Source organism: Pongo abelii, chromosome 10 (assembly GCF_028885655.2).
Source record: "Pongo abelii isolate AG06213 chromosome 10, NHGRI_mPonAbe1-v2.0_pri, whole genome shotgun sequence".
Classification (NCBI taxonomy): domain Eukaryota; kingdom Metazoa; phylum Chordata; class Mammalia; order Primates; family Hominidae; genus Pongo; species Pongo abelii.
Window position 1 is genome coordinate 84,086,956 of NC_071995.2, and position 144,179 is coordinate 84,231,134.

At 35.7% G+C, this 144,179-nt stretch overlaps 2 protein-coding genes across 2 annotated transcripts; one reads left to right on the plus strand and one right to left on the minus strand.

The window, feature by feature from the left end:
- Positions 1 to 18,467: 18,467 nt before the first annotated feature.
- RASSF9 (Ras association domain family member 9) lies at positions 18,468 to 54,793 on the minus strand. The gene is made up of 2 exons (XM_024257155.3): positions 54,422 to 54,793; positions 18,468 to 23,761 (listed from the first exon to the last, which is right to left on the minus strand). Exons 1-2 carry the CDS (start codon positions 54,466 to 54,468, stop codon positions 22,501 to 22,503), a joined length of 1,308 nt encoding a protein of 435 aa, XP_024112923.2. The 5' UTR covers positions 54,469 to 54,793; the 3' UTR covers positions 18,468 to 22,500.
- Positions 54,794 to 92,309: 37,516 nt separating this feature from the next.
- NTS (neurotensin) lies at positions 92,310 to 100,213 on the plus strand. Its single transcript, XM_002823556.5, has 4 exons — positions 92,310 to 92,572; positions 94,739 to 94,800; positions 96,460 to 96,684; positions 99,443 to 100,213. The coding sequence occupies exons 1-4, from the start codon at positions 92,500 to 92,502 to the stop codon at positions 99,593 to 99,595; spliced, it is 513 nt and encodes a 170-aa protein (XP_002823602.1). The 5' UTR covers positions 92,310 to 92,499; the 3' UTR covers positions 99,596 to 100,213.
- Positions 100,214 to 144,179: the final 43,966 nt, after the last annotated feature.

The window sequence follows — 144,179 nt, forward strand, 5'->3', positions numbered from 1 at the left end:
TTCCAGCAAAATCAAGTCATGTTGATGATAAAGTTACTTTCAGATTTTAACTCCTAATCAACACAGGCAACAGAAGTTTTCACTGTATAGTCAAAAGTGACTAGCTTCCCATAGACACAGGGGACATTTGTTGTGCGGTCTATAAATTCTGCAGAATACCTGTTACACAAACCATTGCTTGAACATAAAAGGTGGAATTTCGGTACTTTCACTGCCCAACAGGAAGTAGCACTGTGAGAGTAAAAGCAGCACATGGCACAGGCAGTGGGGACCCCACAGCTGAGCTGTTACAGCCACCCATAATTTTGTTTTCTTAGTCATAATTGTTTTTGTTTTCATATCATTTATTATACTATGATCTGCTCTCCCTCCTCTGACTCTGTTTGCTAAATGTGCTACCTGAAGTTCAGGTCTATCCAAATTCAGCTTCCTCGCCCATCCTGAGTTGTGTTCTTTAGGTTACAGACGAAACCTCAAGATGTCTTTGTTATAATTAGAGTACAGTCAACTCTTAATTATCTATGGTAATGGATTACTGGGAGAGCCTGAATAAACAAATTGGTTTGAAGATCTGTCACCTTGAGTGAACTCTGTCTCCCATGTTGTCCCTTGGGAGTGGTAGCAAGGATAGGGTGAGGGAAACAGGCAGGCCAACTCCTCACAGTGACTCATGCTCCAGAGTGTAGCTTCACAGATAACTTCTGGAATGTCCCTGTGTCACTCCTCTCTTAAAGATGAAAGGATGGAAAAAACTGAGAGCCACTAGCGACAAACATTTTTTGAGTGAATGAATGAATGATAGGATTTACTTGATGTGGCTCCCATAGAGAAGAAGTCTCATCTTTCACTTCCATCACCAGTTTAGAGTGAATAAATGCACTCACTGAAGAAACACTGTGGTAGTGCAAAGACATTGCTAAGGGGGCTCTACATAGATGAGGTACATTTCTGTCAGTGCTCATAAATCATGGGCAATTTAAATATATTCACTGCAATAAAGCAACAGACCAACAAGGAAACATTTTAAAATTAATGCTGTATAAGGAATAATGCTTCTATAAATATTGCCCAATGTTTATAATATTTATATCCATTTCTTTTTTGCTACTTTGGAAATAACTGGTATTTTCCCATAGGAGATACACAGAAAAATGTGAACCGTTTGTTGAAATAGATTAAAAGATACAGATCTTCTAATTGTGCCGCTAGTTGTCAAATGACTAATGAATTTGAATTCAATCAATGTTCATTAAACATTTGTCAATTGTAGGCATTTTTCTAGTGACTGAGCATAAAGAGATAGTTGAACAAAGATAAATAGGATATTGCAACTGTCCGTTCGTTGTTTCTATGGATACCTGGTGTGAGTTACAGGAGAATTAAACTCCAGGCTCAATTTCTTCCTAGGCAATGTGATACTTTCTATGCATTTTTTTTTCTAAGAAAGAGAAATTATAATTAAGGAAAATATTATAATTTAGCTAAAGCTGAGTGTATTATTTTTCAGAATTAAGAGAGTAAGTATTGCATTAACAGAGAAATGTGAGGAATCCACTTTCCTTGAGGCAACTTGAAGAAGAAAAAAAGCACTCTGAGAGTTCAAAGGTCTTAATTTCAGTAATAATTTCACTATGAACTATCTATAAACCTTCAGTTGTCTGGTATTCTTTTTGCTCTTCTAACATGATGGATTTGGAGTACATAAACTTATAAATTCCTCCCAGACCTAACTTAAAAAAGACTGATAAAAAAAAGACTGAATTTCTGAGAAATACGTGACAAAAATTAACAGGTCTTGGAGACGTTGAATATGAGTAGTTGATAGAGTAATGAGTCTAAGGAGATTCTGAAAAAGCCGATTTGAATAACTGATATCTGGTTAACAGAGTTAACTGTTAAATCTCTCAAAATGCAGGCAAAATGAGGAGAAAGCAGCAGCCAGGTCATTCATACATTTGACAATTGAGCACTGATTGCTTAGGAAAACTATCATCAATCTTTTTTTCTTTTTTTCTTTTCCTGACTTGTGTATTCTTGTTCTAACCATCTAGAAAAATTTCCTTGGCACTATACATAAAAACTCATTACTCACTTAGCATGGACAAAGCAGATATTCTTCAAGCCTCATTTAATTTGTATCTATGAGGAATAATAAACACTAAGCATGGGCTCTAATTATAAATTTAAGGTAGTGGGGTAAAGCCTAAAGTAGTGACTACTCCTGAGCCTAGCTAATGGTGGTATTAGGCGCAATAAAGTGGAGACAAAAACTTGCAGAGCCAGTTTCAGCTGAGCTTCCATGGTGACAGAGACCTTCACAAAATGCTATTAAGTGTGTTTGTAATGACATATCATTGCATCAGGCTTTGAATATTTAACTCATATCACATACTTTAATTTCATTAGATATGAGAGTCTGCTTTTTTGTGTATGTATGAGAAGTCTGAAAGATTTTAAGTTCAAAATAAGCAGATAATCTTTTATTTTTATAGTAATTTGAGGATTCTTCATTCTCAGTCATTGCAATTTATTATTTTGTGTGTGAAATAATGGCCATGTAATTTTCTACCTAAGAATGATATATTACTTGTATATCCAACATGTTCATTGCTAAAATAATCCTTTTAAAATTATACATTAAGATAAAGGTAGGATCTAGTCTCTTTCCAACTCTACCATATTCAGAAGGTAACTCCTTACATGCCAAAGTTCAGTCATAAATTGCCTCCTCTCTAGCTTAACTAAAGTCAAATAATATTAGAGGAAGATGGTTAAATGTTATTGATGATGATTCACAGATATTAAAAAATGTTATAAATGTTTCTCAAGATTTCTGGAAACTCACCCCATATATTAGGTCAAAATCCATGTCGAAAATGCATCTTAATTTAAATGCCATTTGATCCTTTTTAAAATTGTTTTGCTTAAATTTGTATAATCTGACTACCTCCATCTTCTTCAGGCTCTGGAGTTATCTTTCCTTTTGATACATAAATGAAGCCACTTGAAGCTCTCCTCTCATGTGCTATAGGTAATAAATGTTCTAATATTTCCTATGATTACCAAATGGAATGGAAATTTGCTGCTTCTATCTTTTTCCTCCAAATTTCTTTTTCTATATCAGATTTTTTGTTTTTAAGAAATCACGGTAGGAGATTGTTGTTAAGTTAAATCGACATTTTAGGAGGTTCCAAGATGGCCGAATAGGAACAGCGCCAGTCTGAAGCTCCCAGCGTGAGTGACGCAGAAGACGGGTGATTTCTGCATTTCCAACTGAGGTACTGGGTTCATCTCACTGGGGCTTGTTGGACAGTGGGTGCAGGACAGTGGGTGCAGCGCACCGAGCGTGAGCCAAAGCAGGGCGAGGCATTGCCTCACCCTGGAAGTGCAAGGGGTCAGGGAATTCCCTTTCCTAGCCAAGCAAAGTCGAGACAGACGGCACCTGGAAAATCGGGTCACTCCTACCCTAACACTGTGCTTTTCCAATGGTCTTAGCAAATGGTACACCAGGAGATTATATCCCATGCCTGGCTAAGAGGGTCCCACGCCCACGAAGCCCCGCTCATTGCTAGCACAGCCGTCTGAGATCAAACTGCAAGGCAGCAGCGAGGCTGGGGGAGGGGCGCCCGCCATTGCTGAGGCTCGAGTGGGTAAACAAAGGCACTGGGAAGCTCAAACTGGGTGGAGCCCACCGCAGCTCAAGGAGGCCTGCCTGCCTCTGTAGATTCCACCTCTGGGGGCAGGGCATAGCTGAACAAAAGGCAGCAGAAACCTCTGCAGACTTAAATGTCCCTGTCTATCAGCTTTGAAGCAAGTAGTGGTTCTCCCAGCATGGAGTTTGAGATCTGAGAATGGACTGACTGCCTCCTCAAGTGGGTCACTGACCCCCGAGTAGCCTAACTGGAAGGCACCCCCTATTAGGGGCAGACTGACACCTCACATGGCCGGGTACTCCTCTGAGACAAAACTTCCAGAGGAATGATGAGGCAGCAACATTTGCTGTTCACCAATATTCGCTGTTCTACAGCCTCTGCTGCTGGTACCCTGGCAAACAGGGTCTGGAGTGGACCTCCAGCAAACTCCAACAGACCTGCAGCTGAGGGTCCTGACTGTTAGGAGGAAAACTAACAAACAGAAAGGACATCCACACTAAAACCCCATCTGTACGTCACCATCATCAAAGACCAAAGGTAGATAAAACCACAAAGATGGGGAAAAAACAGAGCAGAAAAACTGAAAATTCTAAAAATCAGAGTGCCTCTCCCCCTCCAAAGGAATGAAGCTCCTTGCCAACAACGGAACAAAGCTGTAAGGAGAATGACTTTGATGAGTTGAGAGAAGAAGGCTTCAGACAATCAAACTTCTCCAAGCTAAAGGAGGAAGTTTGAACCCATTACAAAGAAGCTAAAAACCGTGAAAAAAGATTAGATGAATGGCTGACTAGAATAACTAGTGTAGAGAAGTCCTTAAATGACCTGATGGAGCTGAAAACCATGGCACGAGAACTACAAGATGAATGTACAAGCTCCAGTAGTCAATTCGATCAACTGGAAGTAAGGGTATCAGTGATTGAAGATCAAATGAATGAAATGAAGAGAGAAGAGAAGTTCAGAGAAAAAAGAGTAAAAATAAACTATCAAAGCCCCAAGAAATATGGAACTATGTGAAAAGACCAAATCTATGTCTGATTGATGTACCTGAAAGTGACGGGGAGAATCGAACCAAGTTGGAAAACACTCTGCAGGATATTATCCAGGAGAACTTCCCCCTATCAAGGCAGGCCAACATTCAAATTCAGGAAATACAGAGAATGCAACAAAGATACTCCTCGAGAAGAGCAACTCCAAGACACATAATTGTCAGATTCACCAAAGTTGAAATGAAGGAAAAAATGTCAAGGGCAACCAGAGAGAAAGGTTGGGTTACGCACAAAGGGAGGCCCATCAGACTAACAGTGGATCTCTCGGCAGAAACTCTACAAGACAGAAGAGAGTGGGGGCCAATATTCAACCTTCTTAAAGAAAAGAATTTTCAACCCAGAATTTCATATCCAGCCAAACTAAGCTAAATAAGTGAAGGAGAAATAAAATCCTTTACAGACAAGCAAATGCTGAGAAATGTTGTCACCACAAGGCCTGCCCTACAAGAGCTCCTGAAGGAAGCACTAAACATGGAAAGGAATAATCACTACCAGCCACTGCAAAAACATGCCAAATTGTAAAGACCATTGATGCTAGGAAGAAACTGCATCAACTAATGAGCAAAATAACCAGCTAACATCATAATGACAGGATCAAATTCACACATAACAATATTAACCTTAAATGTAAATGGGCTAAATGCTCCAATTAAAAGACACAGACTGGCAAATTGGATAGAGTCAAGAACCATCAGTGTGCTGTATTCAGGAGACCCATCTCACGTGCAGAGACACACATAGGCTCAAAATAAAGGGATGGAGGAAGATCTACCAAGCAAATGGAAAACAAAAAAAGGCAGGGGTTGCAATCCTAGTCTCTGATAAAACAGACTTTAAACCAACAAAGATCAAAAGAGACAAAGAAGGCCATTACATAATAGTAAAGGGATCAATTCAATAAGAAGAACTAACTATCCTAAATATATATGCACCCAGATTCATAAAGCAAGTCCTTACAGACCTACAAAGAGACTTAGACTCCCACACAATAATAACAGGAGACTTTAACACCCCACTGTCAACATTAGACAGATCAATGAGACAGAAAGTTAACAAGGATATCCAGGAATTAAACTCAGCTCTGCACCAAGCAGACCTAATAGACATCTACAGAACTCCCCACCCCAAATCAACAGAATATACATTCTTCTCAGCACCACATCGCACTTATTGCAAAATTGACCACATAGTTGGAAGTAAAGCACTCCTCAGCAAATGTAAAAGAACAGAAATTATAACAAACTGTCTCTCAGACCACAGTGCAATCAAACTAGAACTCAGGATTAAGAAACTCACTCAAAACTGCTCAACTACATGGAAACCGAACAACCTGCTCCTGAATGACTACTGGGTACATAACGAAATGAAGGCAGAAATAAAGATGTTCCTTGAAACCAACGAGAACAAAGACACAACATACCAGAATCTCTGGGACACATTTAAAGCAGTGTGTACAGGGAAATTTACAGCACTAAATGCCCACAAGAGAAAGCAGGAAAGATCTAAAACTGACACCCTAGCATCACAATGAAAAGAACTAAAGAAGCAAGAACAAACACATTCAAAAGTTAGCAGAAGGCAAGAAATAACTAAAATCAGAGCAGAACTGAAGGAGATAGAGACACAAAAAACCCTTCAAAAAATCAATGAATCCAGGAGCTGGTTTTTTGAAAAGATCAACAAAATTGATACACCACTAGCAAGACTAATAAAGAAGAAAAGAGAGAAGAATCAAATAGATGCAATAAAAAATGATAAAGGGGATATCACCACCAATCCCACAGAAATACAAACTACCATCAGAAAATACTATAAACACCTCTATGCAAATAAACTAGAAAATCTAGAAGAAATGGATAAATTCCCGGACACATACACTCTCCCAAGACTAAACCAGGAAGAAGTTGAATCCCTGAATAGACCAATAACAGCCTCTGAAATTGAGGCATTAATTAATAGCTTACAAACCAAAAAAAGTCCAGGACCGGACGGATTCACAGCTGAATTCTACCAGAGGTACAAGGAGGAGATGGTACCATTTCTTTTGAAACTATTCCAATCAATAGAAAAAGAGGGAATCCTCCCTAATTTATTTTATGAGGCCAGCATCATCCTGATACCAAAGCCTGGCAGAGACACAACAAAAAAAAGAGAATTTTAGATCAATATCCCTGATGAACATCGTTGCAAAAATCCTCAATAAAATACTGGCAAACCAAATCCAGCAGCACATCAAAAAGCTTATCTATCATGATCAAGTGGGCTTCATTCCTGGGATGAAAGGCTGGTTCAACATATGCAAATCAATAAACGTAATGCAGCATATAAACAGAACCAAAGACAAAAAACACATGATTATCTCAATAGATGCAGAAAAGGCCTTTGACAAAATTCAACAGCGCTTCCTGCTAAAAACTCTCAATAAATTAGGTATTGATGGGACGTATCTCAAAACAATAAGAGCTATTTATGCAAACCCACAGCCAATAACATACTGAATCCGCAAAAACTGGAAGCATTCCCTTTGAAAACTGGCAAAAGACAGGGATGCCCTCTCTCAACACTCCTATTCAACATAGTGTTGGAAGTTCTGGCCAGGGCAATTAGGCAGGAGAAAGAAATCAAGGGTATTCAATTAGGAAAAGAGGAAGTCAAATTGTCCCTGTTTGCAGATGACATGATTACATATCTAGAAAACCCCATTGTCTCAGCCCAAAATCTCCTTAAGCTGATAAGTAACTTCAGCAAAGTCTCAGGATACAAAATCAATGTGCAAAAATCACAAGCATTCTTATACACCAATAACAGACAAGCAGAGAGCCAAATCATGAGTGAACTCCCATTCACAATTGTTTCAAAGAGAATAAAATACCTAGGAATCCAACTTACAAAAGATGTGAAGGACCTTCTTAAGGAGAACTACAAACCACTGCTCAACGAAATAAAAGAGGACAGAAACAAATGGAAGAATATTCCATGCTCATGGGTAGGAAGAATCAATATCGTGAAAATGGCCATACTGCCCAAGATAATTTATAGATTCAATGCCATCCCCATCAAGCTACCAATGACTTTCTTCACAGAATTGGAAAAAACTACTTTAAAGTTCATATGGAACCAAAAGAGCCCGCATCGCCAAGTCAATCCTAAGCCAAAAGAACAAAGCTGGAGGCATCACGCTACCTGACTTCAAACTACACTACAAGGCTACAGTAACCAAAACAGCATAGTACCGGTACCGAAACAGAGATATAGACCAATGGAACAGAACAGAGCCCTCAGAAATAATAACACACATTTACAACCATCTGATCTTTGACAAACCTGAGAAAAACAAGCAATGGGGAAAGGATTCCCTATTTAATAAATGGTGCTGGGAAAACTGGTTAGCCATATGTAGAAAGCTGAAACTGGATCCCTTCCTTACACCTTATACAAAAATTAATTCAAGATGGATTAAAGACTTAAATGTTAGACCTAAAACCATAAAAACCCTAAAAGAAAACCTAGGCAATACCATTCAGGACATAGGCATGGGCAAGGACTTCGTCTAAAACACCAAAAACAATAGCAACAAAAGCCAAAATTGACAAATGGAATCTAATTAAACTAAAGAACTTCTGCATGGCAAAAGAAACTACCATCAGAGTGAACAGGCAACCTACAGAATGGGAGAAAATTTTTGCAATCTACTCATCTGACAAAGGGCTAATATCCAGAATCGACAAAGAACTCAAACAAATTTACAAGAAAAAATCAAACAACCCCATCAACAAGTGGGCAGAGGTATGAACAGACACTTCTCAAAAGAAGACATTTATGCAGCCAACAGACACATGAAAAAATGCTCATCATCACTGGCCATCAGAGAAATGCAAATCAAAACCACAATGAGATACCATCTCACATCAGTTAGAATGGCAATCATTAAGTCAAGAAATAACAGGTGCTGGAGAGGATGTGGAGAAATAGGAACACTTTTACACTGTTGGTGGGACTGTGAACTAGTTCAACCGTTGTGGAAGACAGTGTGATGATTCCTCAAAGATCTAGAACTAGAAATACCATTTGACCCAGCCATCCCATTGCTGGGTATATACCCAAAGGATTATAAATCATGCTGCTATAAAGACACATGCACACATATGTTTATTGTGGCCCTATTCAATAGACTTGGAACCAAGCCAAATGTCCATCAATGATAGACTGGATTAAGAAAATGTGACACATATACACCATGGAATACTATGCAGCCATAAAAAGGATGAGTTCATGTCCTTTGTAGGGACATGGATGAAGCTGGAAACCATCATTCTCAGCAAACTATTGCAAGGACAAAAAACCAAACACCACATATTCTCACTCATAGGTGGGAATTGAACAATGAGAACACTTGGACACAGGAAGGGGAACATCACACACCCGGGCCTGTTGTGGAGTGGGGGGAGGGGGGAGGAATAGCATTAAGAGATATACCTAATGCTAAATGACGAGTTAATGGGTGCAGCACACCACCATGGCACATCTACACATATGTAACAAACCTGCACATTATGCACATGTACCCTAGAACTTAAAGTATATTTTTTTTAAAAAATGACATTTTAAATTTGGTTAACCAAATTCTTAGCAAATATACCCCTATTAGATACAAACTTATTGGTGCTGCTTAATATCATAGAATCATGAAGACTTTATCTGTGTTTTGTAGTTGTTAAAACAATCCTCAAATAATTAGTAAGTTATTTCATTGAAATACTTTTAGAAAGAATATTTAGGAGAGTCTTTGAAAGCTCTTGTTACAAATAGTGGTAATATGTAGTGTATTTCATGTTGAAGATAAACACTTCATATGAAACATTGATTTAATACATTTTTCTAATGATAATTCTAGTTATTAGATATATTTCCAAGACTATAAAATAAACCTTTAAATTCATATTATATTTACTTTTCCCTGGGCTTATCAATGAAGAACTTTGTATCTAACTAATAAACAGGTATATTGTACGTGACATTCTGTAGGAGAAGCAAAAAGGAAGGATGCAACAAAAGAAACTAGATAACTGCATTATACATCTTTCACACAAACAGCCCATTGTGAACAGTAGAGTGAATTAAATGCAGACCAGATGCTTTTAAAAGTTTGTTTGCCTAAATGGCAATTACAACCTCCACATACAAACAAGAAAAATAAAAATAATACAGGACACTATATTTTTAATGATTATAGTACACATATCACTTTTAACCATTAACTGGGTTCTCCCATATTATGATTTGTTTTCTGCTCAACATGTTACTTTCCCCAGCTTCTCTCAACTCCACTTTTTCCTGATAGGTGGATGTGGAATCTTTTTTATTCTCCAAAATGTTACAAAACAATACTTTTGCATGAAAAGAATGCTAATGAGGTTTGAGGATAATGACAAGTGAAGCTCAGAAAAGGAACAATTCAATTCAAATGTATGACCTCAAAATCCATTGCTAACTTCTCACTAGGAGCCACCTGCTTACTATCACTTTGTAAGTCTCAAAACTCAATATTGCAGGGTTATTTTTCATTTTTGATCACTTTTTTTTAATTTTACATCCCTTTGTTAAAATTTGAATCCTCTACTCCACTGTGGTTTCTTAAGCAATTTTTTTCAAATAAACAAAAATAATTACTTATACAGAGAACCTAAGACAAAACAACACAAACTACTGAGATAAATTTTTACACTTGCCATAGCAAGTTTTCCTTTGTATAGCAATTTAAATCTTTTCCTGATTGACAGATTTACGTAATAACTTTTTTGTTACAATCTTTTGCATTTTTTGGAAATTGAAGTTTTGATGTGACACTCTTGATGTTATCTATTATAAAATATGTGTTTAAAAATAAGATATCTGTACTATACTTATAATACAGTTTTTCTAAAAACAGTTTTTGAAGAATAAAAGAAATACATGCTGTAGTATTTTTAGCCAACAATCATATGACTTTTTTTCTATGTTATATTAGCAATTTAAGTCTAAGTGTTCTCATTAAGAATTTATAAGTTGTTCTATATTATTTTTAAGCATTGAGAATTATGATTAATTCATATGTATATAAAATATTGGTTTTCATAAATATTTATGACCTTTATTTCTTTATTTTGAGAAAAACATGGAATATAACAGTCTGCAATTCTCCTTGGCCATAACTTGATTCCTCAACATAATTAAGCATTACTGGAAAAATGATTTTTTTCTAAAAATAAGGCAGATTTTTTTCTGACAAATTGTCATTTGATACCTGAGCGATAGTCTTTATAATACATAAGTTACATCAACCTCTCTTAACTTTGAAAATTCTGTGGTCTGGCCGGGCGCGGTGGCTTATGCCTGTAATCCCAGCACTTTGGGAGGCCGAGACGGGTGGATCACGAGGTCAGGAGATCGAGACCATCCTGGCTAACACGGTGAAACCCCGTGTCTACTAAAAATACAAAAAAATTAGCTGGGCGTGGTGGCGGGCACCTGTAGTCCCAGCTACTCGGGAGGCTGAGGCAGGAGAATGGCGTGAACCTGGGAGGCAGAGCTTGCAGTGAGCCGAGATTGCACCACTGCACTCCAGCCTGGGCAACAGAGCGAGACTCCATCTCAAAAAAAAACAAAAAACAAAAAGGAAAATTCTGTGGTCTATTCTGGGGTACTTGGATGTTTCTACTGCCTTTAATTGCTCAGCCTGTTTTGTGAATAGAAAATCTTTTCAATGACCATATACAGTGCAACTTTATCTGTCTTATCAGGTATTAGAAAACTTTTGGCTATTGCCCCAAATTAGGTATAAACGTGGTCATCCTTCAAGGAAGAACACATACATTGCTTATAATACTTGTGTTATATCTGATCTCATAGCTCAGTTTTTGTTCTCTTTCTATCCACATACAAATTTTTATTTCAGTGATGGACTGTAGTAAAATATATTAAATAAACTTTTATGATGGAGTGAAAGTTGCATAAATACCCAAATGAAATAACAGTAGAATGAACAGATAGTTACCCTATAAATAATCCCCAAGAGCTAAGAGCAGAAACTGCAGCAAAATCTACTGTTCAAACTGATGGGCACTTACATATTTTTGACATATGTATAGTGATGCACCCTTCATTATAAAATCAAGAAAATATTGGACTAATAATAGTTGCTATAACAATGAGTCTACTCTATGCAAGGTGAGATGCTGGGTATTTTTCATGCTACATCTCCTATCTTTAAAGCATTCCAAAAAGTTAGGCATTATTATTATCACAATTTTCCAGTTGAAGAACTTCATGAACAGAATAGTTGAATAATTTGATTAAAATCGTGCAAGTAACTAGGGCTTGAACCCAAATTTGAACCGAATATGTCCAGCTTCTTAAAGGAGACTTGTCTTAGTTATTTTGTAGAATAAATTACTTTTAATTTGAGCCAAGAAAAATGACACTTTTGGACAATTAACTAATATATAAGCCCTGTTAATGTCATATTTGAGGAAAATAGTGTAAGTCACATAAAAAATATCTGCTGTACTCATATGATAACAGGAGTTCCCACAATGGTCTAATTTATTCCATCATTTTCATCTTAGATTAGGCACTATTTGAAAAAGAGACAATAACCTTTGGGCATCTGTAGTCTCCGGAGCAGCCCTTTAACACATTTCTGTTTCCCAATTACCCTTGGCTTGGGACCTAGTGCTTTTTATGTTTCTTCCAAGTCAATGAGCTCTATGCATCACTTTAGGAATGCTTCTCTCCACATCCCTTCATTTAGCTTGGTAAAGTGTTTAGTCATCAGCTCTGCTGTGAGTTAATAAACCACACTCTAATGCCATTTCTTTAGAATCATTCGGCTAGATATTTAAAATCACAAAAGTTAGGGCTGCAATCCAGACCACCTCAATCAAATTCACCAGGGTGAAGTTCAGGAATCTGCATTTTTAACAAGTACTCTTTGTGAGTTTGTTGTGGAAACAGGTTTGGGAATTGCCTCCAAAAGACTCATGACTTGGCTTGACCTAAATTTAAATCTGCAACTCAGGATATTTTCCTCCTTAGTCTGTCTTACTTTTGAATGATAAATCCCAGTTACCATTACCACCCTCATCCTTTGTGAAACTGCTGTTCCTCACATTATTTGACATTTTTGTATTTTATAATTTTTTGGACGATTGCTTCAGGAGTGGGGTGGTATGGGTGGATGCTAAAAGAGGGATATGTAGCTTTGATATCCATCTTCGGGCTCTTTCCATCTAAGGTAATTTAGAGGTTTTGTGATAAGATTTGTACTTGGAACGCAAAACAATTATTACCAATCACCATGCCATGCATCTGAACTTACTTGAGAACAGTGACTTGCAAATTTCACAGGATACTAACAAATATTTCAAAATCTTAGCTTCAGTTCTGAAAAAGTATAAAACTTTTCTGTTCCCTTGTCTGGGATATGACAAATGCTACTTAGAATAGTTTTTTGTTGTTGTTGTTGAGATGAAATCTCACTCTGTCGCCCAGGCTGGAGTGCAGTGGTGTGACCTCAGCTCACTGCAACCTCCGTCTCCTGGATTCAAGCTATTCTCCTGCCTCAGCCTCCAGAGTAGCTGGGACTACAGGCGCGTGCCACCAAGCCTAGCTAATTTTTGTATTTTTTTTTTTAGTAGAGACAGGGTTTCACCATATTCGCCAGAATGGTCTCGAACTCTCGACCTCATGATCTGCCTGCGTCAGCCTCCCAAGGTGCTGAGATTACAGGCATGAGCCACTGCTCCCAGCCTAGAATAAATTTTAAAACTTCAAAAATAGTATTTGAAATGGAAAAACCATACCTTGTTGTTATATCTGTATAAGTACCAATGTATTTGCCCTGAGTGATGGAAACAGGAAAGAGAGGAAGTGGTGTTCATTTTAAATAAAGTATGTAAGCAATATTTTACCCAAAATAGACATTTAACTTTTCTTTCATTACTTACAATAATAAGAGTTAACATTTATAGAATAACTGTAAAGTTCCAGGTACTATGCTTGCCCTTTTGTTACATATCTAATTTTATTAATATGTATTGGCAAATATTGGGTTCTAATCTCTGTTGGACACTAGAGATATTAAAATATATAATACAAGTTACTATTCTCTCCACCTCTATTTCCAGAATAGCTTTTTCTGTTCTGGAAACACAAATGATGTTCTTTTTTCCCTAGCCATACATTGTTTAGCTAACATAACCATGACTCTTTTGTCTATCATGGCCAATAATAACAAGCCTACAGCCCCACCCTAACTAATCTGGAAAGAAATGAGAGATAAGAGTGAACATATCAGGAGAAGCAGAGTTTTGAGTTTTAACTCCTTCCTTTTTCAGTTAGTAGGCTACTTTAACCTCTTCTTAAGGTGATTCTATAAAGAATAAAATAAAATAAATAGAGCCATGTGCAATAAATAAACACCTAATATTTGTTGTGCATGTACCAAATCTATTGAAGGAATAGATTTAATATAATTTATTTAATATAATCTGACCAAGTTGAAAACCTTAAAGGTTATCTAATTTAGCTTTTTAATTTTTTTATTTTAAATTATTTTCTAGGTTGGAATCTGACATCCTAGAATTCAAATTGTTTACAGCCTTCAGGTTTCCAGTTCTCAGTTAGTTGACTTTGACATTACCCATTACGCTCTAGCTGTTTGATGTTCAAAAAAGTCTTTAAAGAGCCTCAGCAAAGAAATAAGAAAGTTAGAAGGACATTATATACAGGAGACACTTCTAAAGTTTTTAAATTATAAAGATCCTGTATTTTGAAATATATTTATAGTGGAAAAGAAATATGTCATCCCTAAAATCATCAAGTTAATACAAAAACTTGCAGAAAAATTTTGCGTTTCCAATTTCATATGGATATGCTTTTAGGTATGCAGTTTTTATTTTTAACATAGTTTGTTTACAGACATTTGTGAAATAATTCCTTTTAAACTAGATTTTACTATTGTATTCTTATAATGAGAAATATTAATATTTATAAATTTCAGTAATCTGAACTTACTCTAATAATACCCGAGAACCTACTTAACACTTCCTCTATTATCAGGATTTTAATTTGCTGTTATGCATAAAGCTACGACAAATACTTTCATGCATATATGTTTTCACAAATTTTGGAATATTTTCCCTCTACTTATTATGAATTGTAGGAATGCTGATTGAAAGCTGTGAATTGTTGATCTATACTATTATTTCCAAATTACTTTCCAGTATGTTACACCAATTGCCGTAAGTAAATCTAGGGGTTTACTTACCAGGGAAGGTCATTTCATTCATTTTATTTTCAAATGGAAAGTTCTTCAATAATAGGAATGGTGGGGCTGTTACGTGATAGAAATGCATAAACTCTAACAATGCTGAGAAAATGAGAACTAAATACCTAAAATTCTGATACTTACAGACCAGAGTCATTATAGACATATTTAGTCTTGATTTTTTGTTTGTTTTGTAGAGACAGGGTCTCTCTATGTTGGCCTGGCTGGTCTCAAACTCCTGGCCTCAAGCAATCCTCCTGCCTCAGACTCCCAAAGCACTGGGATTACAGGTGTGAACCACAACACCTGGACTTATAGACGTATTTAGTATTTATGACTGCTACTTGTTCTCTAATCTCTAGTCTTTTTCTTTTCTGTTTGGCCATTGCTTGAATTTTTAAGTAGTAACTTGTAAGCAACATTTTCTCATCTCAGAATAATAACTAGTGTTTTAATTTATCATTAACTACCCCTATAGGTATGAATTAAACAAAACTGAAGAAAAATATTCTTCCCAAATTGAGTCTTTTGGAACTTTTATTTCATCCTAGCAGAAATTATAGAATACTTGTGCTGAGACAACTGTTTCAATATCTGATAATTTGATTAGCACTTTCTGAAGCATCATACCTATGGAAGCATATTAACAAGATTCTGTAGACTTTGAAATCAACTTGGGCTGTTGAATTCCTGGCAAATGAGGATGATGTCAATCACTATTCAAGAAAAAACCTAAATTGTCTCCCATCTTTATGCTTATGTCTCAGTCTCGTAAATTATTATCGGGCTTGATCTACTAAGGCCATCCTTCCTTTGTTTTAAGCAGATTGTTCTGTGCATTTGTACTTAATATAACAAGCTCATGTCATTGATTCTTCTTTTAATTTTATTTTTAAAAGATAAGTGGTATTTTATTATAACAATAATTGAACTTCCATATGACTTCATTATTTGCAATCAAGGACAATACTAGCCTCTAGGGAATGCTTCGAAACATTAGGGGTGAGAGGAGGGGTTAGAGGAAGACAATTTTGCTTGTCCCAGTATATAGCGGTACCATTGCCATTTTGTAGGAGGCAACCTGGTGTGCTAAATGTTTTTCAGTTAATGGGAGAGTCTAGCAGACAAAAAACTCTTCTGCCAAAATGCCGATAATGCCACAGCTGAGAAACTCTGCAGGTTAAACATTTTTCTTATGCAAACATTCATTTCGTAGCCTCATAAAGTTCCTAAGTGGACCAATGATACAATATTAATAGACATTCTATTTTTTTATGTCATGGCCATTACAAATATTACTAGTTAAATTTAGGTATTCTATCCTATGCAAATTAGTAAAAATCTTAGACTTCTTTGTATTCAAATGTGTTTTGATCTTAATTTTGTTAGTCAGTTAATTTGTTTTTCTAGGGTAAGGATAGTTGTTTGTTAGAAATTTCAGAGAATTTCCTAACTTTTTCAATTCACTTTGCTGGTATACAAAATAATGTAAGAAAGAAAGTCTACATGCATGAGAGCAAGAATCATTTGAATATGTGGTTGAAAGTTTAAAACTAAAGCATGAAGGCACTATAAAGAATTAATATACTATTAATCCACTATATTCAGTGAAGTTATTGAATTCAGTGGATAAAATATAGTTCTGAAGTGAGGGCTTAAAACAAGCAATCAGTAGGGAATTTCCAAATTTTAACTTGGATGAAGATAATTATCAGTTGAAAAATTTAATGAGGAAAGACAAACCTAATTTATGACAGTAACACAAAAGGTATGAAATTCAGAAATAAATCTTATATTGCTTGTGCAAGAAGAGAATAAAGTTTTAAATCCTGCTGAGGGACACAATTAAAGACTTGAACAAAAGGAAACACATAAGGCTCTCAGACAATAAGTCTCAATACTAAAGCAGTCAGTTTTCCCTAAATGTATATATAAATTTAGCATGCTCTCAATTTAAAATACCAACAGACTATTTTTGTAGCTGTGCAAGATGATTATAAATATTGCAAAATTTATAAAGAACAGGAAAAATTTTTAAAACAAACATGAGTAATAGGAATATATAAATAATTAAAATATACCAAATCTTAAAAGGATTATAAAGTCACAATAATTCAAATCATGTAGATCTTGAACGTGAATACACGGCCAAATCAATGGAATGGCAGAAAAAGTCCAAAAATAGATTCAAAATATGTACCAGAATTTGGTTCACAATAAAGGGGGTATTTAAAAACAGTGGCACAAGGTTATTTGGCAAATAATGTGGAATAACTTATAATTACCTAAACATGAGTCAATTATCTCCCTACTTTTAAGCATGTAACTAACTTAATTTCAGACGGTTGAAAGTTTACAACTAAAGCACGAATGCACTCTAAAGAAGCATCAGAGAAATTATTTCAAAAATTATTTAAAAAATTATTTATCATGCAGTGTGAAGGCCTGTTTAAAAATGACCAAAAAACACTTCATGAGTTACTTATCCATACATTCAACTATATAACTTAATTTTTTGCTTTAAGATAAACAAATTAAAAGACAAATAGCATACTCTGTGGGTGGGAAGAGTACATTAACAACATGGGTAGTAAAAGATTAATTTTTATAAAGATCAATTGTCAACGTTTATTAAATTTGAAAATGCCTTTGCTACCCTTTAAGCCAATATTCCTACATCTGGCAATCTAGTCTTACAGAAATGCATTGATAGAATGATGTTGTTTATAATAGTAAATTTTCAGAAAACGTCTAAATGCTCATGAGGGGTTTAGTTAAATAAATTATTATAATTGATACAATGAGTTTCCCTGCTGCTATCAAACAGAGTAAGGAATCTCTATATGAACAATATAGGGCCATCTCCAGAATAACCACATCTCAGAATGAGTAAGGAGTTATGTAAGAAAAACATGACAGTCTGCATATTCTTCCACAATAAATTGGAACAAATATGTATAAAACCTAATAAAAAGTTTTGTTCAATCTTACTTGCTATATATTAGATTTTCATGAAATAACTAATCTTAAAATAAATTGTGCATTAGATTAGCAATTATATAATTCATGGTCGGGTGCGGTGGCTCATGCCTGTAATCCTAGCAGTTTAGAAGGCTGAGGGGGCAAATTGCCTGAGCTCAGGAGTTCGAGACCATCTTGGGCAACATGGTGAAACCCCGTCTCTACAAAAATACAAAAGAAATTAGCCAAGCGTGGTAGTGGGTGCCTGTAGCCTCAGCTACTCGGGAGGCTGAGACTCGACAATTGCTTGAACCCAACCCGGGAGGCGGAGGTTGCAGTGAGCCGAGATCGCACCACTGCACTCCAGCCTGGGTGACAAAGCTAGACTCTGTCTCAAAAAAAAAAAAGAATAAAAAAGGATAGCAATTATATAATTCAACCTGAAAGAAGATTTATTTTTAATATAGCCAAATAAAAGACCACCCAAAACAATATCACATGAAAGGTATAATTATTTCTTTTATTATTTTGGATCAGTTACAACATGATAAAATGATATATACTTAATATTTGTCACATCATGTTTATTAAACCAATCAGGCAGTATGAAAAGAAATAGCCTAATATTTAAAAACTATATATCAGGATAAAATGTATTTCTTTGTCACTAGAAAAATATGTTTTAAATAGAACGTTTTGTCTACTTGGAAAATAATTATAAAAGGCAGCCACAGAAATATATTTTGTCATGTATAGTAGATATTTAAATAAATATAAAAATAAAATTTTAATGGATTAGAATAGCTTCTACACACTAATGAGGTGTTGTTATTTTACTTAAGAAGAAAAATGAAATAGATATTTTGTTTAGGATATTTTAAAGTTACTTTCTGTGTCTACCATTTAAAACCCAACTCTAAAATATGTTTTTTCTCATAAGCACACAATGAAATAAAAAATTCTATAATATAACCATTAAATCAGCTAAAAGAGACAACATTTGGGCTTTATTAAGTCAGTAATACTATTAATTAAAAATAAAAATTGATGCCACATTTAAAAAAATCATAGTAGCATGAAGATTTAATTTTTCTTTCCCAAAATGTATAAGGTCAATTACTGTTAATGTTTTAAGTCTGCTAAAATATGTATTCATTCATGTACAAAATGTACAAGCATCATTTACCATCTATAAAACACACACACACACACACACACACACACACAAAAGCTACAAACCTCTAAAATTTAGCCACTCAATTCAAAAAGGGAGCAGGGGACAAAGAAGTTAATAGGAAAGAGTAAGGCTAACAAGAGAGATGATAAAGTAATATAATAAGAATTCATTGGCCGGGCGCGGTGGCTCACGCCTGTAATCCCAACACTTTGGGAGGCCGAGACGGGTGCATCACAAGGTCAGGAGATCGAGACTATCCTGGCTAACACGGTGAAACCCCGTCTCTACTAAAAAAAATACAAAAAAATTAGCCTGGCGTGGTGGCGGGCGCCTGTAGTCCCAGCTACTCGGGAGGCTGAGGCAGGAGAATGGCGTGAACCCGGGAGGCGGAGCTTGCAGTGAGCCAAGATCACGCCACTGCACTCCAGCCTGGGCGACAGAGTGAGACTCCGTTTCAAGAAAAAAAAAAAAAAAAAAAAAAAAAGAATTCATTGAAGGAGGAGAATTAGGTGAGTGCATAAATATATATAGCCTAAGCCAGAATAAAAATGCTTCTTATGAGAAGTACCTCTAAAATATTTCTGGGTTCAGAGATGAGATTCCAACTAATTGAATGGAACAAACATATATCATAGAGAGCTAGCACGTTAAAAAGACTGTGGAAAGGGTAAGATTTCAGAGCATTGCAGAAAGAGAAAAAGGAGAATTCCAAGTGGAAGGATGAACAAGGATGAATCTAGGTCCTGTTACAGAAATGAAGAATAGTCAGCTTTGGTTTGTTTCTTCTAGCTGCATATAGCAATTTCATAGTTAACCTGTCAGATTACTCAAGAATTTATACATTAACGTTTCTATAGATAATAACCTTACACTTTCTATCAAGTTCTATACTTATAATTCCAATTCTCACTTAATTTAATAACAAATAGTTCAGTATCCAGACATGAGGGCATTGTATTTCAGTACTTCTATTTGTGTTAATATATTAACACATAACTGTAAATTAAGAGGTTCACCATGGTAGCTGATGAAGGATTAAAACTTAATGATTGTAAGGATCAAAAGCACAAATACATTTGTATAACTAATGAGCAAATGGAAATTCTGAAATGAATTTAAAAAGCAATGGTACTGCTTTCTGAGACTTGCAAACATTATTTACTGTAAAATGTAAAAGAATTGAGCCTTAAATGCATTACTGTGCTTAACTGTATACAAGCAGAAGTTAATTCAAAGTTTCCAAGATGAAATTATCTCTCCAGGCCTACTTCTTATCAGAACCTCTTTTGAATTCAGATAATTAGTCAAATAGATAAGCATGTTCTTTCATTATTTTCTCACTAAAGATAAGACTAATTCAAAGAGATGACTTCCACTGTAGGAAAATATTACAATTGGTTTATCATTTATGATGATCTTCTGAATTTGATCCCCATTAGTGAACAATGAATATGTCAGTGGCTTATATTGTTGAATAATTTTATGGACTCTTAGGCAGGTGAACTTTCCTTTCACAGATGACTATTCAATTTTATCTTTTTTAAAAAAATGTAACCGATGTTAGAATTATTACTCTTTATCACTGTATTTTTCCATGGAATGGAAATTTCTATTTTTCTTACCAGCCAACTTGAAATAAGACCTGAAAATATCTATTTTGGTACAAGAAATGATAGTATAAATGCTGACGAAACTGAAACAATCAGAAAATTCTAAATGTCTTCCCAAAGATGAGTTAAAAGACAGGAGAAGGCAGGAACAAACAAATATGTTAAGAAAATATAAGGAACAATAGATTTTTTAAAAATGAGTTAACAATAAAGTCGCTTTAAAAAATTAAATACTTTTCAAATTTTGAAAGTAAAGCAATAAGAAAACTGAGTTAAAACCTGCACTAAAGTATGCATAAGAATAAAAGAGAAGAAATGAGAAAGATTGGGACCCTTAACCAATGTCCACATATTAAAACTAAGTAAAATAATATTTCTACTTACATGTGCACTGACACACAGGAAAGATATCAGCTAAAAAAAAATAAACTGCAGCAGTATTCAGTTAACAGTACCATAAAAAATAATTATTTCATTATGATTGCATCATGTGTTCATTGGCAGGAAGGAAGAAAAGGAAAAAAAGAAGACAAGAGAAGGAGAGATGAAGGCAGGAAAAGAGAGGAAGTAAGGCAGACAGGAAGGCAAATAAGAAGAAACTAAGCAAAGAAGGGAGAGAGAAGAAACCACATTTCTAATTAAAACACAAGCATAGTAGGCCATAATAATGATTGTCAGTCAAGATAAGACCTAAATAATCCCTTCAATTTCTTGGATTCTTACTAGTGTGTTTGGGATTTTGCTAGTACTTTTTTAGGAACTAAGTTTTTTAAGCACTTTAGATGAAGAAATAAAACAATCTGAATTATAGCAGAGCAGAATAAGTCTTTTGTCTGTGTGGTTTCCTCTCTGAAGGTTCAGAGACAAAACGCTAATAATTATAGCAGATTCTATTTTATCCACAGAAGGGTCCCAAATTCCATCACTGCAACTTTTGTAGATAGGACATAAACAAATAACACTATGACTGATTTTCTCTGTAACCCACACTATACCTCACTCAGTGAATGAACATGGGTTTGGTCAGGAGATCTGAATTGCCAGATAGCAAACACCCATACATAGCTCTTAGTAAATTTAGGCTTCTTTATAAAAATTGCTGTTTGTACGCAGCACTTGGCCCTGCCTCATCTATACCCTATACATGTCTGATTCCCTGCCAGTATTTATACATGTCCCAACAGCAGCCTGTTTCATAGGCCTCAACAGGTAGAAGGGTTCAGGAAGTGATATACATGATACGTTGTATTATCAAGGATCAATTAAAAGCCAAACTTTGAATTAATGCAGTTACAACACAGTAGCTCCCATATACTTTACAGATTTAAAAATTCCAATGATACAGTGTTGGAAAAATATATATTACAGCACTTTTTAATTCTACTTCTTCATGTTTGAATATTTGGACTGTCTAATATTGAGGATTGCTTTTAAAGTTTATGTAAATCATTTTCCCCAGACGCTAAGGAAGATTATCATATGATTCCCATCAAATTATTTCTGTGTTCTACACTGACAAGCTATTTGTGCTGCATTCGTGATAAATAGTTCATTGCTTGAACTTGTAATAATTAAAGTCACTTTGGAAATTTCACATCAGAAACAACATATTTCTCTAGTTTTTATTAACTATTGAATACTATAATATGATTTACATTTTTTTAGAGTGTTATATTTAAAATGAGGTTTCCTATTAAATTAAACAAACATTAAAACATGAAAGCAGGTCAGAAAGGAGCCATTGGAACTATGTTGACAAGAGCACCACATCTCCTACGGTTGTTTCGGAGTCCTGACTGTGGTTAGAACTGATACCAGTGTCTGAGTCTGTGTCATTTGTGTAATTGCTAAATACTCTTTGAGTAAAGGGAGGAATCTCCCCATTGCTACTGGGAACCTCAGATTCCTTCGCTCTGTTTTCCTTTAACTGGCACCCATCTTTGTTGCTAATGTGAAGTGAATTGAATTCCTTGGCCAGGAGTTCATATTCTTTTCCTTTCGTCTGAAGCAATGAGTCACTGTATTTAATCTCTTTCTGGATGCCACTCAAATGAGAGTGAATTTTCAAACCAGCTTTCATGCTTTTCTCCAAATCACACTTAACACTCTCTAAATTAGAGCTTTCCAGTTCACTTGCAGCTTCTCCTTCCGCATCTTCATTTATATCAATGCAAACACTTTTTACTTCCTTTTCTATTTCAGCAGAGAGCTTATCAATGAGCATTCGGTAATATTTTAGTCGTTCTTCCAGCTGTTCGATTCCATCACTTTCGCTCAGGTCCTCCAGAGTCTGGTTTTCCTCATACTGCAAGTCTAGATTTTGCTCAACTTCACTGAAACTGGACATTAAATATGCATCCTGAACATAGTTTTCTCCATCATTTTCTACTCGATCAAGATGGAACTTAGCTTCACACTTTTCAATTTCCAGATCCAGCTCTTTCATTCTCTTGACTTGCTGATTAATAGTATGGTCCTGGGAAATGATCAGATGAACTAATGTCTCCATATTATCTCGATCATGAGAAACTGTGTCCTGCTTAATTTTAGCCAGTTTCCGGAAAGTTTTTCTGACTATTCTTTTTTGTTTATCTGGTGGTAATGTCTTCATGTAGTTTGCTGGGCTGAGCTCCCACAATTTTTCTGTGTTTTGCACTAATTTGGCTTCAGCTGTCCGCCACAAAGGAACTGGAAGAAAAGCATCTGCTTTAACCAAAACAAATTGCATATTGGGCTGCTCATCTCCCCACGCTTTCCAAAGCTTCAGGATTCTAGTTAGTGGAGGAAGAACCCTTTCGGAGCCTCTCCACTTCTCTATGATGCAGTAATCACTGGGCTTCCCCAGAAGAAATCGTTTCTCTCCAAACATAGCCTCATGTTCCTCAAGCAAAGCCTGGATGACATCAGCAGAGGTGGTGCGTTTAGTCAGCCCACAGACAATCTTCTCTTCTTGGCAAACCCAAACCACAATTTCCTTCTCTTCTGAATCCATGTCTTTAGTGGGAGATCTGAAAGAAAAACAAAAGCACATTATATTTCTGTCATCGTCTGTGTAAACTCAGAAAGATGGTTTAACATTAATACGCTTTCTAGATTTTTACCCTTAATGAGAGCAGCATTTTTTTTTTTCTGTCCCCCAGGCTGGAGTGCAGTGGTGCGATCTCAGCTCACTGCAAGGTCCGCTTCCCGGGTTCACGCCATTCTCCTGCCTCAGCCTCCCCAGTAGCTGGGACTACAGGTACCCGCCACCATACCCGGATAATTTTTTTTGTATTTTTAGTAGAGACGGGGTTTCACTGTGTTAGCCAGGATGGTCTCGATCTCCTGACCTTGTGATCCACCCGTCTCGGCCTCCCAAAGTGCTGGGATTACACGCGTGAGCCACCGCGCCTGGCTGAGAGAAGCATTTTTAAGTTAAGAATAAGAGTCAGAAGATTGGCCGGGTGTGGTGGCTCACGCCTGTAATCCCAGCACTTTCGCAGGCCTAGGCGGGTGGATCACCTGAGATCAGGAGTTTGAGACCAGCCTGGCCAACATGGATAAACCCCGTCTCTACTAAAAATACAAAAATTAGCCAGGTGTGGTGATGGACACCTGTAATTCCAGTTACTCAGGAGGCTGAGGCAGGAGAAGTGCTTTAATCCAGGAGGCGGTGGTTTCAGGGAGTGGAGATTGTGCCACTGCACTCCAGCCTGGGCAACAGCGTGAGACTCCATCTCAGAAAAAAAAAAAAAAAAAAAAAAAAAAAAGTCAGAAGATATAATGCAAGAAAAATATAAAAACCATGGAAAGAATCTAAATTATCTTTTTATTTCCTAGTGTGCTCTAGGAAGAGCAAACTTTCATTCAAGAAAACCGAGGCTATTTTAATTAAAGCATAGGTAGCAATAGTGAAATCATAGAGTTAAAAATAATACAAAATGGAAAAATCGTCATTCTTTTTCATTAACAACTGTTTATTTCATGCCAACTATATGCCAGACACATCTGAAGATACTAAGGATATAGTAATAAACAAAGAAGACAAGAATACTGACATGAATATGTAACTAATGTAATATCAAATCACAGTAAATGCTGTGAAGAAAATTAAACGGGGTGAAGGAATAGAAAACGACCTGGAAGAAGGGCAGTCTATTTTACTTAAAGTGCTTAGGACAGTTTTCCCCAAGTAGGTGACATTTGAATAGGGATATCAATTATCGAAAAGAGGCAATCAAAGTTCTCAGGAAAGAATTCCAGGAACAACGAGCAGAAGTATAAGGATCTAGGGACAGCAATAACGTGAATGTAGTTGAAATCTGAGGATAGCAGAGTTGGAGATTGCTGCTGGTGGGAAGGAGAGATTAAATAATAGGCAACGGAGGGGATGGAGAAAAGCAACATCTCCTTTCTCCATCTCCTACTTTAGAGAAGGCAGAAGCTAAAGAAAGTGTTAGCTAACACTTTCCTAAGCTAAAGCAACTGTAAAGTTTTAAGCAGAGGTAAAACTAATTTATGCTTTACATATGTCTGTCTTCTGTTTGTGAAATGGACTGGAAAATAGAAAAAAATAGAAGCAAGAAGCCTATTGCATCAGTCTAGAAAAGAGATGATGATTTCCCAGACTAGAGTTTTAACAGTACAGATATCATAAAGGAATCAGAGTTGGGGTATAGATCCCCCCTACCCAGCACACAGAGGCACACACATGTATTTATGTAAATATACATGTATATATGGGCTTGATAGTACTTTCCTCTGTACTATAGAAGGTCAAGGGGAAAAAAACACTTCAGTTCTCTGGAGAAAAAATGACACAGGTAGTAAAAGAAGCAAAAATTCCATGATATCTAGATCATACCTATTGGAAAATTTTTAAGATCATACTTTCCATCATGACTATACATCAAGTTGACTGTGTCTTTCATAATGCCTCTTTAAAAGAATGCTAAGAAACAAATGACATGAAATTAATTATGCTACAATGTGATTTATGATGGTATAACAGTTTTGAGTAGTAATTGGCTTCTTGTGAAAGTTAAGTCGAAATCATTTATCACTTTATTTATATAGTGCACTCAAAGGATATGACTCCAGAAACCACTTACCAAAGAAAATTTCCCTGGCTCTTATAATAATTTAACATTTAGAATTTATAGTGTTTATATTTTGGTAGCCATAGTGATTAATTCTATGTTGTTTATTTTAAATTAACTAACTCTTATACTTTGGTTATTGACTCACCTGAAGTAAAAAAGTTATTACTAAAGGTGAAAGATAAATCAGGGATGCCAAGTAACACTAAAGATTAGGTCCAACTCCTAACAAAAAATTTCCAGGAAAATATAAGTATTCACATGGAGGAAGTAAAATGTTATAGTTTATTACTCAAAACATCACACCAAGTTGTGATAATTCTCTTATAAAATATTTTGCACTTAATGACTCAATATTAAGTATTATATTTTGAAGTAAGTATGATATTTGACAATGTTTATAATTCATCATTTAATAATTGCATGTCGCAAAAGAGTAAGTTAGAAATTAGAATACCAAACTTACTTTCATATTTTGATTAGTAGAGAAATAAGACACAAATACTCTCTAAACAAAAACAAGTAAGTTCTTTAAGTAAGTGATACTAACTAGTATCTGTGTTATGACTATATAGCACAAGTCAGCTCTAAATAAATGCGTATCTTAATATGTTTTAATTATGTAAATGCAATATCCAAAATTAGTATAACATTTTTGGTACCACGTAGAGTTAATTTACTTCAACTAGGATATTTGAAAAGCAGTAAACAATATTCTATGTACTTATTGCATGTTAAATTACAAAACTTTATTTTAAAATAAATAATAGTAAAAATAAAATTAAATAGTGGTCATAATTATCAACCTTATAATGCTAATAGTTATTACATTAAAACTAAGGACAAATTTGTTTTATGTTATTTTTTGGTATTTAAGATTAAATTCTAAAAGAAATTCTGTTCAAAATAAGTAGCATTAAAGATAGTAACTATCAATCATAAAGTATCTAAAATGTTCCAGGCACTGTTCAAATTTCTTGCATGTACTAAGTAATTTAATTGTCACCATTCTGTAAGGACGGTAAAAATATTATCCCCATTTTACAGATAAAGAAAGAGAGGCACAAGAGGTGTTGGTAGCTTGCCTCAGGTCACACAGTGAGTGGTGCAATGAAGGTTCAAACATAAGCAAGAAAATTGGCTCCAGAGTCCGCAGTTCTAACCACTACACTATAAAAACAAATTTATAAGTTTGATAATTTAGATATGTGGATTAATTTGGAAATAAAATGAACCACTTTTTTAGCAAGAACTTAAATTAGTCTTTGATACCAATGGAATGAACCACAGTGCCCCATTAGAGCACTCAATTGATCAAGGAAGAACTTTTTCCACTAGGCAGCCATAAAGAAATGTGTGCAGAAATTGTTCTCTTCCGTGCCTTTTTAATTTTAGTCAAATCTTGTTCTATAGTTGATGCAGTAATAAAAGATTTCTGGCTGACCTGGGTATCTCCCTTAGCTGAGAAAACTCTCATGTAATCAAAAACCTCTGTTGTTGTCTCCTTAGAGTAGTCCCTATTTCCTGTAGCAGACCTATAAATTCTTCATCGCTACACTAGAGCTCTGAAGAAGACTCAGAAACTGAGCATATATTCATTTTTAATGGTTGATGATGATGATGATGACGATGATGACGATATATGTGACAATTCCCCAATACTGCCATGACCCCTATTCCAATTGGAATCCTTCCTGCTTTGGAAGGATCAAATTCTTGTATATTGTGGCCTCCTCTAGAGATCTGCCAGTTTTCAGCTCACATGGAAAGAACACTAATGATCATCATGCACACTGGTTCTGTTACATACTAAAAAAGTAATGCCTTATTAATAACCTCACAATCTGACTGGCACCAAAACTATCATTTTCTTTCTTTCTTTTTTAAATCTGCCCCGAATGTCCTTCTGTTTTCTGCAGTCAGCTATTTCTCAATATTTCAGGGAAATTTTACTATCATTCAAACAGAACAATTTTTAAAACTTCTCCTGAGCACATTTAAAAGTAATAACCATCTATTACTGAATTCAGGCAATAAATCATTCACAACTATTATATGCTTCACCAGGCCGAGAGTCTACTTTATAGCAGACTTAGGATTTATTTAAAATAAACAATATTTATTTTATAATGTGGCTGCGGCTGAGTTTCTATTCATTTATTCCACAAATGTTTGTTAAGCACCTCTTCTGTGGCTGGCACTGTCATGGGAAATGTGTATGATACAAAGACATGTGTGATTTATAAGAAAATGTTTCTCTCTTATTGTGGGAAACAGTGCCAGGGTTGAGAATGGAACGTTTTGTTTGTTTATTGGTGGTTCTAGTGCTAAATTCCTTATTACATTAGTAGCACCCAGTTGCTAGACTGATACAGACTTATTACCCTCAGCATCATTTCACAAAGTTAAAAAAATTAAAAAATATAGAAAGGATATGGAATAAATATCCATCCAAATTAAACCAGTTTAGAACTCTTAAATAATCATTACTTTATAGACATAAATGCTTTCATTTGATCACAGCACCATGAAAATCTAGTCGTCTGATATAAATAAATATTTTAACACTCGAACTGGGCCTAAATAAAATGTTCCTATCTCAATCTTTGAAAATTTACTATTTAGTAGAAATAATGATATCTACAAATGCAAACACAACTAAAGGTTAAACATACAAATTTACACTAGATAGCTTGGTTTGTTATGTAATACCATGTAACAAACAGTTCTTACCTAATGGATTCAAATCTAGTAGTTGAGACACATAACCTCCAATTCTAATGCAACAGGGGATTGTGTAAAATATACACATATATTGCATATGTAAAATTGTTATTTGTTCTGTTTTACTTTGCTTTTTGTGTGTGTGTTTGTTGGGGCTGAGCAGATAAACATTGCTTTATTCTGTTTTTAATTTATAAAATCTCATATCCCAAGATTCATGTCCATTTTCTATTCTTATCTCACTGTTTTAGTTTCGTTGATGAACAATGCCACTGCCAATTTAATTGTTATTATTCCTTTTTTTTCCTTTTCAGCTCACCATACTCTGCTCTTGCTCACTCAATACTTTTTAATACCTCAAATATTTTTTCCTGTTCATTGGAAATACGTTTATTGATATTTACTATTTTCAATGCAATGAAGATATTTCTATTTTAGAGGTTTCTTGGCTTGCAACTGCCCTGAAGTTAAGAACCCACGTATACGGCATTAATAATATTATCCCAATTTTACAGATGACAGAACTGAGGCAAGGAGAGGGAAAGTCACTTGCCTAAGGTCACAAAGCTAGGAAGTAGGAGTGTTCCTTCCAGCTCTGGCTTTATACTTTAACCTGTAACTAATCCCTAAAAGTAGATTACAATAGCCATTAAGACTACCCACTTACAAATATTTTCCAACTTATATGAACTGATTACATGTCAATAGTTATTTTTAAATTAACACTTGGAACTCAATGCACTTTTCCTCATAAAATTAATGTTTTACCTACTATAGTTAATCAAACTCCTGGGTTGAATGCTTTTAGGTAAGGTATAATTTTGCCTTCCTTTAATTCTATTATCTTCTTCTTGAACATTCAGTATAAAGGCAAGCATTGAGAGAGTCCCCTGTATCTGACTCTGGAATACTAGACGAATAGGGACTGAGACTAAAGGCAGATGATAAAACTGATATTGATGTTGGTTCCAGGAGTGATCCTCACTAGATACTCTGGAAGGGAGTAACCAACAGGTGGATATCCTGGTAGGCACCTCTGTAGGAATACCATAATTGTTTGCAAGTGTAGGTTAGTTTAAATTAACTGGTTATAAAATAGAGATTTCCTGGATTATGGGATTCCAAATTTATTACTCCTGTGTTACATTATAGAGGAAAAGCATTTACTCAAAAAAGTGTAAATTTAACAGAATAAAGTAACTATCACACTCACACTTAATTCATGCCAGTTTCGGTTTCGAATTTTAGGTTAACTTGATAACTGTTATCTTCACAATTTGCAAGTAGATATAAAATTTCATAAGCCAGAATTCAATCGGGTCATGGCTTCAAATTATAGTACTTAGCATTCTCATAGCTTATTATCCATGAACTTTCTTTAATAAATTATATGGTCAGAAAGATTTGAATCAGTTATCTACACCATTACATATAACAAGGTAATTCACCAGATGTCCACTTTAAGCAGGAAAAACAATGAATAAATAAAAATTCAGAGTACCATCTTACTCAGTGTTAATTAGGATATGTCACATTTTGGTTCGGATTAAAACACATCACAATCAATAAAACTTAACAAGTTATACAATGAAATATATGTTCAAAATTGAATAAGATTATAGCTGTGTTTGGACTTGACTTGAACTAGTTTGTCCATTTCAAGAATGGTTCCTAACAAAAGAGAAAATGCTATTTTAGTCATATCTAAACTATGATTAGATATGACTAATTCATATCTACCATATGGTAGATATGAATACCATCCCACCATATATGAATACCATCCCACCATTTCATAACCACTTCACACAATTATCTTTTTAGTTATTGGAAATTGAATGAAAAGCAATTCAAAACATCATTCAAAACATTTTGTTACTCTATTATATGCATATATTATGCTACAACTATATGTAGTATACATTTATGAAATTTATTATGCACATAACTATTCTTAGTTGTATAGGTGTTTTTGATATCTTATTAAATTTGATAATATTAAAGATATCCTAAGGTTTTCACAGAAATATTTGTTTTGTTGCTTATCATACTTCTATTTTAAAGATAGTTTATAATCACATAGTATGTTTGAAAATTATTAATACATACACAAGAGAAACATCATAATGCTATAATGTACATTTTAATTTAATAGCCCCTGAAATATTGATGAGATTCATTTGTAAATATTTTGAAAAATATATAGCAGGAACGATTGGACTTGAAAATTTAAATTTATGATTTTATCTTAGTTTTTACTATCAGATTTTAAAAATTTAGCTAAATATTTTTTTCTAATTCTATATATTCTTCACTATAATACTGCAATATAGATGTCTGGCATATGTCTGCAAATAAAAATAAGAGTAAGAGAGCTGGAAAATTGTGGAAAATATACTGTATAAATACAGGTTATTAGGAGTGACAATAAAATTACCACTATTATTATTTAATACAGAGAATGGTGTAGTGTTTTTAGCATTCTTATTCAGTAACCTTATTGAACTTACTATAGTAGTTAGCAATATTATTTTATAAATATTTTCTAACCTATGCACAATGTTTTTTCACCTGTTTCAACCAGTCTGTTTTTTTATTGGCATGAACTCTACCAAAATAAAATAACTCTTAACCAAATAAGAGGCATTTTAAAAATCATTAGTATACACTTTGGATCAAAGATGAGCCAAGAATGTTTTTAATCTTCCCCTGATTTATAGTTTTCTGATTTTGATTAAATTTGTGCTAATGAGGCACATTTCACTGAAAAGATAGATATATACCTGGTTATTCATCTACACCAGTTTCATTATTCAGGTTTTGCCTTTTTAGAATATCTTCATCATAAATTCAAGAGGATTTATACACTACATGAAACTTTCAACAACATGTGTTAGGCTCGGGTATTTTTCCATATTCACTCTGAAATAATAGTGAAAAATTGAATATGAAACCTTTTACATTGACTCTATTATGAAGCAAGAGCTTAAAATAGTTCTCCACTGATAATTAGCATTAATGACACAAAAAATTACACAGAATTAAAATGAGTTGACTTGTAATAAAAAGGCAATGTTCATACAATCAAATATTCTTTCAAAATACTTTAATTGACTAAGCACAAAGCATCAAGAAATAAATTAAGTTTAAATCTTAAACTTTTAAGATAAAATATTGTCTATGATATTGTAACATCAAATTGGAGATTCAACAAAATTTGTATTTACAGAAAAGGAATTTAGTGTGGAGGTAGAGAAAAATGAAGATAAATGGATAAAATTTGGCAATCTTTATTCAGTGATCCAAAGATAAAAGGCACTAAAGTTGGGGTCTGGAAAGTCAATCAAAGAGCAAAATTTCTTCCTAGTGTATAGTAGACACTAAACTTTGGCTGAAACTTTATATATCAAACTTAGCAGGATGAATACCAAACACTTTCAAAATAATAAGAATAAATAAAATATTAAATTATTAATTAAGAATAATTACATTATAAGATATGCTTCTAAAACCCATTATATGAACACTAGGATGCAATCCGTAAATATTTATGGAAAATATTCAGAACTCTGAATGTATTTTTCCATAGAACATACGAACAACTCTTAATTTCCTAGGCCAGCCTGGAAAGTATAATACTAACACAATCTAGCTACTGTGTAAAGGAGTGATTCCAAGGGAAATGCTTTTATTGCTTGAGTCTCTGCAGAACAAGACTTCGTGCTTGAAAATCAGAGCCTGGACTTTTGCAGTTTCATGCTATTGGTGGCACCTATGCCTAGAGATTTTGATGGAAACTTCCATCAGATTGAAGGATGAGGCCTGTGAAGCTTTGGGGGCATATCTGAGTCTTGGCCAGCTTCCCAAAGACTAGTCTTTGTTTCCTTCTTATTACCATTGTTTATTCTTTAAAGTGAAATTTATCTCAGTGGTTCCCTACCAAAGGTGATTTGCCCCCAGGAGATATGTGACAATGTGTAGAGACATTTTTGGTTTTCACATCAGGTGGCACTGTTGACACACCCTGTTCCAGATTTAAAACAAAACAGTATGTATCCAGTGGGTAGAAGCCAGGAAGATAAATATCCTACAATGCACAAGACAGCCTCTCATATCAAATTATTACCTGGCCTGAAATGTCAATAGTGGCACTGTTGACCAGCCCTGTTCCAGATTTAAAATAAAACATACTTTCATCATAGCTCCCCTTTTACCCCTTTTTCTTACCACTTCTAGGGAATCTAAGAGTAAAATTTATTAAAGCAAACATAACAAGCCAGGGAGACCTACCAATCTCAAGTAGTCTAAAACATATGACAAAAGGTGGCATTCTATTTAACGAAATATGAATAGGACTTTTTTTTTGCTCCTTTTCATCCCATCATCAACCTTTATGCTTGCTATAATTAATTCTACTCAACTGGGCCTCCCTTTGTTAACTCCAGAGCTGGTTCTAAAGAGTAAGATTAATTTTAGTTCATGGAAAGGCTTCCATTCAAAGCCTTGTACATTTTTCTTCTTGATTAAGAAATTGTATTTGAATATATGGCCACTATATATGGGAAATGAGCTATGGGATAAAAAGAAGGTATGTGGATGACATGACATACTTGGAATGGTGGAGACCCATGAACTGATGGTTGTGGTAGGGCTGTGAGTCAGCACAATGGGTTATTGCAATTCTCTTATTTGCCTTCCTTGAAGTTATTTCTGTCCGGGACAGAAGGGACAAACAAAGATCAGAATTAGGAAGGAAGATTTCTAGGCACTCAAACGTTAAGGAAAGAGGTGGTCAAGAAATTATTTGCAGTCTTTACAAGGTGAAAGGGAAACCCCACACACAACTGCAGGAAATGAGAGAGAGAGAAAAAAAAACAAAAACCTCTGGATTAGGGGAGTTACAGGCAAAAAAAAGATAGGTCTAAATAAGTCAGAGACAGCCTTTAAAAAATAGCTTAGCAATAAAATTAAACTGAATATAATATTTCGCTTTTGTTGTCCAGAAGACATTCTGGAATCTAATATGGTCACAAAGTCACCATTATTCATGTGAATTGGTGGCATGCATTATTCTAAACAAAAATATGGTTATTTGTGCTTTCTGATTGCTGAATATAAAGCAATGGTTACTCCTTTGGGTATATACCCAGTAATGGGATTGCTGAGTCTAATGGTATTTTTGAATTTAGGTCTTTGAGGAATTGCCACATTGTCTTCCACAATGACTGAACTAATTTACACTCCTACCAACAGTGTATAAGCATTCCTTTCTCTCCACAACCTTGCCAGCATGTTATTTTTGATTTTTGTTTTTAATAATAGCCATTCTGACTGGAGTGAGATGGTATCTCGTTGTTTCGATTCATATTTCTCTAATGATCAGTGATGTCGAACTTTTTTCATATGATGGTTGGTCGCATGTATATCTTCATTTGAAAAGTACCTGTTCATGTCATTGGCCCACTTTTTTATGGGATTTTTTGTTTTTTTTTTCTTGTAAATTTGTTTAAGTTCCTTATAGAGGCTAGATATAAAAATGCATGTACACACGCATATGTTCATTGCAGCACTATTCACAATAGCAAAGACATGGAATCAACCTAAATGCCCATCAACGGTAGACTGGATAAAGAAAATGTGGTTCATATACACCATGGAATACTATGCAGCTATAAAAGAATGAGATCATTTCCTTACAAGGATATGAATAGAAATGGAGTCCATTATCCTGGGCAAACTAACATAGAAACAGAAAACCAAGTACTCACATGTTCTCACTTATAAGTGGGAGCTAAATGATGAGAACACATGGACATACAGAGGGCAACAACACACACTGGGGCCTTTCAGAGGGTAGACGGTAGGAGGAGGGAGAGGTTCAGGCAAAATAACTAATGGGTACTAGGCTTAATACCTGGGTGAGGGGATAATCTGTATAACAAACCTCCATGACACACATTTACCTATGTAACAAACCTGCACTGGTACTCCTGAACTTAAAAGTTAAAAAAAAAAAAAAAAAAAGCAATGGTTACTAATATTCTACATTTTATCAGTATTTGGCTAAGCTAAGATAGTGTCATAGCCTGATTTTTTTCATGCTGTAGAAGGTAAATAAATGTTTTCAGCCAAAATTTTCTTTCCATAGTGAAATGGGGATTATCTTTCTAATATTTTCTTAAAACATAGTACACATAATTCCCTTCAAAATTTCAGTTAAGTATCAGTACATTTATAATAATATAATCCTCAGTAGACAGAAGCTGATTTTACCCTAATATCATTACACAATTTAAAGTCATAGCATGAAACAAAACCAGAATTAGTACAAAATATTATTCACCTATACGTGTTTGATATTCTGACATATGCAGTATGGAATAATAATACAGAGAAAAAAATTGATTTCTCATCAGAGAATCTGACACAGCAGGAAGCACAGATTTTAATAACTTTTCCATAAAAATTAAACTTTTTATGAAAAATATAAATGACTAAGCCAGTTATGAAAATCCTTTCTAGACAGAACATCTTATGCAAATAAGTTACTGAGTCTTATAGAGAATGAGGTCTAGCCTACTGAAAACCTCAGCAGCTCACTGTATATGGCATTCATATTAAAAACATGCCAGCAAACAAAACTTGGAGATAGAATAACTCAAAGATGCCAAGTTTGGAAATAGAGTTAGGAATGGGAGTTATAAAACAATAAGAAGACAAGATATTATATTTCAGTATATTTATCTCAGGCTCAAATGTATAGAATGTGTAGAAATTCACACTACTTTGAATAAAAGCATGTAATACATTAGATAATAAAGATATGTTTATTTATGAAGAACAATTTACTAAATTAATCCCTGTTCCAGAAATTGTAAATTTGTATTTGAGTTTGCAAACCCAGCTGTATACCAATTATGAAGTTTAAAATGTTTTAAGATGCCAAGAATAATCCATTTAGATGTTAAAGGGTCAAATACAATGTCACAGCTATTTTCACACTAAAAGATCATACTTTTAAATTCAATACTATCTTTTCCCAAGAATCAGTTATTAGAGTGCAACTACAGTTGGTTTACCTAATAAATTAATTTAGCTTTTTTATGACTATGTAAGAGAAAAATATATCTTTTGTATAATATGACTAGTTGTCTTTGTAATTAGAGAAAAGAAGTGATCCAAACCCAAGCAGAAATTTAGAGAGAAAATTGGGTAAGAATAAATGGTTAAATGTACAATTTTTAATAAAAATTTTTATATAAGCAAATTGCATTTATTCTAGGTTACTTTACCTCCAAATACATTGTTCATTTAAATTATGGTATATAAGTTATTATAATTTGTTTCAACATGTATTTGTTAATGGAACTTCAGTTTTAACAAATATGATTCAGTGTTAAGGGTATAAAAGAAATGGAAGATAAAATGATCTTTATATTCAGAAAATTGTCATATAACTGGAAAGAAAAAAATACATGTTTAGAGAAATAAATTTTTAAAATTCAAGACCACACTAAGCATTACTAGAAATCATAAGATATGATTTGTACAAATGTACTATACAATTTCAGAGAAGAAAAACAACAATAAAGTTAAGTAGTCTTTAATAAATAATAAAAAAGACATGGAAGTTGTCCTCAATACCTTTAATTCATTCACAACTTCCATAACCCTTTGTAGAAACAGCTTCAAGAGATTTAATGTGGGATGAAGGTGGTAATTTAGATCTTGTCTGTAAAGGAGACCTATTCAAACTGTGCCTTAACATGATTAATGTGGGCATGGTAGCTGAGGAACAGCTACTTAAAAAATAGTAAGATAACTAAAAAACAGTTGAGGATAGGTAAAAGATACATTGGATAATAATAACTCATATTTATTGTATGCTTAGTAAATGTCAGCAAGTGTTGTAAATGCTTTATGCATATAAATTCACTTTTCATTACAACCATATCAAATAGGTTGTATTATCAAACCCATGTTACAGATTAGAAAACTGAGGCACAAGAGATGAAGTGTTTGTTCAATGCTACCCTTAGCTAATAAGTGGAGTAAAACAAGTTTAGATAAATGAATTAGAATTGAGTCAGACCACTGATGAACTGTCTAGTAAATCTAATATAATAATCAATATGTTTTAGTAAGTTTTTTTCTGAAAACAAAATATAATATTTGAGTTCGATTTGAACCTATTGAGAAAATATGCTTTTTTGGCATAAAAACATAAGACAATATATATTTATCAACTACGTCAATGTATTATCAATATAGAAACTTATCTACAATGCAATATTCAATAATTGATTTTCTTGCAATCCGGTGGCTCATTATACACAGACTCCTAATTTTTTAAAGCAGTTTAAAAAGGAACTATAAAACTGGCCGGACGTGGTGGCTCACGTCTGTAATCCCAGCACTTCGGGATGCCGAGGCGGGCGGATCACGAGGTCAAGAAATCGAGACCATCCTGGCCAACATGGTGAAACCTCGTCTAAATACAAAAATTAGCCGGGCGTGGTGGCGGGCGCCTGTAGTCCCACCTACTCTGGAGGCAGAGGCAGGAGAATGGCATGAACCCGGGAGTTGGAGCTTGCAGTGAGCTGAGATCGCGCCACTGTACTCCAGCCTGGGCGACAGAGCGAGACTCCGTCAAAAAAAAAAAGGAACTGTAAAATTATTTTGTAATTTCTGTGGTGAACACCGGAATAAAATATTGAATTGCAAGTTCAATTCAGAGTTCTAAAAATATTTTTAAAAACTGGATTAAGCAAAGTTTCTTCATGGTATTGTAAACCTCCAAAAAAATATAATGAGTAACTTGGAAGGAATCAAATGCATGCATGTCTGATTACTGGCTTTTTCACATACTAGGCAATTTTTACTGCTTTAAGCATTTTTTTTCTTTTTTTAGAGACAGGGTCTCACTATGTTGCTCAAGCTGGTCCCATACTTAAGTGATCCTCATGCCTCAGCCTCCCAAGATGCTGGGATTACAGGCACGAGCCACAGTGCCTAGCTGCTTTAATCATTCTTGATTATACTACAATGTTTATCATAAAGATTAGCAAAATATGCATTTTAAATAAGAAAATTTAAAATGACCTATTCATTCCTGCACCTGGAGATAATTAGTATTTAATTATTTTCTAATAAAAAGTACCAATATTTAATGAACACTTACTATGTGCTATGCTCTAAGTGCTTTACATGTTCAAACCTATTTAATCCAAAACAATGATGATATACTAAAATTATGCCCATTTTATGGATGACTGAATAAGTACAGACAGATCATTATGCACATCTAAGCTTCAATTTTCTCATCTACATAACACACCCAAATCACAAGTTTGTGATAAATATTAAATTACACAATATATGTGGAGTTCCTAAGCCAATGACTGATAGATAGTTAGCATTTATAATGACTAGTTCCCGGTCTGCTTTAGAAAAACCAAAAGAGAGAAGACAACAATAATGTGGTTACATGAAGACCAGCAGAACGCCAAGTTCATATTTGTAAATAATTAGTACCTTGTCTAGATATTTAAACATACAAAGCTAAAATGTCTCTGCTAGTTTTGGAAATGGAAAATTGAAAAGGATAACTGGTTCAGTTATTTTTCTAGTTTTCTTTAGACTTGTTCATTATTCAATAAATAGGTGATAAGTCAATGTTTTGATGTTCAAATAGATTTGGAAATTATTTGGCTACCACGGTGTTGGCAAACTATAGCCCTTTGATCACATGCAGGCCACCACCAGTTTTTGTATGGTTCATGGGTTAAGAATGTGTTTTACATTTTTACATGATTTTAAAAATCTAAAGGAAAACAACCAGCTTAGACATGAAAAATATATGATTCAAATTTCAGTTTCCATAAAGTTTTATTGAAAACCAGCCATGCTCATTTGTTTACATATTGTATATGGCTGTTTTCATGCTGCAATGATGAAGTTGAGCATCTGACAGAGAGTGATCTTATGTTTCACAAACCTTAAAATATTTACTGTTAGTCCTTTACTGAAAGTTTACCAACCCCTGGATAAACACAGTGAAATAGATTTCTTTACTTTAGGAATTCTGAGGGCATTTAACATGATGATGTTACATCATAAAGCCCCAAGAAAAGGAAAATGATTTCAGTATATAGAATTTTCTAAATGTATTTGACCTTGGCACAACATTTCACAATATTTAAGGTTTACATGAAACATCTATAATGCACAAATTCAACTATTTTTTATCATATAAAATGAAAAATGTCATCTTTTTTCCTCAGAAGCCACCTGTATTTGCTAACAAGAAATTAAATAATATTTCCCTCATGTAAATAATGTATGACTGCATATAATTATATTAAAATGCTGATGGGATCTCTTACATAAAACATTAAAAATTTTTTTCAGGAGTACTCATTGAATGTCAATCTAGGAGACCTTTGAATGTTTTCTTTAAGTTTTAGAGAATTGTTCAATTTATTTCTAGTAAGTTTCAAACCATGATATGTTCCCCCACTTGTTCAGCCTTTAAAAGCTACATTGAGGCCAGGCGCGGTGGCTCATGCCTGTAATCCCAGCACTTTGGGAGGCCGAGGTGGGCAGTTCACGAGGTCAAGAGATCCAGACCATCCTGGCTAACATGGTGAGACCCTGTCTCTACTAAAAATACAAAAATTAGTCAGGCATGGTGGCATGGGCCTGTAGTCCCAGCTACTCGGGAGGCTGAGACAGGAGAATCACTTGAACCCAGGAGGTAGAGGTTGCAGTGAGCCAAGATCTGCCACTGCACTCCAGCCTGGCAACAAAAAAATAAATAAATAAATAATAAATAAATAAATAATAAAAGAAAAAAAAAGCTACATTGACCAATAAATTCTAAGTTTGTTTGGCTATTTTCTACACTTAAAAAATAATCACCTCAGAAAAAAATGAAGGCATTTTAGGTAAAGCAAATATGCTACACATGAAATAGGAAGCTCTGGCCCACAACTAACTGATTAATTTTACCCAGTATGTGGCAAATGTCTTCTGAAGTAACATTTGTTTTTGGATCATAGAGCTGCAATCCTAGGGAGAGATAAACACAGAACTCATAAATAATACAGCTCTTTTCTTAGGTTGCTAAGGAAATTTGAATCACTGTTTTGATAGATAAAGCATGAAATATGGTGCTATGAAAATAGTTTCCTCCAAACACAAACCATTAACATTTTTTAAAAATAGTTTGAAAATTGGAGTCTTTCAGAAAATTAATGACTCTATGAAACCCTAGGACAGTCACCACTTAATAAAAACAAAAGAAAAAATTATCTTGAAAATTAAAATTTGATATATATGTTTGTGTGTATATGAGTGTGTGTGTGTGTTTATTTGTATTTATTAGTTCTGTGCTCTACTAGTGCTACTTTAATTTTCTAAGAAGTAATATTATAAAGCAGTCATGTGGGATAAGAAAAACCCTAGATATTCCATAGTGGCCGGGTAGATATAGAACATAATTCCCATGAACAGGGAAAAGGGAAGAGAATGTGTAAAGAATGTGTATTGGAAACTACTTGGGGTTAAGTAAACTAAGCTCATAGTTCAGATTCCGGAAATTGATTATAATCCAAATGTAAATATTTAACATGTGGTATTTACCAGATGAAATGGTGAGAAAATATCTAATCTTGTTGGAAATTCGAGTGTTCACTTCCCAGTATTACCTGCACCTGGGAGGTGGCTAAAGTGCCCTTACTGATTGGTATTTTGTAAAGGAGTATTTCGCAACAAAAAAATAAGTGCTTATTAAAAGGAAAGTCACCTAGCCTTAATGTTTTGTTTACTGATAACTATTATTTCAGCTATTAGTAAGAGATTTTCTTTTGACAGCCGAATCCATATTGGCTTTGCCTTCTTAGTGGAAGATATTTCCTAATGATAATGATTTTGAGCTTATATTTACCTGCAACCACCTGCTCTTCCCCTCTAAATGTATTCCGAGATAAGCTGGTAAACTTTAAGGGCATAAGTCGTATGCAGGAATTTCAGTTATCCAGTTGGGTAGCTGAAAACATGAGGTGAGCCCCGTTATCCCTGACTTTCATTTTCTGAATATACCCTGTAATGAACTGCAATAAAATAACTTCCAATTGGAAGCTTCATCTGAATAATCAACTATTTACATTAATCACACATAAACTTCTTGAAGAGAAAAAGAAAATTATTAACTTGTAGAAACGAGAGTATATTAGGGCCTGCCATTCTATTTTGTTAAGGAAAAGGAGAGATATTATTCTTGGGAACATTATTGATAAGAGAAAAATACTAATCGTCTATATCAAAAGTATTGTGGCTTTATTTTTCTTCCCTAGGTTTTAAACTCTTTAATATGCTTTGAATTTTACTGTCACCACCTCTTCTAGGACTTTGCTTTATAATTTACCCCTTCGTAAACTCTTTTTATCTTCTACGTTTTTCTCTGTTTCTTTCTACTATCTTGTCACATTAAAAGAACCTTCGCTTGACCACATATTCCCCTCCACCATCTTTCCTTTGCACACCAAATAGCAATCCATCGTTATTCTCTCTAGTACATCACTTTCCAGAAACTCCTCAGCCCACCACAAAATGTCTACCGCCGGCCGGGCGCGGTGGCTCACGCCTGTAATCCCAGCACTTTGGGAGGCCGAGGCGGGCAGATCACGAGGTCAGGAGATCGAGACCATCCTGGCTAACACGGTGAAACCCCGTCTCCACTAAAAACACAAAAAATAGCCGGGCGTGGTGGTGGGCACCTGTAGTCCCAGCTACTCCGGAGGCTGAGGCAGAAGAATGGGGTGAACCCGGGAGGCGGAGCTTGCAGTGAGCTGAGATGAGATCGCGCCACTGCACTCCAGCCTGGGCGACAGAGCGAAACTCCCTCTCAAAAAAAAAAAAAAAAAAAAAGTCTACTGCCTCCACTCATCCTCAGTAGACACATTTCTTCTTAGGGTTATCAGAAATCTGTTAACTGCCACACCCAATAGCCACTTGCAGAACTGATCTGACATATCCTCTTTGTAACATAATGCATTGCCACCTCCTCCTCCCATTCTTGCAGCTCTCCTCTCCTTGACTGTTACGATGCCATTCTCACATGGATCTTCCTTTACTTTTCCAGCTGCTTCTTCCCAGATCCCACATGGACCTTGCTTCTTCCACATAGTCAACAGATGTGGATGTCATGCAAGTTAAGATTAGCATGGCCACAAATACTTGACAGTTCTTCCCATTAAAAGAAGCTCTCTATTTCTTCACCCCTTGAATAGACCTTGGAACTTGCTATGACCAATGGAATGTGGCAAAAACCATGTTTGCATGTTCTGGAGTTCAGGCTTCAAGAAGCCTTGCAGCTTCTGCTTACTTCTTTTTGGAATGCAGTCCTGAGACTGCTGTTTGATGAAAAAGCCTGAGTTCAAAGATTGTATGGAGAGAAAAGAGGCAAACCATCGAAATCAAGTTGCTCTACCTGAACTGAGCCCTCAGCCAATCAGCTGCTCATGAGAGAGCCCAGGTGAAGCCAGCAGAAGAACCAGTCTTGCTGACCCACAGAATTATGGAAAATAATAAATTGTTCTTTCAGCCACTAATTTGGGGAGTGTTTTATTATGCAGTAAGTGATAACTGATACAGTTGGCATCCCCTAGGTTTTCAGCTCTGACTCATTTCTTGTCTCACTATACACATTCTTGTGGGTGACTGCAATAATAGTTGCAGTCTGTAAACCAATTGTATGATGACGGTTCTCAAATCTAACAATTACGACGTTGAGCTCTAGACTTATATTCCCAACTTCTTTTTTTTGCATCTTGATATTTTCATTTTCATAACTTACAGGCACCTCAGATTTGACTCATGAAAACTAATTCACCATACTCTTCTCTAAAATATCAAACTATTCCATTGCCTGAGTTCCCATCCTACTGAATGCAATTATTAATAGTGTTCCCCACCTGTCTACCCAGCTTGAAAACTGAGTTTTCCTAAACTCTTTCCTTTGCCTCTCTCCTCTTACTTTAACAACCAATCACTGTTTGTTTTATCCTTTCTCTTAAATATCCCAAATATCTGCCCTCATATGCATCACCACTACCACAATTCAGACAACTCTGTTTTACTATATAGTACTCAATAAGATATCATATATTCTGTTATTATAAAATCTTTCTCCTTCACATTTGTGCCCCATAATCTTGCCAGACTGTCATTTTTAAACTGCAAATCTATGTTTTTAATTTTTTATTGAAGTCTTTGAATTATTTCTAAGTCCTGGATTTTAAACCTGTCTCTGTCTCTCTTTATCCCACTCTCTATCTCTTGTCTTCTCCTAGGATTCCTTCCATAATCTGACTCCTCTAACTCATAGCCAAGCATTAATTAATATACACATTGAGTTAGCCATTCCTTACTTCTTGCTGATCTCTGACAGATCTAGTATGAGAACAACCCCCTGTTACACATATTACATTATTGATTGCTAGCCTGGAATGGACTGCATCTGCTACGCTTTTATTTTGACTTCAAGCTTTTCCATAACCTGTTGCCTTGTCCTGAAACACTCTTTGATCCTTGCTCCATCTAACTCTTACTCTGCTTTAGGTGTTAAGTGTTGCTTTCAGGAAAGTTCTCTAACCTTGTCTGAATAATCCCACTCCCACAAACCCAAATGGAAATGTGTGCTCATTTATTTATTTATTTATTTATGAGAGGAAGTCTCACTCCGTCGACCAGGCTGGAGTACAGTGGTGCAATCTCGGCTCACTGCAACCTCTACCTCCCAGGTTCAAGTGAGTCTCCTGCCTCAGCCTCCCTGGTAGCTAGGATTACAGGCACGTGCCACTATGCCTGATTAATTTTTGTATGTTTAGTAGAGACAGGGTTTCACCATGTTGATACTTCTACAAAATCTAATGTACACTTAGTAGCAGCACTTTGTACTTTGGATAATGCATCCTTTTCTGCTAGTTTGCCAGTCAAGTCCTGGGCTGTCTCACTTTTTAAGTCTAAATGCCTAATACAGTAGGTATTAAACTTGGGAGTGGGGTAGAGATGAGAAGAGGGAGTTGTAGGGAGATATATAAAGGGAATTTCTCAGTCAATAATCTACATCAAGTGTCTTAAAACTAAGGGCCTCGTGGTTATAACTGCCCCACCACCTGTTTTTATAAATAAAAGTTTTATTGAAACACAGCCACATCAATTTCATTATGTATTGTGTATAGCTGTTTTCATACTACAAGGACAGAGTAGTTGAGAGGGAGTTACTATGACTGGGAAAATATAAAATATTTATTATGTTTTTTACACAAAAAGTTTGACAACTCATGTCCTAGATAATTTGGCTGCCCCAAAAATCTACACTGTATTTATTTAAATAATAAAACATTTATTGAACTTCAATATCTACACAAGTTTTCTCTGTACCATTCTCTAGGAGATAAAAAGGTAAAAATAATGTGATCTTTACACACACACACACACACACCCCCTTACAGTCTAGTGGAAATAGTGGCTATGTTTGAAAGCAATTTCAACCAAAGTTAATGATTAAAGGATCATTAAAAGGGTGACTGCCTTATGTGGCCTGACTGTGATTAATATAAGATTAGTCAGCCTGACAGCCCTGACTGGGAAACCAGTTTGTGTTTTGCCTTGAAAGCCCCACTCCAGGTGCATTGTGCTATTCTGTATTAATCAGTCCCATATGGATGTCAGGAGGGACGAGAGTGGGTTGGATGAAAGGCTGCTTTCACAGTCCCATCTCAGGTGCAGTGTGTCCAAACACCAGGTGTTTACTGGTGGAATATTTAGAAACATTCAAATCACACCTTAATTTTCTTCACTCTTCACCCTGATGTTCTTCCCTCCCCAAGCCTATCTCTGCCATATTTTCTGTTCTTTATGATGACACACATGTATCTCCAGTTACTCAGAACCAAAATCTAGTCACCAATGGTTCTTTTTTCCCATCCTGATACTGGCCCCATGCATTGAATTTTGAATTCCTATAAATTCCGCCTCCATGGTGACTCTTGAATCATTCTTCTCTTTCTATTTAAGAAAGTCCTTTAACTCCACACCTGGCCCACTTGTATTCTTTCTCCATTCCTTCCAATATCTTTTTTTTGTTCTTGTTGTTGAGACAGAGTCTCACTCTGTCGCCCAGGCTGGAGTGCAGTGGCACGATCTGGGCTCACTGCAAGCTCCGCCTCCAGGGTTCACGCCATTCTCCTGCCTCAGCCTCCCGAGTAGCTGGGATTACAGGCACCCACCACCGCGCCCGGCTAATTTTTTGTATTTTTAGTAGAGTCAGGGTTTCACTGTGTTAGCCAGGATGGTCTTGATCTCCTGAACTCGTGATCTGCCTGCCTCGGCCTCCCAAAGTGCCGGGATTACAGGCATGAGCCACCGCGCCCGGCCAATTCCCTCCAATATTTTTAAATATATTTCTTCAAGTTTAATATTTATGTGACATAATGATTATATCATTTTCTTGCTCACAGCCCTTCAATGGTTCCCACCACAATATAAAGAAAAATTAAATTAAATTTAAAAAGTAAAATAATCTGTTTGGCCATTCACAAACTCACTGATACTATTATGCCAAATATTTTACATTTCTTCCTGTTTCTCCTTTACCTACAATATTCTTTTTCCCAACTTTTTATATGCTAATCTTCCCTCTCGTTTAGATTCCAGTATAGACGATGTTTTGTAAAACCCACAGAGGTTGCTTCTCCTTGTCACCTAACATACCACTCTATCTATATCTCGGTCTTGAGCTTCAGGCCCCAATATCTTACTGAATACCTCTACTTTATGTATTTAACTGGCATCTGAAACTTAGCAAGGCTAGAGAAGAATCATTAATTTTCCACACATTCTTCCCAACATCTGCTCTTTGACAAATATCTTCAGAATCATCCCTGTTAAAACCCTCAGAATCATCCCTCATTTTTCATCTTCCCTCACTCAGTACAAATTTAAGTTCTCTTTCTAAACTGTATCAATTTTGTCACCTACATTCCTTCTCTACTATCATTACACTAGTCATCATATTTTGCCTATACTACTGTAAAGTCACTGCAACTAGATTCCCTGCTTTCACTCTTTGTCCTACTATAATTACCTCTCTACATACTAGCCAAGTTGACCTTTCGAAAAATGTAAATAAGATTCTATAATTCCCCTGGTTAACACCTTTCAATGGATTTCCCTTGCATTTAAAGTACAATCAACATCCCTTATGATCTACAAATATCTAAATAATCACACTCCATCTAGGTCCTCAACTACATTCTCTACTCGTAAGCCCCTTAAAAACTGCTCTTCCTTAATGTTTTCCACAGCTCCAAACCATATTCTGTCTCAGTGACTTTATACCTTCTGTTCAACCTGGCTAAAACAGTCTTCTACCACAAGCCTGACATGCCTGATTTCTTTGGTTCATTACAGCCTTAACTAAAAAGCCAACTCTTCCCAGACCGCTCTCCACTACATGAATCTAGTTTTTCATGATAACGGTAATTACTATCTCAAATGTCTAATTCACATATTGTTTTTGCATTGTCTGTCCATCTACCACTGCATTATACATTTGATCAGAGGAAAAACCTTGATTATCTTTCTCACTATTTTATCCTTAGCATCTAGAAAAATATATGGCACATACTACAAGGTAAATAAATATTTATTATTCAACATATGGATTTTATGATGACACTTTAAAATGCTTGTTTTGTATTTCAATTGTTTACGTATGGCTTGTGTGTCTTGTTAATCAGCAAGCTCCTTAAAAACATAATCCATACCTGATTTATCATTAATATGTCACAATATAACTCGATATAAATATATATGTGTGTATGTGTGTGTGTATTTAAGTAGATCACAAGTCTGAAAGCGTGAGATTTGTGATCTACTTAGAACATCATGTATATTTTTTTCTGAGATGATAAAATAGGTTTTCTAGTATCTAATAGCACAACAGTGTGGTTGTAGGCAATAATAATTTAATTGTACATATTAAAATAACTAAAAGATTGTAATCAGATTGTAACACAAGGATAAATATTTGAGGTGGTAGATACCTCATTTACCCTGATGTGATTATTATGCATTGTATGCTTGTATCAAAATATCTCATGTATCACATAAATATATATATACACTTACTATGTGCCCACAAAAATGAAAAATAAAATATTATGAGCATATTCTGTAAAACAATACATTCCACAGTCAACCATTTTACTTAATCTTCTAAATTGTGATTACAGCAAGCTCTCCTAATTAAAAGTAGAACCACAAAAATTGCTTAACATTGTTAAAACAGTAACTTAGTCTATGTCTCATGGCTATTAATTATAGTTCTAGGAAGAAATTCCTTGACTTTCACTGCTGGAAGAACAGGCAGTCAAGGAACAAAGTTGAATACTTTGTGGTCTACCTCTGTAATGTGCGTAGTTTCCTGCACTATTAACAAAGATGAAACCTCAAAATTCTACTATGGCCTTTTAAGTGTTTTTACTAATCATGTATAATTCTTCTCCATATGAGAAGATAGTTATTACATGTCTACCCCATAGAAAGATCCATGGTTTATCAGTAGAATCTCTCTTATCTTCCAGAAAAACACAAGGTCTTATGTGCTGAGCTGAAATAAATATGCTTTTAGGCTTTACTACGGAAGACTGTGTTTTCCTAAAACAAACGCTAGTCTATTGAATGCTAAATTACCACACTTAACCATAATTTCAGAGAATCCAGTGGGATTGAAAAAGATCAGAGTAAATAAGGAGCATTAAGAGTAACTTTAGTTACTTAAAGGTATATGAGGTGGCTACAAAATGTCCCAACCATTGGTTGAGAACAATAAACATGCACCAGAGGGCATATCAATAGGCCTCTCACACAAAGTTTCTACCAATCATACACCATAATTAATGAGCCTGAAAATTTGCTGAAGTTGGACCACTATCTGCATCAATGGAAGTAAAATTTAAAAGACTCATAAAATGATAGAGTTACTCAATTTCAAGATCTGATACACTGACCAATTTAATGTGATTATTAGAATAAACAGAAGTCAACTGCCATTGACTTTCAGCCTGACAATGTTATATAAATACACAAAATTATTTTAAATACTTCTATTGTAATTGTAAAATATTGTTTTCCACCAACTCAACTAAGATTATGGGTTGCCAAACTGACCATATTACTGCCCGTTTCTTGGATTCTTCTCTTTTGATTATCATATGTGAGTCAGTCTTAGCCCTGTGTGATTCAGCCCCCTCCTACATATTTTTCTAAATCTTATTGCATTCCCTTCTCTTGTTCAAGCCTGTCGCCTGTGGGAGTTTAATAAATGCTAGCTAATTATGATGATGCTCATTTTATTTTCCTTTACCTCCATTTACTCCTCTCTTAAATATTTCTACATAGAGTTAATCAACACTTATTGAGCACCTACTCTACAGAGGAATAGCCTTCATCAACTCCAAGAGATTGTACTCCAATTTTCTTAATTATATTGCAAAGATTATGATTTTGTCTACCCTGTCAAAGATAGTTTTCCATGGAAGAGTGATCTTAAAAAAGTTCTTGCATGAACTATTTTACTATAATGCTGTTTTCTCAATTAGGAGTTTAATCTCTTAGGAATGGGGTTTTGTCTTTGCATGTCTGGTACAGTACTAAACACAGTTTACCCATCCTAAAGAAACAAAATTAAAAGGTAGCCACTCAGAACATTCCTATAACTGTGTTGCTAAACTATCTCAAATGAGTAGGAGATATGCTCCACATTCAACAGTGAGGTCTGTGGAACCCATTCAGTCTCACCCACCCAGCTTCACTCATATGCATACCTGGCTGTGTTCTAGGGGGATGAGGGGAGGTAAGAGCGTCCATAGAGAAGAACAAATGACCATGATTCTTGATTTGTTTTTCTACCAAAAGTCTGGTAAAGTTGCATATCATCTATTTATTAGATATGGCCCTTTACCACTTGAAAGCCAGGAGCTGTGCCTAGGAGCAAGGAAGATGAGAGGTCAACCTTGCATTTATGGATTCATTCTTTAAGTTACCCATGTATCCACTTAACATAAATGCACTACTGATCAGCTGTATTTTAAGAGTATATGTTGAATTTCTTTATTCAATCAACAAATATTTTTTGAGCACTTACTCTCTGGCTATCTAGGAAGGAAAAATACAAGTAAGGTCCCTGCTCTGATTGAACCTATACTCAATGATTTTTTTTTAACAGAACGCTTAAATAACTTTATAAAAGCAGGGTGCATTCTAGTCTGAAGATACAAACCTCTGAGTATAATTTTCCTTGTTTGTCAGCAGGTTTAATTTTCATTGCTCATTCTTATACTTGAAATATCTTGTTTATTACTGCCAGTGCTAAACATCTTCCCAAGGCTCTACTCCACTTGCATAAATACTTTGTACTTGTATGATCATTTACATTAGTAATTGCTTTCAATTTTATCCAACAAATACACAAACTTTCTCTAGAAGGTGTAGTACTACAACAGACTCCACAAGAATGGAATCACAATCTATTAAAAATAGTAAAGAATTAGCACTTAAGAAATCAATGTTGTGTTTTGCCAATGTTGTGTTTGGATGTCAAGAAATTAATTAAGCAACCATACATTAAAGTCATTAGAATGCAGAAGTAAGCTGAAATTTTTCCTCTGACATATACATGGTGCAGATATCATGAGGTTTCATTTTAGAAAGCTGATATGTAAGAGGCAAAGAGATTCCTTGTCAAGGACTGGTATTCATATACACCTGCAAGAGGTAAACACATACCCCTACTTCAACCTTATTTCATTTTCAGAACTACTATCAAAAGAATAGAGCCACACATTTGTGAATTATTTAGAGTTATCATTAGATCTCCTGGAACCACATGCCAATAACATAACATCAAAACTTCTTGAGTTATACAGCCAACAAACACATTATCTAAATTAAATTGTTAGACAGCTTCAAACTTTTTAAAACTTTTCTCCAAAAAATTAATTTAAGTACTTCTCGCCTTGACATGTGTCAGGCACTGATACTGTAGATAATACATTTTATGTAGTACAAAGCTGGCTTAGATTTTCTTGAGAAATAATTCAGGTTTAACCTAGAGCTCAATTTCACCCTTGGCACAGCTCTCAGGATATTTTTGTTAGGGATAAAGCATTCCAGTCATTGATCCTAATGAGCTATCCTCTGCCAACTAATAACTACTTAAGTTACCAGGTATAATCAGGGGAAATCACTTTCAGGAACTCCTGAGAATTATGAAGATTTACATACTCAAATATCTGGCACTTCTCCGTACAATTTTGGGTACGTTTTAAATCTTGATTGGAAGGATAAACAAAATAGTGCATAATAATTTCCCACTCTGCAGAATTCACAAATCACCATACTTCTAATTACAGAGAGAAGACATCCTTCTTGTCAGCAACTTTTACCCTAACCACAAAATTTAATTCTTTCCTCTGATGAAGCAATCATTGAATGATTTACTTCTAGTGACAATATGATGTACTTGGCCTTAAGAACTGTTGTCTAAATATGTCCTAATGGATTCAAAAGCAACCTGGAATCCAAATTTTATGTATCAATTATAGAACAATAAAGCTATATTATTTTATGCTAATAAATTCAGGACAAGCAAATTTTTTGGAGTCTTTTAATTTTAGGTTGATATTACAAGTATGTCTGCTATAGCCTGTGGTGGATATTCATATATCAGTACATTTTGTGAAAGCTGAAGGGAACCCTTGAGATGACTTAAGGGAAAATGAAGAGAAAACTAAATAGCACTTCAAAATAATTTTAAGTGCCCTTTAAACTGGATTCAATATTTTTATATTCATTATTTTTTATCTTACAAATCACCTATACAAACTATTCTGATTTCCTATTTTGAAAAATATATTGGACACTATTTCATTATGGCAATGTTATGCTTCTAGCAAGGTTTGGTGAAGGGACCAACCAATTCTCTGTCTCCAAATCTTATTAACTAACACACTAAGAAATCATACCTTACAACCAAGTGTTCCAAAAAAAGCTTTATAATAACATTCTAGTTATCTGAACTTTTACAAAATTTCTGATTGTTATTTAGACACATTAACATTAAAACAATCCTTACCTTGAAAACATAATCTAATATAAAGACAATCACATTCACAAATGGAATCTATGAATGGTAAATAGGTTCATAATCTAAATCCAATTGTTGAATGTCCACATGAATCTCGAATGGATTGGTGTTTCATTATTTACTACTTTAGCTTTTATGTGAGGAACACTGGTTTCCTAGCAACTTTTAGAAAACACTTTCAGAACTTGAACAGCTTACTGAAAAAATATCTAGACTTTCAAACATTTGTATTCTTCATGTTGAACAAAAAGTCTGATAAAGAAGATATGCATCAAGAATCTTTGGAATTCAGTCACAGAATATTCTATTTTTCTGGAATCAAAATAAATAATTCATCTCCTAAAAGCAACAGATTCTCTTAAAACTGAAGTCTTCCAATTAAACATTACTACAATTAGAAAAATTTTAAAGATTAACTCTCATTGTAAACAGAAAGAATTTAGGTTGGTTCCATGTCTTTATATGAAAGTTTGAAATGAAAAGCCTGATTATATTTGGGCATACAAACTTTTTAGGCTTTTTATTTAGGCATCTATTATCTCAAATTTCCTGAATACTATTTCCTAAATTGTTGAACTAAATAATCTTTAAATGTAGAAAAAATATTATCTAGTAGGATCAAATTAGCTTGGTTTCAAAACTGATGTAATTTTGTGTCCATCTGTTTAGGTTTTGAATTATATTAAATATCAACTAACCCTTTAAAAAGTGTTCACTTTTATATAATACCAGCTGGTGTCACATGATGAATAGAGAATAAAATAATTAGTATATTTATGATTTGAGTACAAATTATAATTCAGTTTACAAAACTGAATAAACAATTGTATTGTAGGTCTACCACATGGCAGGCACTGTCCTGGACATGAAAACACAATGGTGTCTAGACAGATATGGCCCCACCTTCTCCAAGCTTTACGGTTTGTATTTTCTAAAATTTTGTATTGCCTCATACTTTGAAGTTTTAATTGCATCCTGTCTGTCTCTAAAACTCTCAACTATCCATTTATTATAAGAACATTTACAGTACTATCTCATGACGTTCAATTTTGGGTGATTAAATATCACTCCAAGAGTGACCAAAAATGAAAAGAGAGGCAGAGAGAATAGCACGCAGAAAAATTCTGTAAGCAGACTTTCTCAAAATGTTATGATCTTTAATCCCCAATGTTCCTTCTAACAGTTCATATATTTTCCTGCTGATAAAGATGCAATTATGCTCAAGTAGTTTTTTGTTATTGTTGCCTGTTATATATCATAAGGCATGTAAATATATTTGTTATCCAAATTCTTACTTTACATTGTACAAGAAATTTTATATGTCTGTATTTGAAGAATATAGTGACTCTGAACAGATAACTGTCTTATCATAAATCACATTTTCCACGAAAGGATAAATCACCCATCATTTAAGAAAAGATATTTTATTTCTGTGCTTTAGAATGTGGTTATTCAAATCATTATGGAAACTGTAAACAAAATGAGTAAACTTAACCTTGTAAGTAATTTTCACTTGTGGTCTCACCTCTGCTAAGGTGAAAAAACAAAACAAAAGACCCTGTATATAGCATTACTAAATACCAAAACAAATATTAATTCTATTTCAATACACTCTATGATCTTTACACTGCTTAATTTGAAACACCCATATTTTTGTGTCCTAGACCACTGCTGTGGTTTAAATCTTTCTTAAGGATTGAAAAATACAAATCTGTAGAGGGAAATACTTTCATCAGAGAAGCTTACGCATATCTTTACTATTGCCACCTTTTCCAAAACACTTGCGTTTATAACAAAGCATCATCTTCAGGAGCCATTCCATTTTCTGAGAAACTTGAAACACTATTAAACTCTCTATTTTTTATCTTTGTTTTCACCTTTTCATAATTTTGCATAGAAAACATTTAAAAAATGTTTGTATACTCACCTCCTCGAAAGAAAGCTAGTTTTATAGGTAGAGTAGATAGTAGAGTGGCAGAACTGATGTAATGAAATTGAAGAATGCACTTCCCTGAGGGAAACTCGGGGTGCATGCAAAGTTTTATTGCCCTGTATTTGGCATACCAATGACAGAAATCTCAAATTGCTAAAGCAAAACCAAAAAACCTCAAACAAACAAACAGAAAGCCCTGACTACAGGGATAGTATGCCAGAAACACAACTTGATTTATGAAACCAGAAAGTTTTCCAGAGTATTTTTATATATTTTGATGACATTTAAACAAATGCCAAAATAATACTACAAAAATAACACTACAAAAATATCATTTAAAAAACAGAATATTTTTATTTTTGGCTTGGGGGAGGCTTTTCTGGAATATTCTAGAATATTTTAAAATACCTTGTCACCATCAAAACACAAATTTTAAATACTCAAACCACTTTATTTTAGTATACAGTTTCATTATCTGTAATTACCATAAATACCATATTTGTGAAATATTGTCAAGTTATTAGAAAATAAAGCTTACTTAGAAACTTTTACAGTATTTATTAAGGCCATTTACTTTCTAAAGGAAATTCTGTCAACTAAATCATGAATACATTTGGAATGAGTTAAAAACAGGATTTTCAAAGTAGACATGTGTGCACAAAATAAAGTATGGAGATTTACTTTAAAGTTGTACTACTCTATATTGTCATGTAGACACTTTAAAATAATTATATCATTTCCTACCATGTAATTGTATCCTTTTAAATCTGCACTGAGCAAATTATGACAAGTACAAACAGGCATGATTGAGAGAAAAGTGGTGGACAAGCCCCTACGCCAAAATAAATATATTTAAAAAAAATATAGCCCATGTCTAAATTTATTCTCAAATTTTTGGCATGAAAAAGTAACATTTGATGTGTAAATAAAATATTTAATAAGACTAAGACAGACATACTGTCCCTAGAAAAATATGTGTGTGTATGTATGTTTTAAGTAACTTATTTATACTATGGGCATTTCAAGCTTGAAATATCAAATCAAATCAAAGTAAAATAGTAATAATAAGGATTAGGGAGGATAGCTGCTTGAATCCTTCTTTAGCGCTTAAAACTACCTAAAATTCTCAAAGATTTTTTGAAGAATCAGTTCAAACAAAGTTTCTCTCCAGAGTGTTTCCACTTTGGGAACATTCCAGGTTTCAGGAATGCCTCACTCTCAGGGGAGCAGAAGCATTGTTTCTGAATTGTATCAGCAGTTTTATTTTTCACCCTACTTAGTGGCTATAAATACTAGTTACATCTTTATCAAAGTTTTATTATTTTTACAATATTCTAAAGTTCTGTTTGAAACAAAATGACACTTTTTATTCTACTACCCTCAAATGCCCAGGGCAACGAAAAGAGAAACTGTTTATGTTGCTGGTTGTGGAACCAGGACTGGTCAAAAGGGGAGAAAGGAGTCAAATGTAATCACTCTTTATTCTCTGCGATCCTTGAGCTGGTCACTCCCATCATCAATACTGGGAGAATATCCTTACCATCTAGGTATTCATACTAGCCTAACTCCTTAGGCTAGGACTTTGTCCCCACAAAGCCTTTTTTTTCAGAATCTAACAACCACAAAACACATACTTTCACAGGTAGGGTCCAGACTACACACACCAGACACACACACACACACACACACACACATACACTCACACGCTTGACTTTACCTGTTTTTATGCCGAGTCTTTAGCAAGTTTCTTCCAAAGGGAGCCATGGTCTGTCGGGCAAACGAATAAACAAATTATCTTAAAGCGATCTGAGGGTGGGGGTGGGGGTATGTGGATTTCCAGGGTGAAGGGAGGAGGGCTGGAAGCTTTCTCTTCTCCTCAGATGTTCCTGGCTTTCAGCTCATTAGCAGCCGGCTGAGAAAGTTGCTGGAAGTTGTGCAACTGCTGCTTAACTTTGAACTGCGGGATTGTTGTGGCTGCTGCACCTTTGGAGACCTGCCCAGCTTCAGCCTCGAAGAAGGCGTTTGGAAGCAGGAAAAGAAAAAAAAAGAAAGAGAGAGAGAGGAAGGGAGGAGGACTGTATTGTGTTCTGTAGTTATTTGCAGACTTAAAGAACTGCCAACCCCACAAGCATGGTAATACCAATGGAATGGGAATTTCACTCGATCTGGAAACCCCCCCTCCCCCGCTTTCCACACCCAACCACACAAGGTGTACTGAACGCACATAAAAGGATTAAAAGTAAATATCCCCCAACTCCTGGTCAGCTCCAGTCTGTGAAAAGTCACCTGATCATGGCAAGCATAAGGGAGAGCTGAGAACTCTCTTTGCCAACTCATTCGACCCCCAGATCCCCTGCCAGGGTGTCAGGACTTTAAAATATATTAGGGAGAGCGAAGCTGGAAACCGGATCAAGGTGGACTCACAGACCCCTTAGGATTGTTAAGTCCCTGAGTTCACGGTCTTAAGAGCTTCTTCCAGGTCCCTCCTCCACACTCTCAAGTTCATCTTGCAAAAGTTGAAGGACCTGAAGAACCACAGGGCTCCAGGGCTGATGCATCACAGTTTGGTCTAGGAACAAGCTGGAGTTTAGTGTTTGACTCCCAAGGCGTTTATGTTGACCCCTGCCCCATCTTTGACATTCATTGGGCCTTTAGAGCCCTGGGAATTTCAGAGGAAAAGCAAACTGCTCCTGCCCCTCAATGAGTAAAGAAGACACACCTAGGGGATCTACTGGAACTCGAAATGTGAAGTGGAAGTCTGAGGGAGGGAGGGCTTCATCTGGTCCCAGGAGAGCTCGAATCCAGAAGCAGGGCAGGGGAATGGAGCTGGGAGAGTTCAGGTGCCTGTGGGAGGCCCAGCGCAGCTCCCACCGGGTACCTGGCACTCATGGGAAAGCACTGTTTAGGGGAAGGGCCAGGAGAGCTTTCTCATGGACGTGTTTTACTGTGATTTTGCCTCTCCTAAAACCACCCCACACCCTCCACCCCGCCAGGCTTCTAATCATGGGCTTCCCAGGCAGATGATGAGGGAGGGAGGGAAAAGAAAGCCAACAAACTTGTGAGTTCCTTCTGAGCCTTGGCAAAGAATATGAATGGCTCATACTTACTTTGGGAGTTTATCCCCTACCCCCAACAACACCAAACGAAAAAATGATCTCAAGGGCTTCCATGATTCTGATACACACTGATTTATGCAGTGCTCAGATAAATCATGTTTTTCATTATTTATTATCATAATCTTTCTCTATTCATCTATATTTCATGTTTCTGTATGTACATATACACGTGTCATATACTATTTTATTATTTATAATATTTTCTTTATAATTTTATATAATAAATCATATATTATATCCATATATGCACCCAAATCATTATGAAGTGAAAAACATTACAATAGCCAATGTTAAAGTTTAGTTACCTTTTTATATCCCTGGGAGTTAGGATAATTAAAAAATACATACCCATCTTAATTTGATATGGTCAGTGATTCCAGAGAAAATCAAGACACCAAAAATAGTAATGACATGTTCTGTGTATATATATGTATATATGTACACATATATACATGTATAAACATCTGTATAAACATCTTCATCTTTGTTAACATAAGTATATATATGTGTGTGTATATATATATGTATCACATGCTGTGTATATATGCACTTCACATGCAACATAAGTTACATAATCTTGGGTGTATTTCTGTTTCCGTTCTTGATTTTGTTTTACTAGCAACTCACAAGAAATGATTTAAACTATTATGGAAGTTTACCTAGTTATTTTAAGTTGTTCAAAATGTAATCCCTTAAGGCTATACTGTTTACTTATTAATATAATTGTTGTTGCAGTCAATTTGCAAATGATTTCACATTTACAAATATCCCTATGTTTTCTTTAGTTTCGGTTCTCCACACTTATTAACATTATTTATATACATATGTGTATTATATTTTTCAATAAAAGAGTTTTAATGGGGAATGAGGAAACAATACTATGTCTTTACTAGCATAATCTTACGTCGAGTTTCAGGTTATCACAAATGAGTTTCATTTAGGTGTCATTAATCCTCACACAAAATGCCCTATTAATATTTTTCGTGACAAGCTCTTTGATATATAAGAATTACACATAAAAGGGTTTGTACACATTAAATACATACCATTTTTATTTGACAATTATACCTTAATAAAGCTGAAAGAGAAAGCACAAAGGGTTAATGTCTCTCAGATAGTAGAAGTGGAATGGAATAAAAAAAACATGAATACTAATCCCTTAATAGAAAAATAAGCAAAAGCAATCTTAAAAGAAAGTAACAAAACCATTGTTTTTTTTAATTTTTAATTTTTTTATTTTTTTGAGTTAGGATCTTCCTGTGTGGCCCAGGCTAGAGTGCAGTGGCTATTCACAGGCACAATTGTTACACACTACAGCCTCAAACTCCTGAACTCAGGAAATCCTTTTGTCTCTCCCATCTAAGTAGCTAGTACTACAGGCATGTTCCACCATGTCCAGTTAAAACCATGTTTTAAAAAATTGACTACAATCAGCAATAATTTGTTGTATATTTTAGAATAATGAATAACAGAAGGGGTACAATTTAAAATGTTTGAAACACAAATAATGAATGCTTGAAGAACTGAAAACTTCATGTACCCTGAGGTGATTATTACACACTGTATGCTTGTATCAAAATATCTCATGTACCCCATAAATATATACACCATATATGTACTAATACTTTTTTTAAGTAACCTTCATTAGTAACTAGGTATTGTATAGTTAAATTGAAACAAGACTTTGTTTTACATCTACCAAATTGACTACTTTTTAAAATGATGATGCTCAATAGTGTTAATATGATGATCATTGTATACTACTCTGCATAAATATTAAAAATTGGCATGTCTTTTTTGAGAAATGAATTTGGCTATGTAGAGCAATAACCTTCAAAATATTCAAACTCTCATTCAAGTTTTTCTCATAAAAACTTTTTGGAAGAAAATAATAAGTTTCAGAAAAAGTCTTATGCTAATTGATATTAATTCTGAGAACTAAGTGAAATAATGCATACCAATTGCTGACATATAGTGTTAACCTAAGTACTATTTTTATTATAGGGTAGAGATGGTTAGGATAAATTATCTCGCACTTGAAAATAAAACAAATGGATGACTGCATGTTATTTCAAAGATATAATGGACCATTGTCTAATAGACCCTTTCAAAGATTCTCTGGAAGAATGCATTTTTTTATTTACTATTTTTTATTAGGCTGAGACTCCGTGAGATCAGATGTTAAATTGTTTTTTTAAAAAAGAGTAAATTTTGTTGTTCAGAAGCAATACAAATTATTTTATCTAGTAGAAAAGATAACACAAAAGTTGTAGTTTTATTGCCTAGAACATCGACCAACTTTACATCTATTTAATTTTCTTTCAGCATTCTGTCTTTAATTCAGTCTATCCATAACAGTCTTTCTCACTCTCTTTTGGACCAGCTTTATAATTCTGCTGGATCCTTCACTAATGAGTTAAGTCCATTTTTGTCACTTGCTCACTACATATTTGTATGAAATTCATGTTTTGGCTTCCTGAAAATTACACCCTGAAAAACTATGAGAATACATTAGTCCTTTTTCTGAATAAATAAGAAGTCTTTATAGAAGAAAGATGGCTACTTATTTATATAATTTCTACTTTTCTTAAAACATAAAATGTGCAAAAAGGTTTTGATGGTACAAAATAGAATGTCCTTTCATTCATTTATGATATGAAGCTCAGCCAAAATAGATAGAAAAGACGTATTCCCTTACAAATAGATTAACATATGAAAAATCAACATTGAAAATGATACATTATACTTGATAAAAGAATGTATATTCTCCGCAATTAAATGAAAATTATTTAATCTTTGGTTGACTTGATATCAAAAGCTAAATGTTGTTAAAACATGTAGTCTGATAGAGACCCAGCCTGTTTCCATATGAAGTCTTATTTGTTTGTTTTGAGACAGTGTCACTCTGTCACCCAAGCTGGAGTGCAGTGACACCAGTCTTGGCTCACTGTAGCCTTGACCTAAAGGACTCAGGTGATTCTTCCACCTCAGCCTCCTGAGTAACTGGAACTATAGACATGCACCACCACACACAGCTATTTTCTGTATTTTTTTGTAGAGATGGGGTTTTGACATGTTGACCAAGCTGGTCTCGAACTCCTGGGATCAAGCGATCCACCTGCCTCAGCCTCGCAATGTGCTGGGATTACAGGTGTGAACCACTGCACTTGACCCATATGAAGAGGTATTAATTTCCTTTCTGACAACCAAATTTCACAATTATTTGGGCTGATCTAATGCATGCAAAGAATGGAGAGCAAAGTCTTTGCACAGCTCCCTGACCGTTTACATCAATGTCTTGATTTTCTTCCTCCTGCAATACGTTATAAAACTAAAGTTTTAAAAATATCACTCTCATTTTCATCTTAAATCCTTTAAAGACTCTTAGAATTCAGCACAAACTCTGTAGGTTATCATTCAAGGCTCTCTATTACATGAGCTTTTCTGACTTTTAGCTTTAGTATACACGACTTCACTAAAAGAGCGGCAGAGTTAAGAGTGTTAAGTTTTGGAGCTGCACAGACAAGGATCCATGTCACAACTCTGTCACTTCCTAGTATAGACCTTGGGTAAATTATTTAACCTTCCGAGACTCCGTTTTCTGATCTGATAAATGGAGAAAATAATAATAATGTAACCTTATTTTCTTATTAAAGTCTAAGAGAATTTTTCTTCTAAAAAACTCTTGTAAAGATGAGCTCTCTTCTTATTGCTAGAAATTTACTTTTCACATTTTAATTATTAAATTGGCTTACTGATATAATTACAATAGGCATCTGTTATAAGAGCCAGTTGTCCCCAGGGCCTTCATAAAAAGAACAGCAGAGCTGAAATTCTTCTGATTACACAGATACTTGACTGTGAGACAATTTATTGCCACTTACACAGCAATTTGTGAGGAAATAACATCCGGGATAGCTTGTTATAATCAGTCAGTTTATCTGATTTACTTAAAACCCCATTCTCAATCAAGCAAATAATAATAAGATAGAACTTCTTTTGTATGGAAAAGACAGAGAAGAACTCAGAAATAATTAGAGCTCGCCAGAGGGTAGGACCATAATTTGAGTGGGAATCTTTGGACAACAGGTTGTGGCAAAAGGGTATTGTGCAAAACAGAGCCGTTTACAACAAAAAGGAAAGCCCCCAAAAGTCAGTAAAAATAAATTCTTAAATTGAATACCAGAGCGACTATAATTATTATTATTATCTATAAGTACCTATCTTCAGGAGTTCTTTCCTGTTTTAAATTTGCTCATGGTAATAGGAAACTGTCTCTAAAAATTGGAATGGATGAGGCTTTTCTCACAAAACCTTTTAATGGATGGTAGGTGTCATGGGTTGTAAATTAACCTCCCTAAGAGGTTTTAAGCATAAAAGATATAACTGTCTTGAATGGATTAGGTATATCTCAGAAGCAGGGATTCCATTTCAAATCTAGGTTTCTATGGTGTCAATGCTCTTTGATTCTCCATAAAAGTTCAGAATGGCACTACTAAGCTTTGTAGTAACTACATATAGTCAGATGGTATAATTAGTCATCCAGCTTCAATAGGTGATTCCATTGAAAATATAATTTAATAAAATAAACTTAATATTTGAGTAGCTGACTGGCTCAGTTTTGGCCAGATACCTGTGTCCTAAATAAAAGGCCAAATTTCCTCACTTAGGAGCTATGACTGTTATTAATGAGTATGTATCTAATGTATCTAATGTGTTAATGAGTATGTATGTAATGTATCCAATAAGATAAATCCATATAAGGCTGGCTACTGGTGGAAATTGCTCTACTTCAAAGAAAGTTTTGAAGGCTATGAAACACAAAATATGCACATAACATAAAATATGTGCATATAAGTATATAAACACCACCAAATATACATTCACCTTCTATGGTAAATGATATAATATTATGTTGTAGTGCTTTACATAAGACATTTTTATATTTGTTGTCTTATTTGATCACAGTATGCTGAGCAGGAAAGAAAATAGAATCTCAAATTTATAGATAAGAAAAGTGAGGTTGAGAGCTATGTGATGATTGCATAATTAATCAAAACCAAATCAAGGCCAACCTATTGTTGTTAACAAAAATAATAATTTATGATTATAATATAATCACTTAATTGCCTTTGGAAATTTTCCTTAAGTGATACTTTACTTTTATTACGTAGATTTGTGACTCTTTCCTTTTTAAGACTTATTAAAGATTTTGTGAATGTAATGTGAATTCACCACTGTACAAATTTTATTTCCTTATGATATGGAGAACATCATAGGCTCATATGTATCAGAGCACTAATACTAATTGTTACTGATTGAATTGTGTCCTCCACAAAATTCTTATATTGAAGCCCTAAACCCAAAGTGACTGTATTTGAAGAGAGAGACTTTATGGAAATAATTAAAATTAAATGAGGGCATACGGGTGGGTCTCTAAACTGATAGGGTTGGTGTTCTTACAAAAGGAGGAAGAGACAACAGAGTTCTGTCTGTCATTACTCATAAACAGATAAAAAGTCATGTGAGGATGCAGCCAGAGAAGGTGGCCATCTACAAGCCGGGAGGAGAACCGTCACCAGAAACTATTTTCGGACACTTTGATTATGGACTTTTAGCCTCTAGAACTGTGAGAATATGAATTTATGTTGTTGAAGCCACCCAGTCTGTGTCATTTGCTCATGACAGCAGACCAATACACCAATAATATGAAGCAGATGAACTTGGACTGACTTTCCTTGGAGAAGGACACCATGGTACCATTTGCCCTTTGAGTAAAAACTGCCTCCTCTTACTATGCTTTTGTGTTCTGGAAGAAGAGATGGATGATTTACACCTGCACCTAGGAGCCTCCTGGGAAGTGCAGGGTTCTGAATCCACACTTGCCCTTTGAGCAGCAATGTTACAAAATTTTTCAATGAATTAAGGTTTCCTATTGAACTGAAAAGATACCAGTGATGCTAAAAGTGATCCAAATCCAAATGTAAGTAATAGCAGTGGCAGACCATCTGAAGCAGCCGCTGCCAAGGCTCAGGCTGCAATGGGGAGGCACAGCTGGGGTTGCATGCTCCACAGAGCCAGCGGGAGCCAGGGACAAGTGGGAACCCCGCCCTACCGAGGTGGCAGGGCAGGAGCTCCCCGGGTGCAACTGCAGCTGTCCAAGCCATGGCTGCGGACCCAGGCCTCCTTGTGCTCTTGGAGGCTAGGAGCAGGCCTCCTGCCTGCCCTCCTGGGCACAGCTGAAGCCACCCAAGTCACAGCTGCAGACCTGGGCCTCCCTGTGCTCCTGGGGGCCGGAAAGAGGCGGGAGCCCCGCCCTCCCGGGCCCAGATGCAGTCATCTCAGCCGTGACTGAGGACCTGGGCATCTCTAAGTCTTGGGGATCCAGAAATACCCCCTTTCATGCCTCAGCAGGCTTGAAGGTGTCAGCTCCAACTGCCTGGACTCTCCCCACTCTCGGCACCGCTCTGATCTCGGAGCAAGATTGAGGCTGAGCCCCGGTGCTGTCACAGCCCAGTCGGGTGTGTGCACACTTGGGGAAGCACTGACATGCCAGACCTCTGCTGTCTCCGCCCCCTCTGGACTTTGGGGTCTGATAAGCACAAGAGGGAGGCCAAGTGGAGACTGAGGGAAGCTCGGCACTGGCCTGCCTGGACCTTCTTCATGAACAGCCTGGGCACCATAGAAAGCAGTAGAAGGCAGACAGGCTCCAAGGAAGAAAGGGATGGGTCCCTTGTGAAGCCCCACCTTCAGGCTAGGGAAAGCCTAAAGCCTGGGGGCCAGGCGCCAGTCTCCTGGACCAGAGAGGGAACTTGTGGTGTTTTTTCCTGTGCCCGCCCATGGCTGCCCATGGTCCAATCAGCAGGTACTTCCTCCCCTCTGAGGCCCATAGAAATCCCAGACTCAGGCAGATTCGGGGAGACAATGGGATGAGTTGCCTGCAGAGAGGAGCTACCTACTCCAATGCCTCCTCTCAGCTGACAGTTGAACACTGGATGGGACAACCTGCCTGCAGAGAGGAGTTATCCACTCCAGGGTCTCCTGTGAGCTATTCTGACACTCAGTAAATCTCCTCTTCACCTTGCTCACCCTCTACTTGTCCACATACCTCATTCTTCCTGGAGACAGGACAAGAACTCAGGACCTGCCAAATGGCAGGGTTGAAAGAGCTGTAACAGGGCTGAAACACTCTCCTTGCTCACCACATTGCAGGTGAAGGGGAGAGAAGAACTGTGGCCCTTCGGGGACCCCAGACCTGGAAAGCTCCCTGAGCCAGGGCTGTTACTCCCTCTTTGGGGCCCTGCAGGTCCTGGAGTCTCCAAGCTTCTCGGCACCACGACATTCCCCAGTGTCAGCCATGGAAGCTGCTTACAGCGTACCTGGTCCAGCCACAGCCCCTCAGTGAGCTGGTGCCCATGCCAGCACCTGGAGCTGCCCATCCACTGCAGCAGCCAGCGTGCCTGACTTTGTCCAGTGGTCGGACCCCATGCTCGCTTGCTCTCACACACCTCACCACTCCACATCTGGCTCGCTCTTGGCAGGAATGGAATCCAGGCAAGTAGCATGAGCCGAACACAGCCTGCCAGGCTGAGTGGGCAGAACAAGCCCAGTGGACCTAAGCAAAACTCGGCAAAGATACCACTGCTCACAGAGGTTTCTGGCCAGAAAAGTGACACCCCAACAATCCTGTGACACAAGAAATTTCTCAGGTTACAGCTTTCTCACTAGAGTTCAACAGAAAAACCTGCAGGCTTATGAGCAAGATATTTTCTGGAAACCACTCAAAAGACAACCACTATGGATCTTCAAATTCTAGCTAAGTGTGCGCGTTTCTGAGAGTACATCAGGAAGTAATGTTTGACTACATGACCTTAAGGTTACTTCTTCTGCACTTGCACTGCACTTGCAGGAGTCTGAGCTTGTTAGGGCAGTGGTCGCAGATGCGACTTTGTTCATCTAGTTTTTGAGATTGAAACCTTTGAGAGCAATAGAAAGCAGGGCAGCTAAAAAGCTAGAACTGGAGGTAAGCTGTTCACATTTGTCCATCTCAGCTCACTGAAACCTCCACTTCCCAGGATCAAGCAATTCTCCTGCCTCAGCTTCCCGAGTAGCTGGGATTACAGGCGTGCACCACTACCACCAGGCTAATTTTTGTATTTGTAGTAGAGACAGAGTTTCAACCATGTTGGCCAGACTGGTCTTGAATCCTGACCTCAAATGACCCACCCTTGTCAGCCTCCTAAAGTGCTGGGATTACACGTGTGAGCCACCGTGCCTGGCCAAGTGTAGAAGGTCTTATTAAAATACTTGTAATGAATAAAAGTGGGTTAGCTTCTAACAAATATTGGCAGAAGTAATGATGTATCATTTTCAGTATTAGGTTTTAAAAGACTAGCTTCTGTCTTGCTCTGGGGGAAGCCATTTTGTGACCAGCCATATGGAGAGGTGCACATGGTGAGGAATTGAAGCCCCCTGCCAATAGCCATAGGAGTCAATTTAGATACTCCAGTCCCTTCAGAGATTGCAGCCCTGGTCTACAGTTTACCTCCAATCTCGTGAGACACCTTGAGGCCTTAGCATCTAGCAAAGCTGCTCCCAGATTCTTGACTCTTACAAACTGCTTTAGTTAATAAATGTTCCAAGATGCTAAGTTTTGGAGTAAATTGTTACACAGAGTTAAATAACTGTTACAATTAGACTTAGTAGGTATCAGAGAAAGGTAGCATAAAACAACAAAAGCAAGCCACTTTTTAAACATTAGATTGGCCAAATTTTAAAAGAATAATCCTCCCCAGTATCTACCAGGCACACACTATTGATGTGTATTTAACTGAAACTCCCTGCTTGGGGAATAATTTTCCAAAATTACATTTGTAAAACTTTAAAGTGCACATTTCTTTCTTTTTTACTTAATGGTTCTAATTCTAAAAATCTAACCTAAAGGAGTTCAACATTGTAAATGCCCCAAAAGGTATATTTTGGCATCATTGCATGCAATAGTAAAAAATGAATTGTCTAACAACTATCTATTATGTGTCAGGCACTTGCCTTAACACTTACAAAAGTCTATGAGATAGGCTCATGTTCAAATCCGTCTTATGATAAGGGAAACTCGGAAGAGAGATGTGAAATAACTTGCTTGGGGTTACAAAGCTACTAAGAGGCAGAGAAGAGATATAAAGCAGTGCTTTTGGCAATTACAATAGGCTGCCTCTTGTATAAAGAAATATATTGAATGTACTTTAATAAGTGAATGTTTAAATACAAAAACACACTCCAATTATGGACCTTTTGACACAAATGTTTAAAAGAATAAGGTAGATCTATAGACAATTTTACAAAGTGATGTCAGCGAATATTTTTCTTTCAAGTGAAACTACATATCAATGGCCTCTAACAAAATTTCCAAAGGGTGTTAAACATGTTATGCTAATGAATATAGTTACCTAGATAGCTCTAGCAGATTGCCCCTATGTGGAACATGGGTCCATTATTTCTGCAGTTTCTGATTTTTTTTTGAGAGAGAAACCCTAAAAATCTGACTTTTTAAAAGTGAAATCTTGTCATATTAAATGAATGGTAATAAATTATATTCTTAAAAATCTAAAATCAAATATGACATTTCTGAATGCAGACACCATCCACTGTGTTCCAGATTGCAATCTCCCTGTACATTAACAATAATAAATTAAGAACAGTTATTCAAACCCACCTGACAAAACTTCACTGAAACATGATTGACTCCATTATCACATCTAAATAAATAATGCCTTAGTTAAAATGACATTGGCCACACACTGGAAGCAGAGTAAAGGAGAGAGAAAGAAGTGCTGCATCCAAGCAATCTCAATACAAGTATTGCCATCCCAAGAATCTATATATCAGGTACTTACACATTGTGGACCCTGCATATGTTTATAGCAGAATGGTTGAGAACGTGGACTCTTGAGCTAGACTACATGTGTTTGAAGCACACTCCCACCACAGACTGCTTATTCAAACTCTGGGCCTCCGTGTCTCTATTTGTAAAGCAGGATATAATTGAATCCCATAGAGATGCTGTAAGAAAACAATGACTCCATAAATACCAGCTATTATTAATGTGGAGATAAAGTATTGTATTACCACAACCAGGTGCCAGAAAACATTCTTATTATTTACCAGCCTTTCTGCTGACTTCGTTCTCACAAAACAATTCCTGATTATAATCACTTGTGCGCAATGAAAGAATGCCTTGGCCTGAAGGTGTGAAAGCAAACACTGTAGTAAAGATCTTAGTACATTTTTTTAAATTCCTACATTTTACTTTTATTTTTTAAATCAAAAGATAAAATTGTATATTCTTACTATTTACAAAATATTTTTTGGAGTATACATACATTGTGGAATGACTAACTTGGTTAATTAATATATGTATCACCTTACATAGTTATTTTTGTCATAAGGACCCTTTACATCCATTCAGTATTTTCAAGAATACAATATATTGTTAACTATAGCCAATATGTTGTACAATAGATCTCTTAAACATATATCTCCTGTCTAGTTGAAACTTTGTGTCCTGTTATCAACATTTCCAAACACCCACCTTCAAAACCATTCCAGTCCCTGGTAACCATTGTTCTACTTTCTACTTACCTGAGTTCAAGTCTTTCAGATTATGCAGTATTTTTCCTTTTGTGCCTGGCTTATTTCACTTAATGTAACATCCTTCAGGTTTATTCATGCTGTCAAAAACCATATAATTCCCTTATTTTTATAGCTAAATACTATTTTATTGTGTATATTTATCACATTTTCTTTATTCATTCATCCATTGATAGACATTTTGGTAGATTCTCCATTTTAGCTATTGTGAATAATGTTGCAATAAACATAGAGGTGCAGATATCTCTTTGAAATACAGATTTCTTTTCCTTTGGATATATGCCCAGTAGTTAAATTGATGGATCAGATGGCAGTTTTATTTTTTTATTTTTTGAGACCTCCATACAGTTTTCCATAATTACATTCCCACTAACTGTGTGAGGACTTCTTTTTTCCCCACATCCTAGTCAACACTTCTTATCTTTTTTTTTTATAATAGTCATTCCAACAGGTGCGAGGCAACATCTCATTGTGTTTTTAATTTCCATTTCCCTTGTTGTAGAGCATTACATACAGACACACACACACACTTAAACTTGTTGGGCATTTTGTCTTATTGGGAGAAATAACTATTCAAGTCCTTTGCATATTTTTTTTTGGACAGAGTTTTGCTCTTGTTGCCCCTGCAGGAGTGCAATGGTGTGATCTTGGTTCACCGCAACCTCCACCTCCTGGATTCAAGCGATTCTCATCTCTCAGCCTCCCTAGTAGCTGGGACTATACAGGCATGCACCACCATGCCTGGCTAATTTTTTTTTTTTTTTTTGGTAGAGACAGGGTTTTTCCGTGTTGGTCAGGCTGGTCTCAAACTCCCGACTTCAGGTGATCTGCCCACTTCCGACTTCCACCTTCCAAAGTGCTGGGGTTACAGGTGTGAGCCACCGCGCCTGGCCCTTTTGCCTATTTTTTAATTGGCTTACTTATTTACTTGGTACTGAGTTGAGTTACTTATATATTTTGGATATTAGCACCTTTACAGATGCATAGTTTGCAGATATTGTCTCCCATTCTATCAATTGCATATTCACTATTGATATGGTCTGGCTCTGTGTCCACACCAAAATCCTATCTTAAATTGTAATCCCAATTGTAACCCACACATGTTGGGAGAGGGACCCCATGGAGAGGTGATTAGATCATAGGGATGTTTCCCCATGCTGTTCTCATGATAGCGAGTGAGTTCTCATGGTTTTATAAGGGTTTCTGCACTTTCCTCACTTTGCTCTGCAATTCTCCTTCCTGCCGCCATGTGAAGGACATGTTTACTTTCCCCTTTGTCATGATTATATGTTTCCTGAGACCTCTCCAGCCCTGCAGAACACTGAGTCAATTAAGACTCTTTCCTTTATAAATTACCCTCTCAGGCAACTCTTTACAGTAGTATCAGAATGGACTAATACAATGATATTGATTGTTTTCTTTGCTGTGAAGCATCTTTTTAGTTTGATGTAATCTCATTTGTCTATTTCTACTTTTGTTGTCTGGTTTTCTTTTTTTTTTTTGGCATCCTATTAAAGAAATCATTGCCCAGACCAATATGATTAAGTTTTTCCCTTATGTTTTCTTCTAGCAGTTTTACAGTTTGAAGTGTTATATTTAAGCTTTTTGTTCATTTTGAGCTGTTTTTTTGTACAGTGTGATATAAGAATCTAATTTCATTCTTCTGCATGTGCATATCAGTTTTTCCATTACCATTTATTGAAAAACCTGCCTTTTTTCCTATTGTTATACTTAGCATCTTTGTTGAAAATCAATTGGCTGTAATAAATCTGTGGATTTAATTTTGAGCCTGCAATCCACTTATTTTTAATTTCAACATTTATTTTAGATTCAGAAGATATATGTGCATGTTTGCTACCTGGAAATATTGCATGAAGTTGAGGGTTAGGCACATTTGATCCCATCACCCAGGTTGTAAGTATAGTATACAGTAAATAGTTTTTCAACCCTTGCCCGTCTCTCTCCCCTTAGGCCCCGGTAGTTCCCAGTGTCTATTGTTGTCATCTTTATGTCTGTGTGTACCCAATGTTTAGCTTTTTCTTATAAGGGAGAGCACATGGTATTTGGTTTTCTGCTTATTCAATAATTTGCTTAGGATAATGACCATTAGCTATATCCATGTTGCTGCAACGGAAACAATTTTGTTTATTTTTATGGCTGTGTAGTATTCCATGGTATATACATGTACCACATTTTCTTTATCCAGTCCACCATTGATGGGCACCTGAGTTGATTCCATGTCTTTGCTATCGTGAGTAACAATATGATAAACATATGACTGGACATGTCATTTTGGTAGAATAATTGATTTTCCTCTGGGTATATAATCAGTAATGGACTTGCTTAGGTTGAAAGGTAGTAGTTCTATTTTTGATTCCTTGAGAAATCTCTGAACTGCTTTCCACAGTGTCTGAGCTCATTTACATTTCCATCAACAATATATAAGCATTCACTTTTCTCTGTAACCACACCATCATCTGTTATATTTTAACTTTTTAATAAAAGCCATTCTGACTGGTGTTACTTATGTCATTGTGGTTTTGATTTGCATTTCTCTGAGGATTAATGATGTGGAATATTTTTTCATGTTTGTTGGCTGCTTATATGTATTATTTTGAGAAATGTCTGTTCATGCTTTTTGCCCATTTTTTAAAATTGGGTTATTTGTATTTTACTTGTTGATTTGTTTAAGTTCCTTATAATAAGGTTCTGGATACTAGACCTTTGTTGCATGCATAGTTTGTGAATATTTTCTCCCATTATGTAGCTTATCTATTTACTCTGTCCATAGTTTGTTTTGCTGTGTGGAAGCTGTTTAGTTTAATTAGATATCTTTTGTCAGTTTTCATTTTTATTGCAGTTGCTTTTGAGGACTTAGTTATAATTTTTTTGCCAGACCAATGTGATGTCTACAAGCATATTTCTTATGTTTTCTCCTAGGATTTTTATAGTTTTAGATCTTACATTTAAGTCTTTAATCCATCTTGAGCTAATTTTTGTATATGGTGATAAGCAAGAGTCCAGTTTCATTCTTCTGCATACGGATAACCAGCTATTGCAGTGCCATTTATTGACTATGGAGTACTTACTGTATTGCTTATTTTTTTGTCAACTTTGTTGAAGATCAGATAGCTGTAGGTGTGTGGCTTTATTTCTGGGTTCTCTGTCACGTTCCATTCATGTATGTGTCTGCCTTCATACCAGTACTATACTGTTTTGCCTTGTAGTATAGTTTGAAGTTGGGTAATGTGACGCCTCCAGCTTTGTTCTTTATGCTTAGGATTGCCTTGGCTATTCAGGCTCTTTTTTGGTTCCATATGAATTTTAGAATAGTTTTCCCTAATTCTGTGAAAAGTGATGTTGGTAATTTCATAGGAATAGAGTTGAATCTGTTGGTTGCTTTGGGTAGTTTGGCCATTTTACAACACTAATTCTTCCAATCTGTGAGCATGGAATTTTTTTCCATTTGTTTGTATCATCTCTGACTTTTTTCAATAGTGTTTTGCAGCTCTCCTTGGAGAGATCTTTCACCTCCTAGGTTTGATATATTCCTAGGTATTTTAGCTTTTGTGTGGCTATGGAATTGTGTTTTGATTTGGTTCTCAGTTTGAACATTATTGGTGTTTAGAAATGCTACTGATTTTTGTACATTGATTTTGTAAGCTGAAACTTTACTAAAATTGTTTTATCAGCTCTAGGATTATTTTGGCAGAATCTTTAGGGTTCCCTAGATATATGATTATAACAACAGTGAAGGGAGACTATTTAACTTCTTCTTTTCCTATATGGATGCCTTTTATTTCTTTCTCTTGCCTGATTGCTCTGCCTAGGACTTCCAGTTGAATAGGAGTGGTAAGAGTGGGCATCCTTGTCTTATTCTAATTCTTAAGGGGAACGCTTCCAGCTTTTGCCCATTCAGTATGACGTTGGCTGTGAGTTTGTCATAGATAGCTCATATTATTTCGAGGCATGTTCCTTTGTGCCTAACGTGTTGAGAGTTTTTACGTGAAGGAATTTTTTATTTTTTCAAAAGCTTTTTCTGCATCTGTTGAGATTAACATATGGCTTTTGATGAGACACACAGACAGAAGGTGTGGGCCAGCACAGCAAGCGATGAGAAGTGAAGAGGATAAAAAGGAATCCCTATGGACATTTTAACAATATTAACTATTTAAATCTGGAAACACAAGATATCTTTCAATTTATTTGTGCCTTGTTTAATTTCTTTCATCAATTTTTTGTAATTTCCAGTGTACAGATCTTTCACCTGTACACTGTTAAAGTTATGACAAAGTATGTATTACCAATAACATAAATAGTCCATTAATCCATATTTTGTATGCTATGTATATATATAAAATATACTGTATTCTTACAATAAAGTAAGATAGAGAAAGTTGACAATCACACAGAATAAAAAATATAGTTACTCTTTATTAAGTAGAAGTGATCATCATAAACATCTTCATCCTCATCATCTTTATGTTGAGTAGGCTGAGGAGGAGGAGGAAAGGGAATGGTTAGTCCTTCTGTCTCGAGATGACAGAGGCAGAAGAATATTTGTACATAAGTGGACCCATATGTTCAAACTCACATTGTTTAAGAATCAACTACAGAAGAAAATAAATAATGTCAAGAATATAAATTAATAAAGTTGAGTAAATGATAGAGAAAGTCAACAAAAGCCAAAAGCTAGTTTTTTAAAAAGATGAAGAAAATTGATACATCTCTAGCAAAATTCATCAAGAAAATACAGAGAAAAATACAATGTCAGAAATGATTACGAGAATGTTACTGTAGATCCTACAAAAAATATGATATAATAACTAAACATTATGAGTAAAGACATGTCAATAAGTTTGATGACTTAGATAATATAGGAAAACCAATAAGGGATACAAGTTTCTAAAACAAGGATTATTGACCCAGGTCATATTAATGCATTTGAAACCAAAGATACTTATCTGAGGCAGCATCTCAAGCTGGTGTTGTGAATATATTGTCAGAATTAGTAGAGAGCTTCCTAGAGTGATCATGTTGAAAGATAATTATTGGGATGTGTGAATTTTATCACTTGTATTTTCTTAAGCCATTGATTGTCCAAGTCTTAAGTAAGTTGTGGTGTGCCATGACATCTTGTAGGCACACATTAAAGGGCTTATAAATAAGCAGAGGAAAACTTCTGTCATCCTCCATGATTAGTTTTTGATGAAAGACAGATTAGATAAAAGAAGCAGAACACATGAATAGGCCTAGATTTGTTTGGAAAAAAAAATTTAAAAGTCTAAACTTTCCCACCAGGCCAAGATGTTTTCACTGGTAGACTCTAACTAATGGTAAAGCAATGATACCAGTCTTACACAAATGTTTCAGCTATAAAAGAGATCACTTCTCATATAATTTTATGAGGCCAGATTAATTATGATATGAAAATTAGTTTTATATATTTCAAGAAACAAATAGCATAGAACACAATCTCTTATGAAAAGACAAGTAAAAATTCTTAACAAAGTACAAAATACATTCTACATTATATAAATAGAATAAGACATGATATTATGCTGTTATCCCAACAATATAATGTTGATTTAACATTTTAAAAATTAGCCAAAACAATAATCAAAATAACAAAAAGAAAGGACAAAATTCATATGATAATCTTAATACATGTGGCAAAAACATTTGACAAAATTAAGCACCCATCTATGATTAAAAAATAAAAACCTATCATCAAACTAGAAATACAAAGAAAAAGTACAGTTAGGATAATGCTTAATTGTAAAATACTAACTGCTTCCACATAAAATCAGAAATCAGACAAGGATTTCTGCTCTCATCACTTGATCAACACCTTTGTACTGGAAGTGTTTGCTAATTCAGCAAGAAAAAACAAAAAATAACTAAATGACTTACTGGTTAGAAAGAAAGAAAAAAGAAGTGTCTTTATCTGCATACAGTATGGTTGTTTAGGTAGACAATCCAAGGGAATCTACAAAGAAATAGCTAATAGATCTGATCAATGAATTTAACAACATTGCAGGGTAGAATGACAATTTATAAATATCATTTTGCTGTCTGTATGCTAACAATTAACAATTAGAAATAAAACTTACTCACTGCATCCTGGAATTCCTGGGCTCAAGGGATCTTCTCGCCTCAGCTTTCAAAGTAGCTGGAACTACTGATGTGCCTCACCATGCCCAGCAGAAGTTAAGTTTAAAAAGACCTGAAGTAATGGAGAACATACCATATTAATGGATGAGAAGACTAAATACATTGAACATATCAATTATCTCAAATTAATCAATTTGATTTAATGCAGTCCCAATCAAAATCAGGCTTTTAAAATACAAACAAAAAACCTGATTTGAAAATGTATGTAGAAATGTAAAGAATAAACAGAAACCAGCATAATTTTGCAGAAAACAAAGCTGAGGAACTTAAGTTTGTTGATTTTAAAGTTACTACAAAGCTACAGTAATCAAAATACTGTATTATTTACATAAAGTCACATAAAGAGACCATTTGATATAAGATCAAAACTTATATGATCTGATCAATGGTTTTTCAAAGGAGGCAGCAAATCTCAATGGGGAAACAATATCTATTTAACAAATAATGTGGAGGAATGAAATATAAAAATGAAAACCTGACATCAACAGCATGCACAAAGATTAATTTGAGATCATTTCATGGATTTAAATCATAAAAGCTAGAATTGTAAACTTTCTAGAAGCAAACATAAACATTTTTGTGACATTGAGGTACGCAACCATTTCTTAGGCTATTAGGAGCACTAATCAGAAAGAATAAAAGTGGTCAATTGATTCCATCAAACTTAAACACTGGCTCTTTGAAAGACATTCTTATGAAAATAGGTAAGCTGCAAACTGGAAGAAAATATTTGCAGTGCATATATCTGAAAAGAAAAACCTCATAACTCAACAATAAAAAGGCAGTCCAGTTAAACAATGGGTAATGATCGGAACAAACACTTTCTAAAGAAAAATAAAAAAGTAGCCATGGCTGGGTGCAGTGGTTCACACCTGTAATACTGTCACAGGATCATTAGGGTGTTGCTTTTCCAGCTTGAAACTTCTGTGGCCGGTGGCACTTTTGCCTGAGTTTTTTTTGGGCCCACTGAGCTTGTTCTGCCTGCACGGCCTGGCAGCCTGTGCTTGGCTCATGCTACCAGCCCACATCCCATGCCTGCCAAGGGCGAGCCAGGTGTGGAGTGGCAAGGGTTTTGTGAGCAAGCACAGAGTCTGGCCACTGCGCACAGTCGGGCATGTTGGATTCAACGGGGTGGGCAGCTCCAGGCACCACACAGGCACCAGCTCCCTGTGAGGCTGCAGCTGAAGCAGGTGCACTGCAATTGACTTCCACTGCAGGGACCAGGGAACACAGTGGCACTGGGAAGCTTGGGGATGCCAGGAACTGCAGAGCCCCAAAGAGGGTGTCACAGCTCTGGCTTGGGGAGCTCCTAGGTCTGGGTTGCCCTAAGGGCCGCTAATATGGTTGGGCTCTGTGTCCCCACCCAAATCTTATCTTGTAGCTCCTATAATTTTGATGTGTTGTGGGAGGGACCCAGTGGAAGATGATTGAATCATGCGGGCAGGTCATTTCTGTGCTGTTCTTCTGATAGTGAATAAGTCTGATGTGATGTGATGGTTTTAAAAACGGGAGTTTCCCTGCACAAGCTCTCTGTCTTTGCCCACTGCCATCCATGTAAGATGTGACTAGCTCCTCCTTTCCTTCCACCATGATTGTGAGGCCTCCCCAGCGATGTGCAACTGTAAGTCCATTAAACCTCTTTTTCTTCCCAGTCTCAGGTATGTCTTTATCAGCAGTGTGGAAATAAACTAAGACAACTGGAGCTTTTCTCTTTCTCTCTTCTCTCCTTCTTGTCACCCACAAAGTTATGAGCAGGGGGGTGTTTCAGTCCTGTTTGTGTGACAGCTCTTTCAGTTCTGCCATTCGATGGGTCCTGAGTACTTGTTCTGCATCCAGAAAGAATGACGTATGTGGGCAACTGGAGGGTGAGCAAGGTGAAGAGGAGCGTCATTGAGCAAAGGAACAGCCCTCAGGAGACCAAGAGAGCAAAGGTGCCACTGGCCACAGAGGTTTCAAGCTGGAAAAGTGGCACCCTAAGGATCCTGTGACAGCATTACAGGTGTGAGACACTGCACCCAGGCATGGCTACTCATATTTTTCTTTGGAAAGTGTTTGTTCAGATCATTGCCCATCATTTAACTGGGCTGTCTTTTTATTGTTATGAGGCTTCTCTTTTCAGATATATGCACAGCAAATATTTTCTCCCAGTTTGCAGCTTATCTATCTTCATAAGAATGTCTTTCAAAAAGCCAGTATTTAAGTTTGATGGAATCAATTGACCATTTTTGTTCTTTCTGATTAGTGCTCCTACACTAATAGCTACAAAAATAGCTCCTTTCCACAGGCAGGGCATCCCAACAAGTGCCCAGCTCTCAGCAGAGAGGAGACTCATAGTGGGTAGCTCCTTTCCACATGTAGGTAGTCCTGATGAGTGCAGTCTTCAGTGGAGAGGAGACCGGGAGTGGGCAGCTCCTTCATGTGGGTGGTAGTCCCAATGTCCGGTTGAGTCTGGGGTTTTTATGGGCTCAGAAGGGAGGAAGTGTGTGCTAATTGGTTCATGGGCAGCCATGGGTGGGCCCAGAGAAAGCACTGTAAGTTCTCACTCTCGGCAGTAAACTCTACTTAGAACTGGCAGCCCAGGCCCAGGATTCAGAGTATCCCTGGATTGAAAGTGGGATTTCACTGGGGACCTGCCACTTTCCACCCAGGAACCTGTCTGTCTCCTGCCATCAACATGCCATCCATGTATGGGTGGCTGTTGCTGCATCCTGGAGCACAAGGCTCCTGCCCACCCAACTAGGTAGGGAGCAGTGCTCCCACCTGTTTTCTGCTCCTGCCAGCTCCATGGAGTGCACAGCTCTAACTGCACCTTCCTTGCTGCAGCTCATGTTCCCACAGCAGCTGCTCCAGATGGGCCACCACCACCATCAATCTCAGAACTTTGGGAGTCTGAGGCAGGTGGATTGCTTGAATTGAGGAGTTCAAGACCAGCCTGGACAACACAGAGAAACCCCATCTCTGCAAAAAATACAAAAATTAGCCAGGTGTGATGGCACACCCCTGTAGTCCCAGCCACTCTGGAGGCTGAGGGAGAAACATGCTTGAGGCCAGCAGGTCAAGGCTGCAGTGAGCCAAGATCTCATCACTGCACTCCATCCTGGGTTACAGAGTGAGACCCTGTCTCAACAACAACAACAACAACAACAACAACAAAGAATAGCCACTATGCATGAGACAAAGAGTTCAACATTGTCATAAAAAATGAAATTGAAAACCAAGAGATAACACATTACAACAACTACAATGGCTAAAATGTAAAGGAATGGTAACACCAAATGTTAGCAAGGACTTTAAAATGGTACACCCACCATAATGAACTGTTGGGTAGTTTCTTACTAACTTAAGCATACACTTACTCTAAAACTCAGCACTTTCATTCTAAGTATTTATATAAGAACAATAAAAATATATGTCCAGGAAAATACTTATATGTGTGGGAAGTTTCATAAGAGCTTTTTTCGTAATAGCTCCAAACTAGAAACAACACAAATGTTAATTGCACAGGAGAAGGAATAAAGTTACGGTATATTCATACAATGGAATAATACTCAGCAATAAAGTGGTATGCACTACTGATATGTGGAGTACCATAAAGCAATCTTGAAAGCATTATATTGAACATCAGTAGACACTCACTTAAAAAGTATACAAAAATTGATTCAATTTATATGAACGTTAAAAATAGGCAAATTTAAGTGCTTACCTGTGATGTCAGAGGATTCTCTGGGAATGTGCATGAGAAAATATTCAGGTGTGAATATTTTCCCAATTTTGGGGGGGTTTTGAATTACACAAATGTATACAATTGTCAAAATTCATCAACATTTATACTTAGGACTTATGCCTTCCACTGGATTCAAATTTTACCTCAGTTAAAAAATAACCCAAAGAGGGACAAATGATACACATGAAACTAACACTAAAAGACCTCAATATTGGAAAGCAAAGAGACAAAAAGATGCTCAGCTTTGGAGAGAAGGAAAAGAAATAAGGTTCATATAGAATCTCTGAGATGGAATCTGATTTAAGATTTCGTGAACGTATCTTGGAATGATTTAAAGAGATTAAAGTATGTAAATGTAAAGTAAAAGAGGAAAAATGAGTAAATGAGAGGGGCGAGTTTAGTTTACTGTTGGATGTGTAACCTAACTTTTATTGAATGACTGCTACATAACACATTTTGTAATATATGCATACTATATAAGAATAAATATGATCCATATTACTTTACTTTAGAGAACTATTATTATTTTTATTTTACAGGTGATGAGAGAGGTCCAGAGAATTAAAATCTAAAGCCAGAGGTTGAAAGTTACAGAAATAGGATTTAAATGAGAAACTAGCAAAATGGTGAACCTTGAGGCCGAAGTCAGTAGCTACACATCACTTTTTTTTTTTTTTTTGAGACAGAGTCTCACTCTATCGCCCAGGCTGAAGTGCTGTGGCTCACTGCAACCTCCACCTCCTGGGTTCCAGTGATTCTCCTGCCTCAGCCTTCCGAGTAGCTGGGACTACAGGCACCCGCCACCAAGCCCAGTTATTTATTTATTTATTTTTTTAGTAGGGATGGGGTTTCACCATATTGGCTAGGCTGGTCTCAAACTCCTGACTTTGTGATCTGCCTGCCTTGGCCTCCCAAAGTGCTGGGATTACAGGAGTGAGCCACCGCACATGGCCAGTAGCTACACATTCCAATTTGTCTGCATAGTGTTGTAAATAAATTGAACTAAAGATTAGCATTTAAAGATTGTAAGATTCTCATAAAATACAATTTTGTGCAAAATTCTGAAAATTGGAAGATTTGCCTTTCTTGGTTTCTATTTGCTTTTATAAAAAACAAACTTTGTGGGCTGGGCACGGTGGCTCACGCCTGTAATCCCAGCACCTTGGGAGGCAGAGGTGGGTGGATCACGACCATCATGACTAGCACGGTGAAACCCCGTGTCTACTAAAAATACGAAAAATTAGCCGGATGTGCTGGGACGCATCTATAGTCCCAGCTACTTGGGAGACTGAAGCAGGAGAATTGCTTGAACCTGGGAGGCAGAGGTAGCAGCCTGGGTGACAGCAAGAATCTGTCTGGAAAAAAAAAAAAAAAACCAAAAAACTGTGGCCCGGGCGCAGTGGCTCACGCCTGTAATCCCAGCACTTTGGGAGGCCGAGGCAGGTGGATCACAAGGTCAGGAGATCAAGACTATCCTGGCTAACACTGTAAAAACCCATTTCTACTAAAAATAAAAATAAACATAATTAGCCGGGCGTGATGGCACGTGCATGTAGTCCCAGCTGCTCGGGAGGCTGAGGCAGGAGAATCCCTTCATCCCGGGAGGCGGAGGTTGCAGTGAGCTGAGATTACACCACTGCACTCCAGCCTGGGAGACAGAGTGAGACTGTCTAAAAAAAACAAAACAAAACAAAAATTTTGTTTTTCTTTATTTCTTCTTAAAAAACAGATACATGTGCAGAACGTGCAGGTTTGTTACATAGGTATGTGTGCCACGATGGTTTGCTGCACCTATCAACCCATCCTCTAAGTTCTCTCCCTCAACAAGCACTGCTGTGTGTTGTTCCCCTTCTGTGTCCATGTGTTCTCAATGTTCAACTCCCACTTATGAGTGAGAACATGTGATACTCGGTTTTCTGTTCCTGTGTTAGTTTGCTGAGGATGATGGCTTCCAGCTTCATCCATGTCCCCATAAAGGACATGATCTCATTCCTTTTCATGGTTGCATAGTATTCCATGGTGTATATATACCACATTTTCTTTATCCAGTCTATATCACTGATGGGTATTTGGGTTGGTTCCATGTCTTTGCTATTGTAAATAGTGCCGCAATAAACATACATATGCATGTGTCTTTATAGTAGAATTATTTATATTCTTTTGGGTATATACCAAGTAATGGAATTGCTGAGTCAAATGGTATTTCTGGTTCTAGATCCTTGAGGAATTGCCATACTGTCTTCCACAATGGTTGAACTAAATTACATTCCTACCAACAGTGTAAAACGTTCCTATTTCTCCACAGCCTCGTCAGCATCTATCGTTCCTTGATTTTTTTTTTTTTTTTTTTTTGAGATGGAGTCTCGCTCTGCCACCCAGACTGGAGTGCAGTGGCTAATCTCGGCTCACTGCAAGCCCCACTTCCCGGGTTCACGCCATTCTCCTGCCTCAGCCTCCCGAGTAGCTGGGACTACAAGTGCCCGCCACCATCCCTGGCTAATTTTTTGTGTTTTTAATAGAGACGGGGTTTCACTGTGTTAGTCAGGATGCTCTTGATCTCCTGACCTGGTGATCCACCTGCCTCGGCCTCCCAAAGTGCTGGGATTTACAGGCGTGAGCCACTGCACCTGGCCTGTTTCTTGATTTTTTAATAATTGCCATTCTGACTGGCATGAAATGGTTTGTCATTGTGGTTTTGATTTGCATTTCTCTGATGATGATCAGTGATGTTGAGCTTTTTTCATATGTTTCTTGGCTGTGTAAATGTTGTCTTTCGAGAAGTGCCTGTTTATATACTTTGCCCACTTTTTGACGGGGTTGTTTGCTTTTTTTCTTCCTGTAAATTTGTTTAAGTTCTTTGTAAATTCTAGATATTAGACCTTTGTCAGATGGGTAGATTGCAAAACTTTTCCCCACTCTGTAGGTTGCCTGTTCACTCTGATGATAGTTTCTTTTGCTGTGCAAAAGCTTTTTAGTTTAATTAGATCTCATTTGTCAATTTTGGCTTTGTTGCCATTGCTTTCAGCATTTTCATCATGAAGTCTTGCCCATGCCTGTGTCCTGAAAGGTATTGCCTAGGTTTTCTTCTAGAATTTTTATGATTTAGGGTTTTACATTTCAGTTTTTAATTCGTCTTGAGTTAAATTTTGTACAAGATATAAGGAAGGAGTTTAGTTTCACTTTTTTGCGTATGGCTAGCCAGTTTTCCCAGCACCATTTATTGAATAGGAGATCCTTTCCTCATCACTTGTTTTTGTCAGGTATGTCAAAGATCAGATGGTTGTAGATGTGTGGTGTTGTTTCTGAGGTCTCTGTTCTGTTCCATTTTTCTATATGTCTGTTTTGGTACAAGTATCATGATGTTTTGGTTACCGTAGCCTTGTGGTATACTGTGAAGTCAGGTGGTGTGATGCCTCCAGCTTTGTTCTTTTTGCTTTGGATTGTCTTGGTTATACGGCGTCTTCTTTGATTCCATATAAAATTTAAAGTAGTTTTTTTCCTAATTCTGTGAAGAATGTCAATGGTAATTTGATGAGAATATCATTGAATCTATAAATTACTTTGGGCAGTATGGCCATTTTCACAATATTGAGTCTTCCTATCCATGAGGATGGAATGTTTTTCCATTAGTTTGTGTCCTCTCTGATTTCCTTGAGCAGTGGTTTGTAGTTCTCCTTGAAGAGGTTCTTCACATCCCTTTTTAGCTGTGTTCATATGTATTTTATTCTCTGTAGTGATTGTGAATGGGAGTTCATTCATGATTTGGCTCTCTGATTGTCTACTGTTGGTGTATACGAACGCTTGTGATTTTTGCACATTGATTTTTGTACTCTGAGACTCTGCTGATGTTGCTTATCAGTTTAAGGAGTTTTGGGGCTGAGATGATGGGGTTTTCTAAATATGAAATCATGTCATCTGCAATCAGAGACAGTTTCACTTCCTCTTCCTATTTGAATACATTTTATTTCTTTCTCTTGCCGGATTGTCCTGGCCAGAACTTCCAAAACTATGATAAATAGAGTAGCGAGAGGGCATTCTTGTCATGTACCTGTTTTCAAAGGGAATGCTTTCAGCTTTTTCCCATTTAATATGATATTGGCTGTGGGTTTGTCATAAATAGCTCTTATTATTTTGAGATATGTTCCATCAATATCTAGTTTATTGAGAGTTTTTAACATGAAGGTATGTTGAATTTTATCAAAGGCCTTTTCTGAATCTATTGAAATAATTGTGAGATTTTCTTCTTTGTTTCTGTTTATGTGATGGATTATGTTTATTGATTTGCATATGTTGAACTAGCCTTGCATCCCAGGGATGAAGCCAACTTGATTGTTGGGGTAAGTTTTTTGATGTGCTGCTGGATTCAGTTTGCCAGTATTTTATTGAGGATTTTTGAATCAGTGTTCATCAGGGATATTGGCTTGAAATTTTATTATTATTTTTTTTTGCTGTGTCTCTTCCTGGTTGTGGATTCAGGATGCTGCCAGCTTCAAAAAATTAGTTAGGGAAGAGTCTCTCCTTTTCAATTGTTTGGAATAGTTTCAAAAGGAATGGTAACAGCTCCTCTTTGTACTTCTGGTAGAATTTGGCTGTGAATCTGACTAGTCCTGGGCTTTTTTTGTTTGGTAGGCTACTAATTATTACCTCAATTTCAGAACTTGTTATTGGTCTATTCAGAGATTTGACTTCCTGTTTTAGTCTTGAGAGGGTGTATGCATCCAGGAATTTATCCACTTCTTTTAGATTTTCCAGTTTATTTGCATAGAGATGTTTATAGTATTCTCTGATGGTAGTTTGTATTTCTGTGGGGTCAGTGGTGATATCCTATTTATCATTTTTTAATGGGTCTGTTTGATTCTTCTCTCTTTTCTTCTTTATTACTCTAGCTAACCATCTATCTATTTTGTTAATTTTCTCAAAAAATTGGCTTCTGGAATCATTGATATTTTGGAGGGTTCTTCATGTGTCTATCGCCTTCAATTTTGCTCTGATCTTGATTATTTCTTCTCTTCTGCTAGCTTTTAGAATAGTTTGCTCTTGTCTCTCTAGCTCTTTTAATTGTCATGTTAGGGTGTCGTTTTGAGATCTTTCTGATGTAGGCATTTACTGCTATAAATTTCACTCTTAACAGTGCTTTAGCTATGTCCCAGAGATTCTGATACATTGTCTCTTTGTTCTGATTGGTTTCAAAAAACTTGGTTTCTGCCTTAATTTCATTATTTACTCAGGAGTCGTTCAGGAGCAGGTTGTTCAATTTCCATGTAATTGTGTGGTTTTGAGTGAGGTTCTTAATCCTGATTTCTAATTTGATTGCACTGTGATCTGAGAGACTGTCTGTCATGATTTCAGTTCATTTGCATTTGCTGAGGAATGTTTTACTTCCAATTATGTGGTTGATTTTAGAATAAGGGCCATGGTGGCACTGAGGAGAATGTATGTTCTTTTGATTTGGAGTGGAGAGTTCTGTAAATGTCTATTAGATCCACTTGATCCAGCGCTGAGTTCAAGTGCTAGATATCCTTGACAATTTTCTGTCTTGTTGATCTAATATTGAAAGTTGGGTGTTAAAGTCTCCCACTATTAATGTGTGGGAGTCTAAGTCTCTTTGTGGGTCTCTAAGACCTTGTTTTATGAATCTGGATGCTCTAGTATTGGGTGCATATGTATTTAGAATAGTTAGCTCTCCTTGTTGAATTGTTCCCTTTACCATTATGTAATCCCCTTCTTTGTCTTTTTTGATCTTTGTTGGTTTAAAGTCTGTTTTGTCAGAGACTAGGATTGCAACCTTGCAACCACTGCTTTTTTTTTTTTTCATTTGCTTGGTGAATTTTCTTCCATCCCTTTATTTTGAACCTTTGTGTGTCTTTGCACGTGAGGTGGGTCTCCTGAATACAGCACACCAATGGGTCTTGACCCTTTATCCAATTTGCCAGTCTGTGTCTTTTAATTGGGGCATTTAGCCCATTTACATTTATGGTTAGTATTGTTATGTGTGAATTCATCCTGTCATCATGATGCTATTTGGTTATTTTGCACGCTAGTTGATGCAGTTTCTTCACAGTGCCATTGGACTGTATATTTTGGTGTGTTTTTGCTGTGGCTGGTACTGGTTTTTCCTTTCCACATTTAGGCTGCTCTCAGGAGCTCTTGCAAAGCAAGCCTGGTGGTAGTGAAATCTCTCAGCATTTGCTTGTCTGAAAAGGATTTTATTTCTCCTTTGCCTATGAAGCTTAGTTTGTCTGAATATGAAATTTTGGTTGAAAATTCTTTCTTTGAGAACATTGAATATTGGCCCCCAATCTCTTCTGGCTTGTAGAGTTTCTACCAAGACATCCACTGTTAGTCTGATAGGCTTCCCTTTATAGGTGACCTGCATTCTCTCTGCCTACTCTTAACATTTTTTCCTTCATTTCAACCTTGGAGAATCTGATGATTAAGTGAGTTGGGGTTGATCTTCTCATGAAATATCTTAGTGGTGTTTCCTGTATTTCTTGAATTTGCATGTTGGTCTGTCTTGGTAGATCGGGGAAGTTCTCCTGGGTATTAACCTCAAGTGTGTTTTCCTGCTTGTTTCCATGCTCCCTGCCTCCTTCAGGTACTCCAATCAATCACAGGTTCAGTCTTTTTATGAAATCCCATATTTCTTGGAGGCTTTGTTCATTCCTTTTCATTCTTCTTTCTCTAGTTTTGTCTGCATGCCTTATTCCAGCAAGGTGGTCTTCAAACTCTGATATCCTTTCTTCTGCTGGGTCCATTTGGCTATTGATACTTGTGTATGCTTCAGGAAGTTCTCGTGCTGTGTTTTTCAGCTCCATCAGGTCATTTATGTTCCTTTCTCAACTAGTTATTCTAGTTAGCATTTCCTCTAACTTTTTATCAACGTTCTTAGCTTCTTTGCCTTGGGTTAGAACATGTTCCTTTAGCTTAGTGTAGTTTTTTATTACCCATCTTATGAAGCCTACTTTGGTCAATTTGTCCATCTCATCTTTTGTCCAGTTTTGCACCCTTGCTGGTGAGACATCACGATCATTTGAAACAGAAGAGGCACTCTGGCTTTTTGGGTTTTCAGCATTTTTTAGTTGATTCTTTCTCATCTTTATGAGTTTGTCTAGTTTCAATTTTTGAAGCTGCTGACACTTGGATGGGGTTTTTGTGGGGGCTTTTTTTGTTGTAGTTGATGCTGTTGTTCTTACTTTCTGTTTGCTTTTCTTTCAATGGTCAGGTCCCTCTTCTGTAGGGCTGCTACAGTGTGCTGGGGGTTTACTTCAGGCCCTACTCATCTGGTTCATCCCCATGCCAGAGATGTCACTGAAGGAGTTGGGAGAAGAGCAAAGATGGGTGCCTGCTCCTTCTTCTGGGATCTCTGAACTTGAGAGGCATCAAGTTGATGCCAGTAGGGTTGGTCTTGTATAGGGTGTCTGACAACCCCTGTTGGAGGGTCTCACCCAGTTTGGGGGCATGGGGAACACCACCAATTTAGTAAACCACTTTGTCCCTTGGTGGAAGGGGTGTGCTTCGCTGGGGGAAAACCCACTTGTTTGGGCTGTGCAGATTCTTCAGAACTACCAGGAGGAAAGGCTAAGTCTGCTGGTCCATAGAGACTGCAGCCACCCCTCCCACTAGGGGCTCAGGCCCAGGGAAATCCAGGTTCTGTTCCTGAGCCTCTGGCTGGAGTTATTGGAGTTCCTGCAGGGAAGCCCCACCCAATGAGGAAGGATGAGTCAGGGTCAGGCCTGAAAAGGCAGTCTGGCTGCCATCTGCCACAGTCAGAGTGTCAGGCTGTGGGAGACACATCTTGGGACCAAGTGGTCCAGCCTCCCGTGCTCTAGCAGGGAGAAAATGCAGTCTGGAGCTATAGAGATGAATGCTGCCCTTCCCCTACCCAGGGAGCTTAGCATGTTAGGCAGTTGTGAGTCCCAGTGCTGGCTGCTGCCCTTTCCCCAAGGAGCTCAAATGGCTTAGACAGCAGTCAGCCACAGCTGTGGTGCTGGCAGCTTGGTAGACTTAAGCAGATTCCAGCTGAGAGGCTGTTGAGAATCTGTGCAGCTCCAGAGTTGGGACGCTAGGCCCCAGTGGTGTGGGTTCATGAGTGGGCTCTTCCAATCCATGGGTTGCACAGTACCATAGAAATAGCACAGTTTCCCCAGCTGGGTAGCACATTCACTCACCACCTCCCTTGGCTGGGGGTAGGGGTCCCCTGCCCCATGAGGCTCTCAGGTGGGCCACTGCACCACACTGTTCTTCCTCTCTGTGGATCATGCCAGCCTCCTAGTCAGTTCTGATGAGAGAACCTGGATACCTTGGTTGCCGGTAAAGGATTCTCACACTTATTACGGTTCTTTTAGATGGGAGTCTCCCAATGCCGCTGTTTCTAGTGGGCCACCTTGGCCTCAGCCCCACCCCTCCACCCCAGTTTGTACTTTCTTGTGGAGAAAAATCATCTGAAGCTCAGGAGCACGGAGATGATCCCCTTAAACAGAACCTAAATAGGATATGTTACCTGCCTGGTCCTTGTAGGTATTTGAGTATGGTTATCTGACATATGACCATCTCCATTCAACTTCAGGGCCAGAGAGACTTAGAAAAAAGGTGATCATGTTACATAGTAAAACAAAAGTTTATCCAAGTAGAGATTCCATGATCTAGGAGCTAAAGGATTTGTGTTTACTTGACGATAGCAACAGAATTGATTGTGCCAAAAGCAAGACATTCTGCTGAATAAAGACAAAAAATAGGCTGTCCAAAAAGAAAGCCGATTTCATAGTGACTAATCCCTTTGGTGTGTTCCAACTTCTGGGGATGCTATACAGAAACTCACAAAGAAATTATTTCTCAAAGTAGCTTGACGGAAGTTGAAGAATCAATCCTTCCCCTGAGAAAAGAAGTGAGGTCAGACTCAGAGCTGTGAGGGCCTATGTGATTAAGAGTTGGAAGGTGAAGGAAATTTGTAACCCATCTAGAATATCTGGACTTTTGTTTCTTTCTCAGAAAAATGAAAGTATGAGACTAGCTCCATACAGCTCTTTTCAGTTTTACGTTTTCTGGGTCAATGAATTATGATGACATTAAAATATGGTCTAGTACTGTGAGTTCTTGCCTGATATTTCCATTCTGTACATACTAGTGTCTCCACCTAGAGTACAAAGTGGGAAATATTCTCCTTCCCAGGCACCAAGCTTTGACTCCTCTCAGGCTAAAACCTCACTTTTTCTCTGATTCTTCTATGCATACTTTCTATCTTCTACTCAGTCACGACAACTCATTGCATCCAGAGCCCATTTAGGTTCTTCATGATCTCTGTGTTTGGAAGAAGGATTCTGAGATCAAGGGTCTGTGTTTTTGTTTAATATGTGTAATACACCTAAGTCTGAAAAGGTAGAAAAACATGGTTAAACTGATGAATTGGAATTAAAATCACACTTAATTTTTTCACTAAATGTACCTTTAAGTTAAAAGTATTAGCCTATACTTTGTTTGGCGTAATATTTTATACAGCATGTTAATACAAGATTTTCTTTGACTTATTACTTGGGTCTGGTATTAACGTTACAAAGATTAGCTGTTGCTTTGGAATGAAAGCATTGCAGTCCTACCCATATTCTACTTAGTAAGTCCCATTGTCCTTAGTTAAACTCTGTATCTCTTATTTTTTTTAACTTGTGAACTCTGCTTCACGGTATGCTGTGTTACATGAAATAAAATTAACCTGGCATATAGTAGGTTTTCAATAATGAATTTCAAAAGTATTCTTTAGATTACTCCTAGGTCTGTAGTAGTGGTTACAGTGGCTGTTTCTTCTAGACTCAGAATGCTCTAATGTTGACTATAGTCTTCTGTGTCTGACAGCTTGCTGGTACTTATCCTTTCTGCACAAATCGGCTCACCAAATTTGGGGCCTTCTGTAACACCATACACCCAGTTTTCCTCAAGGACAACTTACAAAATTCCAACTGGAATTAAATCAATATTCAAGAATCTTTGAAAGGAGGCATTTTTTCTTACTATTTCATTTTGCTAGGAATTTCTCCAAAAGAGATTTCCTGGATTTTATTATTCACAGATTGGAGAATAAAAATGTCCTTGTGAGAGGTGAGGGAGTGGTAGCTTATTCTAAAACCATCGGGGAGGGATTCTTGGAATTCAATTAATTCATTAGTGCATATTGTCAATATTTACTGAATGATTACTATGAGGAGAATTATTTATGTTCTGATAATTTAGGGAAACAAGACAAGAATATCCATGCTTTTATTAACAAAAGACAAAAATAAATGAACAAATAAAGACTTGTAGAGATTGAATGGGGATAGTGGTGAAATAGGTTTTATAATAAATGGTTGTATCAGTCAGCTATTGCCACAAAAATGCTGCATAACAAGTGACTCCAAAAGTCAATTACTTTAAAGCAAATTATTTAACTCTGTTCACATGTCTCTGAATCAGCTAGGGTAACCCTGCTTTAAGCTCAGGAATCTCTCCCTTACATTGCAGGTGTACAAGTCAGCTGGGGCAGCTCTGCTCCATATGTCCCTTCTCATTTGGGGATCATCTGAGAAAAGAAAAGAGTTTCTCATGGCAATGACAGAAGAGAAAAAGGGAAAGCCCTATATTTCAAGCACAAATCAAGTCTGTCTTTTTCTTATGTCTACTAACATCCCACTGGCCAAAGCAAGTCTCATTTCCTAAGTTAAAGTCAAAGAGTGAGGAAGTATATTTCATCCACTCTGGGAGGAGTAAGGGAATGAATATTTGATGAACAGTAATCACAGTATTCATTGCAGATCTTTAACAAAAAACCTTAGCATGTTGCAGAAAAGCCAGAAGACCAATGTGCTTGAAACTTAGGAACAGAAGGGGAGAATGGTAGAACATGATGATAGAGAGGAAGACAAAACCCACTCAGGTAGCATAGGCCATCATCAGGCATTACAAGAGGAAACCTTTAGAGTGTTTTAAGCAGAGAATGACAGGAGTAGATTTACATTTTAAAAAACTTTTCTGGAGTTTTTGAAAGCTGAAAGGGATCAAGGTTGTAGGGAGACTACTCAAATGGTTATTATGGCAGCTCAGGAGAAAGGTGGTGGTGGCTTGGACTTAGGTGGCAATAATGACATAAGGAAAAGTAGTTAGATTTCAAATATATTTTGGAACAGGCCTGCACCCCAGGGGGTTTTGCTAGCTTGGAAGTGGAGGGGAGAGAGAAACCATGCAAATGGATTCTAGTTTTTAGATCTGTGCAACTCAGTATATCATGGTTCTAATAATTGAAATGAAAAACTCTAGAGGGGCAGAAGATTTTTAGAAAGATGTTTGGAGGAATCAAAAGTTTTACTTTAGACAATAAGTCTGCCTAATGAAACTCCAAGTAGAGGGGCTAATGAGGTGATTGCATATACAATTTCCAGTAGTCAGAGATACAAACTTGGAGGTTATTAGGAAATAGATAGGTTTCAAAACCATAAGACTTATCAGATTCACTGGGAAAGCACTGTAAATTTAAAAAGAATCATAAACCCAAGGAGTATGAATAATATAAAGCCATTACATTCCAAATTTAACATGTAGTATATTCTTGAGAAAAAGAAAAAAAGTGTTTCACTGAATTTGCTCCTGATAGACGATGGCTCAAGTACATCTGCTCTGTTTCAGGTATTGCAGGTGCTATGGAAATTTTCTTAGACTTTGTAATATTAAAAAAGAAGAGAGAAAGTTTTTTTATAATAAGAATTTATCTCATTTATTACATTAGATAATTACACTAATTTATAAAACTAAGAAACATGAAAGAAGAAATTTGTCAGGAACATTTTTTTCTGTAATACTTTTATTTTGGTCTTATTCAAAAGGGAGACCTATAAGGAAAACTACCTGAGCATTACACATAATGGGTGGCAATTTTGTGAGTATTTACATTTTTTCCTAGACATGAGAAGCAAGATTATAGGTGAAGTCCGCAATGGCTGCAATGTGGAGTGTGGTTAGTTAAACACAGTAACTCATTAACATATAAGTCCCAAGCAAACCATGTTTTGTAATTACGTTTTAAGTTGCAAAATATGCTTTGACTACAGAAGTCAGTCATCAATTTTTCCAGGTTAATTACCTATAAGGATGCAATAACAGAGATAGGAAGAACCGAAAGGAAATGAGCTAGGAATTTGTAAGGATTATGGGCAAAGCAAGGTTACATACAGATTGGGAAATTGAATGTTTGTTTACATTTACCTAAATCTCCAAGGCTGGGTTATACACATCCTATGTGGGTGTATGCATGCACACATCCATCTGTATTTCTAGAAAATAGACTTTAATTGAAAAGAAAAATCAATTGGGTTCACAGACTTTGACATTATTTGTTCAGATGAATCAGAGTTGCAGCTTCAAATGATAGACTCATTTATAGAAATTGAGCAAACTCATAATTTATCTAAACATTCAGCTGATGATTGTACATGATACAAGAACAATCTTCTTGAATGATTTTTTTAAAGTTAACATTTCCAGTCAGAGAGGAAAAGGATGATGAGAGAAAAGGCTGAAAAAACTGACTATAAAAGCTCACATAAAATATGAAGATTAATGATAACAAAAGAGTGTTAAAAGATGTGGCTGAAAGAAACATTTAAAATTAAAACATGGAAAGGGCATGTAAGAAATTTAACATAATCAGTATTTTCATTCAATTTAGTAAGTATGTGTTGATCACTTATGGATTATAAACCTTAGAAGTCAGAAAGTTTCCTTCTAGCAGTTTATAGTTTACCATAAACTGTATAAACAAACTACGGAGTATTTAACAGAAAACTAGGAAAAATAGAAGTAGACAAGACTACTTTCAGGACTCAAACTGGGAAATGTTTTTGTTGATTAGGCCGTAAAATACAGGATGATCAAAGGAAGGTGAAGGGGAGATTCCAGGTTGTAGAAACACAACAGGCCAAGTTTTAGGTATTTAGGTTACCAAAAGATTCGAAAGTCCAGGAAGCTATTAATGAGGTATTGAAGTCACCAGAGATATAGGAAAAAACCATAAGGAACTGAAGAACCAACCCTTCATCAGTTGGTTCCAGAGCTTGCCCTTCTCCAAACGAGATAAGCTTACAGACCACTCTTTCTAACTGCCAATTCTTCAGGTGTCTCTGTTGATTATTTTCAGCAATTACCTAATAAAGTTCTGACATAAGTAACAATACAAGCTTAGAAATCTACCTACCTTAGAGATGTTGTAATCAACAGGTACCTAACAGGTAACATCCACTTAAGAAGGCCAACACAGGACTATTATTAAAGGACAATTCTTAAAATCTTTTTCAGATATTTTAAGAACTAGGTAACCCTTAGAAGGATCTAAGGTAGGCCGGGCACGGTGGCTTACGCCTGTAATCCCAGCACTTTGGGAAGCCGAGGTGGGCGGATCATGAAGTCAAGAGATCGAGACCATCCTGGCCAACATGGTGAAACCCCATCTCTACTAAAAATACAAGAATTAGCTGGGCCTGGTGGTGCGCCTGTAGTCCCAGCTACTCGGGGGGCTGAGGCAGGAGAGTTGCTTGAACCCAGGAGGCGGAGATTGCAGTGAGCCAAGATCATGCCACTGCACTCCAGCCTGGTGACAGAGAGAGGCTCCATCTCAAAAAAAAAAAAAAAAAAAAACAAAAACAAAGAATCTGGGGTAAAAAGCCTTTAAAATAAAAACAGTTCACCCATCTCCATAGCAAGGTGTCTACAATCCTGCATTAAAGGCATCATTTAGGAAGTTCGTAGGGTACTTTTTAAGTGGAAAAATACATACTTAACCTTTATCCCTACAACAAATTGTTTTATTGGTTTATCTGTAGCTTGAAGGCATTAGATTGGAGCTAGAAACAAAAAGCGTAACACATTAAAGAAAATACCAATTAGAGGTCAAAGTTTATCTACATCATAATTTTACCAAAGTTATACATCTTTTTTCCCCAAAAGAAAAATAGCTTATAGCATCTATTTGAGTTTGAATTATCTGACATAACTTAATGTTTCCCTATTCTTGAATATTTATCATATATCTCAGTTTTCACATTAACAACTAATATCCATGTTATATATTTAAAATGAATTTCCATTAATCCTTCTCCCCCCTCCCCCTTTTTTCTAATTAATTAGGAATCAATTTTGTCAACATATTGAAGAAATCATCTGAGGAAAATAAGAATCACATTTCCTTTTTACTGTTAGACTGCTATCACACATTTTAAAAGATCACTCTTTGTATTTGCAATTCAAAAGCAGAGAAAACAACTAATTTAATTATCATGCAAAGTATATATAATTTTCCTGATTTGTTAATCAAAGTGGCTTTAAGAGGATTCTGTCACAAAGATGCTCTGAAAGTAACAGGAAAGTAAGCACAAATCCTCACTGAGACTCTTAAGTGAAAATAAAGTGTTTCAAGCTTCCATTGCTCCCCCTAATGGTAGGAAAGCAGAAAACATCTAGATGTATGTATTTCACATTTGTCAACTAAATACTTTACAGAAACCTTCCTCCACGTGAGTATGTTCAATATTGTGTTTTATGTAAGTTCAGAAAACAAACTAAAAGTAATAAATATATCAGTTATTATTAAATTGCTGGTATTATATGAAAGACTCCTTGCTATTCTAAGTAATTATTAAATGTTTGGATTTAATCTCTTTGCTTAAGTTTAGGGTAAAGGTGAAAAAGTTAAACTCATAGATTGTATAATATAAATCAATTATCTATAAGAATCAATCCTATCTTTTCTCAACTGTTACTAAATGATTAATTTACTTAAAAATTAAACAGGGCTCAGACAACTTTACATTCAAATATTCACATCTCTAACAGCACTGACCTGTCAAATTACTCCACGTATCTTGAAATGCTTACTACAAGAAGAAAATTTGACTCTAAAAGTCATTTTGAACAATTTTCTTTTGAGAACTCAGACAAAGAATGGGTATCAGTGTAACTCATGAAATACATGAAGACTATCATAGAAAAGTGACTTTGGTGAATGGTGGTTATTTAGGATTGTCTCCTTTCCAAAAGTACAATCTCATTTTTATGATGAAAAGAGTATTATAACAGGGAAAGATAGCTGATGCAATAGTAAAAACTGTTGAGAAGGGAATTATACAAAGAATGAGACATGGCATCAAGAATGAATTCAAAAAGAGCAGAAAAATATAGGCACAAAAAGAGATAATGTACAGAAAAATGTCAGTGATACAACAATACAAATTTTTACCTGCTAGCATGTAAGTAATTTAGAGCTGGATTTTATAAACATGAAATTGTTTTTCTAATACATTCAACCAAAAGTTAGCACACATAGTTCAGTGATCTCTCATTACTTACAATAAAATATTTTCTATTTGTTAGGAAATAATATCTTATTCCCTGGATCTATTATTTCTTTTTATTGATTTTCTTTCTATTCTCTAAACTTATTTGCTTAATTATAACTGATTCTCTGTCTATATTCCATCTTATTCTAGCATGGATTATTTAAAACCTGTATTAGTTTTGGAACCACTAAACATTTGCTCAGAAGTTTGAATTACCAGAGAAGCACCCTAACTCTTCAAGAACTTCCAAGCCTAAGGAATCACTGATTTCATGCATTCATCCTGGAGATTTTGCTTAAAAATTAGAAATAACAGATCTCATGTTTCACAAAATCAAAATGACAACTTTTGGAGCAGGGGAATGAGAAGTGGGAAAAGGATGATACAGGGGGTTCTTTGTCAGTATGCTGTATATAGCAGTGCAGTTGAATGACTCCTGTGCGTCAGAAATCCAAAGCAGCAGCAGCAGCAATTAGGGAAGATCATCATTTTCACACAAGGCTCAGAGATGGGGGAGGAGAGCAGCGGGGACAAAGGAAAAGGGAAGGAGAAAGCGGGGCGAAGAGGGGAGGGATGGAGGTGAAGATAGGGCACATCCTGCAAAGATAATGCCTGTACAATCAATGACATCATCCTCCTGCTTATATATATAGGGGAATGGCCAGAGCACCTCTCATAGTTCACTCACTTTCAAAGCCAGCTGAAGGCAAGAAGAAGTGCTAGAGAGAGCCCCCTTCAGTGTGCTTCTGACTTTTATGGACTTGGCTTGTTAGAAGGCTGAAAGATGATGGCAGGAATGAAAATCCAGCTGGTATGCATGCTACTCCTGGCTTTCAGCTCTTGGAGTCTGTGCTCAGGTAAGAAAAACAGAATTTCACAACTCCCTGAAGTGATTTCTTTTTTCTCTTTTGCAGTGTGTTGCTACTTATGTTAATGTATCTAGGGAGAAGAGTTGCTCCCTTTTATTCAGGATTTACCTTTTAGTGACAGAAACTGAGTATCTTTTTCTCTGCCTTTATGATTACTGAGAGATGTATTTTCCCTTTTAAAATCTGCAAAGCAATAAAAGGGATTTTAATGAAACACTGCACGACCCCCTTTGGAATTCAACCACTAGAGGGAAAAAACCCTACAAAACTTTCAATTAGGCTGATCATTATCTAATGAGAAATACAGAGGCAGTGGCTGTCAACCTGCAAACCCATCATTAAATCCCATTCCATTCAAAATGTTTTACTCTCATCCTCATTCATTCTCTTAGGAAGCGGTGGCCCTCATGCCCTTGTAATAGTCCCCATATTATTTTCTTAATTGTTTGTGTTAAGATAACAAATAAAGTGAAAATTGATGCTTAGTGAAAAATGAAGCATTATTTGTAGAAAATTATTTCTAGAGAAATACAAAAATATTCTAGATCCTTTTTGAGAATAGAGTTTGCATAGTCTAATAAGTGTGCTATTAATATAACTGTTTGGCATTTTTTCCATGCCATTTAAGTTAATACAAAATACAATTGGAAAATTGGTATTCTTATATTGATGGAAATGATTTGACTTTAGAGTGTTTTGCGTGTGGTTTGAAAGAAGTTATATAGTCCTAAATATCTACGAATAACTCACTTTGAAAATAAGACTTAAATTGAGAGGTATAACATGAAATATTACAACCATTGCAAAAGGCTCTACTTAATATTTAAGAAATATTTGAGTGACCACTTCAAAGGGAAAAGAACACCTTAGGAAGCAAATGCAGCAAAAATAATTTAACCTGCTCTGTGTTTTTATGTATCATACATATGACATGGAAATGTTTAACTCAAACTCATGCTATCATTTGATTTAAATTATGAAATTAAAATCTAAGAAGATATAAATGTGATTTATACAAAATTTTAAATTTATTTTAATCATCAGAACATAACTTTCAGCTTCTACTTTTTAAATCTTATGAGAAAAAACAAACTTTTTTACAATTATGATTTTATCTGAAAGTTATATGAGATTAAAGATTCACATACTTCTGGAAGAAAAACTGGGTTATTGATTAAGCACTGTGTTTATTAACTTGAAACTACTTGTTGTAATAATGCAATAGTTATGAGGATTTTGGTATACATTGTTCATAAATTCCTGAAACAGATTATGTCTCTAACAAATAGGGAGAAAAGATCTCTTGTATAATTTAGATTCTAGGTAAAATTAAGCCAATGGTTTCTCCGATTGTGACATTTCTTTTTACTGAGTGTGTAGTACAAGGAAGATAGAGTCATTTTTAACTTTATTTTTACTATTGTATAGTATTTTCTAAATTTTCCTTCTCTGTAAAATATTCATTAACAGAAACTTGGATAGAGTTTTTTAAAAATCCAGAGATCCATTTTTCAATGCTGTTGTACATGTGTTGTTGAACAGCTCCACTTTTGCTTCAAACAATTTCCTTAAATGCCTATGAAAAAATTAAGGATACATAATTCTGAATTCTTACTTAAAGTACAAATACAATTCTTTCAACGTGTGTTTTGTAAAAAAGCATCACAAGTTAAGCAAACCTCAGTATCTTTATTATTCTAAAATTATCAGTAAGAAATTCCCTTTGCTTTTGTCTTGAAAAGGTCTCTTGTATAACCTTCATTATGTTGTGTTTTCAAATGTTAATATGCATATTTTCTATATATGTAAACTATGGCTAGTAAGAAATAAACTACTCTATCATATTTGGTAAAATATGTGTTATACAATGTAATCACATTTTTAAAGTCTGAAATTCAAAGATTAAACAACTCCAAGTGATCAATAGCTGAAAAATAATCATATGCTTATTTTCTTAGAAGTGCTTCTACTATTTTAGCTTCCTATTATGCTAAAGTATAACTATAATTTGTGTTTTAGGATTACTATTTTTAAGAAAATACATAAGAAAGACACTAACCTCTAAGATTTTTTTTAGATTAACCTAAAATCTGTAGATTATGATATAATTATATGATATGTGATTATAGTAAACCTGATTTTGATTTTACTCAGATTCAGAAGAGGAAATGAAAGCATTAGAAGCAGATTTCTTGACCAATATGCATACATCAAAGGTAACTTTTTCTTTTGTTTAATCCTGGGTTGAAGAACATATGAATTTTCATTATAAACATGGTATCCTTTTCCCATAGTAATAACTTCTCATGAAGATTGAAAAGTTCCTTGAGAGGCATTTCCTTTTTGAAAAAAAAAATTTCTTTTAGTTAAAGGAAGTTAAAGGTGTTGACATGACAGGCAAAGAAATTATAATTCTATCAATCAGCATGTTGCAATTTTAATTAATTGCCACACATATTTACGTGCCTGTAAATGTTTTTAAAGGAACTTGTTTCCATGCCTTTTACATTGGGTATGATGAAAGGTATATGGGTCTCAAGTTAAATGAAAACAAAGTGAGCTCTTTGCCTTTTTCATTATATTGGGGGAAATAAAAAGGTGTTCCTAAATTAGAAATAAAAGTTCATGGCAACCTGCGAAAGAAATGTAGTATAGAGGGGACAGCAATGGACTGGCAAGCAGGAGCACTGAGATCTAATCCTGAAACAGTGACTTATTAAATATTTTATCTTTAGCAAGTGGATTAATTCACCTTGCTTACCTGTGTTTCCTTGTTTTTAAATGCAGGGGTTGCAGTTCATAACCTTCTAGACATTTACCATCCTATAATGTATTTAGTAATTACTAAACTGTGCTCTTCATTGTATGTCTGGATTTAAATTCTCCCTATAACAGACATGTTATTTTTACATGTTCTTCTTTTTTTTTTTTAATTGAGCCAAATACAACTTTGTATCCTGGGCCCTATTACTCTTCTGTTGGGGTCTTGAAAGCAAGTTTTTAAAATTACAATCTGTACCTAGGAATACATTCTGGGGTACATGTGCAGGATGTGCAGGTTTGTTATACAGGTAAATGTATGTTGTGGTGGTTTTCTGCACCTATCAACCCGTCACCTAGGTATTAAGCCTAACATGCATTAGCTATTTTTCCTAATGTCCTTCCTCCCTCCACCCCACCCTCTGACAGGCCCCAGTGTGGGTTGTTCCCCTCCCTGTGCCCATGTGTTCTCATTGTTTAGTACTCAATCAGAATACCAATGGCTACAACTTCTTCAGTTCAAAAATAGACAACTGAAGTTAATAGTCTGTGTTAGAAAATGGGATAAGTTAGGTGTCTTGGTGTCTTGGTATAGATTTACCTAATTCCCAGGTGCAAGTTAATACATGAAGGTTCTATATAATCTGTAATGCTACCCATAACAATTATTAATGTGTGGAATGCATTACTAGCCTCATACTTTGTAATTGTCCACATTTAATAATACCATCTTTGTCTCTGCTCCATTACACGTTAAGCTGAAATGTAATAGAGATAGAATAATTGTTTTATTTTTAATTTTTCATCTGTGATATATATATCATTTATATATTTCTGCCATCATTTTAATTTCCTTGCTTTCTTACTTTGCTCTGTGTGTACACACATAAGTGCATGTGTATGTGAATATAACTATTGCATTTTATTAAATAGAAGTTATGAGATATTGGCAGTATACTATTTTGTGAACATGATGTTACTAAATAAATAACACTGTATTTATTAGACTGGAGTAGCAATTAGACCCTAAATGTGATGGTTTAGCACACTGGGAATTCATTTCTTGCTCATGTAACACAAGTTTTAATTGCAGGGTTTTTTTTAATACATTTCAGATTAGTAAAGCACATATTCCCTCTTGGAAGATGACTCTGCTAAATGTTTGCAGTCTTGTAAATAATTTGAACAGCCCAGCTGAGGAAACAGGAGAAGTTCATGAAGAGGAGCTTGTTGCAAGAAGGAAACTTCCCACTGCTTTAGACGGCTTTAGCTTGGAAGCAATGTTGACAATATACCAGCTCCACAAAATCTGTCACAGCAGGGCTTTTCAACACTGGGAGGTATAGCAATAACAAAAGATTAATATGATTATAGTTACACTAGTTAGCTCTCATTTGTATTAATTTCTTAAATTCCCAATCATAATCATAACAAGAGGAGTTACAAGTATTGAAGAAGAACAAGCCATGTGTTGAAGTCAACATTGCTTCAAATCTTCAAAGTGTCCTTCAAATATTTGAAACTCAGCAGAATATGTTTTTCTTCAATATTAAAAAGAGGATATATCTTAAGGCAGATTTGATCCACATGTTTTTATTATGCTTAAGTGGATGGCATGTTTAAACAATTTTTGTTGTTGTAGGTGGTGGCATGTCTAACAAATTTAAGCAACTCAAAATGTTGTCTTAGAAACACAAAGTCATATGTAGTGATCTATAAACAAACACAGAATATAAAGGTTCCAAGTAAAACTGGAATAAAACATAAATATTTGTATTTAAATATATTAGGCAAATAAAATATATTTTTATGTATGTAAAAATATAGGATAAGGATATATTAGGTTAGTGCAAAAGTAACTGCAGTTTTTACCATCAAAAGTAATGCCAAGAACTGTAATTACTTTCGCACCAACCTAATATATCCCTATTACTCCAGTTTTATCTGGAACCTGTTGTATTTGAATATATTAGGAAAATAAAAATATTTTGAATTTATATAAAGGTATATATAGTAAGGATATATATCCCCATCATTTCAGTTTATTTGGAAACCTTTGTGTTCTGTGTTTGTCCATAAATACACACAAAACTTAGTGTGTAATAATGTACTTGAAAAATGCTTTACAAATTATTGTCTTCATTGATATATTTTGCTCTGAAAGATAAATTACAGCTTTGGAAAGATATAGAACAATGTCAGGATAAAGAAGCGAATGGGGAAGAAAAATAAATTCTTCAACAAAATCAAAACAAATTTTTAAAAATTTCCGACAAGGGAAACATTTCTTTCTAATTAACCTTTAAGAGAAATTTGGTCAATATTTTATATTCTGGATTTACACTGACATTGGGGATCTGAGGGTGTCTTCCCTGCTAATTTAACAAACTTGTGATTGACTACCAAAGAGCTACCCTGTGGATAAGAAGAAGTGCAGGCAGAATTTCTAGTGTTTATTATAACTGGTAAGCAAAAAGATAATTTCTAAACAAAAAACTGAAAAGACCAGTTTTTAATTTACTATTAATTATTTAATTTAAATTCTTGGTAAATTGTTTAGTATTGAAAATATGTTTTGGCCAGGCACGGTGGCTCACTCCTGTAATCCCAGCACTTTGGGAGGCTGAGGCAGGCGGATCACTAGGTCAGGAGATCAAGACCATCCCGGTTAACACGGTGAAATCCCGTCTCTACTAAAAATACAAAAAATTAGCCGGGCATAGTGGCCGGCGCCTGTAGTCCCAGCTACTGGGGAGGCTGAGGCAGGAGAATGGCGTGAACCCGAGAGGCGGAGCTTGCAGTGAGCTGAGATCGCGGCACTGCACTCCAGCCTGGGCGACAGAGCGAGACTCCATCTCAAACAAACAAACAAAAAGTTTAAGGACAAAGAAACTTGAAACTGTCCGTTATATGTTATTTATCCAAAAAAAACCTCAGTAAACTATTATGTAAACCAATCAAGTGCAAATAAGATTAAAACTTTTCCCTATTTTAAATGTTATTGAGTGATTTAAAATAAAATGATAATATTCTGAGCATAGTACAAGTAATTACAGACTATGCACAAAAAAACTAAAGATTAAGAAACTAGATTGTCTGACAGTAGCTGTTTTTTTCTCCTCTGAAATTGAATAGCTGTGGGTTGAAATAAAGTACTTGGTTGTAAGATTTTATTCGTATGCATTGCAATTTAAAACTTAGTCCCCTATCAGTATTTGTTATAGTGACCCCTCAAATTAGAAGACAACCAAAAATACAAAGAACATTTTTATCTTTAACATACTTTTAAAGTTTCTGTAAATTGTGTATTAAACTCTGTACAGATTTCTTAAATGGTAGCTGAAATTTTTGAGTCAGAACCATATTCTTAGAAAACAAATTATACTTAATATTAGAATGGGGCATATTCCTGCCTCATGATGTTAGGCAAGATTCTACATGGTGCTTAACTCCCTTAAGTTATTGAATCTGAGCTTGCTTTAATGATTAAGCACCAGAATCTAAAGAGATTGTCATCATTTAAACAGAGCTTTCCCATATGTTGATTTCTACAACTGACGAAGTTGGATAAAGCAACTTTCATCCGTCTATTGAGAAGTAGATCCCTGGAATGGTTTTCATGTCAAATCAGTAACTGACTTAATTGAATATAAAATTGTGTTACCTTTGTGGCCAAACTTGGTTTACCAGATCAAAAACTATATTTATTGTAATATATTATATATTTCATCCTTTTGGTGTTTCCATCATAAATTGAAGCCTGAACAGTACTCAGAGGTCTATTTGATGTTTTTCTTCAAAGGGCTGGATTAGTGTACGGCCTTGAAATATATAGTATAGAAATTTTTTAAAAGAACTAGCCTGGTGAACTAGGAAGAATACTGAACTGAATCAGAATTACCATGTTCTTATACTATTTCAGCCACTGAATAGCCGTCTCTCCTTTGAAAAAACAATCTCTTTGAACTTCATGTATCTCGTATCTCACCTACATATGTCTTGCTGTCTTAACAGCAAATGAGATAGAATGTAGAAAAATGCTCTGAAACAAAAGAATTTATTCATGTAAGTTTCACTTATTTTATCTCTATCTTGCAGTTAATCCAGGAAGATATTCTTGATACTGGAAATGACAAAAATGAAAAGGAAGAAGTCATAAAGAGAAAAATTCCTTATATTCTGAAACGGCAGCTGTATGAGAATAAACCCAGAAGACCCTACATACTCAAAAGAGATTCTTACTATTACTGAGAGAATAAATAATTTATTTACATGTGATTGTGATTCATCATCCCTTAATTAAATATGAAATGATATTTGTGTGAAAATGTGACAAAACACACTTATTTGTCTCTTCTACACTTGTGGTTTATTGAATGTGATTTTTCTGCACTAATATAAATTAGACTAAGTGTTTTCAAATAAATCTAAATCTTCAGCATGATGTGTTGTGTATAATTGGAGTAGATATTAATTAAGTCACATGTGTAATGTTTTGTAATTTTGCAAAACATATCTTGAGTTGTTTAAACAGTCAAAATGTTTGATATTTTATACCAGCTTATGAGCTCAAAGTACTACAGCAAAGCCTAGCCTACATATCATTCACCCAAAACAAAGTAATAGCACCTCTTTTATTATTTTGACTGAATGTTTTATGGAATTGAAAGAAACATACATTCTTTTCAAGACTTCCTCATGAATCTCTCAATTATAGGAAAAGTTATTGTGATAAAATAGGAAGAGCTGAAAGATTGATTAATGAACTATTGTTAATTCTTCCTATTTTAATGAATAACCTTGAACTGAACTTTTTGTCTGTTAAATGAACTTGATAGCTAATAAAAAGACAACTAGCCATCAAAATCATATGTTTCTCCACAGATTTACTTCTTTATAGAGTTACTTTTTATATAATTTTTCTCCTTTTGCATTTTGATCTAGTAAATAATAGTTTTACTTTTAACTTCACTGAGGTATTTGTGTGACTAATATTTTTCTCAATTGGGAGGAATATTTGAGGCAAAAGCTATGCTTGAAATAACGCCTCTTAAATTTTCTTTAAGATCATACATATGGTGTCTGAAGCCCTCAAAGCCTTTGCAAGTCATCATTAGTAGTGACTTTCTTGACTCTTTCTTTTATAGAGATCTAGGAAGTCCTCCCCTCACAAGACTGCAACTTATCCCACAGTTATCTATGCAGGATAAATCAGATCTTGAGTTGTTCTGTTATTAAGAAGCCTTTACAACTCCATATCCCTTTGAGAAGATTGTCCCTCCCTGAGGATTACTATTACACTTGAAAGAAGTTAAGATAAATCTATAGATCTCTGAGTTTTTCTTGTAAAATCATGACTTCTCATTACTACTACCCCACCATCTCTTACCATCCCATTAGTCTCATAATTGAAAGTGTCCAAAGTCCTGCTTATAAGAAGGAAACTATTTCATAATGATTAAGATTGTCTTCTCTGCAGCTAGAATGCCTAGATTCAGCTCCATTATTTACTAAGCAGTATTGGACAACTTACTTGGCCTCCCTGTTTATTGAATCATAAAATGTAGACAACAATGAGGTTTGCAGGAGGATGATATGAGCTGATATATATATATTTAAAATGCTTAGAATGATGCCTTGAACATATTAATAACACACTAACAGTTATTAGTAGTAACAGTAGTACCAACTTTCCCATAAGAAAGTACTCATCAGATGATATACTTCCCTGTTTACTTCATTAGTTAACAAAAGTTCAAATCTACTAGGTCATACATCATCATCAAAACTCTGTTCTAAGCCAACACACACTCTTTTCCAACCCTTTAAATCCTTTCATTGGTTATTCTATGAAATTCATGGTCATTGCTTTCTTAATAGCTTTTTCAATGCCTGACTGACTTTGACAACATGTGTTAACATTATCTGGAAGTGAGGTATGTATTCTGGTCACTACTATATCATTTTTCCTTTCCCTTTCAAAAACTATGAATTATTTGAAATATGGGGCATAAGACAATTTCATCTACTGTGTTTTGAATAACTATTGTTCTCTCAGTTTCTGAACATCTTTACCTCCAATAATGAACGTTTATCCTTTTCATATCAACCAGTCACTTCCATGGTCATATCACAGAACATTTCACTACCAATAAATTCATTCTTTTCAAAATCTCATTTTCAAGCACTCTACTCTGGAAACATCATCTTGTTTTTCCAGTTCACATAAGCTAGTACTCTCACTACAGCATCAATGATTCTGTCCAACCCATTGTCCCACGTCTTTTTACTCTTCATCTTCTAATTATGACCTTATCTTCCTCTTTAGTTAGCTTACTTTGCTCCAAAATTAAAATGACTCCCTTGTTACCCTCAACTCTCTGTCTTAAATCATATAAGTTTCTCAAAGCATTAGCAATTAAACTTAAATCTCTCCTGATTCTGACCTCACTGAAAAAGCTTAACATAACTGAAAGAAATTGTTCAGCCTTGTTGAAAAGCCACACTTAAAATTTTTAATCACAAATCTCAAGTGGATCCTTATTATTGCCCAGAATTCCTATTACATTTGTCTAATAAATTTCACTTCTGATTCTCAGTGATGATTGTTTCATACCCTCTCTTCTTTGAATTCCAACATTTTTCATTCTCCTAACTTCGTTTGACGACTTTTCAATTATTTCTTCAAAAATTAAAAACAATAAGACAAAACTTTTTATCATTCTTCCCTCTCTATCAAGTATAACCATCTCCCTGCATCTAACTTTCATTCTTTTTCTCCCTTTCCATTTTGATTGAAGAACTTTTTCTTTTCTTATCAGGGGCACCTCTTCATGTCTCCTTCTCAGTAAATTGTCCTAATCCCTGCTCAGGCTAAAAATCTAATAGTCATTCTTAATTTATTCTTTTAATATACATCTTCCATTTTGTCCATTAAGAAGTTTTGTTGGCTTTGCCTTCAAAATACATCTTAAACTTGTGTCTTGTCACATTCACTATTACTATCCTAAGCCACCATATTTCCCTCTGAACTATGGCCGTTTCTTCCTAGCTTCACACCCCGGTATCAATTTCATTCATCTATATCCACATAGCATATACCTTTTTACAAATTTTGATTTACTTTTTCATTGGTACACAGTAAATACACATATTTTCTGGGTACATGTGATAATTTAATACATTCATATAATTTATAAAGAGCAAATCAATGTAATTAGGATGTCTACCACCTTAAATATTTTTCTTTTCTTTATACTAGAAATATTTGAATTATTCTCTTCTGGTATTTTGAAATATACAATAAACTATTGTAAGCTATAGTCATCCTACTGATCTATCAAACACTAGGTCTTATTTTATTTATCAAATTGTATGTTGGTGCCCATTTATTATTTTTAATTAGTCTCTTTATCTCCCCCTCCCCCTGCCCTTCCTGGCCTCTGGTAACCACCAATCTACTGTCTATCTTTATGAGATCCACTTTTTTAGCTGCAACATCTTAATGAGAAAATGCAATATTTGTCTTTCTGTGCTTGGCTTATTTCATTTACATAATGACCTCCTATTCCATCCATGTTGTTGTAAATGACAGGATTTGACTCTTTTTTATGACTGAATAATATTTATACACTACCTTTTTTTTTTTTTTTGAAGGAGTCTTGCTCTGTTGCCCAGGCTGAAGTGCAATGGCACTGGTGATCTGCCCACCTCAGCCTCCCAAAGTGTACACTACCTTTCTTTTTAGAGGCATAAATTAAATTATGCCACACACCCCATCTCAAAATTCCACAGTGGACTTCTGATATATATATATATATCAATAGAAGGCTCCAAAACTGAAAAGCAAAGAAAACAAAGACTGAAAAAACATGGAACACAATATTCAATAACTGTAGAACAACTATAGAAATGTAACTTATGCATAGGGGGAAAACCAAAGGAAGAAGAAAAAGAGAAAAGAACAGAAGAAATATTTGAAACAACAATAATTGAGAATTTCTCCAAATTATTGTCAGATGTCAAAACACAGATTCCAGGAAACTCAGAAAATACCAAGCAGGATAAATGCCAGAAAAAAAATACCTAGTCATATTATTTTCAAATTAAATACAATCAAAGATGAAGAAAGAATCCCAAAAAAGAATCCCAAAAAAATACACAAGAGAAATAAACACCTTGCCTGTAGAAGAGCAAAGAATCACATCTGACACCCTCAGAAACCAGGTTAGCAAGAAGATAATGAAGAAAATATTTAAAGTGTTAAGAGAAAAGAAATCATCAACCTAGAATTTCTTACCCCATTAAGCTACCTTCAAAAGTAAATGGGAAATAAAGATCTCAGACAAATATTGAAAAAAATGTGTTGCCAGTAGCTCTGCATTGCTAGAAATGTCAGAGGAAGTTCTTTAGGCAGAGGGAAAATGATATCAGTCAGAAACTTTGATCTATATAAGAAAAGAAGAGCATAAATGAATAAATAATAATGGTACATAACATAAAAACCACTACTTTTTTATTTTTAATTGATCTATCAGATAATACTTTGTTCAAAATTATAATAGTAACTGCATCCAAATATGTATGTATATGCTTATGTGTAAGTGAAATGAATGCCAGCAATAATACAAAAGATGAAAGAAAGAAATTAGGATTGCTTTGTTCTTTATTTTATTTTATTTTATTTTTTTCTGAAACAGTGTCTCGCTCTGTCACCCAGGTTGGAGTGCAGTGGCGCAATCTCGGCTCACTGCAAGTTCTGCCTCCCGGTTTCAAGCCATTCTGCTGCCTCAGCCTCCTGAGTAGCTGGGACTACAGGCGCCCGCCACCACGCCTGGGTAATGTTTTGTATTTTTAGTAGAGACGGGGTTTCACTGTGTTAGCCAGGATGGTCTTGATCTCCTGACCTCATGATCCTCCTGGCTCGGCCTCCCAAAGTGCTGGGATTACAGGCGTGAGCCACCGAGCCCAGCCGATTGCTTTGTTCTTATAAGGTACTCACATTACCTATGAAGCAGTATAATGTTATTTGAAAATGAACTTGAATTGGTTGTAAATATATACTGTAAACTCTAAGACAACCACTAATAGAGAAAAAAAACAACACATACAATACATACAATTAATACACTAAAAGGAGGAGCAAATACAGTAATATAAAATTCTCAATTAAAACCAAAAAAAGGAAAAAAATTGTGAAAGATTTAAAAAGCAGGAACAAAAATAGAAAACAGTACAGATATAATAGATATTAACCCAACCATATGAATAATCATTTTAAATGTCCATGGTCTAAATGAATCATTTAAATGATGGATATTGTCAGAGTGGATTCAAACAACATGACCCAACCGTGTGTTATCTACGAGAAACCCATTTAAAATATAAAGACACATATAGATTAAAAGTAAATTGATAGTAATTATATAATATGCTAACACCACTGAAAAGAAAGCAGGAGTAACTATAGTAAATTTAGATAGAGCAGACTTTGTGAAAGTAATATGCATACATTTAATAGAAAACATACTTTGAGCAGCCACACAACCATTCTGTTTTTCCACTGTCAGTATGGTGTTCAAAAAATTATATAAGATTTTCAGCACTTTATTATAAAATAGGCTTTGTTTTAGAAGATTTTGCCCAGGCCAGGCTAATGTAACTGATCTGTGTACATTTAAAGCAGGCTAGGATAAGCTGATATTTATTAGGTTAAGGGTATTAAATGCATTTTCAACTTATGATATTTTCCATTTATGATGAGATTATTGGGATGTACCACATTGTAAGTTCAGGAGCATCTATAGCTGCAATGGAAAGAAATGGATTTGTGAAATATAAAAAGAACTAATATAAACTGCAACTTGCACATAGGAGGAAAGAATAAACAAAAGATACTAAGATTATTTTAATATTTCAAGTTAGGAAGATTATTCTTTATATTTGTGCTGTTTGAGATGTTGCCACTAGGATAGTCTGAGCTATGTAAAAGTTGAATTTAAATTCTGATTTTTGCCATTCTATCCTCATTCATTTGAAGCCTGAAGACTTCCAATCAAACACAGACTTTTATCCAAATTTTGTTGAAAATTTTTATACTGTATGAAATATCTGTTTTAAACACCCACCTCAGGAGAAATAACAATATTTATAATATAATTTATAAAATGAAATGTCCTATGTTTCTAGAATTTTCTTCACATTTCTCTTATTGCAGGAGTAGCTACAGTAAATTTACACAGAACAGACTTCACAACATAATAAGTTATCAGAAATAAAGAGAGTTCTGATGTAATGATAAAGGAATCAATTCTTCTAATAGACATAACAACCCTTTACCTGCATGTACAAATCTTTTTCAACATTTGAAAAACAATTCATGTAATTTATCACATTGACAGGTTAAAAAAGAAAAATCACATGTTCATATTAGTACATGAAGAAAAACATTTGACAAAATACAGGAATCATTCATGATTAAAACTCTCAGTATACTAGGAATAGAGGGGTTCATCCTCAGTGTGATATAGAATATCCACAAAAAACCTACAGCTAACCATATACTTAATGATAAGAAACTAGCAGCTTCCCCACTAAGATCAGGAATAAGGCAAGGATGTCTCCTCTCTCACTGCTTTTCAACATCACACTTTTGTTTTATTGTACGTATTATTTATAGTAATTTTTAAAAGTAGATATTAAGAATATTTTACAGGTAAGAGAACTGAGTCTCCAGAGAGATTAAGTCACTTGCTCAATTTCAAACTGAGTGGAAGTATAAGAACCTGAATTCAAAGTCAAGTGTGTTTACCTTGTTGCTATGCTGCTGTGTGTTTTAGTAGAATACACCATTGGCAACATACCTGAGCTTTAGATGGTGAGCTTCCATATTTGAAATTCTGTATGAATAAGAACGAAAAAATATTTAACTAGATTCTTTTGACAGATGAAAAACACAAACATAGCATCCCTGAAAATGAAATTTTCAATGATTTTGTATTCATTTGCTAATTATATAAGTAATCAAATCAAACATTTCACTACATTCTCTTTTTTTATCATGTACATATTAGTAATTGAATGAAGAAAAAATTATGTTAAGACTTTAGAACATTATCTTTCAAATATGTTTCTTTTATTACAGATACATTTCTTTTGTTTCTCCCATGAATAAATTCATGTTTTCTATGCAAAATATAATAATTAAAAGTCATAATGAAATTGCAACAAAGTTTTAAATTTATGTTATATTTTTATACATATGCTACAACAAATATAAAAATTATTTTACTTTTTTAACAGCTGAAAACTTTAGCTACTATTCATCCCCATTTATTTGCATATGAAAACATAATTCAGCTACTTATTTAATGTTTATTTAATATTAGTATTATAAATTAATATTATTGTGAAATACAATAATTGGTATTATAAAACACATGTCTCTTTCAAAATCTTGAATTTTAAAAATGTATTCAGAAGGTTTTCAAAAATTCAGTACTCATGCTTGCTTTTTCTCTCCTGTGGATATGTATTACAAATAAACAAACTTGATACTTCTCAGAAACCAAGTAACTGAAAAATAGAAAACATTCTTTGGGAAACAGTATGGAGATTTCTCAGAGAACTAAAAATAGAACTATCCTTTGATTCAGTAACTCTGCTCCTGGGTATCTTCCCAAAGAAAAAGAAATCCTTATATCAAAAAGATACTTGTATGTTTATCTCAGCACTATTCACAATAGCAAAGATACGGAATCAACCTAACTGGCCATCAATGGATGACTGGATGAAGAAAACGTGGTATATATACAATGGAATACTACTCAGCCATGAAAAACAATGAATCATGTGCTTGCAAGCAACATGTGTGGAACTGGAGGCCATTATGTTAAGTAAAACAATTCAGAAACTGAAAATCAAATATTGCATGTTCTCACTTGGAAGCAGGAGCTAAATCATGTGTACATATGACATGGAGTGTGAAATGATAGACACTGGAGACTTGGAATGGTAGAGAGGTGGTAGGAGAGTGACTGATGAGAAATTATTTAACAGGTACGATATACATTATTTGGGAGATGGATACAGTGAAAGCCAAGACTTCACCACTATACAATATATGCATAGTGCACGTATACACATGATAAAAATACACAAAATTGCACTTGTATTTTTGAAATTTATATAGATTTAAAAAAGACAGAAAGATGCTTAAAATAAACAAAGAAAAACTACTCTTAAAGATCAAGGCTACCACCAGACCAAATTTTAAAAAAGATGTCACTTCCTCCCAGTGGATAGCATACAGCCCTGTGTCTATGTGCACAGCTAGGCCAGCAGAGCATGGAAAATATTTCATCTTCCACCGTTCTCTCTTCTGGAAACCTTTGTGCTGAGCACACCTTGCCCACGTAGGCACTGGCAAGGCTAAAGAACTTAAAAGTAGTTGCTAATTCAAATATCAACTGGATACTAATTTGAGCCTTAAGTTACACTAACAGAAAAAAAGAAGTCCTCTTCTGAAAGTTTGGCATTTAGTGTTGAATCATTATTAACTCTGATTAAATTTACTCAAGTGACAAATTATATTTTTAAAAAATCTTAATTGGAAGTATTCCGTGCACAGTGGCTCACACCTGTAATCCTAGCACTTTGGGAGGCCTAGGAGGGCAGATTACATGAGGTCAGGAGTTCGAGACCAGCCTGACCAATATGGTGACACCCTGTCACTACTAAAAACACAAAAATTAGTCGGGCATGGTGGTGGGTGCCTGTAATCTCAGCAACTCGGGAGGCTGAGGCAGGAGAATCACTTGAACCTGGGAGGCGGAGGTTGCAGTGAGCTGAGATCATGCCACTGCACTCCAGCCTGGGTGACAATGTGAGACTCCATCTCGAAAAAAAATAAAAATAAGTCTTAATTGGAAACATATCTCTGTGCTATATATATTTTTGTCAGAATTAATTCTGGACAAAATTGCAAAGGGGCAGTTTTTCTCAAGTTTCCTTCCTCCTTCCATCTTGCATCATTTTTTCCTCCTCTGGGTGACAACTTTACAGTGACCATCTCAAAACTAAAAGACAGTTTGGTTCTCTCCACAAGGAGCCTACAACCCCTTTTGCAATGTCTTTCTTTCCCTACCTTTCAGATTCTGCTTTCTCTGCTCTTTTGCTGATCCTGTAACATAAAGGCCCAGATGAAACAACTTCTCGTCAGGGTGAAGAGGGAATGTGTGTGCCAGCAATTGCACGCTCACTTTGGTTGCCTGGAGAGGAGGGAGACTGGTGACAACTCCCACACGATATACTTAACTTTGTCTAAGACATACTAACGTACAGAGTAGTAAAGTGGCACGTTTTAAAGCTACACTAATTTATTACACAATAAGTATTAGAAACAAGGTTTGTTTATTTTTTCTTGTAGTTTCTTCCCTGAGAAAGGCCTCCTGAGGCAAATAAAGCTGGCCCATTAAACATTATCAAAGTATTGTGCCAGGTTGAACTTACTTAGAAATGGAGAGCAGGAGTTCCAAGTCGGAGCAGGAAACTTAAGTGCACTTTGCTGTTACTGTGGAACGCAGACTGTTAGATCAGTGTTTCTCAAATGAAGGCTGGCTTCTTCATCTGAGTTAAAAATATAAATTCTGTGACTTCCTTGCAGAATTAGTAAATCAGAATTTCTGAGAGTGAAGTTTGTTTCTTTCCTGGTGGTGGCTTTATTATTATTATTATTTGTTTATTTTTTAAGACAAGATCTCACACACTCGCCCACGCTAGAGTACAATGGAATGATCATGGTTTACGGCAGCCTCAACCTCCCGTACTCAAGCTTTCCTCCCATCTCTGCCTCCATAGTAGTTGGGACTACAGCTGCAAACCATCATGCTCACCTAGCTAAGTTCTTTTTTTTTTCTTTTTGTTGAGATGTGATCTTGCCATGTTTCCCGGGCTGATCTTGAACTCCTGGCTTCAAGCAATCCTCCTGCCTCAGACTCCCAAAGTGCTGGGATTACAGGTGTGAACCACTGCACCTGGTCAAAATTTGGTATTTTTATTTGTAATAAGCTACTCGGGTAACTGTGATACATAGGAATATATATGGGAAATATCTGGCTGTTAGCTATTTTTAGAGAATTACTTTCCACCTGGTAATCTATGTGAGACATAAATAGATTTTATTTCTATTGTAGGAATAAAGGGAAATTTTCCCTTTTATCCTCTGAAGGTTTGCTGAAACATAAACTGAAAAAAGATGGATTAATAGGAGATAAGGCATAAAAATTTACTTGATCATAGTTTTATTTGAAAAGCAAACCTTCAGTATGAAGACCCAAAGATACAGAGAAAGCTATCCATTTTTATTCTTTGGTTCAATGAAGTATGGAAAGTTGTATAAAAAAGACTGAATAAAAAAGGGTATGATCTAACGCTAGTACATTGAGTAGGAAAAGCCAGCAAGGCCTGTATGTCTATATTCTTCTTGGCCTTTCTGTGCAGCACTTTTTTATTCTGGGTATGGGGTAGCATCCTTTCTGAAATGAAGTTCTTATGACCTACAATCAAACAAGTTAGGTCAATTTAATTATGGCCAGTTTGTACACAGAAAGGCAGAGGAAAAAGCAATATTTTTGGGTTTTATGGTGGGCTTTAGGGGAAAAGTCTAGTTTCTATGACTCACCTTGCAGAAGAGGGATCCTAGTTTCTATGGCCTCCCTCAGGGGAGGAGGAGGGAAGAGAAACAGGAGGATAGGAGAAAGTCAGAGAGAAACTTTTGCCTCTGAAGCAGTTTCTTTGTATATTAATTTTTAATTTTTGTGAGTACATAGGAGGTGTGTGTATTTATGGGGCATATGAGATGTTTTGATACAGGCCTTCAATGTATAATAATTGAATTAGAGTATATGGGGTATCCATCACCAAAGCATTTATCATTACTTTGTGTTACAAATATTCCAATTATATATACCCTTTTAGTTATTTTTGAATGTACAATAAATTATTATTGATTGTAGTCACCCTGTTGTGGCAAATACTAAATCTTATTCATTCTAACTATATTTTTGTACATGTTAACCACCTCCTCCTCCCTCACCCCATCCCCACTACTCTTCCCAGCCTCTGGTAACCATCCTTTCACTCTCTATGCCCATGAAATCAATTGTTTTAATTTTTAGCTCCTACAAATTAGTGGGAACATGCAAAGATTGTCTTTCTGTGCCTGGCTTATTTCACTTAACATAATGACCTTCAGTTCCATCCATGCTGTTGCAAATGACAGGACCTAATTCTTCTTATGGCTGAATAGTACTCCACTGTGTATATATGTACTACATTTTCCTTTTCCATTCATCTGTTGAGGGATACTTAGCTTGACTCCAAATCTTGACTATTGTAAATAGTGCAGCCATAAACATGGGAAAGCAGATATCACTTCAGTATACTGATTTCCTTTCTTTTGGATATACAGCTAGCAGCCAGGTTGCTGGATCATATGGTAGCTCTATTTTTAGTTTTTTGAGGAACATCCATACTGTTTTTCATAGTGGTTTGCTAATTTAGATTCCCACCAACAGCATATGAGGCTTCCCTCTCACTGGCATTCATATCCTCGCCAGCATTCATAATTGCTGGTGTTTTGGATAAAAGCCATTTGAAATGGGGTGACATGATATCTCATTGTAGTTTGATTTGCATTTCTCTGATGATCAATGATGTTGAGCACGTTTTCATATACCTGCTTGCCATTTGTATGTCTTCTTTTGAGAAATGTGCATTCAGATCTATTGTCCATCTTTTAATCAAATTATTAGATTTTTTTCTCATATAGAGTTGCTTGAGCTCCTTACATATTGTGGTAATTAATCCCTTTTCATATGGGTAATGTGCAAATATTTTCTCTCCTTCTGTGAATTGTCTCTTCACTTTGTTGATTGTTTTCTTTGCTATGAAGAAGCTTTTTAACTTGATGTGATCCCATTTGTCCATTTTTGCTTTGGTTGCCTGTACTTTTGGAGTATTACTCAAAAAACTTTTGCCCAACCAATTTCCTGGAGAGTTTCTCCAATGTTTTCTTTTAATTGTTTCATAGTATGAGGTCTTAGATTTAAGTATTTGATTCATTTTATTTGATTTTTATATATGGCAAAAGACAAGGGTTTAATTTCTTTCTTCTTCTTATTTTAAATGTGCCACCATTTATTTACCAAATCACCTGTGTTAAACAGTAGGTCATTTTTATTTTTTGGTTATTGTTTACATTGTTTCAATTGACCTTACCAAAGACACATGTTTCAACAGTTGTTCAGTTTCTGAAGAATAAATGGTAAGGCTTTTGATACATAATGCCAAATTTCCCTTGGAAAGGTTGTAACAGAGGACAGTCCTTCCAGGAGCATAGAAAGCCTGCCAGAGGACATGGACACACTCCATGTGCTGTCACTGGATTTTCCAGCCACAGTATCTTTGACTGCAGCTAATGGGAACTGGGAGGTGGTATGGCTTCAACATAGACAGCTTGGTTTCAAATCTCAATTCTGTCACTCACTAGCTGTGTGACACAGGAAGTTTTCTGGGCTTTCATTTTCCTCATCCATAGCAATGCCCATCTTACAGGGTTATTCTGAGGATGGAATGAGATGATAGACAAAATGCGCTTAGAATTACCCCTGGTACACAAGAAATAGTAACCAAACATTAGCTGTTTCATTGTTTACATAATTAAAATGATATACTGATACATTTGTCTGATGTTGTCATCTTGCTGGTTTGTATATTGTTGCTTATTAATTCTGTCAGAAGCAAAGATTTTTCTGTTTGATTATTAAAAAATCATACTTAAATCTACTTTATCTTCTAAACCTTGCAACAGCCCCAAACAATAAAATCCTGATCTAAGATATGAAATATAACAGCACCTGCAGGGATTAATTTTGCATATGTTGTAGAAAAAGTTCCTGAGGTTTTCTTTTGTTTAAATTTTAGGTTCAGGGGTATATGTGCGTATTTTTTATATAGGTAAATTAGTGTAATGGGGTTTTGTTGTACAGATTATTTCATCACCCAGGTACAAATCCTAGTATCCAGTAGTTATTTTTTTCTGATCTTCTCTCTCCTCCCATCTTCCACCCTCAAGTACACTCCAGTGTCTGTTGTTTCTCTCTGTGTCCATGGGTTGTCATCATTTAGCTCCCACTTATAAGTGAGAACAAGTGGTGTTTGGTTTTCTGTTTCTGCATTAGTTTGCTAAGAATGATGGCTTTCACCCCCATCCATATTCCTGCAAAGGATATGATCTTGTTCTTTCTAACGGCAGCATAGTATTCCATGGTGTATATGTACCATATTTTCTTTCTTCAGTCTATTATTGATGGGCATTTAGGTTGATTGCATGTCATTGCTATTGTGAATAGTGCTTCAATGAACACATACATGCAAACGACTTTATGATAGAACAATTTATATTCCTTTGACTATATACCCAGTAACGGGATTGCTTGGTCAAATAGTAGTTCTGTTTTTAGCTCTTGGAGAAATCACCACACTGCTTTCCATAATAGTTGAACTAATTTTACACTCCCATCAACAGTGTATAAGCTTCCCCTTTTCTCTGAAACCTCACCACTATCTGTTATTTTTTAAATGTTTTAATAAAAGCAATTCTGACCAGTGTCAGATGGTATCTCATTGTGGTTTTGATTTTCATTTCTCTGATGATCAGTGATATTGAGCTTTTTCTTGATATGCTTCTTTTGAAAATTGTCTGTTCATGTCCTTTGTCCACTTTTTAATAGGGTTGTTTGTTTTTTCTTGTAAATTTAATTCTCTATAGATATTGGATATCAGATCTTTGTCAGCAGCATAGTTTGCAAAACTTTCTCTCATTCTGTAAGTTGTCTGTTTTTTCTGTTGATAGTTTCTTTTGTTGTGCAGAAGCTCATAAGTTTAATTTTTTAGTTAATTATTTGTCAATTTTTTATTTTTTACTTCTTTTTGTCAATTTTTGCTTTTCCTGCAATTACTTTTGGCATCCTCATTGTGAAATCTTTGCCAGTCACTATGTCCAGAATGATATTTCTGAAGTTATATTCCAGGGTTTTTATAGTCTTGAGTTTTACCTTTAAGTCTTTATTCTATCTTGAGTTGATTTTTGCATATGGTGTAAAAAAGAGTTCCAGTTTCCTTCTTCCTCCTTCCCCTATTATCAATATCCCCACCAGATTGATACATGAATTACAAATAATATAGTTGTGTTTAAGAACTATATCTGTTTGTAATCATCATTTCTTAAAGTATGTAGTTTACATTAAGGTTCACTCTTGGGCTTGAACATTCTAGGGGTTTGGGAAAATATATAATGATATGTATGCATCATTATAATATCATGCAGAGTATTTTCATTGCCCTGAAATCTGTGTTCTCTCTATTTATCCCTCTCCTCACCCTGACCCCTGGCAAATACTGATCTTTCCACTGTCTTCACAGTTTTGCCTTTTCTAGAATATCATACAGTTAGAATCATATAGTATGTGGTTTTTCAGACTGAGTCCTTTCACTTTCCAGTATGCAGTTAAATTTCCTCCATATTTTTTCATGGCTTGACCACTCATTTCCTTTTAGCACTGAATAATGTTCCATTGTCTGAATGTACCACAATTTATTCAGCCATTCACCTAGGGAGGGAACATCTGAGTCTTTCCACAGTTTGGCAATTATGAATAAAGCTGCTATAAACATTCTTGTACAGGTTTTTTTGTGGACATAAGTTTTTCACTTCTTTAGATAAATAACAAGAAACACAATTGCTAGATCATATGGTTTAAGAGTATGTTTAGTCTTATAAGAAACTGCCTGTCTTCCAAAGTGGCTGTACCATTTTGCATTCTTAACAGCAATGAATAAGAATTTATATTGCTCCACATCCCTGAGAGAATTTGTTGTAGAATATTGTATTTTAGCTTGCATCCTCTGATTTCTTAGCCCATAAACCCTTCATTCCACAGTGAGATGGGAAGTCTGCTAATTTCATTGTGATAACTGATTTTTTTCAGTTTTCATCTGAATGATTGTTGATAGTAGAGAAGTACTCTTGAAGTTAGAGGAATATGATGTAATAAAGCATTCAGATATTTCACATCACAGAATCAGAATAGTAGAAAGGCTTTTTCAAGTTGTGTTCACTGATAAAACTTTATAATGAGGCTGGGTGTGGTGACTCACTCATGTAATCCCAGCACTTTGGGAAGCTGAGGAGGGCAGATCCCTTGAGCCCAGGAGTTGAAAACCAGCCTGTGCACCATGACAAAACCCCATCTCTTCAAAAAATCAGTTAGTTATGATGGTGTGCGACTGTAGTCCCAGTTACTCAGGAGGCTAAGATGGGAGAATTGCATAAGCCCAGGAGGTTGAGGCTGCAGGGAGCTGTGATTGTGCCACTGAACTCCAGCCTAGGTGACAGAGTGAGACTCCTTTTCAAAAAAATATATAAAAAACTATAATGAAAGTAAACCTGAATTTGCTTTATGCTCTGAATTCGCTTTATGCTCTGAATTCATTTAAGTGTAAAAACATGTCTGAATAAGCCACATAACCTCTAGCATGAAATGCACAAACACTAATGATACGGCCTCTCTGGCTTCATAATCCCTCATTCTCGCATGGTGAACTCTGTGCATTTACCGTTTATTAATTGTGCTCTTTGCTCCGGATAACATTTCATCCTTTTCAGATTAAGACAAAATATTACTACTTGGAAGTATTTTCTAACCTACAGCTCACCACCAAAAGCTCAGTTAGGTCTCACTGGTATTCCTCTTCTGTACTGCTATGATACCTTATGTATGTCCTTGTTAGCAGATTTACCACATGGTATTATAACAGATTGCATGCTTTTCTGAAGACAGTTCAAACTTCCTTTAGTTAAATATTATGCCCTGCTCATATCTGTATCCCTCATGATACAGATATGCCCTCATGAAAATGTTTGTTCAATAAATAAATCATTGCTTAGCTAAGGTAGGCAATGATTGCAGTCATTCATCTTCACCCATCTCTTTTGTGGATAGTCCTCTAAGAAGATGTATTTAGAAAGACCCGGGTCTGCCCCTTTATAGAACCAACTGTGGCCAGGTGTGGTGGCTCACACCTGTAATCCCAGCACTTTGGGAGGCCAAGGCGGGCAGATCACCGGAGGTCAGGAGTTTGAGACCAGCCTTACTAACACGGTGAAACCCTGTCTCTACTAAAAATACAAAAATTATCCAGGATTAATGGGGGTCGCCTGTAATCCCAGCTACTCAGGAGGCTGAGGCAGGAGAATCGCCTGAATCCAGAAGGCGGAGGTTGTAGTGAGTTGAGATCGCACCATTGCACTCCAGCCTGGGCTACAGAGTGAGACTCCATCTCAAAAAAAAAAAAAAAAGAACCAACTGTAAGATCCCGTATGAATACTAATATTCTATGTGTAGCAGTTTTTTGGTTCTTATTTCAGAATGGTAATGAGGCTCTACCAAAAATTGGAGTGCCACTGTCATCTATGGAACTAGTGCTTTCAGAAATTCACTTATCCAGCTCAGTTTATGATAAGTAGCATACGTATTGAAGTCCTCAAGAAAGAGCAGCCGTAGCTGTCTGAAATTCATCCAGGAGGTATCCCAGGCTTAATATCCTCTTACTGAGCCCACCTACCGTGGTGAACAAATTGACTCCCTCCACCAGGCATTGGTATTCTAACCAGGATCAACCCAAAATAAGTCTTCTCTGTTTAAAAACAACAATCTAACTGCAGTTAGGTTTTCTGTGACAGAAAATCTTTTAGTGCTTCCAAGCTTTCCACAAATGACTGCATCTGATGTCTACTTTGTTCCAATTAAAATTACCTTAGACTTTTATCGGGCATTCAATATACAGACTTTAGGAGAAGAATTCTCGTGAGTACTGAAATACTAACAGCTGGAAATATGTATAAATAAATCTAAATAAAGTTTTTGAGTGTTCTCAGCAGGGTCCTGAGGAAAAATAAGTAAGGAATTTAAACTATTTCTTGCTATATTATTATTGGTAACTTTGGAAGGAGGCATAAAGCAATGTAATGTGAGGCTGCCTTCAGCATGGGACAGTCTAATGAAAGAAAAGTTATCTGACATTTACAAGAAAAGCCTTCATGTCCCTGGATTTAAATTCAGTGATTGTTAAAGTATCCTGTATCATGTTTGTAAAGCTAATTCCTGCTTACTTAAGAACTTACCACTTTTCTAGTAGATGGAAGCTGGCTGTTTAACTGTCCTCAGGTAAGCAGTTTGACTCATTTGCTCTCCTAACCAAATTTTAATCAAGGGAAAACTGTCAACAAACAGAACAGTTTAGATATGTTCACTTTTTCTCCTTCTAAAATGTCTTCTTGCTATCTAAAATGTGCCCAAATACAAACAAATAATAGAGTTGCCAAAATAGTTTCATGAAATTCTGAGTGATAATCACAGACACCAGGATGAGTACCAAGGCCAGGTTAGTTTTCTGAGAACATCATTATTTAGGGTTTTAAGTCTTGAAGCTTTGTTTTATTTTCAGACTCTTTTTTTTTCCAAAGAATTTTGATACCAATTTCATCAAGATACAAAAAAGGGTCTAGTTATTAAAATTAATTAAATTTTCTTTTAATTAACAAATACTTCTTGAGTACCTACTTTCTGAGACACTGTGAATAGCATTGCAAACACCAGTATAAAGACATCCTTCCAATTGTGTGTAAATAATACCTTTCTGTATTACATGCTTTTTTCAGATGACTAAGTTCAGGCAAAGGGATATACTCATGAACAAAGCACTGACAGAAATTCTTTTTACCCTGTGTTTCATCTTACCTCAATCCTGCCTCCTGTAACACAGATGCCCTCTTGGACCATAATGTCTGGGGAAACACACAAAGTGTGGCACAACAGTGACTTGGAAGGAGCTTAAATCCCTGAGAAGCAGAGCCAACTCACTAGCCCTGGATGATACACCTCTGGATTTTTATATGAGAAAGAAAGAAACACTTATGTTTTGTTAAGCTGATTGTAATTTTAAGATTTTCTCTTACTAAAGCTAAAATTATGATCAAATCACCTCCCAATCTCCTTTTGCCTTATAAATCCTTCACCACATGGACCAGAAATCATTCCTACTGACAAGCTTCCCCTGATAAGGACCAACCAAAGCAGCTAAAATGTAAAGTAAAATAAGTTTCTACAATTCAGCATAAATAGGAAATATGACATAGAAGCTAAGAAACAGAGGATTGAGAAAATGGGAAGCACAGACATATTTAAAGAGATTTCTAAGCACTTACAGAAAGTTTAAGGATTTCCAAGCAGGATGAATAAAACAATATTTATATACAGACAATTATCAGTGAGACTACAGAACACAAACAACTCTTAGAGGCAGCAAACTATTTCTAACTCCACATAATCTAATCATTTAAAAAATGATAAATACACTGAATTGAATTCTCAATAACAATAGAAGTTGGAAGACAGTGAATCGTCTTTAATATGTCAAGAAAAATAACTCTCAGCTTAGATTTCTGTGCCCAGTAATAGAACATTTCAAGAGCAAGTATAAAATAAAGATCATTGCTTTAATTTAGAGATTTTGACATCATAGAAAATAATTTCGGAAAGAAAATAATTCTATTAAAATATCTGGGATGCAAGAAGAAGTGGTGAGTAAAGGTATTGGTAAATATGAGCTAAATCAAAACACCAATAGACTACATTAAGAAGAGTAATAATATAAACTTTGAGGGATTAAAAAAGGCAAAACTTTGATTGAATCAAAATACTCATCAGCATTCTCATATTAGAAAGAAAGGAGTTGGAGTCTAAAACATTTAAATTGAATTATTTCAAAAGCTCTAAATACATTGATTGATGTATGTGTCAAAGTATTCACTAAAATAATAGGTATAGAGTAATTTTTAAACTGGCAAGGAAAAAAGATGGAAAGGAGATAAATAAAGGGGAAAAATAAGTTCAATAAATCTTGAAGATGGCTTGAGAAGAAAAACAGAAAATAAATAGGAAATGAAAAATAAATCAGCCATCTGTGGTGTGACTTTGGGAACGATGATGTGACGTTTTGTGTGAAACCTCTCCCACAAGGAGACATTTTATTAAAGGTATCAAAAACATTAAAAATAAAATAGTCAAAATCTATCCAAATTGATTGAAGAACTTGTAACAAATTAAGAGGCATTTATTCAACAAATCTACAGAGCTTGGTAAGAGTGGGGCAGGTCACGTCATTGGAACTCAAAGCTGCACCCTTTCCTCCACAGTTCTGTATGCTGAAAGAGTTATTTTTCTGGGCTCAGCAGCAAAGTGGTAGTTTTCATATCCCCCAGCTTTCTATTAAATAGTATGGAATTGCTATTTTGGGTGGACTCAATAACAAATAAAACATGATCAGATCCCGTCTTACCTGACTCTGTGTTGCTGAAGATATATACTGGGCAGTGGTGGCAGCTAGGTGATGACTCCAATTCTTCCTTCCCTAACAACTTGTTCCTCAGGGGGGATCATGATGGGACAGGAAGTGAAAAGAGGTTTCTAATCTACCCCTGGATATATACAGGCAAGAGAAATGAAAACGTGTCCACACAAAATCTTGCACACAAATGTTCATACCATCAGCATTTATGATAGTTAATAGGGGAAACACAGCTCTCCATCAATTGACGAATAGGTAAACAAAATATAGTATAACTCAAAATGTTATACATATTAAAGTCAGTTACAAATAACTACATATTACATGATTCCGATCATAAAAAATATGCAAAATAGGCAATTCCATAGAGAAATATGATAGATTAGTGGTTGCTTAGGACTTAGGGAAGAGAGATGCGACGGCTAATGGGTATAAGGTTTCTTTTGGAGTGATGAAATGCTCTCAAATTACATTATAGTAATGCCTGTACTACTCTGTAAATAGACAAAAAACCATTATAAACTTTAGACAGGTGAACTTTATTGTGTATAAATTATATATTGATAAAAATATTAATATAAAAAATGATGAAAATAATATGAATAAACCATTGGTTTCAATGTATGAGGCAAAATAAATGATAGAACTGCAAAGATAATCAACAAATCCAGCATCAAAGTGGTAGGTTTTACTACTTGTTGTTATGGAGTAAATTGTGTTTTTTCCAAAATTTGTATGTTGAAGCCCCAACGGCCAGTATTTTAGAATGTGGCTGTATTTAGAGAGAAGGACTTTAAAGAGATAATTAAGGTGAAATGAGATAATAAAGGTGGGGTCCTAATCCAATATGACTGGTGTCTTCACAAGAAAAGGAAGAGATAACAGAGATGTCTGTGCACAAAGGAAATGTCATATGAGGACACAGGGAGAAGGTGGCTATCTGCAAGCCAGAGACAGAGGCCTTAAGAAAAACCAAACCTGCCAACACCTGATCTTGGACTTCTAGTCTCCAGAACTGTGAGAAAATCAATTTCTTTTCTTAAGGCCACTCTGTCTGTATCATTTTATTAGGGCAACCGTAGGAAACTGATATACCTCTCTTTCAATATTTGATAGATAAATACACCCCAAATCACTATAAAAAATTAGATTTAAAAATTATAAATATCTAATGGACATAGAAGTGATTTCTCACACAAAAACTGGGAAGTACATACTCTTTTCAAGCACACTTGGAGCATTTCTTTTAAAAATTTAATTCATATTTGGCCATAAAAAAGTCTTGCCAAAATTCAGAGTCACACAGACCTCATTGCATGTTCAAAATCTAATTAAGTTAGGCATAAATAGAAATATTTATAACAAGAAAAATCCTCAAGTTTAGAAATTTAGAAATACAATATTAATCCATAAGTCAATAGAAAAATCATAAAATATTTACAACACTATAGTAATGAAAATGGTATATGTGAGTACATACTCATATACATGCAATAATGAAAAATATATAGGTAAAATAAGTTGTCATGTAATACAAAATAAATACAAATTGTATAATTTTTTTATTTCTTTTTTTTTTTTTTTTGGAGATAGGCTCTCACTCTGTGGCACAAGCTGGAGTGCAGTGGCACCATCATAGCTCACTGTAACCTTGAATTACTGTCTTCAAGTCATACTCCTGCCTTGGTTTCCTAAGTAAATAGGACAGCACACTCCACCAGGACTTTTTTTTTTTTAATAGACAATGTATTTCTACATTGCTCTGACTGAGCTTGAACTCCTGGCCTCAAGGAATTCTGCCTGGGCCTTTCGTAGAATTGGGATTACAGGTTTGAGCCACCACGCTGGCTCTATCTTTATTTTTTTTTTCTGACCACATAACACTTTGAGATACCAATTTAATAAAGTGTCTCTCGGACTTGGTTTGATCTTCTACCTCATAGATTTTAAACAACCATCAAAACCAGTCTCTTACATCAAAACTCAGTAGTTATGCTGGTGAAATTTTTTGTCAGTTATTGCTTGGTTGTTTTCTTTATTTTTCTTTTTAAATTTTTTATTTCCTTAGGTTATTGGGGAACAGGTGTTTGGTTACATGATTAAGTTCTATAGTGGTGATTTGTGAGATCGTGGTGCATCCATCACCCAAGAAGTATACACTGCACACAATTTGTAGTCTTTTACCCCTCGTTCTCTTTCCACCCTTTCCCTCCGAGTCCCCAAGTGCATTGTGTCATTCTTAGGGCTTTGCATCCTCATAGCTTAGGTACCACTTATGAGTGAGAACATGCAATGTTTGCTTTTCCATTCCTAAGTTACTTCACTTAAAATAATAGTCTCCAATCTCATCCAGGTCGCTGTGAATATTGTTAATTCATTTCTTTCATGGCTGAGTAGTATTCCATCACACACACACACACACACACACATATATATGTATATATATGTATATATATACACATGTAGCTATATATATCACAGTTTCTTTATCCACTGGTTGATTGATGGGCAAAATTCATATTTTTGCAATTGCAAATTGTGCTGCTATAAACATGCATGTGCAAGTATTATTTTTGGATAATGACTTATTTTCCTCTGTGTAGATAGTCTTCATCCAGTGATTCGACTGTCAAAATTTCTCTACCTTTCTTTTAAGCCCTATGCTTCAAAATATCAAAAAATCCTGTCAGCTCTTCCTTCAAAATAAATCCTAACTTTGAGCTATCAATTACATATTTTTATTCTTTTATTTTTTATTTTTATTTTATGTATTTTTATTTTTCTATAGGTTATTGGGGTACAGGTGGTGTTTGGTTACATGAGTAAGTTCTTTAGTGGTAATTTGTGAGATTTTGGTGCACCGATCACCCGAGCGGTGTACACTGCATCTTATTTGTAGTCTTTTATTCTTCGCCCCTCTCCCAGCCTTTCCCCCCAAGTCCCCAAAGTCTATTGTGTCATTCTTATGCTTTCGTGTCCTCATAGCTTAGCTCCTACATATCAGTGAGAACATGCAATGTTTGGTTTTCCATTCCTGAGTTACTTCACTTAAAATAATAGTAATAGTCTCCAGTCTCATCCAGGTGGCTGTGAATGCCGTTAATTCAGTCCCTTTTTTGGCTGAGTGATATTCCATCATATATATCTTTATGTCAATCAGTGAGTGGATAAAAATTATTTTATCCACTCATTGATCGATACCATATATTGATTGATAGCATATATATATTTATATCAATCAATGAGTGGATTGATAGCATTCGGGTTGGTTCCACTATTTTGCAATTGCGAATTGTGCTGCTATAAACATGTGTGTGCAAGTTTTTTTTTTTGTTTTTTTTTTGTATAATGACTTATTTTCCTCTGGGTTGATACCCAGTGGTGGGATTGCTAAATAAAATGGTAGTTCTACTTTTAGCTCTTTAAGAAATCTCTGCACTGCTTTCCATAATGGTTGTACTAGTTTACATTTCCACCAGCAGTGTAGAAGTGTTCCGCGATCACCACATCCATGCCAACATCTTTTTTTTTTTTATTTTTTGATTATGGCCATTCTTGCAGGAGTAAGGTGGTATCACATTGTGGTTTTGATTTGCATTTCCTTAGTTATTTGTGATGCTGAGCATTTTTTCATCTGTTTGTTGGCCATTTGTATATCTTCTTTTGAGAATTGTTATTCATGTCCTTAGCCCAATTTTTGATGGTATTGTTTGTTTTTTCCTTGCTGATATGTTTGAGTTCACTGTTGATTCTCGATATTAGTCCTTTGTCAGATGCATAGACTGTGAAGATTTTCTCCCACTCTGTGGGTTTTCTGTTTTATCTCTGTTCCTTTTGCAATGCAAAAGCTCTTCAGTTTAATTAAGTCTCAGCTATTTATTTTTGTTTTTATTGCATTTGCTTTTGGGTTCTTGGTCATGAAATCTTCACCTAAGCCAATATCTAGAAGGATATGTTATCTTTGATATCTAAAAGATATCCAATGTTATCTTTTAGAAGTTTTACAGTTTCAGGTCTTAGATTTAAGTCCTTAATCCATCTTGAGTTGATTTTTGTATAAGATGAGGGACCAGATTCCACTTTCATTCTCTTTCATGTGGTTAGCCAATTATCCTAGTGCCATTTGTTGAAAATGGTGTCCTTTCCCTACTTTGTGTTTTTCTTTGTTTTGTTGAAGATCAGTTGGCTGTGATTATTAAGGCTTATTTCTGCATTCTGTATTCTGTTACATTGGCCTATGTGCCTATTTTTGTACCAGTACTGTGCTGTTTTGGTGACTATGGCCTTATAGTATAGTTTGAAATCAGGTAGTTTGATTTGGTGACTATGGCCTTATAGTATAGTTTGAAATCAGGTAGTTTGAGTTGGTGACTATGGCCTTATAGTATAGTTTGAAATCAGATTTGTTCTTTTTGGTTAGTCTTGCTTTGGCTATGTAGGCTCTTTTTTGGTTCCATATGAATTTTGGAATTTTTTTCTCATTCTGTGAAGAGTGATGGTGGTGTGTTGATGGGAACTGCATTGAATTTGTAGATTGCTTTTGGCAGCGTGGTCATTTTCACAATACTGATTCTACCCCTCCACGAGCATGGGATGTGTTTCCATTTGTTGGTGTTGTCTATGATTTCTTACAGCAGTGTTTTGTATTTTTACTTGTAGAGGTCTTTCACCTTCTTGGTTAGGCATATTCTTAAGTATTTTATGTTTATTGCAGCTATTGTAAAAGGGGTTGAGTTTTTGATTTGATTCTCCCCTCGGTCACTGTTGGCGTATAGAAGAGCTACTGGTTTGTCTGGTTTGCGTACATTAATCTTCTATCTGGAAACTTTACTGAATTCTTTTATCAGTTTAACGTACTTTCTGGAAGAATCCTTAGGGCTTCCAAGGTCGATGATCATATCATAAGCAAATAGTGACAGTTTGACTTCCACTTTACTGATTTGGATGCCCTTTATTTCTTTCTCTTGTCTGATTGCTCTGGCTAGGACTTCCAATACTATGTTGAAGAGAAGTGGTGAGAGTGGGCATCCTTTTCTTGTTCCAGTTCTCAGAGGGAACACTTTCAACTTTTCCCCATTCAGTATTCTGTTGGCTGTGGGTTTGACATAGATGGCTTTTATTACATTAAGGTATGTCCCTTGTGTGCTGATTTTGCTGAGAGTTTTAATCGTAAAGTGATGCTGGATTTTGTGAAATGTTTTTCCTGCCTCTGTTGAAATAATCATGTGATTTTTGTTTCTAATTCTGTTTATGTGTGTATCGCATTTATTGACTTAGGTATGTTAAACCATCCCCACATCCTTGTTATGAAGCCCACTTGATCATGGTGGATATTCTTTTTGATATGTTGTTGAATTCGGTTAGCTAGTATTTTGTTAAGGATTTTAGTACCTATGTTCATCAGGAATATCGGTCTGTAGTCTTCTTATTTGGTTATGTTCTCTCCTGGTTTTGGTATTAGGGTGATGCTGACTTCATAGAATGAATCAGAGATTTCCTCTTGGATTGAATCCATTTGCTGGTGAGCTAGTATGATTTTGGGGGGATGTTAAAGAGCCTTGTTTTGCCATATTTCCAGAGTTGGTCTTCTGGTTCCTTCTCATTTGTGTATCCTCTGTCAGAGGGAAGGTCTAGGGCTGAAGGCTGCAGTTCAGATTCTTTTGTCCCATGGGGTGTTCCCTTGATGTAATACTCTCCTCCTTTTCCTATGGATGTGGCTTCCTGAGAGCTGAGCTGTAGTGATTGTTGTCTGTCTTCTGGGTCTAGGCACCCAGCAAATCTACCAGGCTCCAGGCTGGTACTGGGGATTGTCTGCACAGAGTCCTATGATGTGAACCATCTTTGGGTCTCTCAGCCTGTTCTGAGAGAACACACCAGCACCTGTTCTGGTGGAGGTGGCATGGGGGTGAAATGGACTCTGGGTTTCTTAGCTTTGGTGGTTTAATGCTTTATTTTTGTGCTGGTTGGCCTCTGGCCACCTCCTGCCAGGAGGTGGTACTTTCCAGACAGCATCAGCTGTGGTAGTATGGAGAAAAACTTGTGGTGGGTGGGGCCCTAGAACTCCCGAGGGTACATACCCTTTTTGTTCAGTTAGCAGGGTGGGTAGGGAAGGACCATCAGGTGGGGGCAGGGCTAGGCGTGTCTGAGCTCAGACTCTCTTCAGGCGGGTCTTGCTGTGGCTGCTATGGGGGATGGGAATAAGGTTCCAAGGTCAATGGAGTTATGTACATAGGAGAATTATGGCTGCCTCTGCTAGGTCATGCAGGTTGTCAGGGAAGTGGGGGAAAGCTGGCAGTCAGTGAAGGGCTGGTCTCACTCTCACTGTGCCCCTACAACAGCACTGAGTCTATTTCCAGGCAGTGGGAAAGCAGAGCTGAGAACTTGCCCCAGGCTACTTGTCTGCCAGCTGTGAAAGAAAGTAGGGCTTTAGTTCTTCCCCTGCCTATGGAGTCTGCATGCTAGATTCATGTCCTCTCCTGAGTTCTGGCCAGAAGGCTTCTCAGACCAGTTCAAATTGTTACAAATTTCAGCTGGAGAGTTCCTTCTCCCTGTCACACTTTCCCTGCACCTCTGGCCACCCTCCCGAAGGATCCTTGTGATGCCAGTCAGGAATGGCCTGCTTGGGGACCCAGCGAGCTCGCAGGCCATTTCCTGCTGCTTCCTTTACCCCTGTGTTTCGCTTGTCTCCCTAAATTGACTCAGCTCCAGGAAATATTTCAATTACTCTGATTTGATTATATGAATGTATCAAATTATCGCATGTACCCTGAAAATATGTATATCCAATATGCATCAATAAAAATAAGTAATTTTTAAAATGTAGAAAGGCACCAAAAAAAAAAAATCCAGAAGGATAATTTTTTTTACATCAAAATTAAGGCAAAAAACCTGTAAGAGGATAAAAGACTTAAATGTAAAACCCAAAACCATAAAAACCCTAGAAGAAAACTTAGGCAATACCATTCAAGACATAGGCATGGGCAAGGACTTCATGACTAAAACACCAAAAGCAATTGCAACAAAAGCCAAAATTGACAAATAGGATCTAATTAAACTAAAGAGCTTCTGCACAGCAAAAGAAGCTATCATCAGGGTGAACGGGTAAGCTACAGAATGGGAGAACATTTTGCAATCTATCCATCTGACATAGGTCTAATATCCAGAATCTACAAGGAACTTAAATTTACAAGGAAAAAAAAAAAACCTCATCAAAAAGTGGGCAAAGGTTATCAACAGACATTTTTCAAAAGAAGACATTTATGCATCCAGCAAACATATGAAAAAAAAGCTCATCATCACTGGTCATTAGAGAAATGCAAATCAAAACCACAATGAGATACCATGTCACGCCAGTTAGAATGGTGATCATTAAAAAGTCAGTAAACAACAGATGCTGGAGAGGATGTGCAGAAGTAAGAATGCTTTTACACCATTGGTAGGAGTGTAAATTAGTCCAACCATTGTGGAAAATAGTGTGGCAATTCCTCAAGGATATAGAACTAGAAATATCATTCAACCCAGCAATCCTGGGTATATACCCAAAGGATTATAAATCATTCTACTATAAAGACACATGCACACATATGTTTATTACAGCACTATTTACGATAGCAAAGACTTAGAACCAATGCCCATCAACAATAGACTGGATAATGCCCAACCCAAAGGCCCATCAACAGTAGACTGGATAAAGAAAATGTGGCACATATACACCATGGAATACTATACAACTATAAAAAAGAATGAGTTCATGTCCTTTACAGGGACATAAATGAAGCTGGAAACCATCATTCTCAGAAAACTAATACAGAAACAGAAAATCAAACACTGCATGTTCTCACTCAAGTGGGAGTTAAACATTGAGAACACATGGACACAGGGATGGGAACATCACACACGGGACCTGCCTGGGAGTGGGGGGCAAGGGGAGGGAGAGTATTAGGACAAATACATAATGCATGTGAGGCTTAAAATCTAGATGACGGGTTGATAGGTGCACCAAACCACCATGACACATGTAAATATATACCTATTTAACAAACCCGCATGTTCTGCATATGTATTCCAGAACTTAAAGTAAAATTTTAAGAAGTTATTTTTAAAAAAAGAAAGAAGGGGCTAATTTTCTATGTGCTAAGAATTTGTCTTAATATTATTTTCCCCACAAAGTAATTAAGCAATATTCCAGAACTAAATTTAAAAAAAAAAATTTTATGGGTACATAATAGGTGTATATATTTATGGGGTGCATAACATGTTTTGATAGAGACGTGCAACGCTTAATAGTCACATCAGGGTAAATGGGGTATCCATCTCCATTAAGCATTTATCCTTTGTGTTAACTGACAATCTTATTATAATCTTTTTGTTATTTAAAAATAAACAATTATTTTTGACTACAGTCACCCTGTTGTGCTAGCAAATACTATGTCTTATTCTTCTAACTATATTTTGTACCTGTTAACCATCCCCACTTTCTCTGAACACCAATTACTACCATTCCGAGCCTCTGATAACCATCCTTTTACTATCTTCATGAGTTCAATTGTTTAATTTTTATCTCCCACAAGTAAGTGAGAACATGTGAAGTTTATCTTTCTGTTCCTGGCTTATTTTGTTCAACATGATGAACTCCAGTTCCATCCATGTTGTTGCAAATTACAGGATCTCAGTATTTTTATGGCTGAATAGTACTCCATTGTGTATATGTACCACATTTTATTTATCCATTTCTCTGTTGATAGAAGCTTTGGTTGATTCTAAATCTTGGCTATTGTGAATAATGCTGCAATAAATATGGGATTGCATGGTACAGGTAGTTAGGCATGAGCAGGGCAGGAGAGGACTCCCCGCACTCACCCACCAGGAATGTCAGGTGACCATCAGGCGACAGCTCAGCAGTTATCACACTGCCTCTCTAAAAATGATAGTTGGCAGCCAGCCCCAGGGAGGGCCAATTTCCTGATGGCCCACAGCTGCCACACTAAAGTGATAATTGATTGCAGGAACCAGGGAGAGGCAACTTCCCAAACAGATAAAAACACTTTAGATTGGTAATATGCTTCCAATAAAATCTCAGGAATTGGGCAAGTGAGCTTGGGCATGTGCATTAAGAGACAAAATATTGGAGTATGACCTTCTGTGGGCATTCAGCCAGAAAAGGGAAGAAAGCTTCAGATGGGCATGCATACAACTCCCTAAACACACTGCACATGCTCACCTCCCAAGCAAAAGGAGGGCACAGCACATGCAGTCAGACCACCCTAATGGAAGAGTCATGGGGAAAGAGGAGCAAGACACCAGGAGTGGACAAACATATAAAGTCCTAGGATCAAGGTTAAACACAGCACTTGTCCTTCAAGTCGCATGCTTGAGTCTCTTTCAAATGTACTTTCCTTTCTTTTCTGCTCTAAATCTTTTTTAAAATAAACTTCCACTCCTGCTCTGAAACTTGCCTCTGTCTGTTTTTCTGCCTTATGCCCCTCAGTTAAATTATCTCCTGAGGAAGCAAGTATTGAGGTTGCTGCAGACCCATACGGATTCACCACTGGTAACTTGAATACCTTCAACCCATAACATGCAGATATCTCTTCATTATAATGATACCGATCTCTTCAGTATATTTTCCATTCTTTTAAGTATATACCTAGCAGTGGGATTGCTGAATTGTATGATAGCTCTATTTTTAGATATTGAGGAAACTACATACTGTTCTCTGTAGTGGTTGTGCTAATTTACATTCCCATCAACAGTGTATAAGGGTTTCCTTTTCTCCACATCCTCACTAGCATTTGTTACTGTTGGTGTTTTAGATAAAAGCCATTTTAATTAGGGTGAGATGATATCTAATTGTAGTTTTGATTTGGATTTCTCTGATGATCAGTGATGTTGAGCACCTTTTCATACACCTGTATGCCATTTGTATGTCTTCTTTTGAGAAATGTATATTCAAATCTTTTGCACATTTTTATTGAATTACCAGATTTTTTTCCTATAGATTATTTAAGCTTCTTACATATTCTGGTTATTAATTCCTTGTCAGATGAGTAGTTTGTAATTATTTTTCTTCATTCTGTGGGTTGTCTCTTCACTTTGTTGATTGTTTTCTTTGTTGTGCAGAAGCTTTTTGATTTGATCCCACTTGTCCATTTTTGTTTTGGTTGCTGGTGATGGTTGGGTATTGCTCAAGAAATTTTTGCCCAGACCAATGTCCTAGAGAGTTTCCCCAAAGTTTTCTTGTAGTACTTTCATGGTTTGAAGTCTTAGATTTATATCTTCAATCCATTTTGATTTGATTTTTGTATATGGCAAGAGATAAAGATCTAGGTTTATTCCTCTGAATATGGATATGCAGTTTTTACAGCACTATTTATTGAAGAGACTGTCACTTCTCTAATGTATGTTCTTAGGACCTTTGTCAAAAACGAGTTCACTGTAGATGCTTAGATTTATTTCTGGGTTTTCTATTCTGTTCCATTGGTTTATGTCTTTTTTTTTTTTTTTTTTTTTTTTTTGCCAGTACCATGCCGTTTTGTCTACTATAGCTCCATAGTATAATTTAAAATCAGATAATGTGGTTCTTTCAGTTACATTCTTTTTGCTTAAAATAGCTGTGGCTGTTGTGGGTCTATTATGGTTTCATACAAATTTTAGGATTGTTTTGTCTGTTTTTGTAAAGAATGTCATTAGTAATTTGATATAGGTTGCAGTAAATCTATAGATTGCTTTAGGTAGTATGGACATTGTAACAATTTTGATTCTTCCAATCCATGAACATGAAATATTTTCCATTTTTTGTGTCCTCTTCAATTTCTTGCATCAATTTTTTTTGTTTTTTATTGTAGACATCTTTTACTGTTTTCTTAATTCCTAGACATTTTATTTTATGCATAGCCCTTGTAAATAATTTTTTTTCAGATTTTTCACTATTGGCATTTAGAACTGTTACTGATTTTTTGTATGTCGATTTTGTATCCTGCAACCTCACTAAATTGTTTTATAACTTCAAATCGTTTTTTGGTGAAGTCCTTAGGCTTTTCTAAATATGAGATTATATCATCAATTTGACATCTCCCTTTCCAGTTTACATATCCTTTGTTTCTTTTTCTTTTTTGAAGGGATAGCAGAGAACTTCTTAAACCTAGAGAAAGACATCAATATCCAAGTACAAGAAGAATATAGAACACCAAGCAGATTTAACCCAAATAAGATTAAATCAAGGCATTTAATAATCAAACTCTCCAAGAACAAGGATAAAGAAAAGATGGCCGGGCATGGTGGCTCATGCCTATAATCCCAGCACTTTGGGAGGCCAAGGAGGGTGGATCACCTGAGGTCAGGAGCTCGAGACCAGCCTCAACATGAAGAAACCCAGTCTCTTCTAAAAATACAAAATTAGCCAGGCATGGTGGTGCATGCCTGTAATCCCAGCTACTTGGGAGGCTGAGGCAGGAGAATTGCTTGAACCTGGGAGGCGGAGGTTGCCGTGAGCCGAGATCGCGCCATTGCACTCCAGCCTGGGCAACAAGAGCGAAACTCCATCTCAAAAAAAAAAAAAAAAAAAAGAAAAGATACTAAAAGCAACAACAGAAATGAAACAAATAACATACAATAAAGCTCCAATATTTGGTAGTGGACTTTTCAGTGAGAACTTCACAGGCCAGGAGAGAGGGTCATGACATATTTAAAGTGCTGAAGGAAAGAAAACAAAAATTTTTTACCCTATAAAACTTTATCTAGCGAAAATATCCTTCAATCATGAAAGTAAAATAAAGACTTCCCCAGACCAAAAAAAAAAAAAAAAAAAAGCCCCTTGAGGCTGTACCCCAAGCCCCAGGCTATGATCACTTATATTTGGCTCAGAATAAACCTTTTTAAATTTTTTAGAGTTTGGCTTTTTTTTTTTTCCCAACACCATCTTGTTGCTGCCCAACATCACCTAAACACATAAACACTTTCTCTGATTCTTCTAACTTGTTGACAAATTCCTTGCCCTGTCCCTTTCAGGTGATGGCTGGAAGGTCTCCTTCTGGAAGAGACTTCTTTTATGAAACCCTGTCCAAGCACTGCCCAATAAACTTGCTGTGTGCTTAGGGGTGGTTGTTGCTTCATTTAGGTGGATGAGTAGGTGTATTTGTTTTCTAGGACTTCTGTAAATTGAGTGGTTTAAACAAAAGAAGTTATTTTCTCACAAGCCTTGGAAGCTTAAAGTCTGAGATCAAAGTGTCAGTAGGACTTGCTAATTCTGAGGGCTATGAGAAAGAATCTATTCTGTGTCTGTTCCCTAGCTTCCTGAGCTTAGCTAGCAATTCTCCGTGTTCTTTGACTTGTAGAAGCATCAACCTGGTCTCTGCCTTTATCATCACCGACATCATGTGGTGTTCTCCCTGTGAGTGTCTGTGTCCAAATTTCCCCTTCTTATAATGACACCAGTCATATTGATTCACCTTACTCTAGTAAGACCTCATCTTAACTAATTACATCTGCAATAAACCTATTTTCAAATTAGTTCACATTCTGAGTTCCTTGGTGGGGGAGGGTGGTGGTTAATACTTCAACATATGATTTTTTAGGGGGATACACTTCAACCCATAACAGTAGGTAGAGAAGTCACAGTTCAGAAGTTGAGATTGACTCACATTGAGTTTTGTACATGTTTGAGACATTGTCTGATATTCCCAAATGTCAATTGTCTAGTAAGTGGTTGGACAGAAGATATAGCATTCAAAGGAGACATCAAGCTAGAGATACAAAATTATAAAATCAAGAACCATACTCATATAGATAATCACTGATGCCATATGCATTGCTGATATTAATTAAGAGAAGATAATACAGAGAAGAGAACTTAGGATTTTACATTGAGCTTTATTGGGGAGAAATGACTATAATCACAATAATTTAATATAATTATTCAGCTCTCTCAGGGTGTATAGAAAGTACTGTATGGAAGACAGAAGTATAAAATTCATGATTTAAAGGAAACACTAAAACATCAATACCTTTTGGAACAAAATAAGAAGGTAATATAGGCTGAGCTTCACCTTATTATATTGTAATAAGCATTCTCTCTTAGTCCAATAAAAATTTGAAAATCCATTTCCTGCATAATAGTGTGCGTATGTTTCTGTGTCATAAGTTTAGAGTTATGAAAGTGAAAGTTTGGAATGGAGGTGTTTTGAAAGGAAACTTTCAAAAAAGCTTTAAGCTGGAGAATTGCTAAGCTTTCCAAACTAATTTGTTTTCCACCAGCCACTGATGACCTTTTCATTTTTAGTTCAGTTTTTTTCTCATCCCAGTTTGAAAAATAATGTAGTAAGAAAACATGCTGAGACCAGAGTCAGAATCCCTATATATTTATGGACAAAGAACCAACATGCATTTGGACATTTATATGAACTACAAGGGAGTATGACAACTTCAAAAAAAGAAAATCTATGATTTGATAGAAGACTATTGTGAATTTTATTTTTCTCTCTTCCCAGCAACCGAAACAGTCTTTGAAATAAGAACACAGTTCCACTTGAATCCTTCAACAAAATGCAGTGTTGAAAAGTGTCCACAACACTGTTGCCAACTGCTTTGAAAGGAATATATCCATCTTTTTGTGGTGGGCTGTAATGCAATCTAGGTCATCCCTATGCTTTTGGCAAGAGGTGATTTCTGAGAATCATTCTCATTATAGCTCTTATTGAAGTAATCAGCATGCTGCATCAATCCAGAGGAGTAATTGGTAATGATGTAAAACTTGCCATCTCCATCATCTGTGACTAAAAGCTAGAACAAACAGCACCTAAGCAATCTGCCTCTGTACCAAGGTCATACTCATAAAACGAGAAAGAGGTAGAATCAGCTTGATACTCTGGCCCATGGGTTAGAAAAGTTGCCATAAATATGTAAAGGAAAGAAATATCTGTGATTTGATAAGGCAGCAGGAAAATTTACGCAAACTTGGGTGTGGGAAAAAAAGGCTCTTCTCCTTTCCATAGCTCAGTGACAGAAAGTGAAGAAAGATTTCAATTTTTTAATATCAAATGGAAAATTGAATCAAATATGAAGTTTGGTATATTTTGAACATTTTTTTCTAAATAATAAAAGTGATCCAGTTTTACCTCTAGGTTGGGGTGTCCTGAAATAGATCAAGTCAGCTGTCATTGACTATATTTATAAGATAGCAAAATACATATGTGAAAAATGAAATATTTTCAGTAGATTTTCACTCAAGGTTTAAATAGAATAATTCAGTAGAAAATATTGTTAATGTATACACACTTATTGTATTGCCTAGTCCAGTGTATTTACATGAAACGATAGTTTACTGAAATATTAATGTCTTTTTTTATTGGGTTCTTTGATAAAGTAGGCTCCACAAGGCCTATTGTGATCATTTCTTCAAGATACTGCTCAATGTCATGTCCTGGAATTGCTCATCACATTGTAGGTTCAACATAACTCCACAATTTTTGATGCCTGGTCATAAATATAAGTCATTTCCTATGGCCATTGTACCTCAAACTGAGATGTAAAATGCAGGAGATATGGCTTTCAAAAGGTAGTTTTAGCAGCCCTAACAAGGTTATTAGGCTGATATTTCATGGTGACATCGTTAGTGATGCAGGAAGTTCGAGTGCCCCCTACTATCCCCTCCTTCCTCAGAGTTTCCAATGACCCAGTGAAACTCTTATAAAGCAAGCGAAGTATCATTTCCACCTACCCCATTGTGCCTTCTGTGAGAAATTGGGAACTTGGGAAACCAATTTCACCAATCAGTCCCACAGTCTGACACTTCTTCATGCTTTGCTGAGTCTGCCCTAACTTCTCTAGGATTTATTTGTCAGACTGCTTATTTTTGGCAAGCCTCTGGGCCCACTGCTCTGAGGAAATATTTCACACAAAGTTTAGAAAATTATCTGATAAGCAAAGTTTAAAAGGTTGATTTTGTTTTAGGATATTGCATAACCCATATTAATGCTAATATACATTGAATATCATCCATGATTAAAATATAAGATAGAGAATTTCTTAAACTTACTGAACCAGACAGAGAACTCCCTTTAATACAATTTTTTTTTACAATGTCCACAGACACATTTGGAGAAACATCACCTTCCCAAACACTAACATAACCATTATTTCCCATACTCCTGCTAAATGCCAGGCATTGTTGTAGAGTCTAGGAATACAAGGAAAACAAACTATCCAAAGTCACTGCTCCCATCAGTTTCTTTTCTAGACCTACAGAGACAAAAATAAATAGAGAAACAAACTAATAATAAAATGATAGAATTTTAGTTGGTAAGTAGGTCTATGATGAAAAATAAAATAAGTTGACATAGAAAATTATAGAGGCAACTTTAGTTTGGGTGGTCAGATTGCTAGAAAGGATACAAAATGCCTACTTGATGGGGTTAAAATAGGGGTGAGGGACAAAAGACCACAAATTAGATTCAGCGTATACTGCTCCGGTAACGGGTGCACCAAAATCTCACAAGTCACAACTAAAGAACTTATTCATGCAACCAAACACCACCTGTTCCCCAATAACCTATGGAAATAAAAAATTAAAATAAATTAAAATAAAATAAGTTACCAGTCTAGAAATCCTATATACTTGAATTAACTTTTTATAAATCCTGGTAAATCTTTGGTAGAGATATTGATGATTATTTATTTTCCTCAGTAAATACAAAACAAGTGCAAAATGAACACAAATGTATTTTTTATTTGTAAAGATTTTATTGGAAAATATGACACATAAACATGCATAAAGCCTAAAAGTACAGCTTTATGAATTCTTATAAAGCCAACACATGTGTAACCATCACCCAGTTGAAGAAATAGAACATTGCCAAGCCCTGATATCTGGCCATGACTTTCTTTTAAGGATAACCATTGTCCTAAGTTTTCTAGTATCACTTTCATCTTTTTTATTTTTCATACTTTTTACCACCAAATTATGTTTCATAAAACCCTATCTATATTTTAGCTTTGGCTTCCTTATACATGGAATCAAGTACAATGTACTTTTCTGTGTTTGGATTCTTTTGTTCAATATTAATCTGTAAGATTCATCCATTTTTTTTTCTTTCTTTCTATTTTAGAGATAAAGTTTCACTCTGTTGCACAGGCTGGAATGCAGTGGTGTGATCTCAGCTCACTGCAGCCTTCATCTACCGGGCTCAAGTTCTTCTCCCACCTCAGCCTACCAAGCAGCTGGGATTGCAGGCATGCTCCACCACACCCGGCTAACTTTTTATAGAGACTGGGTTTCACCATGTTGACCAAGCAGGTCTCAAACTCCCGGGCTCATGCAATCCTCCCACCTTGGCCTCCAAAAGTGCTGGGATTACAGGCGTGAGCCAGCACACCCAGCCCATCCATGTTTTTATATGTAACTGTAATTCATTTATTTTTATCACTAAATGAAATTCATAATATATGTTACTCATTCTTCCCTTGACAGACATTAGGGTTTTGCTGTTGTTGTCACTAATTATTTTAATTTTATTTTTTTACTAGAAAGCTGAACTACTTTGTAAAGATGTTATGACAATTTATAATTTCACGGGCTGTGTATAAAATTTTTTTATATCTTCACCTATGGTCTTATTAAAGACCTGTCAGTCTTTTTAATTTTTGCCATTCTCAGGTATACACAATGGTATTGAGTATTGGTTTTAATTTGCATTTCCTTGATAACTAATAAGGTCAAACACCTTTTCTTATCTTTACTGTCCATTTAATATCCTTATTTTGAAATGCCTGTTCAAGTCATAACTAATAAGGTCAAACACCTTTTCTTATCTTTACTGTCCATTTAATATCCTTATTTTGAAATGCCTGTTCAAGTCTCTTGCCTGCTGTTCTGTAGTGAAATCTTTTTTATCTATTTGATTCCTAAGTGACAAAATTACCTAGAAACCAATAAGAAAAAACTATATATGCTCTATTGATGACATGCACTATAAGCATATTCTTAATCTAATTTGTGGCATCTTTCATTCTTATAATGGTGGCTCAAAAGAAATAATTATTTTAATTTTAATGTAGTCATGTATTTGTAAAATATTTACAAATATTTGTAAATATTTTTAATGTTTAATACTTGTTCTTCTTTCTTTCTTTTTCTTTCTTCTTTTTTTTTTTTTTTTTGATGGAGTATTGTTCTGTTGCCCAGGCTGGAGTACAGTGTCGTGATCTTGGCTCACTGTGACCTCTACTTCCCAGGTTAAAGTGCTTCTCTTGCCTCAGCCTCCCGAGTAGTTGGGATTACAGGCATGTGCCACCATGCCTGGCTACTTTTTGTATTTTTAGAAGAGACAGGGTTTCACCACGTTGGCCAGGCTGGTCTTGAACTCCTGACCTCAAGTGATCCAATCACCTCAGCCTCCCAAAGTGCTGGGATTATAGGCATGAGCCACTGCGCCCAGCAAATCCTTCTTGTTTTTAAGAAATCATCCACCACCTTGAGAATTTTTATTTTGTTACCTCCTAAGAGCTTTAGAATTTTGCCTTTCCTATTTAGATCCCAAATTGACCTTGAAACTATTTGTGTGTCGATGTAGAGAAAGGGTGAATTTTCTTTTTTTCATGAGTATTCATTTTTCTCAGAATTAATTATTTATTGAAGGGCTTTTACTTCCCCACTATTCTAAAGTGCCAAATTTATCATGAATTAAGTGTTCACTTAGTTTATAGTGTGTAATACTCTACTCAGTTGCATTGATCAATTTTCTGTCCTTGAAGTAATATCACAGTCTCATAATTACTATAACTTAGTAGTAATCTTGATAGTTCATTAAACAAACCCTGCTACTTTTTTTCTTCTTCAAGAATGTTAGTTATTTTTGTTACTCTTGTATTCCATTAAAATTTTGGAATTAGCTTGTCAAGTACCACACATACAAACAAAACCTGTAAAGATTTTTATAAGAATTGCATTAAATCTGTAGATCAATTTTAGAAAAATGAACAACTTCAAAATATTGAATTTTATAATCCACATACATGGCATATCTTTCTTTGAACACTCCTTTAATCTCCCTCAAAAGTAAAAAAATAATTTTGCATGGAGTTCTTGCAATGTTTTGTTAAATTTATTTCTAAATAATATTGTTATCATCCTTACAAACAATAACTTAATTTGTTATCACTTCATAAAAATATACTTGATTTTTTAAAACATATTTACCTATTTAAGTCTTTTGTCCATTTTTGAATTGGGGTTTCTGTTGCTGTTTTACTTCAAAAGTCTTGTACGTATTACAGGTGTTAGTCCCTTAAGAGACATGTCATTTGTAAAGCTGTTTTTTTTTTTGTTTTCATTCTGTAAGTTATCTTTTTACCAGCACCACTTTTACTGTTCTTTTACTATTGAATGGTCTTGGCACCCCTGAGGAAGTCATTTGACCCTATATGCAAAAATTTATTTCTGGGATCTTTAATCTGTTCCAATGGACTGTAAGTCTGTTTTTATTCCAGTACCACAATGTTTTGATTACTGTAGCTTTGTAGTAAGTTTTCAAATCAGAAGGTATGAGTAATCCAATTTTGTTCTTTTTTGTCAAGATTATTTTGGTGATTTGAGGTCCCTTGAGGTTACATATTAATTTTAGGATTTATTTTTCTATTTCTTTAGAAAACAATGTCCAGATTTTGATAGAGATTGCAATGAATCTTTAAATTGTTTGGGGAAGTATTGACATCTTAACAATTTTAAGTCTACCAATTAAAAAATACAGGATATCTTTCCATTTATTGATGTCTTCTTTAATTTCTCTCATTAGTGTTTTGTAGTTTTCATTGTACAAGTCTCTCACTTTCTTGGTTAATTCCTAAGTATTTTTCTTCTTTTTGGTACTATTGTAAACAGAATTGTTTTCTTAATTTTCTTTTTGTATTGTTCATTGTTAAAGTATAGGGTCACAAATAATTTGTGTTGATTTTGTATCCTGCTACTTTACTAAATTTGTTTATTCATTTTAAGTGATGTTTTATGTAGAATCTTTAGGGCTTTCTGTATGCAAGCTTATATCATCTGCCTTAGAAAGTAGCGTCACAATAATTTATCGAGAATTTGTCTCTATTTACTTCAATACTTTTATGGTGATGAAACTAGGTTAGAATGACAATAGGTATATAAATTTAAAAGAATAATAGATAATTAAAGATACTTTGATGAATGGCAGGTTATTTAAACACATTTGTGCTATAGATAAAGGAACTTAATGTCAGTTTATTTATTTATTTATATATATATTTATTTATTTATTTACTTTTGAGATGGAGTCTCACTCTGTCACCCAGGGCTGGAGTACAGTGGCGCCATCTCGGCTTACTGCACCCTCCGCCTCCCGGGTTCAAGCGATTCCCCTGCCTCAGCTTCCCGAGCAGCTGGGACTACAGGCAGGTGCCACCACACCAGCTAATTTTTGCATTTTTTTAGTAGAGACGGGATTTCACCATATTGGCCAGTCTGGTCTCAAACTCCTGACCTCGTGATCCACCCGCCTCGGCCTCCCAAAGTGCAGGGACTACAGGCATGAGCCACCGCGCCAGGCCTAATGTCAGTATACTTAAAAGCTTCGAGTTCTCTGACTGTGGAGTTAATCTTTGCTCCTCAGTTACTTTGAGGCGTTGTAAATCCTGGGGCCTAATTCACATCGACCTCCTTTAGAATATCTCAAAGATGAGATAAAAATACAGAATATTTTTATAGCATTTTAATTATCTTGGAAAATAGTCTTAAGTTATTACTCTCTTTAAAACTAAAAAACACAACTTCATTTCCTGATCGTACTGGAAAAAAGAACCTATAAGTTATCTTTACACATTCCAATCATCTTTATTACATCACCTTATATGGCATTTTAAAGTTACCATTAGTAGAACTTATTGTTGTGATTGTCTATCTATAAATAATCTTATATTTAGGACTATAAGGCAGATGGATTTTCTTACACAATTCATAATTTCAAGGATGTGAACAGAGAAATAAAAATGATACAAAGATAGGTGCATATGTTATAGGATCTAATTTTAGAATTATAGACAAATTTCAGAGATGCACGGAAAATATTTGTTAGACTGTATCGACAGTAGGCAAATCTAAAGAGGGCGTTTAAAATATATTTTTATTTTTTGCATTATATTGCCACCTAGTGGTTACAACTGATATGAAAAGCAAAACTTTTATAACCTTCGATGTCAGAAAGTCTTAATAGTCAACAAATATTGAAAAGAGAGAACAGATGAATACATTTTAATGTTATTTTCTTCTTTCATTTTCTCTGCTCATCTGCTTAGAGAGATAATCACTAGTTCTGTGGAAGGCAGGAGGGGAAATAATTCAGACCCTTCCCACTAACAGTGACTATGGCTAAATTTCTGCTTACCTACTTGAAGACAAACATACAGCATCAACAGGATATTAATTTCTTTATAAAGACTATGCAGTCTAGACAGTATTTAAAAAGAATATGTGCCCTACTAAAGAACTCTGGCTTTTATTCTAAATAAATATTTTTCTTTTTGATTGCAAGGAGCCCTCAGTTTAGCTCAGAATTCCCTTACTAAGCCGCCGTAAGAAAATGGTGCTAATACAAAATACAAATACAAAATAGTCTCCCCATCCCCTATTTCTCTATCTTTTTGCTGTTTCTGGCCAAGCTTTGAATATTCTCCCCTATTCAAATTTTTCAACTCATATGAAAAGAGAAATGCCAATTCGTTCTTTAACATGGTAGATCATCATTTCTTGCATAATATTATAACCAATAAAATTTGAGCTGAATGAATAATGACCATATATCACATTATATATTTTGAATTTTAAAATTAAAAAATTATATTTATATATTTATTTGTGCCCAAACTGGAATAAAAATAGTTTTATTTATAAAAATAGTTTTCATTTAATGAAGTTTAATAGTACAAAATAAGCTATAAAGTTACCACCTTTAAGTTGTCCATCTCCTTACCAACTAGTATATAGGTCATATATTTTATGTATGATTTTCTGAGGCTTAGTAGCCAAGGAAACTCTGGAAATTATAATATACTTAGAAAACCTGGTACATGTCCAGAGAAGTCAAATTTGTTAAAACATAATAAACATTTATTAAATAAGTGAAGGAATGACTAAATGAATGGATGGATGTATGGATGGACGGAGGGAGGGAGGGAGGGAGGGATAGATGAATGGATGGATGGATACATGGGCTGGCAAACCTATAGAAAGAGGATTTCTCCTTCCATGAGTTCAAACACTAGACATTAAAAAAAAGTTCTGAATTTTGCCATGAATAAAACAGATGTCTTTATATCCTTGCTCCTTCTAGGAAGGCCCAACAGTGCCGTTTTAGAAATTCTTTGAGGGAGAAGTGCCACTTAAAGTAAGCAATCCCCAATTGCTCAACCTGACAAATCACTGCAAATAATAACATGTTACCAAAATTAGCCTCCCCCTATGCCCTTCAAACAGGATATCAAGCAGTCTGGTAAGAGATATACAAATAGGAAATTGTTTCAAGGGATTTAGTTTCCAAAAGTGGTGGTGATGGTGGTGGGGTGGGGGTGTGTGTGTGTGTGTGTGTGTGTGTGTGTATTTATAGGCTTCTTGTGTCTTTTGAAAAACCATGTCATAGGACCTCCCAATTTACCCTGCGTAGGAATTCTTGTAAGCATTTGCAGTGCCCTGGTGCTCTTTGCAGTGTAGGGTTTCCTAAAACCTCTACTGCTTAACTCTGTTTAATGTGGGCACTTTTTAACAAGAGAGACTCCAGAATACAATAAGGGAAGGATAAAAATTGATATTCCTGACATGCACAGTGGGACCAGGGCCAGTGAGTTTTTTCTGGTGAAAACACGCTGGCAAAGTATTTGGCAGTACAATTAATGAAGACCTTTAATGAACTAACCAATACTAAGAAAGAATTCAGTGGAAAATTCTGTCAACAACTTTTCTGATAAGCCACACTAATAGAGAACTAGGATTTCAAAATGAATAACTTTTCGGTAAAATTCCTTGATAAACATTTTTTTTCTTATGAAACGCTAATGACTAAACAGTAAATATGTGCAGCATCAAAATTGTTGGTGAAATCACAGGGCTATTTCAACTATAATGAAAACCATCACCACTCTACAAAGAGAGACCTCATGATTTGCAGCAAAGTATCTGTCTAAGTTTTCTATTGCTGTTGTAGCATATTACCACAAATTCACTAGCCTAAACCACACAAATTTATTGTCTTACTGTTCTGAAGGCCGGAAGTTTGAAATCAGTTTAAAAAGGTGTATTAGTCTGTTTCTGCACTGCTATAAATATACCACTCGAGACAGGTAATTTATAAGCAAAGGAGGTTTAATTGACTCACAGTTCCGCATGGCTCGGCAGGCCTCAGGAAACTTATAATCATGGCAGAAGGGGAAGCAGGCATGTCTTACATGGTGGCAGGCAAGACAGAGCGAAGGGGGACGAGCCCCTTATAAAACCATTAGATCTCATGAGAACTCCCTCACTATCAAGAGAACAGCATGGGGGAAACTGCCCCCATGGATCCAATCGCTTCCCACCAGGTACCTCCCTCAACACCTGGGGATTGCAACCCAGATTATAATTCAAGATGAGATTTGGGTGGAGACACAGCCAAACCATATCAGGTAATTCAAGGTATCTGCAGGACTAGCTCCTTCAGGAGTCTGGGACCAAGGAGTCTGCTTCCGTGTCTTTTTCAGCTTCAAGCAGCCACCTGTATTCCATGGTTTGTAATCCTGTAGCCTTTCCTCCATCTTCAAAGCCCATTACTCCAATTTCTCCTTACTTCATTAGGTAGCCATCTCTTCTGACTTTACTCCTCCTGTTTCCCTTTCAGAATAATCCAGGTCCACTAAATAATCCAGGATAATCTCCCTATTTCATAATCCTTAATTTATTCACATCTGCAAAGTTCCTTTTGCCAATATAAAGTAACATTCACAGGTTCCTAGGAATAGGATGTGAATATATTTGAGAGCTATTATTCAGCCTATAATGGTCTCTATGTATCTGAAGTAGATAGCTGTACATATTTATGTAGAGGGCAATAAATTTAGGGTCAGTTAGTAATTTAAATTATCATAGAGATATTTATGAACCTTGATAATAATCCATATTAATCTCCTATTCATTCCATGTTTCAAAATATTGAACAATAGATTGCACTTACATTTTAGTATATTTTTGTCAGGTTGTTACTCTCTTGAACATTTCATTTTTATTTTATCAAAATTTCTTTATGTAAACCAGAAGTACCTAAAGCTGTACATTGTTTTCATATATTCTGATATAGTTTTGCCATTTTCTTTTTAAGTAAATATGTTACCATGGATTTCCTTTGAAAGTCAAAACTCTAAAATTACAAAAAAATTAAAAATATACTCGAGAGGAATAAAATTAATGAGGAACAAGCAGATATGAGGCATCTACATTAAAGAAGTATCAGGGCAGCATAACTATTTTTGACCACTAGGTGGTATTCCTAATCCACAAAACTGTGATAAAACATGTTCTTTAATTTCTTTTGGAAGTTTAGTCATTTTATTATTTTTGGACTGATTTTTAATGTGAGATTTAGATTAGCCAAACAGTGGTTTCTTACAAAAATGCCTCTCCATTGGATTTCAATATCACAGACATACTTTGCTTTAAACAACCATGTTTTTAAAATACAGGACAGGAATAGAACAGTTTGTTGGCTGTTTCCTCACAGTTTATTTACTTCTTAATTGTAAGTTTCTGTTGTAAAGCACCATAAAGTTAGTGCAAACCAAATAATTGTTATCTAGCCTCCTCCCCTGAAACACATAAACAAATATCAATACAAAAAATTTACATGTTTAAATAATAATATTTATATGTTTACATCTTAACATTGTTAAATTTTCATAACCCTGAATATCATGTTCTTAATGGATAATTTTTAAATCAGATAATAAGGTATATAGTACATTTCTTTGATATTTTCAGAGCTTTAAAATAATACAGAACCATGGCTTACAATAGATCTCTGTGATGCTGCTGGAGCACTACTTATCACATTTTCATACATGTAAATTTCCAAAGAGCAAATTTTGACAAGAATGTCAGCAGAATGGCATTTTTTAAGGTCATACTGAGTGTTACCCTCTTTGCTACATGTAAATCTTTGTGAAAATACAATTACAAGTATTTTTTCCCTAGCTGCTGATTAATTAAAATTTGTTTTTCACGAAGTCAAATTCATTAAAAAAAAATCAGATGCAATATCCCAAATAAAAAAGGGAAGAAATCAACTGATTTGCAGTTCTGAGGGATTGTATTTTTAAAAATTTAGGCAAAGCATTTAAATTATGAAAGAAAGATTAATGGAATTACAGTAATTTTCTATTAAAACTCTACTTTTGCTTGTAATTACATGTGACTATTGTGATTGAAAATAAAATTTTCAGTCATGCTAATGAGCCACAATCTGTGACACTGAGAGCTATACAAGTAGATTTCTCCATTATATCTAAAAAAATTGCAGATGAGTAACTAAACCTTATGCTGGAGCCCTCTCTTTGGTGTGGCATGTGAAGATTAACATTTTATGCAAGATCTGCAATGTGTTTATATTTTAGAATAAAGAAAGAGTTTTGAAAAATATTGATGTAAGTAAATAAACTGAATTTCAACTATGTTGGGACATGATTCAAAGGCATTCAAAATTTTTTGAAATATATTTTCTGATTTAATTTGGTCTTTTAACAGTATTGAGAAGTTTGTAGCTCAACTGGGAGGTAAATTAGGTTATTTTGCTTACTCCCTACTGAAAATAGCTAGAAACATTGGAGCATGAAAACCAAAAGTGTACAAGAGCTATATTTCCTCCATAGAGCAAAGACCTAGGAGAAGAAAGAATTATGGAAAGGTGAATGCGCAACCTCAAACTGAGGGAGGAGACCACATCTCATATTGTCTTATGCCCAATTTCTGCCTCCAAAGAAAGAAGAAGTAAAAACTAAAAGGTAGAAATGAAATCCATGGGCAGACAGCCCAGCACCACACCCTGGGCCTGGTAGTTAAAGATCGACCCCTGACCTAATTGGTTATGTTATCTATTGATTACAGACATTGTATGGAAAAGCACTGTGAAAATCCCTGTCCTCTTCTGTTCCGTTCTAATTACCGGTGCATGCAGCCCCCAGTCACGCACCCCCTGCTTGCTCAATTGATCACGACCCTCTCACGCAGACCCCCTTAGAGTTGAAAGCCCTTAAGAGGGACAGGAATTGCTCCCTTGGGAAGCTCGGTTTTTGAGCCATGAGTCTTGCCGATGCTCCCGGCTGAATAAAGCCCTTCCTTCTT

Coding starts and splice junctions, on each gene's coding strand:
- RASSF9 (XM_024257155.3), bottom strand. CDS start 54,468: ATGGCTCCCTTTGGAAGAAACTTGCTAAAGACTCGGCATAAAAACAG. Junction 23,762..54,421: donor AAGACTCGGCATAAAAACAG/GTAAAGTCAAGC, acceptor TTTTTCTTTCAG/ATCTCCCACTAAAGACATGG.
- NTS (XM_002823556.5), top strand. CDS start 92,500: ATGATGGCAGGAATGAAAATCCAGCTGGTATGCATGCTACTCCTGGCT. Junction 92,573..94,738: donor CTCTTGGAGTCTGTGCTCAG/GTAAGAAAAACA, acceptor GATTTTACTCAG/ATTCAGAAGAGGAAATGAAA. Junction 96,685..99,442: donor GGGCTTTTCAACACTGGGAG/GTATAGCAATAA, acceptor TCTATCTTGCAG/TTAATCCAGGAAGATATTCT.